The 111395-nt window shown below is 43.1% G+C and overlaps 1 protein-coding gene and 2 long non-coding RNA genes across 3 annotated transcripts; 2 read left to right on the top strand and 1 right to left on the bottom strand.

Moving 5' to 3' along the window:
* The first annotated feature begins 24148 nt into the window (after positions 1-24148).
* LOC111264479 (protein sax-3) lies at positions 24149-105137 on the top strand. The gene is made up of 13 exons (XM_022840423.2): positions 24149-24842; positions 76711-76846; positions 77189-77337; positions 78909-79039; positions 82423-82585; positions 96238-96537; positions 96657-97160; positions 97626-97718; positions 100158-100874; positions 101103-101580; positions 101718-101858; positions 102237-102621; positions 102736-105137. The coding sequence occupies exons 1-13, from the start codon at positions 24710-24712 to the stop codon at positions 103285-103287; spliced, it is 3882 nt and encodes a 1293-aa protein (XP_022696158.1). The 5' UTR covers positions 24149-24709; the 3' UTR covers positions 103288-105137.
* On the bottom strand, positions 34747-41657 carry LOC111264480 (uncharacterized). Its single transcript, XR_015312706.1, has 3 exons — positions 39724-41657; positions 36118-36268; positions 34747-35742 (listed from the first exon to the last, which is right to left on the bottom strand). It is a non-coding gene; the product is annotated as an uncharacterized LOC111264480 (long non-coding RNA).
* On the top strand, positions 46257-48895 carry LOC147752945 (uncharacterized). Its single transcript, XR_015312705.1, has 2 exons — positions 46257-47084; positions 47767-48895. It is a non-coding gene; the product is annotated as an uncharacterized LOC147752945 (long non-coding RNA).
* Positions 105138-111395: the final 6258 nt, after the last annotated feature.

The raw sequence follows: 111395 nt of genomic DNA, 5'->3' as shown, positions 1-111395 counted from the left end.
GCCCTTATTATATATATATATATATATAATATATATATATATATAATAAGGGCGAGCAACAGCGGTTCCTCAATGGCGCAATTAATCTGACCAAGTTTCGAATGACATCGTCTATGACATCATGTTCGAGGTGAAGCCGTTCTCAAGCTCAAGCTGTAGGGTATGAGCGAAAATCCAGCTCTGCATAGCGTAGTCTTATCGAGCACACATATAAATACATAAAGTACATAACGTCTGTTCGGCGATTAAAGCTGTGATAAAAAATGCAAACAAAATTCATGTTGAAGGGCAAAAACTAAATGGCAGAATTATCAGATTTCAGATAATTTCCTACGAAATTATAGTGGCATATATCTATTATGCTCCAATTACTGGTTCTCATCGAACGCGAGCGGTCACCTTTATCGCTGACACGTCGTCAAGAGGGGGGTTGACTTCATATACAGAAGTTAGTATATATGTGTACACATATGTAAATGCCAATATTTCAGAAAGGGGCGCACATAGGTCAGTTTACGTCACTAACTACATCGATACTGGTGTTGGTAATTTTCAAAAATGAATAGAGAAACATGCCATTTTAAAATTCTGAATTTACGCACGTTTCCCCTCCACTTTGAATTGCCTCTTCTATAGAAGCGTAAAAGTAACAGGAGACTCCCAGCGTATCTAGAAACGAACGTTCAGGATTTTCAGTGGCAGAGATGCACCAAGGGTTTCAGACAGCCCCGAGTCGCCAGCTTCAGTTCCCTACTTCTCCACTACGTACGAACCACAACGATGGGACTAACGCTTTCTTCCAAAGCTCTCTAGCAAAGTCCCCTACGAGAACAACGTAGTATTGATGCTCGAGCGAGCGAAGGAAGAAAAAGATAAAGTATTTGCCTACGCGGGCGTAGAGTATTCAGGACTATACTATGGTTGTAGAAAATCACTGCGAACGTCGGTGCGGTTACTGCTTTTGCCTCTACTGGCTTCAAGAAAAACGAGCCTACATCTCCGAAGATTTATAAAGACACGGTTAGACGAATAAGGGATCTGTTTAGAAAATGAGGAACGCTCACACCTCAACGCCAGCCCGAGTAGTGACTGGGGATGTTGAAGAGAATGTTTGCACGGCGAAGTCTTAAGGCTTCTGCCTAAAATAGACAACCCCTGCGAAAAGGCCAACCGATTTTGAGGGGAAAAGGGACAGAGTTTGACGAGTTGTATTGTCAGCGCCCGCACAGCTGCGCGTTAGCCCGCATCCAGTAAGGCCACATTCGCTAATTCCTAAGATCGGCGTAGGAAAGCACACTCTCATTCTAGTGCGTTTGTGAAGTACCGCGGCAATCGGAGTGAAGTTTTTTTATGTCAATCTGAACATGTCCTAGTATCTGATGAAGAAGTTAGGTGAAGCACTGTGACGCAGCTCACCGCCATGCAGACTGAGAACACGTTTACACACCAAAATTGTGAAAGGGGGATAGTGAACGTCTTACGAGCGTAGGATTTCAAGGCTTGGCGGCAGTGTTGTTGTTGTCGTCGTTACTATCTTTGGTCGTTTTCAGGCCATAAATCAGCACCCGTATACCTTAACAGCCGAATATGCAAAGTGAATACTACGGTATGAGCGACAGCCATTAGCAAAACCGTTTGACATCGACCTTTTTGACGGTGCTGTCAAGTGACCTTTTCGGCTAGGCCATTCGAAGTGTTTGACGCTAGTCCTCTTCTAAAGTTTTGTTTCTGTAGCTGACTTATGTACTTCAGATTTTGAGCATTTGCACGCTGAGAAATCGCTCACGGGCGCTTGGGTCGCTGCGAATCCGAATAAATAATTTATAAATAGCTCACAAAAAAAGAACGGTTCTATATGTACATAGTTTTAATTCTATTTCGACCCATTTCAAAACTTCAACTTCACTCAAATACTTGAGCTGCAATGACCCACACTACGTATGAGACTAGATGTAGGAATAGTTGTGGACAACTTAGTACTCGAGGTAACTAAAGAACCTTTGAAATTGACGCTTATTTTCTCCCTAAGTGGGGGATTAAGAGCAAGCATTGTTGAGACGAATTTGAAATCAGGCATCGAACAGACGTGCTCACTTTCTTGTACTGGCCAACATCTCTGGATAGTACTGCCGTCACTTTTTCAGCGTGTACAAAACATTCATTTGACACATGGTGGCTTACAGAGGTCTGCAATGTTCATACGTGACGCAACTCCCAACCGTATAAAGACAGCGCGCCGGTCCATAACACAGTCTGTCTCTAATCAGTCAGCCTTATTGAATCAATATCTACCAACACGGTTAGGGCGTAACGGAACTGAAGAGGTGAAAGATGCTAGCCTGGTAACTATACGTATTTCGCTAGCATAGACAAATACGCAAACATAAATAATATTTGATCATTGTTAAAGTGCTCCTTTACTAATACAGTTATCGTTCTAGAACCGAACAATACCGAATAAATAATATATTAGATAAGTAAATGCTGGCTAAAAAAAAAGTTATATTCAAATAACGACCGACTGTGCTGATCGATCGAGGCCATTGTTCACGCATTGACACATACGAAATCACTGTACATACGAGGTAAGTTCATCGTACTTCTCAAGATGCTCATAATTATCAAGTTAAGAAATAATGACCTTATCTAATACTTGACAGGCTTGTTAGAGCGGAACACCAACTGCAGGTTAACCCGATTCCACTCCAAGTGGACGAAATCATCGAGGTAACAAGTGAGCATCGCGACCAACGTCAAAACGACACAGGTTTCATCCATCACGCTTTTTTCGTCAGTCTTTTCTACTTCCCACGCCAGGTTATGCAATCTGTCGCATGAAATAAAGTTTTTCTCGCTTCCTTAAACTCTTAGATGTAGTTTTTTTCTCTTCTAGCAGGGAATATTTAATGCTTCGATCGACTCTGTTTAACAGTCTGACTGCATTTGGTTCGTACAAAAAAGAGAAATCTGCCAAAAATTGCTGTTTCTGCTGACATTTCTGCCGATCGTTAGTGAGTGATGAGACCTGTCGGCTGATCAGCAGTAAAAAAATCCGTCACATCTGTTTATAGCTGTGAGCATGGGGTTCTATTGTCAACTGATCACAGGATCAAAATGGCTGAAGTATCGCATACAACAGAGCGGAACATCTCGGTTTTGTATAACGTTTACTAAGTAAAAAGATTCTCAAAAATTATTTATTTATGGCGCAAGCTAAATTGCGGATTGCATTAGTTCACAATTTGAGCAGCAGAGTTATATAGAATTCTGAGAACATTACCAGAGTTATTCCCGCCCTAGAGTGCGAGTTCAGATTTTCAACTATAGCCTAGACGCGATAAAGTAGGAAACGCAGTTTTGGCGCATTTTACGGGTCTATACTCGAAAAAAAAAACACTGGAGTTTTGAAATGATCAGCCTTTGAGCCACTGAAATGCGGACCTTCCAATTACCGTCTCAAAAGGCTCATACGGTGCCACTGTTTTCTGGTATTATCAGTTCTAATGAACAAACACTCATATGTGTTACATAAAGCAAAAGCAACAGTTTTGGTGACAATAAACAACAGTACTCATCTGGCATCATCAAATGATAAAGGTAGCCCTGTTCTGATATGATTTTTAAGATTCTTGACATATAAACAAACAAGCCTTCAATTAGAGTCTTATAAAAAAGATATTCGAACTCGACGATAAACCTTTAAGTGAACTACTTGTTAAAAACGTGACAGCAAACTTGCGTCATTTCCCGGCTTCCCGCAGGGCACACCGATACACACCTACGCATTCATGTGAAGCCTGCGGCCCACACTGTTATAAATGAGGAGGCTGTTCGACAAATGTGATCTTCTTATTTAGATCACTTTACGCTTTGCATCGTAAGGACAAGCACAGAATATAAAAACGACGCTAGGATCATCAATATCGAAATCATCCACAACAAATTTACCTGGCATTCTACGTAACGTAATGTTTAGCTATTGGTGTTGATCAGACGCCGAACACACACACACACACACACACACGCGTACACTTTGACGTCCGACGTCGAACTCGCCATACGCTGTCGCACAACAAAACCACATAACGTAGTTAATGTTTTATGGAAAAGTATAAAGAAGACAGGTTTTGTTGTAGGCAGGCAGCCAGACAAACTCAATACACTAACCGTAAAATACTGGCAGCCGCAACAGTGACGACAACGGCAACAAAAGCCACCAGCAGTGGAAGAAGATGTGTTGTAACAGAGACGTATGTACGGCCCAGTAACGTAGTGTAGACAACTAGGAGAAGAAAGGAAAGAAGTATTTCTCAATTGATTTCGGTTGCCATAAGCTCATCTTTGTTTTTATCCTGTGTCCTCATCTCATGTGGGCACCGACTCACATCGCTGTGGGCTCGCATGGGACCCTGACCACGTTACAGCGCGAGAAAATTTTGCAGACGCTCGTAGTTTATTGCTTTTCATTGTGATTTATGGCGGTTTAACAGTGTTCCTCCGGCCGACAACCATTCGTGACTAGCTTTCTAAGCAGTCTACATCTGCACGTGGAAAGTACAGACGATTCAGTAAGCGTAAGTATGAAATTGTTCGGTGAATATTCCCAGATGTACGTTGCAATGTCAGCGACGATAGATCGGCGTGTGAGGTTACGTATGGCATGAGGTAATCACATCATGGCGTACAAAATCTTGCCGTCGAGACCGAATAGAAATGGACATTTACTCCTCACGATGACGGCGAACGCCAAACAGATGGGTGCTTTCGAGTCAAGTTTAGTCAATTAGGCATCTATAAAGAACAATCTAGTTAGTAACTTCTTATGGAAACTAGTTAACTATGAATGTAATTTATATGGCGTTACCAATATTTTTCTGTTCACGATTTGCCATGGTTATAATCGTTATTTAGCTAAATCTAAACGTTTACGAACAAACCAAATATAGACGTCAAAATCGCAGCGTAACCTTCCGACATTGCGGGTGAGAATATAAGCTCTCGGCTGAAACTCATGATTTAGAGAGTACGATTTATCCAGTTACAACAGCTATGTCGATTTATTCTCTGAAAAAAGGTTTACATTAGCCAGCATTTTTAAGCAAGAAACGGGTAGAACTATCTTCTCCAGAGGCTATTCCTTAGAGGACCGCACAGCCACGAAGTACTGGTTAGCTTATCTAACAATAAAATCTTAGAAACTCTGTTCATGGACAAAAAAAGCGTTAGGCGCATGTCCAACTATTGCCAATTATCTAGCTGGCCAAACGGACCACATCAACAATCGATCGTCCTTTTCAATGCCTGGAATCCTCAAATACGGTCTCCTACCGTTGTATTCAAACGCGTACCGGAAAATAGGGCTATTGATAGTTTTCGGTGTTCTTGATATTGCACAACTAACTTTCGAGAAGCACGCTTGCAAGTAAAGACTTTTCGTTAGAGAGAAAGAGAAGCCCCAGGCAGAGGGCAGCTGTAACAGCAACATTCAACACTCAAATCCGTTAGGCGGATCAAAAGTAAAACGTAAGCCACCCATCTTCGTTCGCTTACGTAATGTGGTCTCTGAAGGGTGATTAGTTCGGCCAACGTGTCCGCTAACGCTACCACAGACCCTCATCAATTTCCTACTTTTCCTCTTGCCCTTGCTTCTGGATTAGGCGTTTCAGTAGAGCTGTAACTATTCCTATAGCCGCCGCTGCCTCTATATGGTACTCTTGTAGGGTGCATTGTTTCAACCAACTCTCTCATGGCTCCTCTCATTTCGTTGGTGGCGTCATGGATGCTCTTGGGGTTCGACCAGCGAAGGGTATGTTCTTTCGATGCTCGAAGCCTTTTCCATTACCAGAGGATGCGTGTCGGTCAATAGTATAACAGCTCGAGCCAATTTGGCATGGATAAGTCACCCTGGGTTATTTGGATGAACGGGGAAGTGTGGTAAGAAGACGAAGAGTCGAGTTTGTACGTTCCAAGGAAAGCAAACGTGGTGAAGATTCAAAGCCAAACAGTTGATCTCATAGGATTCATAGAATAATGGGGTAGTAAGAGAAGTCTATATAGAGCCATTTGGGTCCGCTAAAAGACCGTGCTGTTTGGTGATAATCATATAGCTTCGTATTTGCTATTTACTATTCAGGAAATGCTCTAATGAGTGGGATTGTTGTTTAGTTCACGCGATAATGTTTTTCAGTCCGTTCTTAACTTATTGATACTTAACTTATACTTAGTTGTGCAACGCGTCTCGCCTTGGCTTTCGTAATTTTTGCGTTCACAACTTGTGGTGTCGATACGTTCGGTTGGTTCACGGGTCAAACCATCCATAATGCATAGGAGTCAAAAGTTTGCGAACGAAGAGAAACTTAATTCTAATGCTATATATTGAAGGTTAGCTAACATATCTTTCCGTGTACTTTGAAAAATCCGAATTCCCTATAGTAAAAACCCCGCAAGCGTGTAGGCATATGTTGCGTGACCTCAAAGAAAAATGTAGATGCTGAACCCTAGAAGAATAAAATAAGCTCAGCCTAATGACAACTGCTATTTTAAATTAGTATTTTAAATCAATAAAACATTTGCAAACAAGCAAAAACTACAAGACGCGCTTTTCCTAAAAAAATTCATATGACTACTATAGGCTACATTACTGTTTCATTAACTATGTATTATTTTGTATAGGAATACTACAGTAAAATCGTTGTTGACACTCTGCGTTCGTTGTTCCTGTGAAGAGCAAATATAACAAAAAGCACTTCCCCGTTATATACTTTTAACATTTTTATATTAAAATGACACTATATTCCCCCTATCGATATATTTGTGTTAGTTTTATTGTGTATTATTTCAACAATAATAACTGTCTTTAAATAATCTACTTTGGGTAGGTAGGTTTTTGGTGATAACGCGTTGGCCCACTAAAAGACACATAAGGTGAATTAGGTTCAAAACAGCCATAGACGCGCCTTGTTTTGTGTCATTTTTTCAGGTAAGGCTCTAGGGTACACTTTTGCCATACATACCTAAAATCTTCTTTGCACAATAGTTTCCAGTTTTAAGCAAAAATTCTCAATCAGCACAAGTGTTTCCTTATCCTTTGCAATCCGGCCTGAGGACAGCTTAGGCAGGCCGGTGGAAGCAAGTGCTAATTCAGCGAATCTTGCCGCCCCACAATGTCCATACGTTTATGGCCTAAGTCCTTATGGTAAAAAGGGTAGCCACTGTCATCACGTCGTTCGTTGTTCTTCTCCTTATTTGCTTTTGCACGTATTCAATGTAGGCCCTGCATAATCTTTACGGCAGCTGCTGGTATCATCCACTGGACAGCGTAAGTTACCTATATACCGTGTGCCAAATTACATTTTCATCATTTCTGTCCGAACCGTGTTGCATTATAAGCCATCAGTAGAATACTTGAACAATTTGTAAAACTGAGAGAATGAGAACGCTAATATATGAATTATTTTTAAGACAAAACGACTTGGTCCGATCTGCTGATAGGTGCAAGACTTGCGTAGAACAATGCTTTGTTTATCTTTGCTTAATTATTCGCTTAGGTACACGTTGTGGTCTAGGTTCGAAACCGCGGACAGACACGGCTTAATTTCGTGCTGGGAGTTGGCCTTCGACAGATAGCCTAACGCGGTACCGAATGTAAAACCCGAAATAGAGAGGCTCTATCAGAAAACAAACTCGGGTCTACAAACGACGAGACTGCAGGAACAAAAACAAGACTGGAAGTAGAACTAATTTTTATTCTATACCACTTTTTACCTTTGAATACAAATCCTTCACATATATAGGGGGTACCTAATTTTTTTTTATATATAGAAGCCTCTATAGAAGTAAATATACAAAATCTTGTATTCCACTTTAGGTACTTATGGGCATGTATATGTAAACGAAACTCTCATTCCTGCCAAGCATCATTAAAAACAAAGCTATAATTTTTTTCATATCCATATATTTAGTAATAGAAACAATACGAATCATTATTTGCCTTCTCAGTTTAAAAAAGCACGCCAACAAGTTTTGCTTAGCTTATATGCTGAGGATCCACGCTTTTTTCCAGCCAAATATAGATTTTTTTTGGCTTACCAAGCGTGTATAAAATCTTGTCTTTAAATACAATACTTTAGCAAATAATAAATTTCGCAAGCTATCTAAATTTGGAATATTTCATTTCTGACACCGGTATTCCTTGTATTTGCTCCTTTAAGGGTCTGGAGGTAAAACGAAGCACCGCTCTTTGCGAAAGCAGCTATTTTCCGCCGCTCAACATTGCTACGCTGACCGGTACGACCCTGTTTTCGCTATGGGCGTGTATGTGCACACATATCTAGCGAGCTTCACTCAGTTGATCTGTTGCCGAATTGTTAGTAGACGATGCTCTTTTGGCGTGACGTTGCGAATCGCACCCTATACTTCATTGCCTTCTTCGTTTGCCACCGGTTCTACATATGTAAACAGGATCAACTGAGGTTGATTTTGGCTAGTAAGCTGAGTTCCTCAAGGAAAGCTTTCGACCGAAAGCCACGCTTGCGTCGCGGGAAAGCAAGTTCAATTTTCGTTTGTTCAGTGCACCTAACGAGCTTCATCCAGTAAACTAGTTCGAACAGCATCTTCCAATCATGTTTTCTCGCTTATGGACACCATTGACCCAAGTATGCCGCGCAATGATTGTTAAAATCTAGCAACAATATAGTGTAATTGACACGTAGTCGACTCCCCACAAAATATTTTCCTAACCAAGCTTACCAAATCAGCCATTCCTGGCTTCGGCGATGCTGCTTCGCTAGCGCGTTCATCAGTGCCCTTTTTATCTATATATTCTACCTTAAAGCCATTGCAAAAGTTCCATATTATGCATAGCAACCGCGTGGATAAGAGACGTGCCGCATTACGCACGCGGGAGTTTGCTCCCCTAGCGTGGTTCGCTGATCCGAGAAATTTCCGCCTCCGAGCATTCGACAGCAGAAAAGATCGTAATCTGAGCGGTGTGTATTGGCTAGTCGATCGTACACATAGCATGACGCCTCTACGTCTCCGACAGCGACTGATACATTTGCGCAGTTATTGCCAGGGAGCTGAATATGCGTCAGCGAGGGCTGAGGCCTCGAAGATGAGATTCAATGCCAAAAACACAACGATTTTTATATGAGAGAAGAAATTTTCCACAGGTGTTGCTGCTTCGGTGCGATAGGCAAAGGAAAACTATTGATACAGCAAATACTAATTGCGTACGGAAATTTTGTTTGCTTAGTGTTGCAAAAGACGTGCAGTATGTCTTGGGGTTCAAGTGGCGTCGAACTATGTATGAGCTAGCTAACACAGTGAGTACAAGAATAGGAAGATAACTGCAATCATACAAATTTCGTCCGCGAATATCATCATCCAGCATGGACCAAGAACGCAGATTTGCGCAGATCAACCCTCTCTAGACGTCATGGTTGGACGGCACGACGGCCTGTCTGGTTATATTGCATGCACAAAACAGCCGTATGTGGCTTGACCTAGGTTGCCGTATGCATAATGTCAGATTGGCGATAGCAGGTGTTCAAATGGCCGGGAAGGATTATTACCCTTAACAAGGGGCAAACAAAGACAATTCGCCTAAATCAATACCCCTGCGTCGAGTGGTCTGCGTTCAGAAATTGGCGAGGTCTTCCCCGTCAAGTTTGCTTGAGCCGATGGGGTTGCTATGCTTTTAGAATAAGGCTCTGAGTAAAGCATTCGTTCAGGCTTTGTTTAACCTGATGGAAATATTTTGCATATGAGTATCCTGCGAAGAGCGTCATATTCTGTTGAAAGGTCTGTATAGAGCAGGTGCCTAGAAGGTATATAGGCTTAGCATCCGATAGACACATGTTTTCGGGTTACCGCTATACTATTTATTCAAAATGTCAATTGAAAAATGCCCATATGGGTAATTCGATAACCACGATATGGAAGCTCATTAGATTTCATTGAATTTATGTAAATATTTGTTGTCAGATAGTTTCTTTTTTTTTTTTTATCAAAGAAACAAAGTACATGTTTCTGATTCGTTGAATAACATTAAAAACTGTTTAGTTTTTACCAAAAAATTGCGATTTTTAAGTAATCTACACGCGCATTTCATCCTTCGACAACAATATTTAGCCAAGTACTATTTATTGACTACACAAGCCAACGTTGTGTCTTTCGTTATCAGTCATTGTTTTGCCTCTAGCAGAGAACTGCTTTGTCGCTCGGCACATCCGCCTTAAAAAATAAAATCGCCTTCATTGTCCCGGAAGCCCGTATTACACAGCCCAGGGCACTCTAAGAATGCCTGCCAAGTCCAGCTCGTGATGAGCATTTGTCACGGTGACGATTTAAGTTGTATAAGTGCTAATGTACCTTCAGTACTACGAAGTAAATCCTTTTAGCAGTTCCGCAGCCAAACGAACGGTGCTTTCGTCTCTTGATCATAATCACTTCTTCTTGCTAACTCTCGACTTCGTAGCCCCTAAGCGCCCAATACAGCACGCGACGTATGGCCGGATGCTTACGAGACGCGGGGATGCATCTCGGCTAGATCCGTATCCGCCGTAAACTACGTGCGACGCACGAGATCCTAGATGTTGTCACACTAACAACAGCCACAATGATAATAACGACAGCGGCAAAAACCGCGCAATGCTTCGTTGAGCCTGATGGTCTATGCCCCCAAATTAACTCTACGTGACGCTGGGTAACCGTGATGGTAGTGACAGCAGTATGTTTCGGCTTCCTCGTTTCTAGAGAAGAGGGCAACATGATAGGCGCTAACATACCTAGTCATTAACCAGACTACGCACACCTTTCATAGGAGTAGCGATTACTTGCAACGCAATCACGCGATTTGTATATAATAATATGGAGAATGGTGTCCGACTAAATATGAAGAGCCACCTATATTGTTATGTCGCTCAACTATTGTTAAACATAATGAAACCTTACTCTTTTGGCTCGCACTAATTTAAGCTAAGTCCATACGTGTGTTTTCGAGTTAAAAACGAAAACATTTTTCGTTTGTGATTTTTTCCAAAATTAACAATTTTTCAGGAAAAAAAGATGCGGCATGTCCGTTTGCATCGTTGAATATAGGCTAGCGTTGCAAATCTTTCTCTGCATCTTTCTTATTTGGTAACTGGTGTTTAATGATTATACACTCTAGTCACTAGCTCTAGCCAACTCACAAATTCACACATGGTTTTGCATAGCTTCACGTTCGTTTTCTGTGATGTGAAGAAGGGTAGCCATGTCTTTTATCTACTTGTTTGTGATCAATTTTGCTTATACAGGGTCACTCTATATAGCTACAAACAGTTGCCTATAGCAACTCTTCTAGTTTCACAGGAGTAAGTTCCATTGAGTGATTAACAGCTCTTCAAAGCTTTGATTTTCATTCATTATAGAATAAACCTTCATTTTTTATTTCACGTTTTGTCACAAAAGAAGATTTTGAGTGCCCTTCGACAAGGCATGAAATACTCTATGTAATATATGGCTGGGTCTGTCGTCGAGAAGGTAAGATCTGATAAAACGTCGTCGAGCGCTTGGTAGGCCCATTGGAACAGCAGGTACAAATTGTACGTTCATCCGGCCACAATTTGAGAGACCCACGGTGGTCTTTAACTGCGTTGCGATTTTTCGATTATAGAATCTACTAAGGGTACGTTGTTCAAATAAGTTAGTTTCTCTTTTCTGCTGTTCAGTGGAAATTGAGCTAAAACCACAGATGACTGACTTCTCTTTTGGCCTGCAGCAACTCTTTCTTTTACATTATCGAACTTCTTTTGTAGTTCACGTCGTAACAATATTGCGCGCATATCGCTTCGAACGATTGGCCTTCGTCGTGCGCGTTTTTTTTTTTTGATCAATCGTTTGTAAGAAGAAAAATAAATCCACCGATTTGGCCAACATTAAGCTTTAAGGCGCTCACATTTATAGCACCGCGACCGGGACAGCTGGCGCGTTCTTCACTAACTGTCATAAGCTTACAGGGCTCGCCCATAAAATGTGCAGATCATTAAAGTTAGCACAAGTGATGTCCGCTCCTTTTTCACGACCTCACAAATTTTCGTTTATGATCGGTTAATAACAAGTCGACCCTCATCGCAGTCCAGCTCTATGGGGCGAATAGAGAGCTGGACGATAGGTCGGAAACATGGAAGACAAACGATCACTCGACGAATATTAGTAGGGCACTGCAAAGCATGGAGCATATCAGGGTGATGGCCTGATGGGACGCCAGACTAAATGTATAAGTACATGGAGGTTTTGTGATCGGCAAAAGGAATTTTATTCTCGCGACATTTTGACAACGTTGAAGATGACAGCGGTATCTTAACTTGGTAGAAGGAGGTCTCAAGAGAATACATCTTGTGGTACAAGAAAAATTCTTAAGACAGTAACCCCACTTATAAGTTCTTTTATAATATAGTAAACGAATACTTAGTCACTGGTTCTACTTGGATATCGTACATGCAAGAACGACTTGACATGCTTTTGGATGTATCTAATTATCAGTGTTAATATATTTACCACGAAATATAAATCTTTAAGTATCCTGTGAGTACTCTCCTAACATATTGCACAGCACTATAATTCTGCACTTCAATTATTATTCTATTAGAAGTAAAAGTTCACAATAAACATATTTCCGTTTCAATGATACTGATCAGCAACTAAAAGACTACTAAGTTACAGGAAGCATGAGATTCGGTCTGTAAAGGAGGGTTTTTCTGTTAGGTTACACGCTGTTGCCTGGCCAGTATTCTACTCGAGTACAAGCCGTTACATTTCCAAAAGCTGTTACCGAGCCCCATGCTCTAGTGAATTTATTCTATGGCGTACATAAGAGAAAAGCTGTGATAATCGTTCGTACTCTCGACAACAGATGTTTCGCTGAATCTGCCAGCCCGACTGCCCCACGTCACTGACAAAGAGTTTCCCCGGGTCGCTCGCTCCTATAGGGCCTGCCCTTTCCGGTCTCGTCGGCGTACTTCGCACCTTTTTAGCTGCCCACCGACGAATGATTCGACAGGGGTCTTTCTTTAGACGTCGTCGTTGCACGCGGATGACACAAACAGTGTGTTCATTATGAAAATACTCTCAAAAATCGTACTTCTTTAATATTTAGAAACGTTTATTAAACCTTATTTTTTCAGGTACGGTAACAAAACGCAAAATCAGTTATTCTTGAACGAACACGTTCAAAAGGTATGACGTCATAAGCGACCTTTGATTAACCGTTTGTTTTCTATTAATCTCTGAGTAACTAAGTGAGCTGGCATAAAAAACAGTAGACAAGATCTTGGCCCCCGTGCGCACATCAAGCAACCGTTTTATAGAAGAAACTAAACTATTAGAAGGCAAAACAAAGTAATTCGTAACGGAAGCAGCTACTTTTATTAGTCGTGTTGACATCGTGCTGAAAAGCTACTATAGCAGCATGCGTTATCATAGCTCCACGTTTCTGTAAAATTCCTAGCGCCGTAAGGCTTATTCAACCACATCTTTTATTATCAGAACTGATAACCACGAGCTATCGCGCTTGCTCATCAGCCAAACCTGACCGACGTCTGATCGTGCCGCTAATTAAGCTGGAGGGGCTTTGGCCTGCGAAAGCCGATGCATAGGTGGCAGCGTTATGCACGCATCGAGTCAAGTAGATGACACCTGCGTGCAGAACCAACTTATCTTTCTTAATTTCTCATAGTCAACATAGTTACAAAGGACTGAGTTGTAAGCGGCTTCCGCAATGGGCCTCTCCCTACTTCCTCACGCAGACTCTACCAGCAAAGAAACAACTGGCCGAGGAGAATTTGTTTGGCGCGCTAAATGGAAAGCGAAATATATGGAAAAATGAGGAAAAAGCGATTTGTTATATCTGCCCTGAATCATACATAGCCAACTGCTTTATATGGGGAAACTCTCCGGTAATATTAATGCTACTAATGCGTAGATTATTAGTGATTGTGAGTGTGATCCGAGTGGAACGAAAGCAATGAAAATGTCTCATCAAACCTGCGATTATGGGCGTAAACTTCAATATTACTGAACGTTAGTTAATCGGTCATGAGTATGAGAAGTTCCTACGGGCTCGCGCACTTACTGATTTAGGTGTGCATGCAGGTAAAATATGAACAATGATATAGATGGACGTTTCATTAAACGTCACTGATTGAACAAGCCGGAACCTCCGATGTTCCCTATAGAGAGGTAAGCAAGCTGGCTTCAAGTTATACGTACACAAAGCAACTTGACAAAACTGTGCCAGCGACATGGCCATAAACAGCTAGCTTATCATAGTATTAGGGTGATTTCGGATTTTACGCCATTATAGAAAAATTGTTCTCAGAACCAAAATTTATGTTAGCCTTGCTGATAAGGCCATCTCGGATACCAAATGTTGTTTTTTTAGCCTAACTTTTTGGCCGAACGATTTCGTTGTTGGCGAAAAAGCATTATCCTATTTTCCTTTCTATTTTGAATAATTCAGTCGATTAGTCAGGTGAACACCACAGCACCGGTGCACTCGTCGCGAATCACTTTATCTACTCAATCGACAAAGCGTGTCTCTCTATTCGTCCTGAAAAAGACGTCCTATGTCGATGGAAATCATTTCATTCGCTTACCATTTAGCGTAACATTTTTCATTTGGCTTTTTTTTTGATACGGCAAAAGCAGACTGGTAGTACGATACACGAACTTGAAGTTAGAGGTTATTTTTGCTTGTCGCGATACAATTACAGGCTTGGACTTTACGTATTACCTAAAAGATCCTGACGCGTGTGTGCGCGCCTCGGGGGTGCCTCGTTAAACTCCAGCTGCTTAGAAGTTGCTCACAAAATTAACATGGTTTTTAAGTACAGTGATTGATATGTAGAAAACTTAAAAGGGCCAGTAGCATGTTGGAGTCACACGATATCGAATTCTTTTTCTACGGAGATAGCGTATCCGTTGGGATTCAAACGGACGACAGGTGTGTGAGCTGAACAAAAAAAGCATTATTCATTTTTATCATTTTTGCACTGAATTTAATTATTTTTACCATTATCATTAGAATCGACATAAACATAATAATGATCAATGCTGTCACTAGCATTAATATTCGTTGCCGAGGACATCTGTCTGAAACCCAGCGACTGGGTCGAAGCATGATCGGATGTAACCTTTTCGGCCTCAGCAGAATGTGCTTACGCAAGGGTGTGCTACTATGTGTACTGAGTCGGACGTCTCTGTTTGTATTTCAGTGCGTGAAAGAAATAAAAAAAAAAAAACATTAACCACCGGGTAATTCGCTACGATCATAACATAAAATATAGATCTGCTTGTGAATACTGGCGGTGACCGTCAACAATCGTATGTCGCCACCTAACGGATTTCTAAAACATGGACGAGCAGTGTAAGATCAATTGTTTGGAGGTCAGTGGTCAAAGAGTGGTCTACCATATCTTCTGTAGACATTAACGTTCATACAGATAGATATATCTTTTGAGACCGTGAGTGTCGCAGCTGACGTAGGTCTTCATTCAAATAAAACTTGTAACGTTATGTTCTTATAACGCAGATTGATAATAATAATAACTGTTCGAATAAATACAAATCCTTGGGATATATGGAATTTCTACATAAAATATATATAAACCACTAAACCTTAATGAAGTCGTTATCCACGTAATATTGAAGTTGTGAAGCTGTGGCTTGGTCTTATAGCTTTATTAGTCTATTTTTTTTTTTTTTATTATTGAGCAAAGTACTTGTCACGCAGAGATGAAGCGTTATACGAGAAATTAGAAGCCGGGATCAGCGTGAGAGAGCGGTCTGTCGCTGTTCACATTGTGCTATAATTGTATATCTCTCTCTCTCTCTCTCTCTCTCTCTGTATCGATATATAATTTCGAAAAATATTGTCATTACATTTGTGCGTGTCGGTCATTACCACCTCAGCCAGTATTGGCAGCTGTATTTAATGCAGTCAATTTTTGTGTAGGGTCACAAAACAAGCAGTACTAGCCGCTGTGATTAATTTAAATTACTGTCAACTGAAAATATTTAGACGTTTAAATAGAACCCGGAGCTCGATTTATTCGGGGAACGCTCCTATCTTCCTCTTATCTATGAGCCTACATACAGCCAATAACATTGCACCAATTACGACACTGGATTACCATAAACAAGCTTGGTAAATTATTATTTACGATCAGTGATTAGGACCATTGATTTTACACTGGAGAACGCTAATCGTTATCGATACCTAGAAATAGGACCCAATGGACAGTACAAACATATGATCAAAATGCATAGTATCGTCCGTACATGATGTCTAGGTAACAAAAAGAGCCAGCCACGCTATGTCGTTTTCCAATTCCCGCTAGTTTCGTAATTGACTGAAAAGCTGGCACTTCAACGACATGCGGCAGTGCATTATGAGTCGAGTGGTCCGCAGCGTTTGGATGAGTGGCTATTGAAACGAGGGCTAAATGATACCTCGCCTTCTGAGATCTCAAGCATCGCGGAACGGTCAAAGTCGAGCCGGGTGCCAGCGGGTAGCCAACAGGTGGTACTCGCAGATGTAGATCTTGTCCCGATCGTTTGTCGTTGATAGAAGTCTCAGTAAATCGACTTTGAGATCTGAGCCTCTTCAGAGACTGCTTTTGACGACACAGAGAATCTAATTTACGACGCTAACCAAGTTGCGTTTGAATAACGATCCTTGTCGAGATTTCATATAATCAACCATTGCTGGATCAACGGACCAGAAGAGCGGACGTTTTATCGGTAACATATTATTAAACGCCATGTCCCGCCTAACCAAGCTAGAAAAAAGCATAACACATTTGTTCTTTCCTGTTCTTATAGCCAAATAGAGGACTTAGATCGTTTAACTTATTAACGTGTTATTAATTTTCATTGCTCGTGTGTACTAAAATTGCCTTATATGACATGGCTAAATGGCGTACGTTGAACAGTAGACCTAAACGAGCCATATCCTCCCATATTCTTGCTGCCATAAATCCAGGAAGCAGATTTTCTTGTATAGATCTGAGAAAATCATTTGTTTCAGTTGTGAGCATGGCAGTTGGCTCCGTAAAATCTGAACCCTTCCAGCCCGGTGATAGAAAAATATTTCATCGCACCTTTAACTACCTATCATTTTTATATTTGGAACCCATTTTATATCTAAATCGTTTGGCTGGCTCTAAGTTATTTTTGTTATCGTCGGCTACATACACAGCAGGACACGTACAAATTAACTTCAGCCAAGGTAACAATGTGTAACTATTCAATTCAAATACAGATCATATGTAATTAAGCATTAGAAACGAGACTGAAAATGTTTTCACTTATAATCGTTACAACTAAGATCATTCTAAGAACTTTTTAAATTTTTCACATCGACAAGTCACAAAAATGTTATGGCTTTCATTTAAGCACTACCTAAACACAATTACAAACGCTGCTGTTCATGATACAGTGTGTGAATCATGGAAAAGTTCAGACATGTGTGGAACGTACCTCTTGGCTCAAGTACACGATATTTGGCAAATTTAAACACATTTAAAGTTTATGTTCTAGCCGAAGCAAACAAGATTTATACAATAGCAATTGTACAAAAAGTTGTGACGCTGCCATCGTTTCAGCTGCGAGCACGACTTCTCCATCCTCGCAATAGATCAAACTACATTATGAACGAAGGACGCCATGAACTCGTTTATTATTATAAAGCCTTCAAATCCTTGCGGGGGGAGGGGGGCGGGGTAAATTATTGATGAGCAAAGGTACAAATCAGTTGAATGAATTTTCCTGTGAAGAGCTTCGGACATCCCGCGTATTACAAGTTCTGCACCTCAATACGAGTTGATACGACTTCAAAATAGTATATTACTTGATCTTGCGGTGAAGTAGTTAGATTTCTGGGATAGTTTTCAACATACAATACATGCGCTGCGAGGACCTCGGGAATATCTACTCTTCTAAACGCAAGATATCTATTTTATTCTACGGCAGGGTGTGGTAGTAGACGAATCACGACGCAGACCGTATAGAAGCATTGTGTAATTTTAGAAATTTCCATTTTTTGTCCTTTGTGTTCTGCGCGGGCAGTATGATCTTAGACCAACGAGTGGACATATATGGCCGGCAATCTTTGTCATGCTCCTTTAAGATGATCGTTTGTCAGTCAAGTCAATGCGTTAATAATAGGGTGTATGATGAAGGTATTTTTCCCCTAGACGCTTCAACTGAGTACTCTGTTTATAGAATAACGCACTAAATTACGGATGCGACATGTCAGAATAGTTCTTAGCGGCGATGTACTAAATAGGTTTCTGCCTTTTCGTTTTTTGCAATAAAACCTTCCTCATACGTTTCACTCTAGGGACCAGTTATCACCCACGTCAAGGGTATGCATATATAATATACTTCCCTAACAACGTCGTAATAACAATGTCGACTGACCGAATATTCGCTAGTGAGACTTCCCACAATGAGCGGGATTATTCACGTCCCTATTCCAATTTTTTTTCTTCTAAAAGCATTTATTTCGCAACGTTGATCTAAACCCAAGTTGCCGCACAACGATGATTCATAAGCATCCGCACGCGCATACAAGCCCTGCTGTGACAATGAGTTAGGAAAAACAGGTCATCGAATTCTCCTTGCGCCTTTCCAATCAGTACTGTGACGGGTGTTATAGCCGTACCATGGCAAAGACACAAAGAGGACTAATGTGGACAAAGAACCTCCCTAGCTTTCGAGCATTCTGTAACAGCAGCAATGCTGCTGTCTTTGCCCGCGACACCAGTCATCATGGTCAAGGCCCCTTGTTCACCTTCAGACTCACCATGATCGTTTGACCAAGGCAATTTGCTTGCTCCTACCCCAAATACTTCACAGCGGGTGTCTTGTAACTCTGAAGGACCTCTACATCTTAAAGACTGTCCACTTAGTCAGATCGTATAAAGTCATTTCGTATTCGTTGTGCCGCTGTCGACACGAGCCGCGATCTCTCGTACTGCCTACTCTATAGGAGAAGGTAGACCCTTCCATTTATCACCCATGAAACCACCCTTCTCACATCGTTCAATCGTCTTTCCAGCTTCTACCGGTACAATGCTTCATGATAAGTTGAGGAGTCACCGTTACACGGAACTGCCGCTCGTTTCGTCTATCTGTGGCGCGTTCCTCTCGATGAAAATATCCCCGGGAAATCTCGTCATTAGAGAGCGCCAACATGATGTTCAATTGGATTGATGTTGTAGTTTGTATGACTAAATAGGAGTGCACTGTGGTCCAGTTTCGCCATATACAAATAACTAAATTGGCCAGATCCAAGAATACAAGTTGGGGTCTGGCCTGACCGGTCTCAGGGAATTTCTTTTCGTTGCACCGGCTTTGATTTATACAGGCCCAGGAGTTGACGTAGTGGAGAAGAATGGCGGCTGATTGCCTGGGAATTGAACGAATTCGATATGAAGTGGTAAGTTGACAACGGTGGATTCCTGATGCGTGACCACAGAGTCACACTGGGAAAGAAACAGAATAGATGTAGTATAACATACAACATAGACAGAGTAGCTGGCGGTGTCTGGAGTAAATAGATGATAAAGTAGTACAGCTGATTTGTGTATAGCGAAAGTAAAGCAGTTCTCGCTGCCATCTTCCGCCAAAAACACAATCAAGTATAGTTACATGCAAATGCAGTATCCGTTTTTCTCTAAGTAACAAGAAATCGATGAAACATATGGCGACTATATGAGTCAATTTGGCAATCCAAAGAACCCGTTTGAGCATCGGCAAAAACATTCTACGCAACGTAACGTCCATGTTATTATTCGTTGGGCCGCTGGCCGTTTACTAATTAAGCCGACGGGTTAGCCTATGAAGACCACAGTATGCAACCTGGTAACTTTGAAAAGTATATTGCAAATGTCGCTAGAGTTAAATTAAATCTGCTCGACTAGTAGCTAATGAGATTTATTTCCATCTGGACTTTGATCCACTTTCATCTGGAACGCTCACAGAATAAGCGAGAGGACGTTCACAATTCATCGTGTACTTAGTGGCCATGCTCTGAATTGTTCGCAACATTTTGCCTGCCACTGGTCCACATAGAAGAAGTCCAGAATTCACAGCCAGTCCCCTACCATCATCCCAAAAGCTGTGCGTACCGAAATAACACCGCGACCCATGCCATTTCCGGTGGCACAGCGCAACAATGAAGCCATCATTGAAACTGCTACCTCACTAAATGATGACTATCCGGCGCATAATCAGCCCCTCAATAGCGTAAGTCGAGGTTTATTTTTAGACTTACGTGCTTGCTTACAAAGATATGCAATCATTTTATATACTTGTCGTTATTGAAAGGTTCAACATAAGGAATTAAACTGTTAGTTTAATCAGGTATAACCTTATACTACTATACATGATTATTTAATTGTTACTAGGTGTGAAAACAGCATAGGAAATTCTATCAAATAGATTCTGCGCGTCCATTATCCTTAGCGGCATTATATTAAGATTTCCTCATTCAAGGGAACTCATAGTTGCAGTTTGTTAAGCGTTAGATAATCCTTAGACGACAATAAGTTACGGTCGAAATCGTTGACCTGAATACGCTGAAGAGTCTTTTTTTTACACTTTCAGAAACGCTACGGCGGTGCGCTGTACGATATTTGGGTCCCTTTTGAAGCTTCAAGTGTCAAACCTATACATTTATTTGGCTAGACGCCAAGGCCCCGTTGTTAATAGTATCGACACAGAAAGCTGAGCAAGCTGTTTTTGCGCTATCGCTCAGGAGGCAGACGTGCCCGGCTAGCGGTTCTTCCATCGAGGTTAAAATCCCCAAGCAATTAACCCCAACCCTGGCAATGGTAACAACAAACTTAGATTTCTTAGGCATTTGAAGCATCCCCTTGGGCTAGGGCTTAAAGCTGCATCCCAGACTACGGCCACAAACTCTAACTATGCCTAAATAGAAAACCTACACAAGGCGACGCGAAGATGATAAGGAATCTTTCGTTGCCTGAATTCGCATTAACAGCCCTGAGAGCAGAAAAAAACACGCATGTGCAAAATGCGCGTGTTAATCAGTTGAATGATAGAATGTTGTTTTCAAAAATATCTTTAATAGTCTCTCAATAGATCACTGACTTACAAACCATATGTAATCCAGTCGACTGACCTTCTAGTCCCCAACCCGATAATCCAACATATATGCATGTCAATTCATACTCCGATCAGATCAGGAAGTGCAAAAAGTGGAAAACAGAACATGCAACTGGTGAGCTCCTCGAGCTCAAAGCAGAGGTCGTGCGATCGATACAACTCATACTTACCTATCGTATCATATAAGAATACTCTATTATTCCAGGTCACTAGCCTAAATCCACATCCAATATTGTCACAGGGCAAGTATTCGCCGCCCTGAGACAAGGAACATTGCCGCTGCGGTGTAAGATTCGAGGGCTTTTTCTATACAATCGTAAAATATATACGGTGAGGTATTGGATAGAGATCAACAGCAAGAAGCTGCCTAAACGGAGAGACAATCGAATTCCGTTTGTATATGTTTGTCTGATGGGGCATTGGAGGTTTTATCAGTCATTCAGCCGAACGGTAAGAAAAGTAACAGCAGATGTACATTCGTATCAAATTGTATAGAACCTTATTTTGGTACCACGTTGCGACGAAACCTATCCGATTAGCAAGTGCGTTGCTAGTTTTTCCTTACTAGTTTACCTTCAGCTCATCGACCTAGCCTATAGTTCAGTTTATTCGGAACTACGGAGCATTGGCGATCTCAATGTAACTACTACGTTGGTTCCTTTTTAATGCAGCATTTAGTACGGCGCTGTAGTCCTTCAGCCGACTGGTAATACCCGCCATTATCATAATGAGTTTCCTTTCGGCGAGTAGCAGCGACTCGATGCACCATTATATACGTTTCGTCCACTGATCATTCAAGGTTGCATGAAGGTCCCCTCCAGGGTAGGGCGGCTGGCGAACTAGTACCGGCTGCCTGATTGAAAAATCAATAACATTGCAATACCTTATCGCTCGTCGAGGGGTGACATGTATTGGAGAAACGCTCCCAGGCTTTCGTTATCTTGCCGCTAGCGCCGCAGAACAGACATCTTCCATAAGAAATACGCTCAGAAAATGGCGTTTTATTAATGATGCGATCGTTTTAGCCATCCACCTAATTGAGCAGCCATCGGAGAGGTATCCCGTTATCAGAGGACGTGCGAAGATGTACATTTCGATTATGTAACAACGCATGCTTCCGAGAGAGAACGAAAGTTCTAAAAATAAATATTATATCCTGGAAGTATCTACGCAGTTTATTCGGCTAAGTATATAATCGCACGTGCGCATGTATGATGCCTCAATGACGATCAAGCGAAATTTGCGGTCTCAGGTAAGCTCCTGTTACTGGCCACTTTCAATCTGGGTCTCGTTCTCTTTTAAGCAAACGCTAACCAGAGCTAAAAGTAAAGTGCGGATCAAAATTTGATCGAAATTAGGAGGGTAAAGCGATCATCATTAAAATAGGAAAATTAGAATGACATCCACTGATATTAGATAATAATCGGAATATGAAGCCCGATTTAATTCATTTGTACTTTTGCAAAGTGATGTTTGTTATCCATCAACGATACAATTGTTGCCGTTTTATTATCAAGTTATATATAAATAAATTTTTTTTTTAAATTTAATCACTATTTTACTGATACTGCGTTGCTTCGTAACGTATAACTGAAATATTCGCGTCCAATGATCTCTGTAAACGTACCGTGGGCACTTTGAAGTTGACAGAACTTACTTATACCTCGAAGTGATACGTATATGATATTCCTAGCCCATTAAGGTGTTCATATATATCTATGTATACGAGGCTAAATTGTCGTAATTTAAGTCAATTTTCAATAGATTTTCTAAGAAATCTAGTCTCGAGCTCGGCAGGCACTGCCGAAAAGCGTTCCAATTCCTTCCTAGCGAATTTTCTGATCATTCTTAGGGGCGTGCTACGATTTATGTGCACTTCACTGCTTTGATACCAATAGCGACAGTCGCAGCGAGTCCCAACCGGATTACCGCGAAGTAAAAGCATCACACAAGAGTTCCGTTCGGCGACTTCATCGAATTTTTAAATTTGAATTAACTACGAAATGGTATGACGGTATAACGGAAACGCCCCCTTTTACGAGTAAGCACTGTGCGTTATGCAGGCTACTTCATACCTACGCACCGACACATCGATGCGTGCTATTTAATCTATCCGTTTCATGGATGAGTAAGTCTTCCTTTGAGCAAAGTTTAATATAGCGACCAGAAGTGTGATCCCCCAATTGAATTATGACAAAACTTCCACTGAGTTTTCCTGTTGTCACGCCAGTTAGGCTGACAAATTAGGGCACATATAGGCCAATCATTGCAAAACGTATTATACGTATATTCATTGCGAGATAAAGTAGTACTAGTCGCTTGAGGCTGTTGCATTTTAATTACCGAAAAAATTTACCCAATTGAAGTATGTCGTTGTGAATCGAAGTGTTGACGTATATGCGGGTGGATCGATGTTATCGTTCAGTAAAACCCAGGTTATTTTTAAAAATTATGTCGCTTTCATAACAGAGCCCGCAGGCTTTCGAATACGGCCATGGTACAATAGCCGCTGAAATAATGCCCTAAGCATACGACCACAAGGAACTGTGTGGTCCGAAATGTGGAACCGAATGGTCATGCTATAATAGGAACTGGTGAACGTCAGCGGGCCCTTATCCAGCTCCAGTGCAACAGCTTTCCCTATATTTCCTCTGCCTGACTCTTGCCAGAGAACTGCCTTTTTAAAGGTGCTCCTTTTTTTTGCAGTAGGCTTCGCAACATTTATCTGCACATTAAATATACGATATATCTAGAATAGTTGCCGTACATCGATGTGACAACCATAACGCAGGCTCTCCACATTGCTCACACATGCTAGCAGGCTGAACTTGACGGCTGCTCGGTGACCCTCTCCCTGTTTCGTCCTCTCCGATGCGGAGAGGCACTCGACAGCGCGCAAACTACTAGTGGCCGAGCGGCTTGGGCCGATGAGCTCCTCCGGTCAGACCGGCTTTGTCCGTACCCCATGATCGTGTGGGGTCTGTTACGCCTGTCGTGAAATATTGACTCGCATGTGCTCGATGCTCCACTGCCCAACACGATCTGATTCGGACGATCGATGACAAAATCGTCTACCATATATATATACACATATTGGGAGACAATTAAAGGGGAAAGGCCGTGCGTTCTCGTGTGTCTGTGACGTCAGCTAATAAAATTTATTGTATAATTATATTTTGCCGCGAAAGCTTACTGTCGAAACGTCACTCTAAATCGCTTATTGCTACAGGATTAAGTGCGTTTGTATTTATATGGAAAAGGAGGACTGCGTCGCTTGCTAAGATCATTGCCTATTTAGAAGCAGTCCGATATCGTTTGTGTCATTATTTTCTGTTTTTGTGTGCGTGTTTACGTGTTCTATTGTGATTGGTGATTGAAGAAGCGGTGGTGTGGATACTTTGAGATCGGTTTCGTGTAACTGCTTGTGCCGATTGGATAACTCTAGTCGTAGTAGTTAGTTTTGTAGCGGCAAGCACAGACAGTAGCTAGTCGCCTACCGTCAGGAGAAGTTCCTGCTTAACATGTGTGTGTGATCATGCTGCGTCAAAGCACTGCCAATCTGACGACAACGGCGTCAACGTTGCTGTTGGTCGGTATCCTATCGGTTCTCATGATTGCCCCGAGCGCTTTCTTTCACTCCAATGGTGTCGACGCCGCTAGTATCAAAGGTAAGTAAATCAAACCGTATTTGCGTGACAATCACAGCGCGTCCGCTATTTTTCTACCTTATTCTCATCCAGCTGGACTCGTTGGTCACGTATCTGTCACCACTAGCGTTAACAGCATTATCGGTTTCACTATTATGGCAGTCGTAAAACAGGGAGCGATAATACGAACATATGATGAGAATGATGATAACTCATTTTCGTCTATCAATGAATCACTTTGGTCGAGAGTCCGATGCCTAACTGCGGCTCAGATCATGAAAAATATCTGCCTCTACTTTACAGTGGTATACTATCTTATCTACCTTGTTTTTTTCCACAACAAGCACTATTTGCTCATTTTTGAAAACAGCACAATTTCATTATAGCTGCTCGATTCTTCTGAAGTTAGCGGGAACTCGACATTGGCCGGACCATCATCAACGTGACGTCTAATAAGGAAAGTTATCTATTCAGCCTATTAGCAGCAATTATAACGGCTATCTTTTGCTTGTTATCATTGTAAACATTGCCTGTTTGTTTACTACATCTCGCTGCTTTTTGAGTAATGCTTTAGGCGAGAACACATATCTAATAGCGATCTTTAATTGCCGGTTTCGTATTGTGAATAGCACAAATTGCAAAGTTTACCGCTGCATTAGCAACGCCATCATCGACGACGACAGGACCAGCCGCAGGCCTAGCACCTTTCATCATTTCGCAGGCTGCATTATCCGACGTCGAAAATGACGACGAAGTGATCGTTCTCATTTTTGCTCGGTCTCTACTTGTCGCCCATCGTCATCGTTATCGTTGTCATCAGCCATTCGATCTTCAGTGTCGTACTGTACGTGTATCATTGACATTAATATATATCGAGTACTTTTTGCTTTATTTTTTCTCCATTCCGCGACAAAATGGTTCTTGTTGCTCCTTGACGCAGCGTTTTTCCGCCCTTCCTATCGCCCATCGGCAGATCGATAGTTCGGAATCTCTCTCATCTCTTACAGTTCAACGCAGCTCGCGTCTTTGTATCATACGCTGGTTTATGGTATATGAGTGTGTGCGAGTTAGTCAATACGAGCGGCACTGCTCGCGAAAACAACGAAGTGATGGCCGAACTTTTATTGCTGCTGTCAAAGTGACGACCGCCATCACCGGCGTACATTTATGTCGGGATATGGCGATGCTTCAGGGCTGGAGCAGCGAAGCAACGGCCGGCCGTGCGGCCGTGCGGCCGTGCGGCGGTCTAGAAAAAGCAGATGCACGAACGAAGAAAATCGAAGGAACTTTTGAACACTGGCCATTGGAGACGCTTCCCATTTTTGTCGATGTTCGTATGCGTATTGGAATAAAGGCAGCACGTGATTCGATCAAATTCATCACAACGGCTTGAAACAGTAGAAGAACAACTCGGATATAACGTTACTGGCTTTATGCTATCGAACCACCGTCGTCTTAATAATGCCGGGGCTGGCGTTGTAGCTTCTTGTTTTGTTACTCGATGCTTAGCGATCTATAGAAACAACACAGACCCGAAGTCGACAAGACGCAAAAGACACTCATGAGTATCGATGAACAAAGGCGGTCCGTTGCTGTTCGTTCAGACAGTAAAAGATCGTAAAAGTTGCAATTATCGCATCTGTTACATCAAGCCTGATCAGTTCGTTAGAATCTGTCGACCTATGCGCTATGTAACAATGGTACTAGACGCATTGTCGAAGACATAGGAAAAGAAAAACCAACGAGACGTGAAGGGGCATTTGAGGTCTAAAAGGGCGAGCAGCTAGGCTGAAATCGTTGGCCAGAGGAAATAATTACACACACACAAAAAATCATTAGATGCCAAATTTTCTTTATAAGAGACCAGATAGCAATAGTCGAAAGATGAAGGCCAATGTTGTCAAATACACCTCGTTCAGAAGGTACTTAAGTACGAAGGTCATCTTGGAACTACACAGGTTTTTACGCATCTTAGCTACTCCCCGTATCTCAATTGCTATTTTTTCTGCTATTTACCATCGTTACTGCACTAGCTGTAAGACCAAAACGACTTAAACATTCGGTCGGGTAAGTCTTATTCCTAGCTCACACTTAGGTTACAACAAGCAACTGAGTTGAAATATGTATTGTACAAAGGTTTCGCTCTTCAAAGCGTTAAACAATACATCATTACTTAGGTTCAAATTTTGGCTTGTTTGCCTGTGGATTTTCTGCTAAAATAGCCGCCAGTAATTTGAATACTCGCATTTCATGTTTATCATTTATGGCGAGCCATGCTAGAAAAGAGGCAACTGGCTGATTACAGACGAGGCTCCTTGAACCGGGAAGGAGATGTCCATCTTAGCGAGCCCTCTGTCGCATCGTCTTTGAAGCGTCGTTGCCAGCACCATGTCAGAATCTCCCTGTCGTTTTTGTTGTTTCTCCTAGCGGATGGGTTCCCTGTGGCCAATTCCTGATTGTAATGAAATTATCCTCTTCGTTTGCCTTCGTGCTGCTTTTGACAGATAGGCCTATCTGTGTGTGTTCCTAGCTTTCTCTATAGTTCTGCCACGTCTTACTTAGTCAAGGTCTACCTTCGCAATAGCTTAGGTTTCCCTGCTTTGGGCATACTATCCTAATCATACGCTTCTTCCTAAATTCCCCACAACCGCCCAACCCCTGTGAGCCGAAGCGCAACAACAGAAGCAGCAAGTTTACCCTAGAGCATCCTATGGCGGCTTAGCGTGTAGGCCTACCCGCAACGGTCGTACCCGTCGTCCTGTGCGCCCTAGCGGTGATGCCTTTCTTTCTTGTTGTCTATGTTTACTGGTGCTACCTAGAGGAGCGGCACGGACAGGCAATTTGCAGGAGGAGTGAGCTGGACCAACGGCATGCCTTTCCTGAGGTAACGGCCTACTCTGCAGCCGTTTGTTGCTTCCGGACCGGGCCTGCCCGTTGTTCGATTTGTGACTCTACTATTGTGTTACTGTTAGCGTGGGTGAATGCGTACGTGGCTGACTGACTAGACCGTTGCCGCTTGTGTTTGCCTGGGGCGACAGAGGGGATCTCGGACTGGTCCTAACTGGGCTGAGCGGATAGGGCGTCGTTATGGAGCATCACAAATGTACAACGCTACTCGGTGCTTGGTGCTGCTACTAGTACCTGCCGGGGCCGGGCCGATATCCGTTCGCACTAGAAAACTGGCCCCAGTAGAGAAACAGAGGAGAGAAAGAGGGAGCGAGAAGATCTGTTAAACATGGCTAGCGTTTGGGAATGAGTTAGAATTTCAGGCTATTAAAACTGACACTGTGACAGAAGTGTACAACGGACGTTCGTGTCCTTCCTTGACGGTGTAAAATGAAATATATATGTCGGCAAAGATCTTGGTACATGGCGTTCTTCAGAAGATTACCAAACTAAAGAATCTAGTTAATCGCACATAACTGTGAAAATCTCCTACAATGTACTGATTGAATTTTGTCAATCTAAGACACGTAAGCTTCTTGATCCAATCGATCAACACATACACCTCGGTCAAAATGATCACCCAAGTTTGTTACTAACCTGCTTGAGCCTTGAAACTTCAAGTACTGCTAACAGAGTAGGCTATCAGCTGCCAATGCTGATAGAATTTAGTCACCGCAGAACAACTATTACGTGTTGACGTCGTCCAGTTTGCTCGTAGGCTGCGAGCGTGCTACAAGGCCTTTTTTAAAGAGCCGGTTAGACGGGAACTTAGGCGTCAATAAAGAATCGGAAGTATAACCATGGTTTGATCCGTAAAAAGATTATCTAAATTTGATTTAAATCTTACCACAACATTAAGGAGCTTTATATACGTTATTTATTCACATTTGTGTTAAAATTAATACAGGAAAATCACGTTAATGTTAAAAAAACGAAAGGGAGCTTTGAGCAAACAGCTTACCTTTGAAGTTTAAAAAAATTCACTTATCTTCTATTGTCAGTTGCCCGTTAATTATCAATACGGCAGTTTTGTCTGAATGTGTATCTAACGCTTGCTCTGGCTTCTTTATTACATACAACTGTACAGCACAACCAATGAAATAAAGTCATTAATAAAGGTGTCAGGTGATACGACACGTATGGTCATTGTAGGCAAGCAAATTTCAGGTACACACCTGCCTGCGTAAAAGGCACCAATTCACTAGCGATAGTAAACAAAAGGACTAGTAAAAACCCCGCATTAAGTAAGTTCCAAAACATAAGGCCGTGCCATAAAGCTACCACTGAAGAATGAGCACTAGCGGAATCGTTTGATCTTTAACTTACATAAATTTAAAAAAATAAGACAAACCTTTAAAAAAGAATACGTTTCGAAGAAGGTGCCGAAAATATAACAATCTGACGCATCGTTATCGCATTTCGTAAACAAGCACACGTGTCCACCCGGTGTTTTTAATTATTTGCGCAAAAGATGATGATAGGCGATTGAAGGACGGGTTAAGTGGACGGAGCTGAAATATCGTTTTTCTTTTCTATTTCACTGACTGTGGAGGTAAGAAACAAAAACACGATGCATCTTACGTGTTCGTATACTTTTCCCCCTTTCAATAAACGCCATTTCCCGTAACGCTCTTTGTTGCATTCCGGTGTATCACTGTTTTCGTTTCTGCCGCTATATATAAACTATATATCTTCCAGATAGATATGCAAATATCGTAAAGATTATTGGGATCATTTTTATATTATAAATTTACCATTGATATACTCGTTATACGTGCTTGCACATATACTCATATCTGGGTGCATGCGATACGAGCCATGAAGGGTCGTGCATCCATGGCGTCAGCACGATCAAGACATTATCCAATAGATAATTTATGTCCGTTTCGTGAACCTGTAGCTGACTTGACATGTTGCCTTCGTCGTTTTGAGAAGCCATAAGTACAGCTGTTCATGGAGCAGGCGTACGCTAATCGAGACGCGAGAGCCGACGCTCGCAGTGTCCCTGCTCGCTAGAGCGATCTGATCGTCGATTATGACGAGAATGAGACATCGAAACGATGGTTGCATTTTCCATTGATTCGCGCAAAGGGCCGAAGGCGGAAAAGTGACACAACTTTTGTTCTGCCGACTGATATATCTGCCAGCAAATTTTGTAGCCTACGACCTTAAATCACGAAAGGACTAAGGCACAAAAACCGATTAAATGTTTGATATTTTGTCCAGCTTGCCGGCAATAGCCTCATATATCATGGCATATGAAGCGAGTACGTCCTTAACTGGGTGTTAGTGAATGAACATTTGCATATGGTTGTATTTTGCTCGCCATAGCATCCCACGCCGCTCACTCAATTGATATAGCGTACATAATTATGCATTCCAGAACAAACAAAAGAAATGAAAAATACTGCGTGCCATCTTTCTTAGTTGTTCTATTTAAATGCGTCTTGCAGTGCCTCGTACGATCCATGAAAATCAACGATTTCGATTTAAGTCCACATTAGAGCTGGCCTCTTTCTTTGTGTTTTCTGCTTTAGAGTAACGATAATAATAGTAACAATAATACAGCTTGGAAAATTAAACGGGTCATTAAATTGAAAGAGGCGGGCACGGAGTAATCGTAGCAGGACCAACCTACTCCAAAGAAGAGGCCATGAGCGCTAATTTTAGCAGACTCGCACATTCTGCCGAAACCATCACGAAACGAAAGGTGGATAGACTGAATCAGTCCTTTTTGCCCCCGCCGCTGGCCTAGTCTTTGCTTTCGCTCTTCCTCTCTCTCTTTCTTGCCCCAACGAGATAGATTGTCCTGCTTACATAGCCGTGGCAAATTGGCCTTCGTAGGTGCGACTCCAAAAGGCAGAAGGTTGCTGGAGGAACTAACTGCTCAGTGCCTGCACCTTGCGCTGCCTTAAAATGACCCTTATTTCTTTATCTCCTTCTGCGAAGACCGCCGTCGACTATAAAGGCGACAACAGCGACAAGGAGTGAAGAGTGAAACAAGACCAAACGACAAAGAAGCCAGCTACTCAACCAGCTGAGACGATACGGGGCTCGAGACAAGAAACTATACTTGCCACATTCGATCAGCCTGTGTTAACGTGTGCTACAGCAGCTGTATGGAACCGTTATTGCTGATGCCTGCAAGACTTTCCCGGCTAGAGACGATTTCCTTTGATATAATGGGGTATCCAGTCCTTCCTTATTCGCTCGCTCTCTACCGTAAGTAAACGAAGGAACGACCTAAAATGACAGTGCGGTTAAGGTGAGAGTGGGCACTGGTAACAGGACGAGCGTAACGCGTAACGAGTGCAGCTGTGAATAAAAATGAGCCTACTTCGTTGGCCATCATCCTCCGTAAGAGGTGCCATAGTGGTGTTCATTATGAGAGATTACGACGAAGAAGGGACTGAATTGGAACGAACGGATGAAATGTAGAGGCATGGCTCAACGATTTGGGTTAAGAGTTGACCCACAATTTGGGCTACCAGCCTTTTTCCATTTTTAGCTTTGGTTTTGTAAAGAGAGTAGCAGTGAAAAGCTCAGTCCGTTTGGCGGCAGATTGGGAGACGATGATTAATGGGTCAATCTGCTGAATGTTATAAACAGTTGTAATGCTAAGAATTTTAGTTTGTAACGGTCGCGAATTGCGTCCATAATTAGCGAACGGACGCTTATTCAGTCCTGTTTGTTTGATGTCGAATGTTTCATGGAACAGATCCGCCAACTGCTCCCTTCTAATCACTCTCTATAAATGGATGTAATGGCTAAAATAGCATATATAAGCTCATATACAATATTAGTCAGGGTGCTCCTCGATTTCTCATGGTCGACTACCAGCCGTTGTTGTTGTTGTTGTTTTTTGATAATTGGAGAGTTCAAAAACCTCCGGGCTTCAATGGAAAAGTTCACACAAGACATTTACATGATCTTATTATTAACAATTGTTGTTCTTGTGTCTGTGTGTGTGATAGCTAAAGTCGGTCTCTTTTGTACTGTAACTCGCGCACTAACATGACGATAAAGGGCTAGTGGGTTCGATCGAGAGTTCGCATCGACTGGAAGCACTGCTTTATGATTACAACCACGGAGGGTGATAACGATTACAACAATAATAGCAGCAACAACAACAACAACAACAAAAAAACGAAGAAGAGACGACAATTCATTCTTGTTAAGGCGGACGTTACGATACTTACTGCTGCTGTTGTTGTGGTCGTCATCGTCGTTTATCAGCCAACTTGGTTCTATTTGCGACGACAAACTTTAGCTAGTGAATGGGTAACTAGCTGATTGTGTTGATATTCCTTCGTGTCGATGTTGTTAGTCGAGACATAATGCCTGATAAAACCAATCCAGTGACCGTCATCGTTGAGTCGCCGATATAAGCTATAACCAACGCGATTGTCGGCGTTTGCTACTCGGCGTGCAAGTATAAACAGACATACATACATATATGCACGTATATCCGCTGAGTCGAAGCCGTCAGGAGTCACTCAACGATGAAAAGCATCATCATTTGACTGTTTGTCATTATCGGTCTGATTATATAGAGCGATGCAACCGCTAGCCATTCGAGTTTATTCATTGGCAGTCGTGTGCGGCTCGATATAAACGCCAGAATAACAACATGTATTGACAATGAAAAAGCACGCTAGGGCAAGGGAACGATCATAATAAAAAGAAGAGTAACTACGTGTTTAAGTGACGAAACAGATGACGACAGAAAGAAACACTCAGATCCGATCTAGGGTTACTAGAACTCTACGTCGCTCTGTTTACTCATCAAAATAGAATGAATAGGCCTAAAGTTGATTTTTGGTAAACAGGTAGAACTTTCTTAGTGCCTCGGTATCTTTCACTTGGGTGACTGAACGCAGATGTGCATTGTTATTATTTTTTTTTTTCTCCTTATTATGATTAGCATTGTCTGTTATAAAGTCTTCGAAGCCGCGGGAAATTTTTAACTACAGGCGACGATAAACAACGACGATGACACAGTATCAGCACAAAAGCCAATGCTTCATTGTTTTCGCTGTAGGCCAGCTGATTCGGGATCCAATGTCTCTTGAGGATCATTCAGAAAAGCAGATGATGACTGTAGATGCCGAAGGCCGAACGGAGTAAATAATACCTATGGCCGTATGTGGGCTCCGTAAATTTTTGTGTGCATTCGTCTGTATCAATATATGCATATATATATGTGTATGTGTGTGTGAGTGTGTGTGTGTGTGTGTGTGTGTGTATGTGTGTGTGTGTGTGTGTGTGTGTGTGTGTGTGTGTATGTGTGTGTGGGTGTAGCGTGTAATAAAGATTAACTGCGACGAAGAGAAGGTTTTCGGGACATCCGTCTATCTGCTGATCTGCGATGTATGTTCGCGTGCATGTATATGACCGTTCAACCTAGATGTGTGCTCTTTTCGCAACCCCCGCTGCAGCTGCTCCGGCAGCTAAGATCAGGGGTGGCGGCTACCGCTACTACTGCTGCTGTTGTCACCCGTATATTGGCACACAGCCTTGTAGCCTAAGGTAGAAAGCCCGTCGGATCAAAGAGGTCGAACGGACCGATGCAGAACTGATTCGATAGGGGGCTGCTGCTGCTGCAGGCGGATTCTGGGGCAGCTTGTGCCAGTCCTCATGTTGCCGCTGTTACTGCTACTGCTTCTGATCCTAAATAAACATGGCACATACGGTGGACACCTACGGAAGTATTTGCTCTGCGGCGGCACTCCCTCCTGCATCACATCATGCTTCTGCGCGCGGAACTATTGCCGCTTCGAGCAGGGTCACATCAAAGCTAGCAGCACCAGTCGCTGGCTACTTACTACTCCGCCTGGTTTCACCGCGCCCAGCAGAATACTCGCGTAAGCGAAAAGCCAGTGACAATCAGCAGGAGGTGCATGCGACTGAGCCCGTGAGTAACAAACTCTCTGTAGGCAGGCCAATAGAAACAGAAGCGGGGGTAATAGGCCGAAGAGGACAGGTAACGCCAGCCAATGTTTATCATGACGTCCAGCTGGAAGTCTGGTGGCTTTTCCTGCCAAAAGAGAAAGAGCAAGAGTATGGGCATCAGCAATAAAAGAAGAAGCCATGTCGCGTACTGCTTAACCACACGCATCGGATCCGATGGCGGTCGCATGGTATGCATCTATAGCTTGGGTCGTCTTGACGCTTTAGAGGTTAGTCAGGCAGTGGTGACATCTATTTGCGTAGAATGTATTAGAACAGAATGACTTCGCAATGTTCCATTGCTCGTGCGACGAGTATGATAGGAGATTTGCTGGCAGATTATCTATGCCGAGACTTTTGGCTAAAGCTGTCGGTGGTCAGATCAGAGTTAGCCAGTCGTCACGAACAGATACTGGTCACAAGAGCATGCGTGATAGAGCACGGACGAGAAATGATCGGAAAGGCTGGGCAGAGAAGTCCAGACGACACTTGGGAGTGCCTACGCCCCCGAATGACGATTCCAGCCCAGATGAACTAGTTAGAATTGTCCGAAAACCTCGCTAGGGAGACAACATAACTGGTCCCTTCAAAGCGTATGCGTTCTATATCCTGGAAAGTAACTTATGTCACGCAAGTTGGGACCCTACCAGTCGTACTGTTAACACTACCAATAAGAGACGTAAGGAGGCGCCAACGAAAAAGCCCATCAAGTTGCCTTCTATTTCCGGCTCAGAATACTTAAAACACTATTGTTTATTGCTGCGAGCGAGATTACGTGTTTGTCGTATGTGTGCACTTCTCTTTGTCTGAATAACGAGAGAAACAATCTATGAAAACATGTTATCTCTAATTTTTTAAGACATTTTTAGTATATACATGTATAGTATATGAAAGCGACCTGCAATTACCAGTGTCATTGTCGCTATATTTGTGTTTGTTTTTGAACTTTGACGGGAGGCTTTTCGTATGTTCAGCTTAGAAGTACAGATTACATGTCAGTCGGTTCGCGGCAAAAAACAAAAACACACGATAATAAAGAGCACGTCGTCTTTTAATGATATGATGATCTTCAAAGTCCGAATAGCGTTGCTTGTTCTAGCCTACTATTGTCCTGTTACTGTCTGATACTTTCTTCCGAAAGATAAAGTTGTGGATGGTTTTAGTGAAACGGATAAAGTGATGGACATCACGTACTCCATGGCTATAAATAAATGATAATATATTATCATGTACATTTATAAATAATCCTATAGACAGCTATTAAGTGGTTTGTTCATGTTTATAGCGAATTCTAGCGTTATGGGCTGCGAATTTTGTGGCTGGCAGACCCGAGGAATTTTGAGGCCCGAATCTTCTCTACTTTTCTTTCGTCCAGACGCCTGCATTCGTTCCCTTCGATTGAAGCCGTGTTGACAACTCAGCGACATCAAGCAGCAGCGATAACAACAGACATGTTCTTCAAAGGCAGATGCGTTTCCTTTGGTCGTATTTTTTCATATACGAATGTAACTTACAAGTGCAGATACTTCGGGCTTTCGCCTTGGATGGCCAAGGCGCACCAGTCTAGTACCAGCATCGACGCGAAGCCCAGCTACCGGTTGATGCCAGCCTACACGATGGGCAGCACCACAAAGCACTCACAACAACACCATCCTTATCAACCGATGTGAAAAGACAACTTCAGCACCGAAAATTGCCTTTTTCTCTAAAAATGATTGCCACCACGAACGTTTACGCTTCGTCGTTACAGTTGCATGTATTGAACCGTGTCGATTCGTATCCCTTTGCCACCATAAGGTAAACAGAAAATTTGGTTCGATTGGGCCTAGTTCGATTCGCGTACACCCGTTGTCGACAATGGCCATCACTGCGCCAGTCCTTGGCCACTGCGCCAATCCTCGGCTCAGTTGTACTGACCATCTACGTTTTCCAAAGGCCAACGTTTCCAACGCCAAGAAATGGCAGATGTATGCACGAACATTACATGGTCTAGGGTTGTTGCTTCTTCGGTGGACCAAGGGACACTCTGTCGATGAACATTAATATTAATATATGCCTACTAGGGACAAATATAAAGCAGCGGCGTTCGACTCTACTATACTCTGGATCAATGGGGCACTATATATACAATGTTTAGAAAGAAATAACTGTATTGCAAATATGTGCAGTAATGGTACAGCACCGCATAACGTCACATGGTAACTTATATACTATCACATCTTGGTCAGGTACCCATAGCCTTAACCAAATCCATTGTCATACGTATGAACTGATGGAAACCATATACCGTGAAGCGTGGAATTACATGCCGTCTCTTTCTGTCTGGTCTTTTGCAGGCTTCATTAGTCACAGCTCAAAGTCAAAAAATATATATTTATAAAAGTCAAAAATCAATCTTTACCGTCTTTCTTTTCCGTGTGATCCAGCACGCCAAGTAACCAGAACTGATGGAAAAATTGAATCTGCCTTTCGTCCTCGATAAATGAGGATTTTCCGCCAAGATAGCATACGTATCTGTTCCGCGGTGAATGGTGTGGAACCGTGACATGTTCCTGGAATAAAGTCGTGATTTAAGTGTCTTAAACTGCTTCCTTCAGAGGTGATTCGCTAGAAAGATCCCGATGCTAGCATTATTTCGAGTAAGGCTATGCCGAGCGCAAAGGAAGTCTTGAGCGCGTACGTATTCCCGCACGCGCAGACATTGTTCGCCACACCTTGTTCAAGATGTCGTTTGCAAAAGCTCAGCCCTTTGAAACCATGATCGTATCTAAGTACTAGAAGCTATTCACGTATACGCATATTAGAAGTAGCAAGGCGGTCTTCATAGCTGAACTTCATGACCTCGTCTCGTCCATGTTGATTAACCGCTTCACCTTATTTTTGTATCATGACAATTTGGCGAGAGCTGGCTGGATGTTAAACCGGGTCCCTTCAAAAATGACAAATTCGTCGGCCTAAGGTCACGTTTTAGCTTATCCTGCCTGATTTTGAACGTAGGCGGAAGGCCTTTCGCGTAGCAGAAGGCCTAAATGATTACTTTGTACAACGCCAGTTAATTTTCCGTTCCGGCTGAATCGTTCCGTCATCTATGCTCACAGAGTTTTCCTGTGAAGTCGCCCTGATTGAGTGTTGCATATCCTGCTTAAAATCCACGAACACAGCAAAAAGCGTCTGTTTATGGTCATCGGCAGAAATGGCGTACCTCCTTGAGCTGTACGTCAGGTTGGAACGTCCTGCAAAGGGTAAAACTTTTTTCAACTAAACACATTGATTTTTAAATTAAAAATATTCAGGTTCATACGTTACTTTTCTCAACATGAACAATCGACTATGCATATGTTTGTTCATTCAAAAAATTAGAGAGATTTAGAGTAAATTGGCCACCCTAATGAAATTGCCAACACTTGTCACCTTTCTAGGACACAGTCAAACCATCCTTTCATATTTGTTTTTGTCTGGTCGCTCGCATCGTCCGCTTGTCCCGAGCAGGCGCCTGAGTGAGAAAACTTGTTTGGCTATTGTTCGGTTTAAAACTGCATTTGTCTCCTCTCTCTTTCTACACCATTGCCTCTAATTCTGTCTATTTACTACTTTCTACTGTCGTAAATAGGTTAATCTGGCTATAATTACCTGTCAGTTAGTCGACCTTATTTATTCCTTGTAGGTGTACAGACTAGTGAGTCTGAGGCACATCTTTTTGAGGAGTCTTTCGTTGTGTGTATTCGCCCAGAGCGATAACGTTAGCTGAACGTTGCAACTAGCTAGTTTCCATTGATTGTGTCTGGTTCAAAGAAGACCAAAAAGCACACCGACGCCATCGACGAGCGTAATAGTCACTGGTGATGCTGCGGTAGAATAGACTGCGCGTCACAAAGAAGAAGTAACATTATTTTGTCACGAAGCGACCTGACCTATTTGGTCAGTCGTTTGTCTGGCGACCAGTTGACGCGGTGCGTACGATATATGTAAATATATCGAGACCTTGCGTGTGAGAAGCCAACGTCCTCGACAGAGATGGCACTTATTCAGTCATTGCTAACAGGTGGCAGTGTTCAGAAGAACGCAGTCCGCGAGTGTGTCTTCCGTGAGATATTGCTAATTGTCTTACGCCAGGTTTACGTCGTTGACGCGAGACAGAGACGCTTACACATAGATGTACAATCAGACTGCATATATATATATATATTGTACGTCTAGCCTATATCTTCGGTTTTCATACGCTACATTCATATCATCTTCGATGTGAAAATTGGATATGTACACAGACATAAAGTTCTGCTTAGATAGCTATTTTATTCTAGTACAGATTGTCCTTGTGCACAGCATTATTTTGTAGCCGTATACCTAGATAGAGGTTATTATTCAGGGACTTACAGTTGTTCTACACAACTGCAAAACTTAGTAATAGAAAAACTTACTAGCCAATTAATGGTACACTGTCAAACGGTTGGCCAAGGGGACAGTTCGCGTCCGTCGTGAATGCGCTCGTATTTATGTCTATATCTTATCTATCCGCGTGTCGCTTGATCTATTTCGATCGTCATTACATATCAGCGGTGGCGGTAACGACGACGCCGAGAAACATCTGCCACGTCTGCGTACCTATCCTTGTAATTGGCTAGCGCAGGTTATATGGTATCTTGTAGAGCTTATCTCCTTGGCTGCAATATCTCGTAATAATACTGTCACATTTCACCTAAATTTAGGCAGAAATCTTTAGTTTCCTCTTCGGAGTGAGCTTCAGATCGCGCGCAACTGAAGACTCAACCCCGGTCATGCTTGTCGTCCAGTAAAAGAAGATACGTTGGAGGTTTTCGTTTCGTGGGATCTGAACGTGTATAGGCGTTCGTGAATAAACGAAATAGGGCCATAGAGTTTTGCTAAACATATAGAGTTGGGCATTGGATGCATCTGGGCGGCATGATGATCAATGCGCATAGTGATATTATTCGTCAACTAATACCGTGCTTGGTTACTGATTTTTTTCGGTCCCGCCCAGTTGCCAGCGGAGGCTACCGGCGATCTGCTGTGGAAACACTTTTCCTCTTCCTCGCTATAGCGGTTTCTCATCGTTCTTCGACCACTTACCGACCACTTCTCCTCCATATTTTTAGAAGGAGAAACAAATAAGTAAGCAAAGATATGGCAGGTCGTCTCTTGCTTGTTAGGTATCGGCCTTATTTACGATGCGGAGATGTAGCTGCCATTCTCTTAGCCACTATCAGACCTAACTTGGCCCCAAGAGCGATGCCTAGAGGGAAGCTGCGCTCGAAATCGAGTGTATTGTCAGTAGCAAATGGCTTGGGGCGTCTTAGCTAGTAATAATGTCTACAGTAGTTACCTATTTCGGACAAATATAGATGAATGGCCTCTATATAACGTGTTCATTAAGCAGTGGTCGCTTTCGCAAGCCAGCGTTTCTGCTAGGGATAGTATTATACATCGAAGTTGGTTGAATAATGTTATGGAAGTTAACGGCGCTGAGTGATAAACATTCTATGTAAAATAGGCCCTTAAGGACCGGGGAACTCCTAATGGTTTGAACTCCGATGGAGTTTATGTTAATATTGTTGTTGCCAGTGGTAGAATCTGAACTTTGATAACATTTTGTTTAGAAAAAAAATAGCTCTATTAGACCAATAGTTACATATCTACAGAGAGCAAAATAGGCAAAGTAAACGTGCGGGTGTTTGGTGCAAATCGTTAATGAACGAGGAAAACCGATAGTATATAAGTGGCAATAATGGTGATGATGATACAAACCAGGACGAATGGGTGCCTTAACCCCGTCTATGAAGTTCCTGCTGGTGCTTGAAAAACCAGGGTCCCTATATTAAGTGTCTTAGCACAGTATTCAAATGGCGAAGAGGAAACCTGTCAATAATGCTGATTTTGATATAATAATAATTTATAAGGCCTAATTTCTCAGGTAGCTGAAACACATTATATATGAAAGAGCTTAGTTATTATATTCGTGTTTACAATGATTTTCATAGCGTCTATTCACCTCTGGTGCCTGATGCCCAGCAGTTAATAAGTTTGTAGAAGAAAAACACACCTCCAAAATAGAAAGTTCTCGACGTTTATATGGTCCTGCGTTTCGCACAATTCACTTTGCTACACTACAGTTCCAGACAGGATAGCCTTTCCGACGATCCAATATTAAAAGATCATAAAAAAAATTTCATCATTTATTGTACGTCCAATTTTAGTCCTTTGCATTACATCTGCGCCCGTATGCCAAACAGATTTCCGTACTTCAGGTGTTGATGGCTAGGGGACATTTTGAATCTTATCCATTTCGATTGTGACTGTTTAACTACAGCCAGAACCTTTCTCGTGGTCAAGTCATCCCCTGTAGAATCGACTTGCTGGCGCCGTCTGCCCATGATTATTAGGTTTTCTCATTTATCTTCTCGTTACACGCTCTTTTTGTACTTAGCTATAATAATATCCAAGATGGGCAAGGGGGTATGGTCCTCACCTACGCGTGCGTGCCTCCATATTTTTTGCGTGTCTGTTTCTTTTTTACTTTACTCGTTCCTTGAATTTATTGGTAAACTAGCTCAAGCTCTAGGTAAGCTCAGTTGACGGCATTGCTTTCCACACTCTCCGGCGGCCGTATGAACTCTTGGCCCGTGTACGTATCTTAAATGAGATATTAGAAAAAGAATGGCTTTAAACATGAGTTTCTACACCCACCATGTAAATACTCAAGTGTCGCAGTATCTTAACCGCAGAGCAGTAAGTGAGGCGACTGGCCTATTCTAGAGCCAGTGAGCGAACTGCCGCTCGATAGTGGAGGTGTTGATTCTATCGCTGCTGCTATGGATAGTGCTTCAATCCATTCAATAGAAAAACAGCATCCTGCAGACGCGTCAGTGCAAGGAGTAGGTAACCACTTAAGTGACTGTTGCCACGTATGATGATGATGATGATGATGATGATGATGGTGAGGCCGATATCACCCAATCCGATCAGGCTGAGCTAGCCATCAACTTGTATGATAACGACTGAGCTACAAGTAGTAGACTTCTCAAGATGCCGCTGCCGTCACTAATCCTCGTACCGACTCATCCACCTAATGCTGCTTTAATGGCAGTCTAGTGCTTCCTATTGATTGTTATGTCTACTTCGACCCGCATAGAGACCACTGAGTGGCGTTGAACAGATTACGCGCGAAACCAATAGCGTTATCGAGGACCGTTTATGTTATTCACCTACACTCCGTGCACATATTCCGCTAAAATCGAAGACGTTTTTTATGTTCGACTTGGCTGAGTTGAGGCCGACTGTTCTGTGGTGGTGACTGTAGAAAGGAGGCTGAAACATCGTAGAATTACATGGTCGATCGGAAGCGATAAACCTCGGACACGCTTAGTTCTTCTACTATCTCTGCAGCTAGAACTGTTATACGGAAATATCTCAAGCTACATATGGTACAGCATTAGAAATCTTACGAGCACCAATCGGTATCTACTAGTGAAGACCTTTTAGTTCGTCGAACCTCTCCCTGAAACTGTGTTTTTTTTAACGTCCTGCCGTTGTTGCTGGCATACATCGCCATGCATCCTTTCACCTCAGTGCGCTATCTGGGTCTGTTACACCCACCCATCCATCCATCCATCCACTTCTGCAAGGGCCTTTTGACTGTTTCAGTTCTAGCGCGTTGAATGCACAGATCGCTTGCATCGTTTCGGCAAAGAGTAAAACTGTTGTTATTGCTTCTGTTCTACTGTCCTGTGTTCTTTTCCTACTTTTACTACGACGGCCATTACTGCAGTGCGGTGAGCGGTAGTCTTGAGGATAATACGTACGGCCAAATGTTGAATTGTAACGGCGGTCAAAGAATATATTGTGGCTACGCAGCGCTACCTGCCTTCTCTGTCTACGAGGTCACTTCGTTCGGATTCGAAGCTTTTTGTCTGTCGTCAAGCATCAATTGTTAGTTGTTCTTAGCTGTCTCTTACTGTCTCCTGCCTATCTTTTCGTTCAATCTCTGACAATACGCTCCGCTTGCTTCTTTTTATGAATGCAGGCCGCTACACTCGCTACCCACATTACCTCTCTCTATATGCGCGTAAATGTGTGTCCGCCAGCACTCGAACGATTTAATACAGAGCTTAGGTTAGAGTTAGTAGTTGGCGGTCATGAATTGTGATGTGCAGAACACAGCGGCGTCATGCAGCCGAACCATCCTCACCGTCATTGTGACTCATATTCTCTTCCCGCATCGCGCTTCAAGCGACGCATAAACCAATGTCTACGGTCGAAAACGGCTAGCAGAAGCTTGTTGCTCTACCGAGACTGTTACCGAAGCTCCTGCCACGTCTACCCCCTACGGAGAGTTGTGACTGACGACCGTCTGGTGTTGGTGAGCTACTACAGCTAGAGGTTTTCAGGAGCTGTAATGCGATGAATTCCCCCTACCCCTCCCCCTTCCCTTACTGGAGATCGAATAGGAGTTTTCATAGGTATGTCTTTCATTCTCCCTCTGTAGAGAACGCGCTGGTGGCGTAGCCGTCAAGCGTGATCGCTATTGCATCGTGAGGTACCATCTGGTACAGGTTAGGTACACGTTAGGAGATCTCTCATCTCGTCCGTTCTCGCCTTGCTGAACTAGGCCATTTACCCGCGCTAACTGAATGAGTGAAAAAAAAGGGACAGAGCCGTGGACGAAGTATAACTAAGACTGCCAGCGAAACAGCGCTCAGAAGAAGAAAATCTGTCTGTCTTTTCAACCATCTACTAAGGATACGAGACAGCCCAAAGGTACAGGCTATGAGGAAGGCCGGAAGACTGGATCCGGCGCTCGATACGTCGCGCAGATCTGTAGATAGATCTAAGATTTCGAAACAGGCATGGTGGACGAGGATGCCGAATAATCGTTTCTCGCTTCGCCTGTGACTGTTCTCCGTTTGACTACGCAGCGATAGCTAGCTGCACGAAGTTGCAGCGTGAGAATCATGGACATTGTATATCGCAAGATGAAGACGAGAGAATGAAGCGGTCACGTTCGTATGGGTGGGAAGTGTAAGAAACTTCCGGGGAGGTCCTGCAACCGTATCATTTATGGGACTTCAGAAAAGCGCTGAGATGTCAAGCCAGACTTTTTCTATACAGTCACCTTTGCTCCCTTTTAGAGTAGGTGAGACCGTCCAGCTGGATGCTCACCTAACGTTTGGTCACTGTTGTTAGAAGTGAATAGAAATGAAACCCATTTTCGATTTTCGTATCGGTGATGGCACCGAACGAACAACACGTTAAGGATACGGTCGTTACTTTTAAATTGTTCTGAGTATCCAATCGTGCGTTGCGCCACTAATACTCTCGGTACGTTTTTATCAAGCTTCAGGGACTACCAATTAGAAGAAGAGTCATAAGCCTACCGAACGAGAAAAATTCCGTTTAAGCCTTTTTGACAGTGTGGTTCTCGCCGTCAACATAGTTGACATTCGAGCTAGGAATGTTTGAATATTATTGCGAAGTTAATTAGCTAACGTGCAAGACAGCACTGAAGTTACTTTGAACGTTACCGTTACATTCGTCAAAATGGTCCGGAGCGCATAACTTGCGTTGAACACAGCTTTAAAGTAGTCTATAAGTCGGAACAATGAACCAACTGCCCAGTTCTTCTAAGAGGGTGCAAGAGGGCGGCGGAACACATTTGTGGGTTCAGGTGCACTCATTGTGCTTACCCCATTGGGGGCCTGTGATAGGTCTTAGAATGCTTTTTCCTGCATCGCCCATTCTTCGTATGGTTCTCTACCGTGCTTTTGATGGTCTCACAATGAGATTCCTACCTGAGCCTCGCCCTCGTGCCCGATTCCTGCATGCATGCCTCGCATGGTTACATCGCAGACTCGAACGACGGGCATCGTGAGGCAGATGACTGTCTCACTGGCTGGCGGGTGGCTGAGCTATTGCTTACCTATGAAGAGAAAAATCATCGCTGTATAGGCCTGGCGGACGGATAAGAACTAGGCAGTAGCGCTGCTGCTGGCGATCGCGACGACTGCGGCAGCGGTGGTCCACAAACGTGTTCGAAGCGAACTTAGTGCACTCGTGGTATAGTAGTAACAATAAAAGGCACAGCGCCCTCTCTACTTCTGCTGCGTCCGTCGGTGCTTTCACTATTGATTCTGTTGTTGATACTATCGCTGCTTTTCGAGCAACAGTCGATGCTGTTGCTAGTTGTTCCCAGTCGTTGCTTTGTCGGTGACAGCTGGCGGCAGGCGATGGTAGTTTGCCTATGATAGCCTCGGACTCCGTCAGTATGGGTGATCAAGCCATGAAGTCACAGATGGACATAACCGGAGAGCAAGCGGAGGGAGCGGAGACTCTATTCGCTGGGCTGGGTTTGGCGCTCGTCGTAAAATCACCATCATTGTTAGGACTATCGTTATTGGAGTGGATAGACGGGAGCTGAGGGTCGAGAGCTGGGAACACTAACGACGGTTGGCGCTTGGTAATTCAGCAACAGAGATAACTTACGAAATTACCACATACAGAAAGAAACCGTACATAGAGCTGTCGTGTGCGTGTATACTTAATACGCCATAAGAATTTCCCTGGCGAAGAGATTATGCCTGATAAATTCGTGTGCATATGTCATCTATTGGTGATGTTCGTACAAGTGTGTTGCAGCTCTTCGAAACATTTTAAAGATTCGTTTAGATATAAACTCGATGCGTCATTTCAATTAACAGAATAATATTGCTACAAAATGTACTAGGCCGGTTTGTGCCTCTTATTCAATCCATAAACGGGGAACTAGTTGGGGGAGAAGCTTCTCTAAAGGTAATAAGTAGCCACCAGCCTTTAAAATATCCAATACCTTCAGCCTGAACGAAACTTCCAATGGCTTATAATGTATAATAGTCTTATATAAAATAGTCTGACACGATACATTGTGTGTTCATCCGACAAACCTGATTGTTGCCACGCGCGAAGGCCAAGGCTATTCGAAGTAAGATAGCCAACGGGTGGCGTCATTTGACAGAAGAATGGCCCTGAGGCCTGGCGACTTTATCACCAGCCATGTCAAATGTGACTTTAGTCAGTTTCCGGTGTCTCACCATTGATAATAATGGGGCAATCGTAGCTTTCCTTAGCAGTGGACAAACGCAACCAAACCGATGAAAAGGCTTGACAAAGCAGACTCGAACGTCGTTCCACTTTGTAACCGGTATTTGTTGCGCGTGCCTTCAAAATATCGAACGACCAGAGTTTAGTTGAACGTCCATTTTCTACTCTCGCTTCTTTGATCGGTCGGGTTTAGCAAGATGGATGCTTGCAACGAACGCTTTGCTCGACGGCGGCAATGTGTCTAAAATGATGCCTTGTACCCGAAAGATGAGACCACCAAAAGCGACTGCATCATTTCCCTTTTAGATGACGATGTTTAGGATGATGATAATAAAAAAGAAATAGTAGTGACATTTTAGCTATTGTCTGGTGATGTCAACGAGTTTTCGCCTATTTTGTCTTCTACGTCGCTTTACGACCATGTGGTTTTAGTCAGTCGCTCGATAAATTACAATAAAAAGTCAGACATTTCTCTAAACGTATTTCTATCTGTCTGCTCATAATAGAGGCTTTGAGCAAAGCTTTTCTCACTGTGATTTCTTTACCTCAACGTTGGTTTCGTTTGATGTCATGTCATTGACTTAGTAACGAAGCAGGATATGCTTTGTTTCCTACAAAATGACTAGTCCTAAGACGCCGATCTCTGATTCCCTCGTCTGGCTTCTTCGTAGACCATGTTATACTGTGATACTACACAAATATAACCCTGTGTATAACAATGCACACAATGAACCTTTTCTAGCTATTTGTCAATATGCCATTTTTTGATCATTCACCTGTTACGCCACCTTACGGTAGCCTTGCCGTTGGAAACCGACAAATGATAATATCCTGTTTGCTTCGTTCTGCACATGGACGCACACATGCAGAGGCTCTTACCTAATGGCGAATTTCCCTATAGACAGGATACATTGGTCAGCAACAATGCGTGTACGCTAATTCCGCTAAGTACGTTGCCGTTATTATTATTATGACGTCTTACTTTCGCGATCATGCAGTGCTGTTGTCATTGGGCTATCATGTTGACGGGAAGTCTAAAGCAGAAGAAGTCGACTCACCCTGATATTTGGCCGCTGCCGTATAGTAGCGCATGTGTCCACTCTCTTTTGGCCAGCGTACTGGCGTTTTACCTACGCACAAGCAGATGGTCACGGTTGCTATGAGCTAAGCAAGAAAACAAAACAAGCAATTTACGGACAGAGTAAGCCAGGTGTTAATGCAGCTGGCGGATATAGCCGATGCTGCATCTTCTGCAGCTGGCCTTACAGTTGTTTCCTCTATTGTGTCCCTGCCACATCTCCCGCCGTCCGCCCGTCCATTACGGTTAGTGTCTTATAAGACGCGGAACAGTAGCTCGGAGCTCTGTTGGCTTTCTTGCTGCAATGGGTTTTGCTCGTTCTGTTGTTCGCTGTTCTTGGGTGTCATCGTCTGCCAAAAGCATTTAGCCCACAAAAGTTCGAGGGAGCAGGTGGGCGGGGGGTCACGAGAAATAGGCCATCTAAAGCGAAACAAGCAGATTAGTTAGCTAACTACTACTGCTATTCCTGCTGTAGAAGCTGAGTAATGGGGTGGCGGAAAATAGAGGCCATTTGCAGGTCACGCAACGGATTATATTTACATGAAGCAAGGCGTCGTAAGGAACTAGGACTCCCTGGCCGGCATTGTTCGACGGGAGACGAGGGGCCAGGGTATGGAACAGTTGGGGATGCCATATTTTAGGCGGAAGCCCCTTTTTACGTTCACGGCACGCTACGACGGCTTTGTTGTTGGAGCCGCACTGCCATGAAGGCAAAAAAGGAGTGAAGGCGAAACCGGTTGAGTTCGAATGCAATGCGCAACTGTGTTGAGCAAAGTTGCTTTTCGAGATAGGAAGAGGCCTGTGATATAGGTAAAGCTGTAGTAGGTCCAAGACCCCTTGAACTGGCGAGGGGCACGCGCGGGGAGCGCAAGTCATAACCGTACGTCAGAGATAGCGATCGACTCCGCCATTGGGATTGCTCTGTGGACAGCAACGTTTCACTTAGGACTTTAGGGTTCAACGCTCGATAAAACTGCGTTTCAGCGATGGTGCACGCAGATCCGCACGTGCTACCGTACGTACGTAACGTCTAGGTTGAATGTCCTGAAGAGATCAAGGTCGAATACAATAGACGGAATGCGAGACAGACCAAACATGAGTGTGGCAAAAACGGGTTTATATAGGCAAATACTGTCAAATGGAACAAAGAACAATGGCTGAAGTGAAGTTTCTGGAATGGATTGTCGCATCGAGAAGAGCAGGTAAAATGAAAAATAGTCCCACGTCGTATAACTAGGGATTTTTATAACCGAATAGCATGGCACCCTTTTGTTATTAGCCTTTATCTGAGAGAGAAACATTATTGCCTTCTTGATTTTCGTGGTGCACTCTCGATAGATAAACAAAAGAGATACAACACTATGTCTAAATCCTTCCCCAGGTATTTTTTTAAGGTCAATTTGAATAGAATTTCAACTGCGAAAAAAAAAAAAGTCCGCGGTGGACTGACTACACGTCCTTCTTTTTATTATTATTTTCATTATAATGATTATAAATAAAGTACAGTAAATACAATACAGGTTCATTCGTACAAATTACGGATTATTTTAAGGAACACTCTCAAATTTCAATTTGAGCTGCTTGGACATGGCATTGATATCCCTAGTGGCTGGTATTATAGCGGCCAAAATTACAAGCAAATGCTTCTGTTAAGGTGCGTAGGGCACAACATGACAATTGTCATAGATATGTAACGATTAGTCACCATTGTTTAGGCTGACCCAGGGTTTGCCAGTATGTTAAAGCTGTAGTTCTCGACTATAAATATGTAGGGGCCTCTACATGATGCGTATCCGTCTAACAAATCCTGCATGTGTGTATCAGTTTTATTATCCAGGGGTGACGTATTAAAAATCTGTCTTCTCGCAAATCCCTATTTTTCAGTCCATGAAAATAAGTCCTCGCCTGATGATGCATCAACCGATGCAGATTCGTCCGACGCGCCCAAACCCGAACGTGAAGGTGAGAGGGCAAATGCGATGACAGAGAAACGGTACGCCTCCGACTAGAGGGTGCGCTCGACTTGTCTTTAGCTGTTACTTGGTGCCAAAAATAAAGCGAACAGAAAAGCGCCAGCGGACTGAAACGAAGGCGATCGTGTCGTGTGTTCGATACGTTCAAGTGATTCTAAGAATCACTTGAATAACTTCGGTCCTGAGCTCGTCCTTTTTTTGCCGATATCGGCATGAAGGCCTAATTACACTATGAACTTCATAGATCTGTAGGCGTACAATTCTCCAGTCTGGAATAGCCGTTGCTAGCAGGACTATTTGCGCATCAAACGTACTTCTTCCTATCTGCGATAAGTTTAAAATGGGGACGGTGCGCATACCTTTGAATGCAAACGCTATTCACCGTACAACCAACTAATGCGGCAATCAATTGACCATGATCATGTCTCGTAAGGGCATCGACAAAATGTGGTGCTAAATTTAGAAAAAAATATCTAGAACACAGGTTGGATACGCAATTTTATTTCAGACTGAGCGATGTGCGATATGGATAGACCAACAACAAGCAGTGCTTTTAGCAACAACAACAATAGCAGCAACAGCAGACAGACAGAAAATAATGAAGGAAACGACAAAAAATTATGTTCGGCATACGATTATCTCGGATGATCTGTGATGCAACCATCAAATGGAACGATATACGGCACTCCGAGTATGCTGCATGGACAAAAAGCGGCACAATGTAGTTAAAGTGCTAGTATAGCACTCTAACGGTTAAAGGCCAGCGGTTTAATTAAGACGTGATGTATTGATGCTGGAAATTAAAGAAGAAGAGGTGATGATTACAGCAGATTGCACGATAATGTACGTTACTGGTAGTGTTCTTGAAGAAAGTGAGCCTCGTCCAAAGTGTTTAAATGGAATTACGGTGCACCATACTCTTTACGGAAAACACTGGAGGCAACAGACTGAGAGAGAAAAGGTACTACCTAGGTAGCAAGATGAGCATGCTAGCCCTTTGCTGGCCTCCGGCCGTCTTTCCTAAGAGTTACGAGCAGCTAGTAAGGCGTCTCAGCTTTCTCCTTAAGACGTTCTAGCGACGAGGACGTATTGTTCTAAGCGAGGCAAGCTATCGACAACGAGTAAGTAGGAGTAAACACATCAGCGACAAGAGCCTATAGAAACACAGCTGAGAAGGCAACAAATTACCAGAGCGGGAATAGCTCGGCAGAGCGGGAATAGCTCGGCAGAGCGGGATCGCGGCTTAGTCGGCGTGTGTGTGTGTCCACGTGTTTAGATGGGGATAGTATGCCTTTAAGTAAAGTGTCACACTAGATTGCGTACTTATGAGTGTCAAATGATCTTCGTGCGTAGCGGATTCGTTGACGTGAATCTGCTATATTTCGAGCTTGGTGACAGGCAAAAGCCGACGAAAAAGAGTTGATATGCTCAGTCGGAGCTGATCAGGGCAGGTCTCGTCGACTCTAAACGAACACGTAGCGTACTGGACCGGGGTTGTACGGGTTTGTCACAGATGCCATTGTCGACACTCGCCTCATTCCATACTGCTGCCCTAACCGCTGTTAGTTTTCGTCGGTGTTACGATGTGAACGCAGGCGATCTCATCGAGGCGGGGTCCACGGCAGTTTAGGGGCTTCGTGGTAAACTGCCGTCAGGAAATGTAACGTCATGAAGGGGCAGCCAGGAGCGGGCACCGACGCAGTCCAATAATAAATGAGGTTAATTTGCTAAATGTTACACCGGAGCCAGTTTATACTCTTACACCGGATAGGAAATGATTCCTGTCGTTACTGACGTTGTTGCCCCTCCTCGTACAGCTGCCTGCCAAGGCATCAGATTCGTGTCGCTTACTATCAATGGCTTCACTGTTATCTGATTTCTCGAGCAGTTAAAGCAGTGATAATGGTACTAGCAAACGGTCACAGCTGTCGCTGGCTAACCTGCAACATTATTTTCGGGCAATAAAGAAAACCATAAGAGGTTTGTTGCATCCCTTCATATATCTAGAAAAGGTCAGGACGGCAATGGTCTTTCATGTATGTAGCAAAATGTCAGAACGATGTATATATAAAAGCACAGTAAATGAATTTGTTGAATTACTTTCAAAGTTGAAAGTAATTCAACAAATTCATTTTTATACTTCCTGAAAAACTTCTTGAAAAGTTACGAAGCACCACTTCAATCGTTTACCCGGTATTATCAAGTACTCTTATTCATAACGTCAAGTAATTAACTACATTTGTTTCGAACATCCGTGCTATGTTGTGAGTGTGTATGTCTGTGTATACAACACTTTCAGATTACTCAGAGCAAACCACTGAAGTCAGTACAAGTTATTAACTCAACAAGCATAGTCGTCTCGGTTTCTTTGCACGTTTGGCCCCTGTCAACAAAAGCTTCGTTAGTTCAGATTGGTAGTGCAGCTTTTCCTAATTATTTATCGGTAATTCTATTTTTTAGCGTTTGCTTTTCGTTCCACTTTTATCGGTTCTAGTAGCAGTAACTCCAAATATCCACAATCATTTAAATGGTATTAATCGCGCGAGGCTGAAGTTCGCTACTTCCCGTTTCTTCTTTTTAAATAAAATATCTCCAACAGGAACCTTGTTTTTGCTGCCAGTGGCGGCTGTGCTGCCGCTATCGACGCTGTATCTGGCGCCTTGACTCTCAATCTGTGTATGCCTCGTTTTATCTTGCGGGGGAATCAAACGGGGCCACATTCAAGCAAGCGGGCATAGAGGATCATCAATCCGAGGCAAGGGCTAGCTTGCCCCTTCGAGAATAAAGAGCGTGAAGTATATCAGTTCTCATTCTGCTTAACACGAAAGGAAACTGTCTTCGCGTTCAGCTGTCGAAATCGTTAGTTTGTGCTTTTCTCTCCCCATCGCCTCCTCTTTTCTGACTTCTTGTTATGTTTCTCTTTTTTGTGATAAGAAGGCGAAATAGAATCCGTTCAAAACGACCTACAGCAAAAGGACTAGTGATAGACGACAAATACAACGGCCCTGTTTTTTATGCCTTCGTCCTATTTCTGTGTTTCTGCCTATCGGCATCTGCTTGCGCTATACTTACCCTTGTCCTGTCGACTCAGTCCAACGTCAACAAGCTCGTACTTTTTCAATCATCAAAAAATTTACCTTGTGACGAACCGTTCAGATGTCGTGGATTTGGGAAAAATATATCCATTACGTTTCTAGGTTAAATTTGTTCATTGCAGATAAGTTGCTGCATTGTGTGATACCTCTGATATGAAATATGGTTACTGTGTAATCGACAAGGGTTTAAGCAGTAGGAAAATTGGGCAACCCTCGGAGTTTACTGTTCAGTATCTGAAAGAAAGTACGTGTAGGCTATTGAAGAGTTTATTGTAAATTTAAATGAAACATAGTGCCGATATTTCTGATTTAATCTAGCGTTATACGCTTTTCATTTATATTTGAAATCTAGAATTTCACCAGAGGACCATTCAGCAATCTTCGACATATTATGTATCAAACATATAGTATAAAATTACTGTGAAATAAGAGTGTGATGCTAGGTTGATTGTAGCATGTATTGTTCTAGATATATCTGCCTCGGAAATTGTTCAGGCCTCGATTACTCCCTGATCATATGGACTATGTATGCATTCGGTGCCCATTGTGTTTCGAAGCCTTCTACTTCTCATGACAACATTGATCGCCAAAAAGCGATCCGAGCGATTTTTGGCACTACAGTGGCCTGCCCCGATTCGACTTATTGATGAAGGTCGTGATGCTATTGTAACGTACGAACTGTTGTAGTATTAGACAGCACCTTATTTGTTGATAGCTGCAAGCCATTACTTCTGGTTCCGACAGCTAGCGACGGAGTATTTCCTCTTCGTAGGAGGTGTCTTAATATGATTACGACCACTGAAATAGTATGAATCATAGTAACAGTCAAAGTACCATAGTCTCGATTCTTATTTTATTAAAAAAAAAAATACTTTATACCGCCCGCTGACTGGCGCAGATTCTTCTTCCGCTCTGTTGTTCTGGGTCTTTCACCTAACTGTGGACTACCGCCTGACTATTTGGAATAGAGTAACTGGTCTACAAACAGCTTGGTCTGCTATACCGTACCCTGGCTTCAGTAATGGGTCGAATTGAACCTATCTAGTTTTCGGCTACATGCCTTCACACCCAGAGTTGGGTAGGTTGTCAAGACTCCCTGTCATCCGTCTATAGACCCCGGATTGCCCATCCGGCGGTTGTCTTAGATTCTACTTGATTGTAGTGGGCGGAAGAAAGGTGGACGCGGTGCATCTCCGTTTTCCCTCTAACATGTTAACAACCTGAACCGGAGTTGACCTAAACTAGCTGCCCATCACGGTCCTGTCTGCCAGCGTCTGGCATCATTCAACAAAAGTCAACGTTGTTGCCGGTAACCGACGGGGACGTTAAAGCTGTCCAGGATTCGGGCTGTAAGGTGATCGTGCGTCGTCGGTGAGTCTACAGTCCACCAATTGCCGAGCACCAAGACATCATAGGTGTATATCAGAAAGTGTTTCGCAGTTGTAGATGACTAACTATCAGTCAACTGGTAATTGCCGCTTTCTCGCCTACAGCTTATTGCAGGTAAGGACGACCCACGAGGATAGGGGTGTAGCACAGAACAGAAAAGTAGGGGTTTCGTTTATGGACCCTCTTATATGTATTCATGTATATGTTTTTGGCTATGACGATCCTTCTAGAGCTGTTGCCGCCGACGTCGGCGCGAAATTAAGCTAACGATAGGAGGGGTTTGAAGTGAAACAGAAATTACATAGCTGAATTTTGTAACCTTGTGCCGGTTAGAAGCGGTGAATGTATGCGCAGCCCTTCGATGTGCTGCTTCTGCTGCTTTTTTTTTGACTTAAATGTCGATTAGGGTAGGTTGCTGCAAGACGTATGCAGCATAGCTGATACTGAAGCTGGCAGACACTTACTTGGCGATTTTTTTTTCTGTCGAAAGGTACGAACATGCAGAACGGAGGGCCTGAGTGCGATAGGGGTATTGGCAGGTGTCTACCCAGCTGCGTGCGCTTCCTCAAACTCAGTCATTAGCGGGACATCAAACCTTTCAGCCTGTCAAAGCCTAACTAGAACCGACTAACTATGTACTACAGCACCAGCACACTTGGGTGCTTTATTTGCTTCTAAGACTTTAACATAAGTAAACGTTTGATAGAGGCTGGTTAAAACAGGACGTATTGACTTATAAGTAAACAGAGTGTGGATGATGCAATTCGAAAGCACGATATATAGGACAGGGTCTATTATCATGCACAAAAGGGCTAGGCAACTTGTATCTTGACGGGCTCGTGAACTAATAGTCGGTGCAAGACACTGTAGAAGCTTCAGGCGACGCATATGTATAAAGTAAAGTATAATCGAGTGTTATATAAGGGTAACTAATTAGGAAGTCAGAAGGTTTGACTTATATGATATGAAAGATCGCATATGTATAAAGTAAAGTATAATCGAGTGTTATATAAGGGTAACTAATTAGGAAGTCAGAAGGTTTGACTTATATGATATGAAAGATCGCATCACGGCCAACTTCGCACAAAAAGAATCTATTAACAAGACGACATTATACCGAATTTCAAATCCAGTAAGTCCTTTAAGTATGTAGTTCAAGGCCCTTTGCTGTTTGTTATAAACGACTCGAATAGGGCCAGAGCAACTATTTTCCTCTTATGCACGCGTGTGTTCGCCGTTGAATGTAACGTTCATCCTCTGTTTTATTCTGTCGGTTCGTCCCGCTTGGATTATGACGACGTCTGTACCACACGACGCCTTACTTGATTCCTGTCAAGCGCTTTATTGTCGGCGGTGCAGTCGCCTTCCGCTCTTTGAGGCGGGTCTACGTTTTCATCTCACTGAATTGAATTACGGAGTATTATTATATCGTATGCATGGAACCCTGGTATGGTCTGCCGCCTTTGCGAACGCTGCTACTGCTAGCGCAGGTACAAACACGAAACCGACCGTAAGGACAAAGTGATTACGGAAATACCTTGGCCGCCTGCTCTTCGGCCGTCTTTGAAGGCACCTGCACACTGTAGTCTTGCCATACAATGAAACAGATATGAGGTGTACATGCAATGGCGCCTCTTAATTTGTTTCCCAGCAGCAACACCTGAACGCTTTGTACAGTTACGATCGAGCCACAAATCGTTGCTACATAGCCAGTGTATACAGCACAGCTGCCATTATACTATGTCAATCCAGCTCCGGACGTAAATAATTGAAGAAATGTGCTTGGCTCTAACCGTACAAGGTTATCAGAGAGAGCAAAAATCAGAGACAGACGACAAAACGTTTCATGTGTGATCCCCGAAAGGAAGCCGACGCAATTACATACTATGCAATTGAGGGTCCACTCAGGCAAAATGAACTGCCTAAACATAACAGTTGTTACCACCGCTGTCGTTGCTGGTCCTACTATCGATGACTAAATATTATAATGAAATGATGCTATGCTATCAGCGTCGCTAGCACCTTATTTCAGTAACTATGTCACCGTTTAGATAGGTAACTAAGCTGTTGATTTCAACACATTACTTTAACACGAAGTACACAAGTTATAATAATGATTCTGCGTAGTGCTAATTATATTCATGCTTGTTTCAGTGGTATTTATTTGGATATAAAGAACGGTAGTGTTTGGACCATCGACAGATTTTCTGTCTTTTAAACAGCAAATACCTTTCCTTAAGCACTCTAATTCATACCGGCGTATTTGATTGAGCTTCCGTTGTCATCGGTTCAATTAGAGATCAGTTCTAGAAATCAGTCGACATCATCAATAAGCATAGCTAATGAAGAATATAAGAATGAAGAAGCTCTTGCTGCTGCTTTTCCACTTTCTGGGTTTTTCGGGGGCTGTTTTCTTATCCCGACCTTTCTTTAACTTTTCTTTTTTCTTCCGCTCGTTCCCCAACAGCTGTTCGCTTGTTCCGTTACAATTAATTTGCCACATTAAATAGCGCACACAGAAATGGCCGTAAGGTCCCCATGCGTAAGACGCCAAATAATGTCGGCGCGGACGTTCGATCCCTATGGATGCACAGCATCATGACATCTTCTCTAGCCAGGAGTGGCAAGAACAGCAGTAGCGGGGTCAATAGAGATTACACCGGTATTTCGACCTTACGCAGGTGAAGTAGATCAACCGTGCGCTCTTCGGCGACGAAGGATCTTCGCGGTCAGTATATACGCATGTGGTTATCTGGAGAAAATTACCGTGGACGTATTCCTATTATGCGCGTATTATTGTTTTGGCTGTGCATAACGTCAAACAACAAGAAGATCATGGCCGGTCCCTGGCATTGTTGCTTAAACGATGTTTCATTATTTGAACAACGAACCAATTCAAACAGCGGTTAAAGCACTGCTCATGAAGAATAACCGGAGGATGACCTGAAAGAGACTACTTCACTGCTGCATTACTACTACTACTACCACCCCTGTTGTGGCGGATTTTAGCTGGACGAACGGCGACGACAACGACAACGACTTGATGTAGGGCTAACGAGAAAGAAAATAAAAACGCGAATAAACGTTGTTAAACGGGTTGAAGTAACAACGACTGTTGTTCGTACCGTCTTCTACACTTCTGGTGAAGGCAGAGGACATCGGAGAGGAGGCGGGATCAGGGAAAGGATAAAGAAAATGTAACGTGAAAAGTCAACATAATAAAATAGAGCAGGAGAAAGACGGAAGATGGCATTAGGAGGAGTGAGCAACGAAAATCTGCAACAGAAAAATGGACAGAAATACTACTGAAAGCACACAAGAATTAGAGAGTCTACTGAATCTACTGTCATTCACCGCCTAGGGCACAGAATTCAAGCAACGAGATTCGAACTCAAGATTACTAACTTCGCAGCCGATAACTAAGCTATGCGAACCATAGGCGAAAAATCACAGAAATAAAAAAAACGCTTTAAAAAAATTAACTAATCCAGTGAACTGCGCATGTCTTTAGGGAAATTTGATGCTAAATTTTCATCTAGTTTTTTGATCGAAATTCGTCTTTATAGAATGCGACGAGGCTACAAGAAAGCTTCTCGTTACTACGAAGCACATCATAAATAAATGAAGGGTATACGTTTTCCATAGGTCAGAATTCAAGATAGAAGATCATCGCGTAGCAGCTTTAGCGCGCAGAAGGACTTGAGTTTATCTTATGCGCTTACAGCGTTGCGTACACGGTACCAATTTAAGGAAGGCATGGTCTCGCATGAATCTAGTCAAACATGAACTGCTTATTGGAGAGAAGCGTCAAGAGCGATAATAAACCGAAGCGAAAAAAAAAAAACACATCATGGATAGAAGAGTTGATGACAGCCTCGAGCAGAGGAGGGCAAAAAGAAACTAGCAATGACCGGCTAGTTAAAGCATTTGAAAAGAACCAGCCCACAATTGATACATATATGGTACGATTTGTGCATAGGGGGAACACTTCGTTTACGGAGACCGAAACAGACAACGCGTGTTAGCGAAAGGGGGTGCTAAAATCTGATATTGTTGAGGCGACATAGACAAAGAAGATATCCGTTCGACATTTATATGATCCTTCGAAAGGTGTTGTAAAGCGGATGACTACCACAAGTGCACAAAACGACACATGGCATCACAGAAGTTTACTTCTTCCACAAAAAGAGAGTTTTTGATAGTGAATGAATAGGCGACTCGATACTGAAGACGCGCAAAAAAAAAAGCTACATATTGTCCTGTTGAAAAAAGGAAATAGAAACAAGGAGTTCAAAGTGTTCTGATCTGCTGCTTATGATTGAGTTATTGACTAACAAAGGATAACACAATATAGCTACGAAATTACCTGATAGGGTTTAATGTAACCAAACACTGGTCCTATTATATTATGTATGAAATATAATAGACAACTCAAACAAATATATATAGAAAGAGAGAGAGAGAGAAGCTTTAAGGTTGCGCAAATACAGTGAACGCGTTTTTATGACAATCCTTTTCGCTTTTTGCTCGTAGTTCACTCCTTTGTAGCCGAGATATTCAGATGCGATGAGATTAGTCCGTGCGCCGTTCCTAGCCCTAAACTCGAATCCACGTAGAGGCAGATGGACTGCCAATGGTCCCAAATAGTCGGCTTATGATATTGTTTAAGAATCTATAGCTGAACGTATTTTATTCAACAGCCGAACAGAGTTCCTTAGAGAAGCTAAAAACCTCGTTTGTGCGATGATATTTTATTCCGACGTGAAATATGTAGTTGATAGTAAACTACGATTGTAGAGGCTGGAGTGACTGCTAACAGCACTTCTGAGTCTCGTTTGCGAGAAGATGAAGCCGTTGGATTTTGGGCATTACATCGAAGACCTAACAATCAGTTCTATTTGATGCATATCTACCTAGGTAGATTCAAACATTCTTTGCATGTAAGAAGTTGTGGATGCCGATAATACTGGACCCGAAAACAGCCATTTCGAAACACTTTTTCGTGAAACAAGCTTCGAGACTGAGTCTTCGAATAGAACCCATATTCAGACAGACGCTAAATACGAGCGCAGGCGCTACATGCTCTTAGCCCGTTTGTGCGAGTACTTGTACACGCACTATATAGAAATACTTCAACGACTATTGCGTTAGCCCAGTTACGCGTGAAGACACTTTGTCTGCGCCGGCGCAGTCAAGAAACACTTGACTTGAAGTGGCAGACTGCACGAAAATGCGCAATGTTATGCTCGAGATTCTAAAAATCTATGTATGCAGAAAGAAGCGACGAAGGATCAGCGCGGCAAGAGGACTGACCTTAGGAGAACGTTTCGACGGATAAGGGTTAGCCATTTCATTACAACCGATCGAATCTCGCGTACTCATCCTCGCGTTTGGGATTCCGTTTGAGGTGTAGCCGAAGTGTCTACCTGTCAGAAAGGTCACGGTGTTGTTTGCTCGTTTTGCCTACTGACCCAGCTCTTCAAGTGAAGAACGAAGCCATAGATGTGAGATGTAAGGACTAGAATGCTAAGTGGCCTATGCTTTTTCAACAACACAGAGTAAATGGCGCACCATAGGTGTTGGCTGATATATGAGGAACGAAATTGGCCTATGCCGATCGCCTGCATGCGGTTCCCGCTCTATGACTATTTTTTCATAAGGCAGCAACATTTCAACACACTCTGACATTCTTACTCTAGTCTGTGCATACGCTCGTCCATTCGCGTTGATTTACCTTTTCAGATACGATATGTGAATGTGAGGCGCTCTCTAACGGCGTTAGGCGCGACGGTCATGTGGATCATCCTTAGGGGGATTCTGATGTCCTTTGATGTCGGGATGCACAAAAAGCAGACTTGAATATTGCTATATGGCGCTTGATAAGTGCGCATCTACTGTCACTTGTTCGGCACATAGACAATGCGCTTTTTGCAGAATCTAGTCAAAAATTCATCGTAATCTCTAGGCATTCGACTCATATATTGATAATGTCACATGTCAGATAACTAAGAATTTTATAGGTATCTATATTACGTTGTATAGCGCTACATTTCGGAGGCTTAACAAATGGTCTCCGTGTAGCCAGATTTTTTTATAGTATAGACACCCAGAATTCATGTTTTCATAGGATTTAGGCAGATATTCTGGTGAGAACAACATGCAAACCGTGCTCGACATTTACTCAGCCCCAACTGGTAGCCAGTGCAGATAAGCAAAGAAGCGGCTGTTTGAGGGGTGGGGAAAAGGCCCTTAAAAATCGGGGTGCCTCTTTCACCATTTCTTCCGTTCTGGCCAAAAATGTTTAGTGAACTTTTCCCGCTTCTTCGCGGGCACGTCTAAACTTACAAAACATTCAATATAACGAGTTCGATAGAAATACGCACACAGATACGGCGATCGCTGCAGCTAATCCAAGAAGGACTTTGTTGTGTATGTGCGTTGGCCTTTCTTTCTTATCTTCTGCCTCGGTCCCAAGAGTATGGCTGTGGTTAGCGGATCTGACGTGCTTGGATGCACAGAGAAACTTTCTTAGTGCACAGCATGGCTATACAGTTACCCGCCGGCTTTTTTTTTCAGGACAAAGATGTTACTGTTGTTGTTATTGCTGCTTTTGTTGTTGTTGTTGCTGTTATGAAAAGTCTTAACCGGCCATTAAAGATGAATGAAAGGTCTTGCTGCCAAATGTAGGCACAGCGGTTCATGAATATGTATCGAATCCAATGCACAAATGGACACATACTCATACGTAGAAGGAGGAACAGATTTTGGTGAAGCACTGGTAAAAAAACTAATTGACAGAGTCGAGCTCATAGTCATTTTGAGCGTGGGCTTCGCCGGCCGTCGTCCAAAGGCGGCGTTACCTCCTTTGCTATTGCGTTTATGCTGTAGTCACTATTCCCACTATTATTTGTGTTTCAAGTTATTTAGTGCAGATTTCAGTTCTACCTCTGAGTTTATCTTGGCCGTCCTTTCGTGCGCGGCCCGTAGTGGTCGCATCGGTCGCGAGTAGACACCGATACTTAGCGCTGCATGCGATCATGTCATGCACCAGCATAACGTACTACCTGTGTCCTGTACGCGATGTTTGCATCTTTGCGCAAACTGTGAACTTGATACAGCGTGAAGTAGAAGGAGACATGAAGAGAGAGAAGAAGAAAAAAAATGGACAACAATAGCAGGATAGATCGAATGATAAGACAACACATATTAGCAATACCCACGAGAACAGAGAGGAACGATAAACAATGCGAGATTTTGAGGGGAGGCAATGGTGGAGGATAAAGGAGGTTGCCGTAAGAAGAAATAGCCAAATTAACAGGGACGTCAGAGGAATAGAAAAGAGTCAAAAGGAGTATAAAACTAGTTATGAAAAGTTGATGCACCCCTATTGCTGCTGCTTATCATTGCAAAACTCAAAATTTCAACGGGACCTTCTGGTGCTTGTGTGTGTCTGCGTGGATCGTACCCCTGTATTCTTTGGACCTCGCTTTCGTGGTACTCTAGCCTTGTCTACCTGCGTTGTATATCTGGACGTCATTATCATTAAAAACGCCTTCCCCGTAACTTCTTACGCTCCGAAGTTGTTATTGTACAAGGGGTCGTGACTAATAGGGGGTGCGCTAGTCAACGTTGAAGTCTAAAAAGTATGGAATAGAGATGTGAAACTTTCGTTTGTTCTAATATAAGGAGGCGTGTAACGTCAAGATCATCTGTATAATTATGTGCAAAGCTCTTCGAAAAGAAATTTTAAAGTTTAATAAGACATAGTGATATTGATAGTGGGTTTGAAGAAAAAGCGATTTCTTGCGAGCAGCCTTCAAGAGCGCGTGTTCCAGTCTCGTTTGCTTTGGTGAACCTTCGCAGTGCGGGTCACATGAGCAGGCCGATCGTCCGTGCCTGCTTCGCCAAGCTGAAATTAGTTTCGTGTTGCCTTACCATCAGTGTTGGCGGCAAGCTTATACAATATGTTATGCTGGATACGCGTTGCTGATATGTGCTTTTGGCAGAACGGTCGCATCCAGCAAATTACAGATAACAACTCTGGCTGACAGCTGACTTCTATGACAGCAGCGGTGGTCTGTTATTCAAATATTCAAAGCTTTTGGTTTTTCAGACTTCGTGCGCTCTATAATACAGGAAGAACTTTTCTAATTGCATTATCCTTCTATTTTTGTGCTGGCCCTACTATAGAGGAATAATATGAGTACATTAAACAATAGAAATTAAATATTTGAAAGTGTTGTGGTGCGTAATCTGCTGGTTTTTCTCCCGCAATGTGCAATACCCTTCCAATATAGCGTCTTCAAGAACATGATGTTTCGTAGCATGAAACCCTGAAGAAAACCTTTATTATCATAAGCTGAACGGACCAATTCCACTGGGAGCCTATGCTCAGGGCGTTGAACCGGTAATATATACTAGTTACGAAGCTTCCTTATGTAATTTATTAAAAATAAAGCGCAAAGATAACTCTAGGAATTGGTGATATTCATGACGGCTTACATCTAAAAACTAAATAGTACAATGCGCCATAGTTATTGGTTTTTTAAATAGAACGCCTTTTAATTTGATAAAACCTTGAACAAATTCTGTAACAATGCTAAGCCATAAACGAGAATGCTGAAATAGCGATTGGAACATGTACGCAACTTGCTTCAAAGCAGACGTCAATCCGAAGGTCCTTCTCTACTCCTATCCTGCTCGAAGTTCTTCAATAGTGTCTCTTAGCATTTGAAGTGTTATGTGTTACATTTCTTGAATTCCTCTTAAGTGATGTAAAAGCCTCTTTGTCAAGCAGTGATAGACATACATACATACATACATACATACATACGAGCGGGATCGGGACAGCGTGCCTACGCTACATGCAGCGGGTAGTGACCGTACGGCCCTGTTCCCTGTCACGACCGAAATAATAAAGGCGGCGGTGGTAGCATCGAAGACAGAAAAACTGCCAAAAACGAATAGAAGTCGCCAAATCCCGCTTTTGCCGCAATCTACTTCCAGTCGTGCCGAGTTTTTAAGAGCCGTCAGCGTAGCATGAGCAGCAGATGAAACAGTACCGTTCGATACGTCACCTTTCGATTAGGGTCTTTGACAATAGCCTTTATAGTCGGCTGTTTTGAAGAAAGCGGCAGAAAGATCCCTTCTCATCAGATGACTGTCAGCTGACATCTACGTGTTCTGTTGCCGTGGCGACCGTCCTAGCCATACTGCCTTTGAGGTTCCCATTCAACTGATGATTTAGTGGCAGCAATCCGATATAAGTCACCACTCGCTCCGGTAACGACGAGGCTTAATATAGTCAATCTGTCTTATTTTCAAGTACTTAAAGCAGCATATGTGTAATAGCATGGCCTAGCAAAAGTTTGAGGATGCGAACCAGCCAACTTTTATTAGTGAACAGGAACTAGAAAAATCGATTCGATGGATGCAGGTTGGCGATCGTCTGACCCAAATAAGCAACGATTGTTCCGTTTATGTCGATATACGTCATTTGGCTTATCGTTTGTCCATATCCACCGGTCCTATTTGATGTAGGCTCGTCCTTAGGTCCGAGCACTACTAACAATTCTTTAAGGGTGACCTGAACAAAGTAGCACACTCTAAATCGCCAACTTACACTTACGCTGCGGGCATATGCATTACGTAGCGTGTTTCGGGCATTTGTGGTTAGACTGTGCTATAAAGGAACAGAGAAATTGGAAATACGAAATGCGTTACCTCTATTCATGGGAATATGCCATGCCGGTATATCTCGGCAGTTGGTGCTGCTCGCAAAGTGTTTCATGCACTAATAGCAATGGCCGACGTCATTTTTATTTTATCTTTATCTGTCCTTTGCTTAATTCAAATTAGACGGGTTTTCGACGAAACTCTTGGTGGCTAGTCACGCCATAATTACAGCGTTACAGCCTAAACCACTTAAATACGCGACCAGTCATTCAACGGCACATAGATCATGTTATGAGACTGAGGCTCTACGCCTGGTCAGCGACTAACAAATCGAGAAGTTTGCCGTGATCGCGGCTGCAAGTGGTTCTAATGCTTTCTCGAGCGTCGCTAGACGACAAGTTAATCACTCCTCGGATCAATCAGAAACGTATTCGTATCGTCCGTTATGCTAATCTGCCGGTAGCAGATTGAGGCGGTATGACGGGAAGAGCCAAAGTTAGAGAAAATCATAGAGAAAAAAACAGATCGAACGAAGAGAGGATGAGAGTTGCTCGTCAGACAATCGAAGGACGTCGTCCAGTTGCTTTCCTTTATTCATCATCGCTTGGTTAAAGTCAGACAACTTCTTCGTAGCTCATTTGGTTAAATGCCTTCTTCTTTAAGCTAATTGTACCAGCATGTGAGTGCTCGTATTATATATGACTCATGCTTCTATCCTGCAAACTCGCTATGATAGCGTAAAAAATTCATCAATCCGCTAAAATGAGCGGCCAGTAAAAAGCAAATCCAACAATTTTTAACCCTCGTTTTTATTGAAAAGAATCATAATCATAAACAGTTGTGTTTCGGGACAGCATTAACATTCGAGCTTTAGTTGCTACTCAGACGATAACTAATAACCTTTACTTCCCTATCGGCATCAGAAGTTATCCACTGTTCGTCTATCGGGCCGTTCGTTTCTGCCGATGTCCCGGCACTGTCGTCATTGATGTCGTATCGGTCCCCTTTATCACATACGTATTTTTCCCTTTTGCCTATTCGGCCTATGCTAATGCTGCGCCCGTAAATAGACAATTACACAATTTTTCGGTCTGTTCCGCCCTTTGAATGTTTGCCGAGCTCTCTTTTGCGAGCTTTCCGCATGACTTTTCAGATGCTTTTTTGCGTTCTCTATCATTCTTCATGGACAAACCAGGAAGATAAGCGACTCTTTTCGCGCGGTGTGGATGACACGGTGATGTGTCGACGCCCGTACTTATACTATATGACACACTATACGTAGGCGTACGTCTGTGTGTCTGGCTGTCCAGCAGAGTTGTTCCCTTTTCTTTTTACCTGCCGCTGCTCAATTGTTTGTCGCTGTCGTTAGCCTCCCCCTAAGCGCGTCGTTTTATGCATTCTGTAGTTTGTCGTCCCGGCGGTGCTCGTTCTCCTCGTAACTCGTTCGCGTTCGCCTTGTTTTTCATGTGTCGCCGCTCTTTGCTTGTTCGGTAGTCGCCTCCATCGGGATGAACTCGCAAACTAAATACGGATGGCTCAGCCTTTGAGCTCTTCACAGTTGCTCACGTAGCCATAGCTGCGGCTTCTGCTGTCCTTCTGGTACCGGCCATCACCGCAACTACAGCGACATTATGTGGCTCGGTAGTAGCAGCTGACTGCGATTTCTGGTAATGCGGCCGCCTGCAGTTGACGCTTCCAAGATCCGAGAGTTATGATAGAATTAAGTCGGTTTCGATGTGTATTCGCATGAGCCTCGAGTCGTACGCCGATGTCTGTTCACAGCGCAGAAGTAACGCGGCCGTTGGTGTACTACCTTGTCGCTACGGGCTAGGCGGCCAGAGCCGACATGGAAGCAAACAGACAGGCCGAACTGACAGAACAGAAATCGTGGCCGCACGTCGGACAAGAGACACAAACACGCTCTTAGTTCAGTGACAGCAGACGACAAGCAAGCTACACATGCGCCAGCGTCGGCAACAAATACAATAATAACAACAGACAGAAAAGACAAAAGAAGCTCACAGAGTAGATACTAGCCGCAACATGCTTTGCTTCATTGTCCAGAAGCCAAAGTTTCCTAATCGATAAAGGCTTCAGGGACGAATCCCAGGCCGGCTGAGTGAGCGCTGGTGAGCGCACTCGTGGACGATATCCGTTGTTCGCTACCGCCAACTTTTATATCTTGAAAAGACAGACCATGCGCAGAATCTTTTCTATACTGGCGGAACGAAGTTCCCTTCATTATAAGTTCTAGACCCCTTTTGTCCTTCTCCTGTTTGGGCATTGCTCCGTAGCGATGGTCACAGGCATATAAGTAAGTCGTGTCTCAATCTGGCAGCGGACGGACCTACACCTAGGTTTAAATTCAATCGATCTAAGCGGTTCGTCGGTAGGCCGCACGGGCTATGGGTTTGAATTCTCCGGGTGGCGATTGTAGTCGAAGGAGACAATGACAATAGTAGTAATGGTGTTCGTGGTGATCATCAAATATGCAGCTAGCGAAAAGCTAAGCGTCAACGACAAGCGAAATACAGCAAGGAGCGAGGTTGTCGAAGCGTGGAGCGATGCCAGGCGTTTGCGTGTGTCATCAGGACCAGCCCAAGCGAATACACGTTCACCGCAACCGCATAGTCCTCGGCTTCAATGCGCAGATAATGCGGGCTGGGTCACAGTGGTACTACTAACTAAAACGTCAAAAGGAGGCAAATTCGCATGGTACTATTTCTACTGCAAATGCTACTGGTGCTCTAAATAAAGGTTGCTATTAGTGCGAAAGGTAGCGGAGGTTGCTGCAGCGGCTGTTCGTACGTAGACCAAACGGTTGAATGGTTAGACATGGCGTCTCGTCGACTGGTATTCTAACTGCTAGACATGCGGCAGAGGTCGCTTGGCGACTGACTTACACATACGGACATTGAGAGACACGCAGGTTCGATGCTGATAATGTTTGGTCATTCTCTATTAGATGAAAGCGGTCTTACCGCCCATGCGGGCGCTACATACGCGTTCCATGCGCAGGAACAAAGAGGGTTTGAGTTTACTCTATATACGTATGTATTATACTACTGCAGGACTAAGTGACACTCGACTGGTTTCGTCCTGGAACACCCAACAGGAGATTCGGGTACAGCGGACAGTGCCTGTGAATTGGCGAAGGCAGAACAGAGGGAAGGTGAAACGGGGGATGTCGGCATCAAGATAATGACTTTATGACGAGTTCATGATCTGTCAGTTTTACACATGGTTTCAAGACAGACTATATCAGAACCGGTCATGATAGATATAAACGATTACTGGTGGTCAGGCGTGCTGCTTCTACTGTTATATTTCGAGACTATAACCAAACGTAGTGTCAGAATAGGCAATTTTCTCCGAATAAAGAGGCATAAAAGTAGGTATGATAAGTGCGCGTACATTGTTATAATAGTCGTTTTGTACATATTCAACAATGCGTCTGGACTATTTCATGTACATTTCATCTACGTCTCATTGACGCGACACGCTTTGAAGGGTTGTTACCTCTTACAAAATGTCATCGCATAGAACGTCGCTGTGGGGCCGAACTGAGCATTGGCACTTCATGAAAACCAAATTTAGTTCTCTTCATTCGTCGCGAGTAGTCGCGGTTTTTTTTATCTGTCTTTTTTGTGGTCTTCTCGATTTAGTCTACCATTGGGTCCACTCACGTATCCACGATTATCATTGCTCGTACTTTTTACCGAAGAACCCTTTCGCATACTGCCACACATTACTATCAGTAATGAAGTGCGCTCTGCAGTTTTGTCATAAACCAGTGAACTGCGTTAGAAGCGCGATGTAGCCATTTTGAACGACAGCAAACGCGGCGTCAGCTTCTATTATTCAACATATATATACATATATGTATGTACGTTCACGAGAAGGCACGTGCTGTACTCACTCGTTGTCGGCCGCTTTTTAGCGATATCGCGTTATTGCTGTCGTCATAACGATGGCAACACGAAAACAAATCACAGCTATGGAACGATGAGAAGACGGCGTTAGCGCGACGAAGCTACAGTCCTATGCGCGTGTAAGCCAGTACGTGCTGAAGCCCCAAAGATTCATCAATTTTGCAGCCGCGTCCGTCGCAATTTTTTAACGCGCGAAAAATTTCTTAGTTTCTGTGCTCATTTAAGCTGTTTTTCTTTACTTGTTTAGGCGGTGAAGACATTGCTGACGTTGTCGCTGACGGCAGCGCCGCAGAAGATTACGATGCTGGCCATGTTGACGACGGGTTTAAGTAGCTGTTAATTCGTTCGCGTTGGTGCCCCGTGCCCAGGTTGGAGCGGTCCATCACAGAGACAGTCAGCGGCAGCGAGGCATTTGCGCATCATGAAACCAAATGAGAGGGCCGCTCAGAAGCGAAGCCCAGTTAAAGGCAGAAACAAACTACCTACCGCCACTAGAACGTGAGCCTGCGACCAGACGATATATGCATAGAAGTTAAAGACGGCGAAGGCGAGGGAGCGGAGCGGTTTATTGCAGACCAGGCAACGTCTTAAGCAGAGAGATAGCCGGGGGGCTTTACCTATTCATCTACTGCAGTCAGTACGATAGAAAAAAGGACGTGTGATACGATAAAGGCGGAGAATGGGGCGACCTCAGTTATGGGCGACTCTATGCGTCGTACAGATGGTGGCTTAGTAGGCTTCTGAGGTCGTTTCAACTCGATGCCATGCAACTGAATTTTTTTAACGTTGCCGCTGGAGCATGGACCTTCGTCTAGCACATGTCCTGCGTACGTCTTTGAAGTAGAATGTAAATAATTAGAAAGAAAGATAACGACGGCAGCGAATGTAGGACAAGTTACCTATGTTGTTAAAAGTTTGAATTTTGATTCGAACGGGCGTACCGACTCCGTGGCGAAATCAATTTACGACGAAGGATAGCGAGCATATGGATTACACTGAAAAGGAGATAGTGACGAGTCGTCCCTTAAAAACAAAGAATTATACATCCGTTGACTGACTGTGTCCTTGGAAAAACATATGGTTTTTTTTTTTAAAACAAAATGATTTGTTCATCTGGTGTCGGTACCCAAATCACAGCTAGAGCTGTTCTTGTTCGAATGCCCGATTTGTTAAGGAGCGACTTAGCTTCCGTTTTTGTTTATTATCTCTCTACTGTGCCATATGCATAATCCGCAGCAAACAATGTTTTGATGTCGAAGAAGTTTTTGCCCCAAATCACACTCTTAGTGCATAGGCACGAACGAAGATGGAGACATCTGTCAGCCAACGACAGAAAAAAAGTGCACATCAGAACATTTTTCACCACCTTTTCTGTGCTCTCAGTTGGAATAGTTTCTGTGGACTAGTATGTTCATACCGCGATAGACGACCGCCGGATATTTTTATAGTGGACTACGAATCAACAAAAAGTTTCTTATGATGCTTCTTTCGAAGCGTGGGCCTCTACCCCTATTTCATGAGGTTCCCTGAACTACTCTTTCCTACATTCGGGAGGACAACGTGTCTATTGCAAGATAACACAGAAGAGCTCTGAAAATTTACCACCGACAGTCACTGTCCATTTTATAGAATGTTTGTGAAGACATGGCGGTCCAGTTACGGGTGGCAGCAGAACCGGCTAAAGCAATCCGAGCAGCTGCACTACTCAATATTTGTAGTAGCAGCAGCAATGGGAAGTCATTGGGCCTGCGTTGATTCCTTCTCTCTGTCCGGCTTCTGGTGATGCTGAACAAACCAGTTTTTATCGCTGGTCCTGCGTCAATGTGACTATTTTCGTTGCAGGTAGGAGTCGTTGGGCTGGACCCAGTTATGTTCTCAGCGGTCACTTTTCGCCCCATCCGTCTGCTGGATTCATGCGTCTGAGTCTGTGTAATGTTGGCTTGTTCTAGTTGTAGTAGTAGTGATGGTGATTGTGGTAACGTTAGTTCACAATGTGCGCGAACAGGGAACAGGCCAATGCCACACCATTGCTTTTTCTGTGACGTTCTTGGTTGTGCCTGCTGCTGCTGCTGCTGCTGCTACTCTTGTGTGGTCTTTTGTTGCTTTGCGAATGGATGAGCGTTGATGGTTATGGTGACGATGGCCGGCTGAAGCAAAGGAACGAGCCCGCTTCTTTGGTCACCGGCGTTTTTTGTTATCTTCTATATAACGAAAAACTACACGATAACACGAAGAACTTTTGATCGACCCACGAGTCAATATTGATGGATTCATTTAATTTATTAGACATAATGTGGATTTGTTCGCAGAATTGTTCGCTGATCAGATGAAATCGGAGCGAAATAATTCTCCTATTTCGGTTTGCTGATTATCTAATGATAATAAATATCGTTATTGGCTTCATGCGTGAGGTGCAGCGATAATGCAGTAACAACACAAATTCAAAAACAGCCTCAGAATCTGCATGATCGCGTATGTCCTACTATCCAACCAAGTGTCAAATGTAGCGTTCGATGGACCGATGGAAAAATATAGTTCTTACTTTTCTAGCAGCGGATAGAACGTCCACTACGAAGAAATGATATCTACTGGCCAAGGCACCGCTTGTCGTCTCTCCTTTTTTCTCTTGAAGTTCCGATCGGAACTTTAAGAGAACTACTATGCATTGTTTAATAAGTAACTGAAATTATATTATGGGTATGGACTGTGTAGTCGGACATTACTGATGTCGTCGCAGCTGTCGAAGTTACCCATCTAGCCGTGAATCGTGTGGCTGTTGGTGCTCTATCGTCAGTAAGCCCGTCCCCTTGCCGTATTCATAGAACCACAGCTACAGCGCACCATCGCCGCCACTAGGGCCAACAGCGAGGTTGTTCACAGTCGGAACTGTTAATGGAGGGGAACGGGGAGGGGGTCGCCGTCATAGGGATGACCATTGTGAAGAAAAATGAATCTATTTTGCTTCATAACACACCACAGACACAAAAGCCCCCTATATGTATAACACATGACAGCGCCATCACGGGACGTCAATGCATGAGCGCATGCACAGTGAAGTGGATCGACGGCCAGTCACTCAATGCGTACATCTCTTCTCAAGCCGGCGCGCGTCCAACCAACGCTGATTATTTGTCGCAAACGACGCAAAACTACTACTATACGATTATATATCTACTAGTTGTATGGCTACCGCTATCCGGTTATCTCTAGCAGTTTTTCTACTACAGTTACTGTTACTGCTGCGTTTCACGATGATGGCACGTTGCTACATTTGTTGTTTGCTGCTCTACCCCCCAAAGCCTACGGATTGAACGAATGCTCCCTTACCATCAAGCTATGGTGGGACGAGAATCCGCTCTTCCTATTGCACCGAGAGCTGTCATCGTCATTAGCCTACCATCGCCGACGCCGCTGCCTGATGCCTATAGCACTTACATCCGTCTATCTTTCTGTTTGCCCTCCCCTCTCGCCCCCTGTTATCCGTCTATCTGTCATTGTTTTTTATGAACCAGTTCGTCAAACGCAGTTTCTGTGCCCTGGTCAAGCCATCGTCTCTGTCTTGTCTGTCATTATTATGTTCCGTTGTGGCGCTGTGCACCGAACGCCGTTAACTATACTAATGCCAGTGACTGACGCCGATGGCAGAGCTGGGTGGCGGCGATGACACGTCGCTGATGAGGGAGGTATTGTTGTTAGTGCATAAAGCGAAGGCAGAGAGAAACAGCTATAGCTGCTGCTTCAGCTGTGACAGTTTTTGTTATTATCTTTACCAAAGAAACAGTAAAAACAGCACCAATGCCCAGAGTGCCAGTAGTAATGACTGTGGTATGGCCCATCTGCTTTATCCTGTTCGGACTACTGAACTAAATGCGAATGGAAAGGCCGCTTGTGTCATAACTGACGCGGGTTTACGGTGAAACCAAAAACTGGCCAGTACTACTTAGGATTATAGCGAGTACTTTCATGCTGTTTTCGATTCCTAGGACAACCAGAGTAACGAAAAAGGCGAGCGTGAGGCAGGATGTGTAGAAAATCATATTGGATCCTCGGAGTTCAGATTCTTTTTCCTCTTGCATTTACAGAACGCTTTTTCTCGCTTGCCTGTATGGCTACGGCCTTAGCAGTGTAGGGTTAATTTAGTTTCTTCGGTGCCGTCAAGCAGATTTTAGATGTAATTAAAATAACAGTAATTTATTGTATGGCATTATGATCTGGAAACGACTAGGGCTTATACAAGGATATATACTTATACTTATTACTTATACTAGCTTGTACCATTTTTCATTATGTCCATTATTGGTAAAAATCAGCGTGCTACTATGTTTTGCATACGCTAGATGCACGCATCTATCAGTCGTCCTGAGTAAGGACCTTTTGCCCCCCATTCATAGCATATTGTTCCACTGCTTACAGACTCAATGGTGATATCGACAAATGGGGCAAAGCGGAAGAATCACCTAGCGAGCAGTCATGCGCGCCAATAAGGCTTCCGTTACTTTGCCTAGAATTTTTCAGTGGCAATGACTAATGTCCCTTGTTAGCAGTTATTCAACGATTCACATAAACTTTTTGCAACTTCAGTATTCCTCTGACCATCAGAGAGTAATGGGTATTTGGTGACTTCACAGTAACGTTAACGTTATTACGTTATTGCACGTATGATCTATGTATGTGCGGATCGTGCAATAGCAACAGGAAAGGTACGGCGTCGTTGCCAGACTGCCAACGAAGCGGAAAAGGCCTAACGTGTTATTGTTACCGTTCTTGTCAGCTTTCACTGCTGCTCGATGCCTCATTATGGCCATTCGAAACAATCTTATCAGAATCAAGATCGTTGAAATCGTCAGGCCATTCCGACAGTTCTAGAAGGCTCGTATTTGTCAAGGTGGAACCGGGCGACGTGCGTTGGCTACAGCATAGGCGATGACAGATACGTAAACCAAGATTATGGTGATGTTTACTTCGGCCGGTGTAGGCTCCATTAGTGTTAATGTTGCTGCTGCTGCTGCTGCTGCTGGCTGACTTCAAAGGTAACTTGAAATCGAGCATTGGCTTTTGGCGATAGCAAACACGTATTGCTCTATAGAACTGGCAGGCTCACAACCTTTTTTACGACTTTTTGTACATACAGAAGTGTCTTCATCCAAGTCCAACTACCCATTGCCCGAGTGAACGCAATGGCGTGCAATGGATAGGTACACAGTCATACATACGTGCATTAGACCTAATATACGGTACATATGCAGATACAAGTACTTTATTTGTGTGCGTGCATAGCCGTGTATACGTAGTTCTATAGGTACATGTGCATGCATACCCTGCCAACAGTTCAAACCAAGGCGTATGTTAATATGGCGTCTTCGATGCTGGTCGACTTTGTTCTGCTGAGCCAGTCAGGGGTCCAATTCTGTTATTTCGCGTACTTTCAATTTTCAACTCATTTTCATAAGAACTCGTTCGTTTTTCCTGAACCTAAACTGTAGCATAGTTGGAGATACGATTTCATTCTAATAATCAACAGTCTGTATTGTGATTGTTACTAGTAAGCCGGCTGTATATCGTTTGAGGCACAACGTTAGCTATCCCAGTACGAAAATGAGATTTTCTATCAGCAGCAGCAGCAACAGCAGATCTGTCGTGTGCCACAACCGTCGTTGCCTATGGCTACTTGCTAGTCAGTCTAGCTGAGCACCCTTTGATGGTCGCCATTTTACTATGTCGGTATACTGTCCTGCCGTGTGCGATGGGAAAATCGTCCTGTGTGGATCTAGTGGCTAATGAATGAAGCTCGGTGAGCTCTCTTGCGGAACCTCTGTATCCGCTTGACGCATAGGGTTCCAGGACGGACTCGCTATGCCCAATGGCTCGTACACACCCGAACCGTTTGCGGGATACTGCTATCCTCATTGTAGCAAGCTCAGTGCTAGAACTTCTACCGATACCCCCCCATTGACTGACACGGCTGATCGATATGTAGCAGTTCGAGCGACAGGGGGGCGACGGCACACTTAAACGACACAGAAACGAAGTAGAGCTCGTTGCGTGAACAACGCATTCTCTACTATTTCTGTCCCAAAACGAATGTAGCGTCGGTGTTTCACTTACACATTTTGACTCTAAATAGTTTCTGTCACTATTGAAATAAAGATTCATTACGGTCGTTGTGCTCTGGGCTTGTGCGAACGATAGCGATGCCGGGAATATTCTTCGACATATCAGGACGTGGGCAGAGTCTTGTTTCTACAGCATTTTGATTGCAGCTAGCCGTCCGTATTGTATGGCAAATTAAGCACCGTCCGTCAAGGTACGAAAAGCAACGGGGTTATCGCTGCGACTTTTCTCATCTCGAACGAGCTGGAAGAATGAGCGAATCCCGTTCAGCGGCCGTTCATATTAGCATACCTGTCGCAATCGTTAGCATAATGTACAGCTTTTGTCGTTGTCATTATTTTCATCTCTAGCACGAGCAGAGCCTTGAACGTGTACAGCCTGAATACGAGTCAGATTTGAACTAATCCGCCTAGCACGAAACGGAACACCAGCTGACGTCTTGGGTCTCCCCATAGTTCTTTGCTATTGGCTAATTCAAGGATCGCATCGTAGACTGTGCTTCATTCAGCAGGGGTCCGCTTCGCGTAAACCGTTCGGCCACTAGCTGGTACGGCCGCGAAACTCGATTGTCGATAGTGAATGGAACAGATAACGTCATCTAAACCGCAGCGTGACTGCTATCAACCAGTACACGGAACCATTGTACTCTAGACAGAAAGGCGAAAAGAAGGTAGTACGACGGAGCGCTGAAGGAGACCAGATATCGATGAACATTCGAATTGGTCAGGTTGACGCGGTCTGGCCGAATAGGCAGCCCCGTCTAACGGGCTACTTTGAATTTTGAAATGATTTAGCCATCTGTATTGAAATACTACTAGTATGTGGAACGGCTTCTTTCGGATCTGTTGCAGTGAGCACCGGCAGCCGCGTCAATGCTGCCCAAAAATGACAACTAGACTTCAATATGCCCTTCGAACAGGATTTCCGTAAAGATTCTAATAGTAATAACAGTTTGGTAACGATAGAGCATCTACATGTTAAGACGGCTTGCTATTATGTCGAATATTCAGAGATAGGTGGCATAACGTAACAAAAAAAAACTGTTCAGACGGATGTCGCTACCTGAAAGCCTACCACAGCTTGTTCCTATCGCCGATTTTAGGTAGCGAGCTGCGTACTTTATTCACGTCGTTCCGCTTTACGCTAATCGAATATTCACACGGGTAGTTGACGTGTATTTTTTCTGTTATTGTTGCTATCGTCGCCGAACAATTACGGCTTAAGCGCAAGGAAAAAACAACATACACGACCAATTGGTTCGAGGCTTCTCTGGCAAAAAAGGTAAGACAGCGCCCTTTCCTATAGCGGGCTTTAAAGGACAGGAATAATGTGTACCTGTCTGTTCTGTTTGTTTTCGACTTTGTCGTTGTAATTTCACAGGCCTCAATGAAGCGGACCAAGCAGTACGGAACTGGTCGTTTCGCAAGCCGTGTCCCACTGTGATTTTGGGCTTCGGATAACCGCTGCTGCGGTTTTTTTTGCTACTATCGTGCAGGACGTCCCCTTTTTTGTTGCCATGAAGCGGCGAATGAATGATGAAAATATTGTTCCAAGGCTCGAAATTACTGTAGTACTTCCTCTTAGCCATAAACTAATGCGCAACGTTCCCGGATACTATTTTAAATCGTAAAAACCCGCGCGTGGCACGTTGCAATACTGAAAGTCATCAAGATTCCTTGTTCTCGGTTTGATAGCATGGTAAGTTGCTAGACCTTCGATGCTGGTTGCAATGGACGAAAAAAGTGTCCCTAAAGGCAATCTTCACCTAGCAGCTAAATGCCTGGAAAGTTACGCGGCCAAGCTTTACCGTGGGGTGGGCGCAGGCCAAACGGTGGACGAATAATTGAACATGGTAAAATGCATAATCGAGGCATGGGTATTGCACGCATCGCAGAACGTCACACGGTCACAGTTATTATTGTTTATAGTTCCTCGTGAACGTCGTCAGTTTTCTGATCCTCAACGGAGCGCACACTTTATACGTGCCCACTCGCAAGCGGTCATCATTAATTCTCTCACTAGTTAGGTAGACATTTCAGGTAATCTATGCATGTTTACTGTACTATCACGTATTCGAGAAGTCGACGTAGTTCAATATGATTACTAAATATATTACTTTTCATATACTGTTTCATCATTCAAAACGAAAGAAACGGAGAGGAACTAATGCTAACTGACTTTAACAACAGAGAACGAGCTTTCGTAACGAAACCACGAGGTCCTGGTAAAGTCATGTCGCCGCCAGGGCTTCTCAATTAATCCTGTGATGGTGATAACAGTAATAATAAAAGAACAGGTATGACTAAATGAAGAAATTCTTATTATTATAAACTAGCTGTTTTCGACCCATGATAATTTCGGTTGCTAACCTTGCACCATTTAGTTCTCGTTACGTCACGGTGTCGTTCTTGGTCCACTGTTATTTATTTAGAGGTTGCAAAAGTGATCCTAAGACTAGGTTGCATTGTCTGCTGAAAATCAACAGGAACATAAAGCTCATCATGACGTCCTTTCCTGGATCAGTCTGGATTGCGAATCGGCGACACTGGACATCTAGCACGCGCACTACTCTTTTCCCATTTACGCTCATTTCGGGCCGCTGCTGTTATCAGCGTCACAGGATACACTGAGAAGCCCTGGCGGCGACATGACTCTACCAGGAACTCGTGATTTTGTTACAAAAGCTCGTTCTCTGTTGTTAGAGTCAGTTAGCATTAGTCCCTCTCCATTTCTTTCGTTTTGGATGATGAAATACAGGACGAGCAGACGATGCGTCGGTACCAGCAATAACAACAGCAGGACAGCAAGTAAGCAATCAACCGTCTAGGGAGATCATCCAACGAAAATGGAAGAACTCCCAGCAAAAATGGGGCCCTGTATTTGGTTGGGTCGACAATCGGTGACTGGCGATCAGCCGAACGTAACCGACCTGATGGCCAAGACCGAAGCAGATAGAAATACAATAATATGGCGAACAAAATTCTTGTAATAGCGCGTCGCAGTGACGCCTGTGCCACAGTTAAGTCTGCTACTTATTCCGCTAGCGGGAAAATCGTAGCTCCGAGCAATCGCCTACGTCTTGCCTACACAACGTGCAATCGGTGTTATCACAGTGTAACATGTTTACTTTCAGACATCAGGTCGTGCCGTGATTCGCGCATCACAGCAGATACTGCACTAGAGCCTTCTCCTTCCCTGGCAGGCTTAAAACAAAGTATAACGGAAAGAGCGAACTTTTTAGCCGGGGTAACTAAAGCTGTAGGGGTTTATGTAAGACGGGGAGGCGCGGGCGGGAAGGATGGGGGGTTAAAACCGAAAAATCTTTTGTTCATGTTCACGTGGCCCCGATTGTCAAAGCATAGTGGCGTTGCGTGTCATGTTTTAAACTCAACCCGTCAACCGTCATCTGTCCGGCAAGAGTGGTCGGTTAAGGCGAGACAGGCCCGAAGTACTTTTAGGTCTTCTCTCGATTATTCGGTTGGGTTAAAGTGTTGTTTCTCTTCCCATAGGCGTCTCTACAGCTGGCACCCCGCTTGTATGTCCTAGAGTGTGTGTTCGCGCTGCTGGCGCCGGAATGGTTCCGCCTTAATGTGCGTTACCGACGGTGACGAAGTTACTGCTGGCCTGCGTTTACTGCTGTTATTTCGTTGTCGTCTTGTCGGTTTTCTATTACTCTTTCTAGGGGTCTCGCTGTCTGCGTATGTATGTCCATTATATTCTTTCTCAAACGTTCAGTCTTCCATCTTTCCTTCACTGCTTAGAGCGCTTAGCGTAAGCAGCCGGTACAGCTAATTCGCCTGGAAGAACACATTGATTTCTCTTCCAGAAAATCTTCAGGTTCTATTACCCCTGGCGGTGGCCAGCCAGCCAGCCAGCCTGCCTAGGTGTCTGTATGCTAGATGATACAGTTAGCGGTAGCATTCTGACACGAGGCGTTATGCGGACATTTGAAAAAAATAGGAAACAACACTTTTTCTTTTGCTTCATGCTACTTGGTGCGGTGGGGCGTGTTGCGGAAGATGGTGTAAATAGATGTGATAGAACCTGAACTATTATTATGGTTTGTCTAATAGTGAGAATAATGCAAAGTAAAGGTAACTGCTGTATATAAACAATAAAACGTCGTATGAAGGTAGAAAATGTGTTACGTTCTTCGATTTAGGTTCTCAAGCTCATCTAAAAAATCGATCAAGTCATCTTCAAGAGAGTGAATGAAGTGTGTAGTGAATGATATTATTTAAAAAAAAGTATCGGAAATAGATAGGCCACGCTAGATGTCTGAATGGAAGTTTTCTTCACAAGCGAATATATACCAAGTGGTTGTGGTTAAGTTAAACTTTTTTGATATCGATTTCGAAGCTGGACGATGTCAGATAGAAATTCAATATTGAGTCCATATATTTGGCGTCTATTTACTTAATCACTATTATTTGTAGGAAGGTGAGCAATTTAACTAAGTGTCGCGTATATAGATACCGTAAGTAAGTGTTTGTTGTTAATGTTTCGGTGAAAAACGGCCCTCTTGTGAACTTGATAGACCTATATAAATTGTGTATATCGACTACGAATTTAAAAAACTAAAAGGGATTTATTAATATCTAGAATTATCAAGTTGAAAGGAATGTATTTAGATTGTTTTTTTTATGTTTGTAGATGACCGGCCAAAGATTACGCGGCAGCCACAAGATATCGTTGTATTGAGAGATGATCCGGCCCAAATGACCTGCGGAACGGAAGGCGCTAAAAAAGTTCAATGGTTCCACAAAGGCCGACCCATTAAAGGAGACAGGTACGATGACGCTTCACCAGATAATCACATACAAAAATATTTATTAATTATTTCTTCTTTTTACCAATTATTTCAATTTTGTTTAAATTGATAGTGTACCGCTACTATTACAGTCATTTACCATAAATTCTATGATAATTAAATTGCTCGCTAGTACAATTTTTAGGAAACAGCACTTTGTGGGATCCGATAGGGGCTTTTGATAAAATCCATTTTTCTTTCCAAATAACCGAAACCCTTAAAAATTCACTATGATTATTACATTTTTTATTGTGATGAACCATTTTTTCGCTGGCAAGATCGTTTTATTTGTTATCGATTTTTGTGCGATCTTTGTTACAGAGCAACGACATCATTTTCCGGATCTTCTCAAAGCGGAGTCCTTTTTTTCTTATCAGTGGCTACGCAAGACACGGGCGTCTACTGGTGTGAAGCTGTCAGCAAAACAGGCCAAACTACGAGAAGTCAAAATGTCACCCTCAGCATAGCATGTGGGTACACGTGGCGCAGTTGAAATTACAAGCAGAAAGCCAGTCTTTTTGCTAATTAAATTATACGTGAATTATCTGCGGAAATTGTGGAGAGTCCCATTGAATTATTGCACTATTTCCAATTCTTTTCAATAGCAAAAGATCGCGTTATTCTCACATGATTCTAGTCACGCTGTAGACAATATCTGTCATAAACTCTTTTCTACATATTCATACAAATCGAATTCTATCTATGATATATTAACAGGGTTAGCAAATGATTCAACTAGTCTATGCCAGTCCGGCCATTTTTCAATATAATTTTTACTTTTTGCTAAATGCAGCTCAAACAAGGTTGTTCGTATGCTCGTCGGTGTCTCTTGCCAATTTTTTTTCGCTTAAATATACGGGGACAGCCGGCACCAACTTGCGCTTTTCTCATCTCGTTCTATTACTCTGGGTGGTTCTTAGTTACACACTAGCGGTAACGGCGACCCCAGTGATCTTCGTCCAGATCTTGTCGCGTCTTTTCTATGGATTCGCTTACTGCCTTCAAACCATAGAGTGATATAGTTCATCTGTTGTTGTTCCTTTAACAAAAAAAAAAAAAAAATAGTCGTTTTTCGGTGCATTATACCGTGCTCAACATTATCCGTCTGTTATGTTAAGCTGCGCCGTTCTTTGGATTTAGTCCTTTTCGATTTTCTTTAGTAGAAGCGTGTAGCGTTTCTTTTCTCGTTAGGTTTTTCATGGTGTCAGTGACGCTAGTGGAATCGAACAACAGTTGGGACGGCTCGATACGCGTAATTACGGGCACGTCCGTGTCCAATTAAGTTGATTGACTTTGTAACACACATATATATATATATGCTCATAGATGGGCCGTTTCGTTTCGGCGAAGCATACGAATTTCGTTTAGGATCGCCAAGAACAATCGTTGAAACGCTACCATTTTAATGTTTTCCACATTTTTTTACTCACATGAACCTCATCATCTAAGATAATAATTACAAAATCATAGAAGTAAGCTGGCTGGCTTGTTTACCTTCCTTGCGCGGAAAGCGCCGACGTTACTTCCAAAGTAACCGCCTCGCGTATCAAATGTTAATTGCATTTGTTAAATTACGTTTTCCTAAGTAATTTTTATGATTACTTTTTTTTTTTACTAGAATAGTTCACGAAAGAGCACCGCGTATATTTCTAATAACTGACTATAACTAGTTAGAAAATGTTGTATACTGATTATATGCAGCTATAAAAAGTAATACCATTTATGCCTGTTAGCACTGGAACGTTACGTAATCGATAATAAAATTTCTTTAATTGCTCCTGCTCATCGCTCTCGAGAAACTTACTCTAATACATCTAACACTACATTTACTACAGAAGAAACAAAAAAAAAAAAAGTAAGATCGATAAACTTTTTTTTAACACTCGCTGTTTTACGAATTTGTCAATCTGAGGTAACTTGTTTGGCTTTGCTTCGAACCTGAATACGGTCGATTGCGAACTTAACTACAATAACTAGAGCATGCTTATATATGTTTACACATAGCATTAAAATTATTAAGGAAAATTTTTATTTGTTACAGATCTGCGCGAAGAGTTTCTAGCGGCTCCCTCTGATATCGAAGTAGCCTTGGGAGAGACTGCCGTGTTGCAGTGCGAGCCTCCAGAGGGCGTACCAACGCCTACCGTTGCGTGGTTCAAAGAAGGCCAACCGGTAAGAGATGCACAACGTATTGCAAAGAGTCCACATCACCAACATCGATATCCTTCGTAGACTCTATTAGAGTCTGCCACAGCAACAACGTTCCCCTTGCGTTCGTTGAGGACAGTCTGTGAAAGTGCTTCGCGGCTTTTATCTTCTGCTTCTTGACAAATCTACTCCAATTGCCATGGCCACTGTCTGAGTTCTTTAGCTCACGTTCAGTTTTAAGGGGAGGGAACCTTGCCAGGAATCTCACCGACAAGCAACGCCCAGTAGTTTAGACGCTGTTTATTCACAACATCGCTATGCACGTTTAGTTGGATTCTGACAAAGACAAAGGTTGCCCCTACCTCGAGGATACTTACGCCTATTGTAGTCACTGCTATTTTTGCAGTGGCATTATTACGCGGTCGAGGTGTGCTGGCACGCGGAGCAAAATAAGGGCCGCTCCGATTTAAAGGATTCAATATTATGGAAAACTAACAGTGTTTTAGGGCCATACTGTCGTTTCGCGTGCAACTACTGGTACCTGTTGGTACTGCCGCGTTCTTAAATGCATCTGCTGCGACCACTGCTCCCTTTGGAACCCAGCTTTGTTTGCCAGGTGACTCGTACCGTCCTCATCAGAATGACATCATCTGCGAAAATATCTTCATATTCGTTTAGAGGAACTCGTCTACTAAAATCGCCTGGCCAAGCAAACGCGTTTCGACAATGCCGACGGCCATTTTATTTGGGTTATTGCCCACAAACAGCTGTTCCTTCCAAAAGGCCCTCGTCTTTGAAGCGGCCAGCAGTAGCGGTTAAACGACCGCGGCTGTCGTCCGGCACAAGGACGAACCAGCAGCTTAGGGTGGCGCTTGGTAAGCACCTGCTCAGCCTCTGTCTGGCCTTCGTTGAGCTGTCCGTTTATTGTAGGAACGCAGTAGCGTCGAACCGAAATCGAGGTTACCGCATCTGGAAGGAATGTAATAGGAGATAAGGCGAAATATGCTCTTTCATGCATAGGACCGTTCGCGTCTGTGTGAACGGACTCTCAAATAAATCTTGATCTTTTAGAGGAAGAGTATGACTGCATAAAAGGAAACATGGAGAAGACGGCATAGTAGCAGAAGTTTTAAAATTAATCATGATACATGTTTCACGGCCACTGTTACTGTGATCGAAATGTCAATGCACCTAGGGGGATTATCCTTGCTCGACTCTGTACGCCGCCACTATTTAAACATTTAATGACATAAAACAGTCGCAGTGCGTACCGTCGTTTTCTAAAAGTATGTTTAACATACGCTTCCGCAACTCGGATAATTCAGCTTCTGGCGATAACTTCATTGTCATATGAACTATGCATTGCGGTTATAGCATAGCTATCAGCCCGTGTGGAACTAATCGGAATCGACGCAGAGCTGTGAACTTTTCAACCGAGAATGACAAAAACGGAATCCTATGTGGCAGAAGAATCCGCCGATGAAATACTGCGCGGAGAAGGTCGGTAGATGGTGTCCCACAGGGATCTACGTGTCACCACTTCCCGCTGAGCTTATTGCGCTGCGACTGGATCACAGTGTACGTAGCATAGAGGAATTGGGGGTAGATAGGGACACACTGAGAAGGATGGAAATAGTCGAGTAGTTTTTTCTTTATGACTATATGGGATGTTTCCTTATAATTTAAACGTCATAGTTGATATCGTTCGTTTGCTTTCATGCTGAACATTTCTACTCCAGCATTTCTCATCAAAGAATGGTTATACAACCCCTTTTAGAGGAAAGTGGGCTAAGTATAACTCCAGAGCCATACAGCCCCGTATAGAAATTTGACTGTTGCTTATACTATATGTATATTGTTTATCAGAGCACCGACATAGTATTAAAGATAATCGTCGTGAACACAAATAGGCTGCGAATGCACAGAGAGAGAGAGAGAGAGAGAGTCAAATAGATTAAATATCGCAATTATTTATACAATCTTCGATACTAGCCGCTGCTAGGCAAACGAGACAAAGCCGGCAATGAGACCGGGTAGCCACAGATTCCATATCGATCAAGTTTTAATAGGGAAATAGTCACTTACCGTTGAATCTATATTAATCTATTACAGCATAGCATGGTGAGAACTTTGTCCTTTTGTTTGAGTTTGCTGACGGAGATGCGGCCTCCTGCTGTGAAGATAGTACGTTTCGGGCACCGCAGCGGCCGCCACTTTGACTGTCGTTACCAAAAGTGGAAGCATCGTGATCAGGTTGATATTTATGCCTGTCACTTTCGACCGTTACCGCTGCTGTGGTCGATGCCGTTATTTGGATTAGTGTGCATAGTCATTCGTGTGAATCGTACGTAGCCTAATGGTTTACAATGGCTCGATCAAGACTGTAGTTATGATATTGAAATGAACGTGATCGGCGGTGGGGCTGGTATGAGTGCGGAAATCACAGAATCTATCAAAATGGAACGGTCCATGCGTACGCAATAGGATGTCTGGCTAAAGTAGTGGCGACACAGGAGGGTTGACGAATCGAAAAGATGGGAATCGCGTGTACAGAGTGAATATCTCAGCGTCTATAGCAGTTTGCGTATACGATATTATAGTCGATGTTTCTTGATGGGAGATAATTTTGTGTTATTACAGCACGGACAGGGTGTCTGCAAGTGATTTATTAGAAGGGATAAAAACAAACAAATAATATATTACACATATTCGTTAACGACGCTATGGAGATAAGATAATTCAATTTAATTCATTTGATACCGCTCGCCTTATTCCTAACTGAAATATGATCGAACGTACAGACATTAGATGGTGATCATGATGGTACCGCGTACTTATTTTTACTTGTACTTGCGATGATTTCAACATATCCGAATTAGCATATCATCGCGAAGTCAGTGAAGAGCAACGCGCCTTGGTTGACCTTTGCACGAATACAGGTACTTCTAGCTCTGAATGGATAACTCTAATTTTTTATATCGCCGAACGTTGTTATTCCATCTGGCGGAAAACTGGTTTGCAGCGAACGTGTGTTGGCTTCCCGTTGTAGCGGTTGTGTCAAAATAGGTTCACAAAGCTCCAAGTCAACTGGTTTTCCCTCTGTGCTAGCGACACACAACTCTTGATGGTCGATGTGACGTTCATCAAATGCAAAAGGTAACTGAGGTGGATGACTACGTAGCCGTTGCGAAATTTGCCGATTTCGGCTGTCCAATTCATCACGAATAGTTTTGGACGCGGGCATTCAGCATGAAGTGACATTTTCCAGTACCCGCAAAGGCGAAAAAGCGGCCCTTGTTTAAATTTGTAAACAATATCCCTTGCACCTTGCCAAGGACTTGATGCGTCGACTGAAATTGAGATGCACTTTTAACTCTAACTTTTACCGATTCACTTTGTCCTTCCAGGTAAATGTTGGTTCAAAGGTGAATCGTCTCAGGCTACAAGAAGGTTCTAGCAGCAATTTAGTTATTCAAGATGTCCGATCTACAGACCAAGGAAATTATATCTGCAAGGCTGATAATATGGTCGGCAGCAGGGAGACACCTGCTGCTAAGCTTATCGTTAAAAGTAAGTGTCATCTGTGGCTTGATATTCATATTCTTAGTTGAATTTTTCCAACTAAGGGTTTCGCCGATCATGAACAGAGCAGAGCAGATGTCTAAAGTCTAGTCTGTGACATATATTATACTAAGATCTTCTTTTGTCATAATTAATTCAATGATTCTTATAAGGTTGGACGATGATTTCATACTGTTCTCTAGCCCAGAAGTTCTGCCATGTGCCCGATATCGAATTAGCTCACCACATTATAATTAACCCCAGAAGAAACTGCTGCGCCACCTTGACAAACAAGGTGCACAGTAAACCTCCGGGACGATCCTTCTCGGGATAGTTGAAAATCAAATGGTCTTCATCCTTTGAACAGGATCATAAAAAGTGACCGCCATTTGACTGGGCATATATATATGACATGCATCCCATAGACCCTTGGATATCCCGGAATATCATCAATATTCTCAAACTCGACATACTTAACATGCAGACATCGGCCGAAAGCCGCTCTAACGGCCCTCAAGTACATGGATCAGTGGATTTTTCTCACTATGCGCGGTAATCATGTTCTATCGAAACGAGTAAAACAAATGGATGCATTCGACAGGCGCTTCTAGCAAAAGAAGCTTCTGGAGTTCTATACCCGAAACAAGCATTGCGCAGACCAGCAACCCGTTTGATGGCAGTACTGGTATTAAGCTTCTATAATACCACAAGAACAACACTTTGCTGCAAGGATGGCGGCGGTGGCGGCTCCATTCGTTTCATCCGGATTGAAAATACGCTATAATCTGACGCTGACGACGATTTAGCGGCAGAACGCTGGCATCAGCCCTGGTACGGGTTCTGCATAGAGTAGATGATGGCTATTTCGTGTTTGTATGTGTTTGTAATACAGTCGTAACACGACCAAAATGGAAAAATAGAGAAAACGAGTGGGAGAAGGGCCTTAAACAGTGTCTTATATGTCCGCTTAGAGCCTGGGATCTGTCCGGATTTTCGGTGTTGCTTGTTTAATTTCATCGTGTCGTCGTATTCCTCCAGCCATATTGGGCTCCCGGACGCCGCCTAAGGTGTTGCTGTTTTTAGCTGTATTCTGGCTGTGTTCTGTGTTTATATGAAAACGCGCCTCCTGCCTTTATCCTCTGAGGGTCTACTTAGTGGAAGGAGCATGTTGAAACATTTATTGGCTGTCGGACGCTGGCTTAGGCCGACTCGCTGGGGTCGTGATACTAGTCGATAGCTTGACATAGTAATCGACATACACACAGCTAAAGCAAAGTATCTTAGTGAAAGACAGAACGAACTTCTCATAGGTATAACGTCCATACGACTGCTGAATCCAAAAAGCGTCTCGATTTCGACAACATGTACTCGCTACCTTGATAAACTCAACAATGCGCATCCTACATCACATTATTAGTGCAACATTACGTCATGCCGTACGTTGAAATTGGATAATTTGTACATATAATATATAGTAATTCCACAGTACCGATGAGGTGCTCGGAACAATTATATAATATTTATTAGTAAGACATATCGGTAGCCTTGTATTCTTTCTGTAAGTGAGAAAAACGCTAAAACTTGCCTCTCGTTGATGAATTTTTAAGCTTAAATGTACCTGTTGTCAAATGCACCAGTATACATTATGTAATAACGCCTACATAATTAAATCATTACAATAAGACATCCTGTGCGCTCGTTTCTGTTTAGCGTCCTCGAAAATTTAATCGCGATTACCTGAAAGCTGGAAAGAAGACGTCTTCGTTCCGTTCTCTTTCGATATTACGTGCTTTATCTTCTTTCTCAAACGATGTTAGAATGACATTTACCTGTTAGCGTCGCCGTACAACCCATGCAGTACGTTAGAGTTGGGTTTTGCGGACTTTATCTCGACCTGACGCCCTCTGTCATATCCGCCCGTTGCGCTCCGGCCAGTCACTGCCTACGTATGTAGGACGAGAGAATCTGACGCTTTAAACTCGACAGCAGCGGCAGCAACAGTGGCTGTTTGACGATAGTTTCTCTGAAGTCCAATAAGCGGCCGTCAGGTGTCGAAGTGAAACGGGATATCAGAAGCAGTCGTTCGGATGAGTCGAAATCCGGCAATCGTTTCTGTGAAACACCCTTGCTTATTGCCGTACCAGCTACCACGGCAAAAGCACTGGAAACAAAAGTAATAACAGCAACTACAGAGTCGCAGGAAATGCGTTAATACATCAGCCATCGTCAAACTTTAGACACCGCCAATTGCAAGAGAGATTTGGTTTTTGAGACTTTACCTCTGTAATAATACTGCTTCCGGTCCTTCGACTATTGTTATCTTATGCAAGCAATGGTGAAACAATGAATAGCTGGCGTCGTTCACAGGCGTCCTTTTTTCGTTCCACTAAAGCATAAAAAGGAAAACATTGCCGGTCGAAAGAAGAGACAGGCGGCGGCGGCGGCGGCGGCGACGGCCCACTTCGTGTACAAGTACCAGCTAAATTCAAACTTCCCAGCCTCGCGTTGAAGACTCACAGCTTTGGTTGAAGTAGAAATACCGGCCAGGTAACCCGTCTTCTCGACGAAAAAACTGCGCACTGTCTTTGTAATGATATCCGAAGTTAGCGTCGGGCGGAATCGTGAACAAATGAACTCGTACTGTTCCGCTTTCGAAAAGCAAACGAAGGTAGGAAATGGCTTAACTTGTGCGCGCTGTATCCGATTCGTTCTCTTCCGGTGATGCCAGTGAGGATGATCTGTACTTTTGGTCTTTTAGCTGACATTGTATAGTCATGTATGAATACTCAATCGCAGGCAGTGCGCTTCTGAGTAACGACAGTCATACGCTGTAGTGGAGACGATCGTCGTTTGTCAGTCGACATAAGAAAATTGTTTAACACCTAGTTGGATGACGGCTTTATTGATGCCGTACGATACGAATAATCGTCCAGGGATCAAACGACGTCTCAGTTCGGACCTACCACAAATAGAACGATCATAGGGCAAATGAAGGGAACTAGGTGAGCTTTGTTCGAGGCTGGATTGCTTAACTAGGAGGATATACTAGTAGATGTATCGTTGGTAAATATAGCATATTTACTTTAGTATTCTGTGGTAACTGCTGTGTGGAGTGTGGGGTAGGAGTGACTAATGTCTTTTATGTCGATAGGTTTCGAGCTAGATTCAGTGCCCTGAATCGTTCGATCTGCCAATGAATTCGTACATTGATGAACCTCACTAGTAAGCCAGTAATAGGAGTTCGCGCGCACCCCACGGCGAAAAAGATTTGGAGTTTTCAGCTTAACAAATTGCTCGAAACTTAATAGATTGGTTTCCTCAGCACGAATCAAGAACTCTAGCATCGCTCGGACACGTTCTAGTAGAGTAACACGAATAGGATATATCTCTGTACAGTTGGTACAATAGAAGAGCCATAAAAAGCAGTTGTTAGGGTTGTTGTATTATTGTTCCTATCTGCGCGCTTTGTATGTATATTGACTACAAGAACTAGACTGGAACACCGAAAAGAGGATCAAGCAGCGAATTCAAATGGAAGAAAGCTTCCGTCGAGATCGCTCTTTGATTTTGCTATAGAAAATTAACGGCAGAAATGGCAAATTTCGTCACGGAGCTGAGAAGAATTGCTTCTGTGTGCGTCCATGTCAATTTTGCGTTATTTTCCGCAGCGAAGATTTAGCGTATCGAATAAGCATGACCTCGAGTTGTCGATAATTACATCTCTTCTATAAAGATACGGCCCGTTCCACGTTAGCGGTCTCTAATGCTAGAAATTCTTGTTGAGTCCTTAGTACGTATTTCACAGAAGTTATTATAGGAATCGTAGGATTTTAGCTAGCATATAGCGATTGGCTTGCACCTGTCTCATCCCAGTCTTTGGTGGGATTCGCTTGAGGGTTCAGCGCTCGACCTCTTGCTAAGTTACTAGACACCAACTATCAGCCCCTTGAGATGAATGAACAAGATTTTCAATGAAAGTTCTGTAACAATTTTCGCACCATACGGACGCGGCATTACTGGTCATTGCTTCGATTTAATTGATTATAGTCGCTGTTTTACGGCTCTAACGTACACTAACATTCGATTAAGTCTCTAATTCTTGTTAGAGGTTTATATTAGATTTTATGTAACTATTACAAGACACGCTAACACACCTCAATGAGCGTTTGTGGACAGTTACCGTCGTTGTTGTGTAACTCGGTGCAAGAAATCGGCCATCACGAGATTAGTACAAATTATTGTCTAAATATCGCACAAAATCGTCTATGAAGAAGCTGCGGCACCTGTCCGTGTTGGCATGACTTGAAGTTAAGTTGAAATCGTTCATTGACTACTAAATTTTTTGTACCCGCTGCTGCGTGATTTGTTCCGACAGCACATACAAAGAGAGAATGTTCTGTCTATTTCTACCCTTCTCCATGCCTATTGTTCCCTCACCGAATCGATACGATAGGAAACAGCGGATGCCCATAGAGAAAACGGTAGCTTTTAAGTCGATTGAGTCTTGTTAGAGCCAGCCTTTTTTTAGATTACCGATCTTGTGCCTGCTAGATTCAGTGAAGTATAGGAGACACAGTGGTTGTCATGGCTAGATACTGTATTCCCCGGTTTCGTCTGCGGTTGATCTCCTTTGCTGTTGTTAGAACTTTCTTTATTGGAAACACTTCTTTCTGGCCGAGTCACCGAATGCCAGGGTGTTATATATTTTTGCTTCTATTTTAGTGCTGTTCCTTTATTCGTCGTTTCATCTTTTTCTTTTGCAAATACGATCTCACGCAGACGGATTTTTCACTTCATTCGCGTCCATGCTTCCAAACCCATCCCTGAAATGTCCAACATCGATAAGCGTTGGCAGGAGCAGCGCCACGTTCTAGTGTCGCTTTGTTGACCATTGCCGCGGCAAGAGGCACCCCTGCGGGGTTTCCCAGTGAGAGACCGAGGCCTGCCTCTACCGACAGAAGGCTCAGGCCATCGAGTTTTGGTTGCATCGAAACCGCCAAACAGCGTTGAACGCTCTATGTCTGCCACCGGTCTCGTGAACCAGAAGCAAAATAGTATCAAGAGGACAAGCCAAGATTTAATATGGATGGAGGAGCTTGTTCTGAAAAAAAGTAGACGAATTAGCTTCGTTTAAAATTGCTTGCTTTCGCCTGATCTGAAGTCTGTTCAGATACAGCGACAGCGACAACAACGGATAGAAACCTTTAAGTTCTGCGCGCACCCATTTGACGCAGAATTTAGCAACCAGCAGCCATATATATACGTAAGCATATGAATCGATACTTGTACAGATATAGAGAGGCCAAACAGAAGAAGACGCACAAAGACAGTGGACGGCAGGACGACGTCAGTAGCGCAGAATACCATCTGGCTTACGTATGCTATCGTTGACGACACAGACAATAAGAACGGGCACTGTGGGTCATTCGTTTTTTCTATTGAACGAAGTGTAGATCTTATTTTGCAAATGACAAAAAGTCAGGAGATTGAAGTCTATTATGGGGATGCCAATATCCTTATGATTATGTTTATAAACATTACTTAAGAACTATAATGCTATTGCTGATTTTTTATTACCGACAGAGTAAAACGAGTAAGAAAAAAAGCAATGACATTTCTTATTGAAAACGAGAGAAGAGAACTCGTTCGGAAGACTAATCCTTTGTCCAACCGATAACTTAAAAAAGTTGAAAAACGCAGCTAAATTCTAAAGGATTTAATACGACTCTAACGAAAATATAGACTTGTATAAACCCCTATATGAATATGAAGCTGAAACGTTGGAAAGCAATGTGAAGGTAAATATTGGCAAAAGGAACTTTCGCTCTGAAATTGTCACCGTTATCAGGCACAGTTCGACGTGCCAGATCCCTTTAAAATACGACAACATCAGCCTTTATTGAGTTGCTCTGACGACACAGTCTACTCATAGGGGTCAGCTGCGTGTTGATCCGCTAACCCATTAAAGCGCTGATTCTGCCGACACACGGTACGAATGTTAACCCAGACAAAGAAACGCTAAAATCATATTCACTGCTGGCGAGTCAGGGCATCTAATACCATATTGTACCATATACGGTAGCGCATTACAGAAAACCTATGATAGCTAGCCCTCTTAAACTATTCGCTGTTGTGCGAGGGTGTGGTTTCGCCCTTCGAGCCCAAAAATAATGGAATACAATGGGCCCGATATGAAAAGTTGGATGACTTGCGTTTAAATAGATCGCCGGTTAGTACCAAGAGCTGATCACCGAGTTAGCTTGATAATTCGTTGTTTGGTCGATCAGTGGGGACGACGTCACACGAACCGACATGTCAGATCAGAGATCGTAATATCGTGCTGACTCATTATGACTGAACAATGTTAGCGCGTGCCTGGCTGACTGTTGGCGGCATTTGCTGCTTCTGTCGAGAACCTATTAAATCAGTAAAAGGTCAGCTGTACGATAGCCATTTACTGGTAGCACAGTAACAAGTATCGAGAAGATCGTCTTCGGTGCACGTCAATCGATTGCTTGTTGCCCGCCGTCTTCTCGTCAGGATACGCCACGATGCATCTTTCAAATGTAACATCGGATTGGTATTGCCATTCCGTCAAACGCAGAAGCTCAATCAATCTCAGCTAGCTCCCTGCGTCCTCTCTGTCGATGCATGAAGCCATCTCTCCAGCTGTAGCTTGTTGTAGCATCTAGGAACGGTTCAACAGAGCAGCGTTCTCTTTACGCCATTGAGTGTACAGCACATGTGGGTAACAGGCTGCACGGCTCGAACCGGTTTATATTACGGAAGTTTGATTGCTGGCTATACAATATGAGCATGAGGAGAACTTCAGAGTTTGGTTGATCTGTTCCGCTGCTTCCGCTGGGCGCAAAAGATAGAAGCAAGCAGAAGGTTGACATTGTGACCTGTTTATCAGATCAGCGTATATACACGTTCGGTATATTGTAGAATGTAGAGTGATCGTAATCTGGAAATGGCACCCGAGTCAGGCAGAGGTAATCGTCGTTGGAGCACTACCTTTTCGTTCACCGTTAATTCTACTATAATCTGAGTGTTTTATTGGTTACGTAAATAAAGTGCGTAAAATTATGGTGAGAGTTTAAAACAAAAGCAAGCTCAGAGTAAATATTCAACAGAAAATTACAGTTTTAACAATTGCAGTATAACGAAACGAATAACTTCGACGTTGGAGGAAGTTTCTCCCGCTTTTTGTTTTGTTCGTTCCCTAGCCTGTCGGGTGGACCTTGTAGGGGCTAGTTCAGTTAGCGAAGAGTCGACGAAATCTCGCACCGTCCATCTTCAATTTCCTCAGTTTCATCTTCAGTGTTTTCGTTACTTAAGGTAGCTATGACTTCGCACATAAGCATGTGACGTTTTATTGCCGAGGCGTTCTACTGAGGTGCACTAGTAGAAGGCTCAACAAAATCAAAACGCACTGTGAAACGTCTAGCGCGTAGGTAGACGCCATACGTATATGCGTAATCCCCTTTGGTAAGCTGAAGTCAATCTCAAGTCACTGAAGTCAGGAAGTCTTGGGGTTAGATCACGATTTAAGGCCGTTTCAATTTACACATTTGCCACCAGGGGCTGGCCCCCTGCGTTTGCCAGCATGTGAATGTCCGTTCTCCTTTGAGTATACGTCTGCGCGAGGTGCTGTAAAATGGAGATAAGATCACGGCGAGATCATTTCTAAAGACAGCTGATCCTAATCACCTCTATACATACGAAGTAAGGCGATCTCGGGTACGTATCAGCAGCGGTTACATTGAGATATGACGCAGAGACGACGATCTTTTGGCTGTTGGTCTACTTATTTTGGTGATTTTATGAGTAGGCATAACACCTCGCATCTTGCTTGGGTCACTAGGCTCATTCCATTTTGCTTGCTTCGCGTGTGTTCTTCACAATCAAATTACAAACAAATAGTATATAGACACTAAATAAAATCGTTCATACGTGCGCCTGGCAAATAGCTGCTCTGTTAGAGGCTCGAACACATGCACTTAAGGGATCTTAGTTCTATACAGATTTTAACTAGATGCCCAGATAAATTCCGACCGGGTAAACTGAATAATTAGCAAACCTTCGATACCGTCAAAGCAAGCTCTTTAGAAAATCCCAATTCAGATATCAAGGTTGTGAGGCGGCAATGAGGAGGATAGCGTAACCAAATTGTTTGAAAAAACGACATTTCGCTTTGTCGTTCATTGAAAGATCCGCTCTTCGAACATGGAGGCGTTCAATGCCTGAGCAATATATTTCACGTGCGAGCATTGCAGAAGAAAGCTGAGCGTATAGAAACACCGTATATATTTACACTGGTAGAACGGATACACTTAACTTAGCAGAAGTTGACGACTACCACCACTTTCGAATGAGTTTTTTATCGATCTGTTTGCACCCGATTCATAACGGCGGCAGTCGCACGAACAGAGAGCGCCTGCGAACCTCCGTAACAACCGGTGACTTCACTGCTATAATTTGTGCTTTTCGAACTCAATCAAGAGTATTTGCTGCTGCTGTTACTACAGCTGCTGCTGATGGCGACGATAACGACCACGACAACGATGATGTTTAAAGGCGCGCTCTCTCGTTCTCGATGATTCTTTCTTCACTCGCACAGATAGTGAGTAGGTTACCATCTCCATCCTAAAATCGTAAATGCCACGTCTCATCAAATCGAGCTATCGGCGGCAGAAGTATCATCATGCGATCTAGTAAAAGGGTCCCGCTCGGCAAACAATGCGTCCTGACATATTGCTTAGCAAAAAGGCTGCTTCCCTGCCCTATTGTTCGTGTATCCCTTGGTTAATATAGACTGGAGAGGGCCCCTTAACTTGATGTATGAGGCTGCTGATGCATCGATCCGGTGCGTACGAGTTACTTAGAAGCAAAGCATTAGCACTAGCCATCACCACCATCGCAGGCGAAAAAAGTAACCACACCGACGAAAAACCAATTTCAAATAACAAGCATTTACCCTGCACCGACTTCAGTCTATGCCGGTGTGCCCGCGCTACTTTCGCAAGGCCTATGCTACTGCTTTTGTTTAGCACTTCGAAGTAGTAGGACTCACTACACTGAATAAGGCCGGTTGCTTTCTCTGACCTTAATATGCTCTTTTGGCACTAATACGTGGCCATGTTTCACCTAACACTTCAGACAGCTTGATCCGATGGTGGAAGAACCGCTAGCGTTCTTTAACGATACACACGTTATAGATTAATTTCTCTATTTATCTCCCGGTCTTTGTTTGGTCTTCGATCTCATCACTTCTGCCTGTCTGTCTGCTCTTTCTTTGACGTTTTCGGACGCTTCGTCCGTCGCTCCGCCCCATTCTTGAGACTTGATTTAAGACAGTACGACTTAGACTCATGGGCGTCAATCTGATGGGTTTGCTATAATTCTCTGCATGTAGGAGTCTCTGCGATGTTCCACGCCACTGCTGAATACGGCCAGTTGACAGAAACTGACTCGGATGAAGATAACTCTATACTGGCATGGTGTATAGCCATATTAAAAAGCAACAACGCAGATGCTGTTGCTGAGAGGATCTGCCAATGTTTCGCATGTTCCGGTCGCGATGATAATCATTTGACGTGCTTGAGACATCGTTTAGAAACAATACTGGGATCTTTGTACAGCACGTAGCGAGCACGCATCACGAAGCAGCGTTAAAAGGACTGCGCCGACCTACAGACAGGCGCTGCTCTTTATTGCTCCGTCGATGATAGCAAACCTGTGAGCTCTTCAGGACGCCATCAATCGTAGTCATCTTCGAAGGGGACTAAGTTGAACTATTCAGTAAGCACTCGAAATGAAGGGCTGTGGAATCACGCCACCTTTGTAAGTTTCGATAGATAGCACTCATTTGAGTTAGAAAGCCCAGCAGCGGAAAACGCGGCGTTGAACGTTGAGCAATTGACGGATGATTGTATCGTATTTGTCGGTGCAACGTCACATGTTTTTCCAACAGCGATACGCACACGGGCAGACGGAGTGATGAATCGATCAAAGAAATCGATGCGATTGGCAAACCTAAAGGGCTTTTAGGCATGTTCATATATATATATATATATATACATGTATATATCTATATACACGCTCGAAATCATGAACGCGTGGTTAGTGATTAGTGCTGTTGCTAAGCCACGCACAACTTGACAAATAAGAGTATTTGTCAATTACTGTACATGTATTTGCCCATGTCGCCCCCCTTGGTTAATTCGGCTTCCTGGTGATCGCCTTCTTTATTCGATGTTTGCCAGCATTGAATTACTCAACTTGTTTTTTCATATTGAACACTTGAAATAGTTACATATCTTGGGTGACACATTTCCCTCTAGCAGTTTCGATTGCCGTTCACAATATAAACTGTTAGACGAAGTTCTGAAACGAGATCACGTTATGTTCCTACTTGTAACTTTGAAGTTTGTCACAAACTGGTTTTCACATTGAAATTTGCTAAGACACTGTTGATTGTGTTTGTTATATGCAATTAAGGAAAGCAAAACTCGTATGAGCTCATTTATTCCTACTCCCGAACATATCGATATGCGTCCTCCGGCGTTCTCTGACAAACATATAGAGAAACGATTTCTGCCAAGGGCATTGACATAACGTAGTTCATCGATGTTTTTGGTATAGCTATGTTATTTTTGTTATTAATCTAGTCATCGTCACGTTCATAAACGCTGCTATCTCGTTATGGGCGACTCTCGCCTCCTAATAAATATATGGGCCCAAAGAGACGAGAAGCTACGTAGAAGCGCCCGCCTGACGCTCGTTCCTTGACACTATTTCTTACCTTCTATTCTGGCTAAGTCGATGCTGCAGTGCTCGACAGAGCCATCAGTGCGTACGGGCCCGATCTGTCAAGATGGAGCCGCTTCTTGTGCAATAACCACCATTCGCCTGAGCATTGACAAGGGGGTCCTCTGTTCGGTTGAGTAGGCCGTGCATCCTTCCGCTCTTAAACTCCTTCAGACTGACATTCTCCTTCTTTCTCAAATCGAAGGGAGTTGACAGCCAGTTAAAGACAGTCCTTATTTTTCTGCTGCCATTCGAATCCGGATTTTGGGTCGGTCGGTCGGTCGGTCGGTGTAGAAGTCGATGTAACGCTGTTTGCCACTCCTTTCAGCAGGATAATACAGTCCTCTACAGATAGAAATGTCAAAGTAAACTCAGATTACCTGGCGACACGCGATATCGGCAATATGTGCAGTTATTTATAATATAAGGCTGCTCAGAGATGCCATAAGGTAAACGTGGAAACAGGATCTAAGCTGTAGGGGAGCCAGAGTGGTGTTTTACACGAGCAGTGTCGTAAATTATACTCCGTCGATATTTAACAGTTGCATCTGTCGCCGTTAAGTACATATTAGGTAATTTATTTAGACCCAATCTCATTTCAACTTTGTTGGCTTGCGTATCCGATTATACTATGCTGTCTATGAAGGAAATTCTTCACCAATCTTCTATTGAACCGATATCACGCTTAGCTAACGTGTTCATCCATTTTCATGCTATTCAACTAACAAAGACGACTGCTGTAGTTCTCGTATTGTGGCTGAAACCTGAAATTCGCCTTAGCTGATATAGAACTATAGCGTTAACAAAAACCTGGTCTTTTGAACGCATATCACCTATTATTACGGTTTCTATGAAAGTCGAAAGCAGACTACAGGATCCATACTGCATTTGATTATACACTGGAGTCAAATTTGTTTTTTTTCTAATACTTTTATCAAAGACAAATTAACGCGCTGTACAAATAGAACTAAAAAATTTTCATTAGAAATTGTTACCTTTTAAATGTCAATTGCGTGCTATAAACTATAAAATGTTAATTATACACATTAATAATAGATTTGATAAACACAATATCTATGTATGGTCCATGAATGTTTTATCTGTGATGATAATTGGGCAGTGGTCTCATTCACCGACCCAAATCACGCCGATGAGTAGCCTGCAGCTACCAGCAGTCTGACGAGGACAAGACAATAACAGCAGTCCTGAGAAGCTGCCACGGTTTTCTCTGCCTTTCACACCGACCACCACGTTATCCTGTTTCATTTCCCAACCTCCTAACCAGTGCCGAAACAAGCCGTCTAAAGACTGAGCCTCTTTCTGGGTGAACGAGCTTTTGTCTCTTCATTCGTTGCATCCAACCGAAAATATTGGGGATTTCAGCCGGTCTACAGGCAAAAACCAGGACCGGCCTGAGGCACCAAGGTGAAAAGAATGAGCCACCGACGATCAACTGTTGGCGGTGATCAAAACACAGTTGATCAGAGGGAGCTGCATGTTCTACTATGCGCCCTAGTGACGGCCGACGAATCAAAGGCGGCCAGATCCGAGCAATTGGTCATCCGCATCGTTAATAGCAGCTGAGCCCGTCCGGCAAAAAATGTAAAAGTACATTTTGCAGGCATTGACAGACCGACCAAATGGGAATGCAGCCGACTCGATATCGACGTAGGCACTGTTATGCGGCCGTGGCGAGACCTTCCGCCTGTAGTTCACCATCGTTTTGCTTAACCACAGCTATATAGCCAAGTCCAAACCGCACTAGATTAACCAACGAAATGCTATCGGTTAGTCAGATCATTTGTTGTTGTTGTGAACTAAGCTGACGCTCATACATCCTACCTTACAGCCTGCGCCAGCAGCTTTACCTTGTAAAGCTGCTGGCGCAGCACTCGTCTACTGGCTGCCTACATACCTACCTACACTAGCTCTCATTTAGGCGGCATGCAAAATTCTTGGGTATACGTGCGTGCTTCTCTATGTGGCTCTAGAAAGATGAAGGGATTCTCTCGATTTCGCACTTTGGGAGAGAAGGCTTGCCATGTGCGAAAACAAGAGTTTTCGACCTAAGTCATACTTACGCTTTGCTTAGCTAGACCTATCTTTGAGCGTAACCCATAAATAGTGTTGGATATACGCAGACTGCATCTCGTTCCTTTGTTCGCAGGAAATGTCCTACCGGCTAGCGATAGTAAACCGGAGACGGTCGCTAAGCGATCTCTTTCTGCTTTGCTGTTTGTCGCTGCGGACAAGGACAAGGACAATGAAAGGCTTGTTGTCCCCTTCCTTACACTCACGTGTTGCCTCTACTGAGCACTGCTTTTCTTTCGGTCCGAATCTTATTCTAACTCAGTTTCGGTGCAGTCCCTGTGCAGCTGTATAGTCAAGAGTGAATAGCTCTGTCTAGTTCGATTAGACTTCCGAGACTCAATTGCGGGCCACCTTATTCAAATATAACTCCTGGACGACGATATGACAGTCACAGCGGTTCAGGTACCTGATGCTATGGTTAATGACGATTATTTTGAAAACAGTCAGGTTGCCTTAGCCTGAGGGCAAACGAGGTAGAGGGCATTTCCTTTGTCTTGCTATAGCTGTCTGGACCCTTTAAGGCAGAGACTTACACGCCCAGATACTGACTCAAAAATGAAACTTATGAAACGAATCTCGTTTGCTGAAAATAAATTCCAAATTTGATAGAGGCACATTGTTTCTAACCTATGACAAAACTAAGTGCTGTTACTTCATCTAGCTTTTGGCATCATCTTCTTCGCATAAGTTTAGATGTAGTAATTTCATCGCATGTCTGCCTGTCGTTGTTTTCTGTTCCAAACGATATCTTTCTTTAGGTAAACCAGTAATCGTACAGCGACCAGAGGACACAACCGTATCTGACGGCAACGTTGTGCGTCTTGAGTGTTCTGCAACCGGAGACCCCCAACCTACGATTCGATGGACCCACAATGATAAGGACGTGAAAGAGTTAGCTTCCACATTCTCATCGAGTACAAAGGTCCTGAGTAACAGATCAGGCGTCTCATCAACACTCGAAGTTATAAACCTTCGTCCCGATGATCAGGGGGAGTATTTGTGCGAAGTTTCAAATAACGTCGGAACTGTCAAAGCATCCGCTCGAGTCAGCATTCAATGTAAGAACTGTAGCTAACTCGTCACTTGGACACGAAAATACTCATCTTTAAACTAAGATTCATACGCACGTTATTATAATGAGCTGTTTTTAGTAGTAAGGTTTTTTTCTATTTTTTAGCACGCCCACTTTTCCGTCAGCGCCCACTGGACCAGCGGGTGGCATTGCATTCGACGGCAGTTTTGCACTGTGTAGCCTTTGGTAGTCCCTCACCCAGCATATTCTGGAGCCGCGAAGATTCCAGCGAGCAGGAAAGGCTAATGTTTCCAAATAATACATACGGAAGGATCACTGTTGATATTGAAGGCACTTTAACGGTGACAGATGTCACAAAAGAAGATGAGGGATTTTATGTGTGCTCGGCGCTTTCAGCGTTGGGTTCGATAACGGCCAGGGCCCACCTGGAAATCTCCACTCTAGGGGACACTCCTCCACCATTGATCTCAGTTTTACCTGTTAACCAAACAGTGCCCGAAGGTGAATCTGTAACGGTGCACTGCAAGGCTGAGCCAGCATCAGCAGGCTCTAGTGCGCCCAATATTCGATGGCTCTTCAATGAGAAGGAAATCGATGAAGAAGACGACGATCGAATCACCGTCGAAGACACCTCGCTTACAATTCAAGGTATGCTGAAGAGGACCCGGGTGAGAGATTCTCAATATATCTTGTGCAGCTGACACTTGATGGAGGGTTTCGACTTAACTTGTTCAATTTGACGCTTGCTAGACGTTTTTGGTCTTTAAGGAAATCTGTTTTTTTTTTTTTATTTGCTTAGAGTGTATGTTCGCTATTTGTTAAAGCTAAATTTAGAGGCTAATGATCATCTCTTTAACGAAAAATCTTAGAACTTGTTTTGAGGAGAGAAATAGGTGCTTCACCTACCCTTCGATTGGGCGCCACATAGCACCTAAGAAGCATTTAGCTGTTATCCATAGCATAATAGCTCCATAGAATTAAGATCGATCTCGATTGCTTGTTGACTAATGATTACATTGTGGTTATTCGCGTGCTTTTTTGACCTTCGTATCGCGGGTCATCGCCGCTGGTTATTTCCGTCAATTATGTTCTCGTGTACTGATCGTATGACAGATCCGGTATCCGATGATAGTGGACTTTACACTTGCATTGCGTGGGGTGACGGCCGTGAGACGAGACGGAGCGCTTCACTCAAGGTTCTTCAAGGTGAGTCGCTTCGATATTTTTTTGCCAGCCGTCAACTAACTCATCCAATCCGTCCGATTCAGGACGGGACTAAACTACGGCGTACTATTTGAAATGTTTATGTTAGCATCGATTTTTATTGTTAACCTTAAATTCGGTAAGCTATTTTTGTTTTATGCTATTGTTACGGCCTATCTGATGTCGAGAAAGGCGGATATTCCGTTCCAGTCAAGTGTATTTCTAAATAGAACAAGGACAAGCTGTGAACAGAGAACCGCGCAGAAGAAACACAATCGCAGACAATGAGCGGGAGGACGAAATTAAACACACATAGTTCTCGTCGTCAACGTTAGCTTTCCGTTTGATAATGTAGCAGCGAAAACAGTCTCAGGCCTGTATCGGCGAGTCCGATTCGATGCTGATCAATCTACAGTTCCTCAGCCGCGATAAATTTCGTTGAATATATATATATATATATATGTATCCCTGCAGAGTACGCAGGTAGATCGGCCACGCCAGCACCTCCGGCAAAAGAACACGACGAAAAAATTTTACGTAATTTCATGCTTAATCAGGCCTGAAAATTCCTTCACTGTAGAAACAGCAATTCTGAGCAGAGATGGCCAGCGACTCCAATAGTGGACATAGCGCTCGGAACCGTGATGGCGATTGATGACCGGAGAAGGTTAGGGAAGGGTACCCAAAATATGGGGAACTGTCGTCGTCATGCACAGATTCCTGCGTACATGGGTCATCGTGCGGTCGAGTATCGCTGTGTAAATTACCTCAGTGAGCGTCAATGCTAATCAGTATCAAGTCGAGCAGCTTGGGTGAGACGAACGCCGCGTCGACGATCATGATGGTATGATGAAGATGGCAATAACACTGGTAGGAGCGTAGCAGGAATAGCATTGATACGGTCGTATTGTTAACATCGCTTCAGGGACCTGCGGGTAATTGTCTCGAATTATCTTGAACTCGCGTAGTCGCCCAACGCATTGCCCCAGCATCGACATTCGAATTAAAATATTATATGTAGGAACATCGCTCGGCACGTGAGGCGTCGTTCAAGCTGATAGATTAGAAACGGCAGAATTCGGTGACACGGCGTGGTTCAATAATTGTTCAAAACAACGTTAGACGTTGAACCAACAATGTAGTTATTACTAAGGCCGCTTGTACTGCCGTCGGCTCGTGAAAAGTAGAAGATCTGCTGGGCTGTCTTCCGATTCTGAGAAGAACGAACACCGATAGCGCTTTGCAGTAATAATAGTAGATATAATAATCGCCGCAATCTTGTGCCCTTTATTTTCGGTTCTTTTAAACTACGTAGTTGTGACGGACAACTGGAATTCCAATGCGATGATTGGAGGAGCAGGTATCCGATCAGAGAAAGGTGGCTCAGAACAGATACATGTGTTTCAGGAGTATCATACCAGCAAGGCTAAACGTGATGTAATAAACATTATCGGCTACTGACAAATTGTATGCGCATATTGCATATAAGATATGTAGATATGTGTCCAGGGTCTGCATTGATAGAGATTAATTGACGAGGGAAACGCGATTACCTACATAAATACTTGACACAACTTTTTCAGTTAACGTACATTCATCGGTCAAGTCTGTCTAACAGTACTTCAAGTTAACACGAACGGATGACGCGTTACTCTCAGAATTTGGAAACTTATAGGGATAGATGAAAGAAAGCTCTGGCCGATTAGGCGTTCATTTTTGTTGTTCTGTTGGATAAATATCCCGTATGTTCGCCATTGATTTTCCTGCTGACCATAGCGTTTTTCGAGTCATGCATAATCAACGGTCAGATCTCTGATCAAATTGTAATGTTCCTGTCGGACGGCTTTATGGGCTCCTATGTCCAAGAGTCCCTAACGAACTGTTGGACGTAGATAGGAACGCGTAGCTGTCCTACAAAAGGAAATTAGCCAAGTAGGCTACATGAGACATGATTGGAACGAAGGCTTTTAATTTAAACAACAAATAATTCTCCACTGCGATGTGTTCTTCTCACAGGAACTCTGCTGAGTAGAGCATCATAGGGTCAGGGTAATGTTGCTGCGACTGCGGTTATTAAGTTAAATATCGCGATACGTGAGCGCACGAAAGCTGTGTATTTCATATGCGACCAGGCGAGAAACATGGTCAGAAACGTTCATTCGCCACCTATCGGAGTGGAGGAAAATGACGGTGAAATTGATGAGATAACAAAAGCGGGAACTTTGTTGATCTGGGATGGTTGTTGAATTACGTGCACAGCAAACAGTGTCATATAAAATAAAGTAGCTACATCGTGTTTTCAGTTACCCGCGTCAGTGGTTAAGGCGTGGTTGTTGGGGGCGGCTTGATGGCTAAAAAAAAAATGTCTCTTAAAGGTGAGAACGATTAATTATTAACGTCACATGATCTGGTGCTAAACATTGTGTTTTGCCTCTGTTTCAGTGGGTCAAAGCAGGACGGCCTTTGCTCGCGCTCCGATGCCGAGTCGGTTGCCGTCTGCCCCTACTAAACCAACCATATCGGCCATAGACGACACCTCGGTGAGCCTCGCTTGGGAGGACTCAGAAGAAGCAAGCTCAGATGATGATGATGATGATGATGAAGATAGCGTCGAAGAATACTCCATCGAATGGTTTAGCCCTGACCTTCAAAGTGGGTGGGTTATTGCGGCCGATAGAATACACGAAAGGAAATACACTGTCACCGGACTCCGACCCGAGACTCGGTATGTGTTCACGGTTAGAGCGAGGAACAACTATGGACTTGGTAGGACTTCGCCGATATCCAAACTGGTGACAACTGGTGGGGGCACAATTTCATATACGGAATCAGGACAGCCGCTGAGCAAGTCGCACGCAGAACTCAATAGCATCGAGGTAAAAATTAGAAGTGCCAAGGCAATTAACTCCACAGCCGTTAACCTCGACTGGGCAATCATTGGGGACCGAGAGTACATTGAGGGGTACTACATCTGGTTCAGAGATATATCTGCCGCCGAAGACAAGTACAGCATGGTTACCATCTGGGGAGGCAAGAGAAATCGATTTACTCTGAAGGATCTCAATAAGTTTACTCGCTACGATATCTTTCTCGTTCCGTTTCTAAAAACGCTAAAGGGCCCGCCAAGCAACATTAAAACCGTAACAACTTCTGAAGATGGTACGTACTGCGCTTTTTAACCTACATCCTATTTCAGAAGCAAAAAAAAGTTGCAAACCAATTTTTGGTTGATTCGTTAGTATTTGTATAAAAATAAAACGCTCGGCTCTGATTGTTCACGTTAACAGTCTGACCTGTCAAACAAAGACGTGTTGCCGGAATTAGCAATTTTTTAAGGTGTAGAAATGCATGCTACACGCTACTAAATATAATGCATCAATATTTCAGCGCCGTCCGGTTCCGTGCGCGACATATCGGTCAATGTCGCTAACTCGACCAGTGTGTGGGTTCAGTGGAAAGCACCTTTAACCCATCAGCAGAACGGAGTGCTGCAAGGATACAAGCTGATATTGCTCGGTGAAGTGGAGACGGCCAATCGTAATGTGCTCACAAATCAGACTCACTTTGTCTTCATCAACCTGATCGACAAGATGCGGTATAGGCTGCAAATACTTGCCTTTACTTCGGTTGGCGATGGACCTCCGAGTCACTTTGTCGAGCTATCGACGGATGAGAACTACTTGAAGCATCTTGCAGCCGACGCCAAAGATAAGGAACCGTGGCTAGTATTGTTGCTCTCGGCGGTACTATGCTTTATTCTGATCACGATCAGTTTGGGCATTTTATTCTTTTTATGTAAACGCCAACGAGATCTCAAGGCGGTCACTGTCTCATCTGTACCCGTCTCCAAAGGCGGTGACGCCAAGTAAGTAATTATTGCGGCGCTTTCGACGAACTAACTGTTTTTTCGTAACTAGACTTGAAAAGCTGAAAAATATAGGATAGGATCTAAGAAATATGGACACAAGCTAATCGAGCCTTCCGTTGTGTGTGGTGTTGCAGTCATCTCTTTGCCTCGCTTAACAACCCAGTCGGGGCTCAAAATTGGAGTCAGGTATATAGCTGCGTAGATGCTACGAAAGAGAAAGAGGTGTTATACGAAAATAAAGTTATGAACATCCTCGATGGCGTTAAATATTGCACGTGAGTGTTCTACTTTGTAACCAACGTCTGTACAGTATCAACAATGCAGCTTTCTAGCCCGTACCCCCATAGAACGTTGTCTTATTCTGAGTTATAGTTAGTTATTTCATAATAACAAGCAATTTATTACTTACTTGTTTATTTGCACAAGAAATACATCGTTGTCGTAGGACTAATTACTTTTATCGAGAGTCAGAGTTGTTTGAAGATGTTGTGTATTATCTTTCCAGGTTATAATCCTGCGAAGTATTTTTCTCATATGTTCATTTAATGTTTTCCGTTATTCAGCCTAATGTAGACCCTTCTAGCTTGACAATTATTTGTAATATCTATGTAGGGTATAAGTATAATTTATTAATATTACTCGCTATATTGCAGTGAGTATACCCCTTTAAATCTCCAACGAGAGGAAGGCGAATATGCCGAAGTGGGCGGACAGCAGAAGCTAAACACATTCGCTGGGGCTTTCGCTGGCTTCCCGCATGGACATGCTCCGACCTTTCCCGAACCGTACGCATCCACCACCATTCTTGCTAATCTACCGGTCAATCCCGGCCACCAGCGCCTGCCGGAGTCCCTTCTCCATGGAAAGTCCCAGCCAGGTAGACAGTCGGTTAGGTCGATACGATCGAATTGCGGCGGAAGTAATGGTCTCGTGCATCCTCCGTCTCCCCACGAGCTTGAGGGACTTCTACAGGCGCGAAAGTCTTTTAGCGATGCGAGCAACAACGGAGACTCTTCCAGTTTCAGCACAAGAAGCGGAGTAAGTTTTAACTATAGAACTAGTTTACGGTCAACAGTCAGTGGTTCTTTTAGTTATGTTAGGTAACTTAAGCACTCTAACAACTAACAGAAAACGCCCTCTATCTTATTTCAGAGGTCAAGTCGTAGCAGTGGCCGTGCACGAGTCTCTGGAAGATCGAGAGCCCATCATCAACAACAGCAGCATGGGGTCAGTCATCAGATTGGTACCAGTGGACCGAAGGCTATGGCGATGCGGAATCTAGACTCGGTCGGATTCAGTGCGGGCGGTGGGGGTCATTCAGATAGTACCTCAGTCTCTGAGGATGACTCAACGGGAGTTCACTCGTGGAGTCGCACGAGTACCGGGGGCCGTCGTAGGGACGAGGAGCCAATCTACAATTGTGTACCCGAAGAACAACAGACTACTAGTGATAGCCTTTTTCGCGGTGGCGGATCAGACGGTTCAGAGCATAACAACAGTATTGTCGGCAGTGTGGACACTGGCGTTGTTCTGTCCTCGGGTCAGGGAACGGCGAGCAACAGCTCTAGAGACGATGATATAATGGTCCCTAAATATAGTCGATCACTCTGTACGCCACTTAGCAAAAAAAAGGTCCTTGACCTCGTCCCTGAGGCGTCTCTCGGCTTAAATGACAGCTGTAGCACAACTAGTGGTATTAGGTAAATGAAGAAAGGGAAATTATGCAAATCTGCGGGTTAAATGTAGTAAACAAGAAATTATGTGAGAAAAACCAATAGCCAGATAGTAGGAGGAGACTACTAATTCAACTCGCTATCTATATCGAGAGAAACACAATGCCATCAATAGGCGCAGCTGGCATTGCAGAACTCTCGACGCTATGATGAATTTATCATACCGAACGAAGCAATTGCGGTACGCATACAAAAACATTAGAATGATCAAGAAATGACGCAAACGCAGTGCACGGTCGTGGACGACGTTTGTAAATGATTGTAGGGTAACAATCGGCTAGTGTTTAAGACGGAGGTGAAACGTATGGGCGATTGGTAAGTCAAGATAAGCCATCGGGAGAAAGGCAAGTTTTGCTAAGAATCTTTTTCTCTATTACGTTGACGCGGTGCTTTGGACGGCCAAGTCTACGACTAAGGGTCGCTACCTCGGGTCCCGCCAACGGCATATACTACACAACCTGTGTGAATAAATAAACTTATTTTTCTCTATTACTAGGCCTCATGCAGCACGAAAGTTGGTAAAATAAGGCCGATTTTGTTGTGTTTTTCGGGCCAGCTCCATTCTCTCAGCGTCCTGCTGTCAGGGCCCTTTCTCTCTGAATGTACATATTCTAGAAATGGATGATTGAAATATTTACGGATCTCCAGACTTGTAAATATACATACTGTATAGAAAATTGGTCGTGCGTGAACGATGCCTGTTACTCGACAGCCTCAACCATAGGTAGACATGCGGCATGTTGACAACCGCTCATAGATTTCTGTATAGCACGTTATTTATTATGTTGGCTTACTCGCAGGTAAAGTTAATAATACCACTAATTATAATGTATATTAAGAAGTTAGCGAGAGGCAATAAAAGCCTTTAAGATAGAAATGACAGTAGTGAGTGACAGAATATTATAGATAGCTCATCGTCCCTATCGGATATTAGAACTATACACGTACCACATTTGTGGGGATAAGAAACGGCAGCAAGCTCCGCTAAAGCTGTGGACAATCTTCGCTAGAAAATTGTCCCAATGCCCTTCAGTCAGAGATTCAAGCCTGTTATCTTAGTAAAGCGTTTTTTATTTAGAAAGCGATCGGTTTGCGACGAACTCCGTGGAATGTTAGCGCTATGATTTTACTGAACGCTGACATAATCACCCAGATAATGACTTTTTATTCAATGTTTTCTTTTCAAGGAGAGGGAGATGACCTTAAAAGAGTCCCGGTGATAGCTGCCAGTATAAAAAAAACGTACTTGAACTATGATAATAACTGAACAAAAACAATTCCCAACTCAAATCGTGTGTCTATCACGAGTGTTTCTGATGAATATTTTTCGGTCGTTACGGGCATACGTGTTCTGTACGTGGCCATTGACTTTCGTTTTCTTTCAACACGTTAGCGTCCAGTTAAATGCGGATGCCTTTCTAAGAAACGCTGGTAACAAACAGGAAACTGCCACACCGACATATCGGCCATTGCTAACGAACAACTCGAGTGCCATTAAACACAAATTGCATAGTATGTATATATATATAGATGTATGTAAGCAAGGTCGCTTGACAGCCCTAAAGAAATCCAAAAGCCGCTTCATGCCAAGATCATACCATGATTGCAGTTAGCCATGTTATTTGCCTATACAGACCGTGCTAATGGAGGTGGATGGAAATGGAAAATCGTTCATTGATAGGTTTAAATAAAACAAACTACCTGGTTGGAGAGAACGCTGAATGGATGAATCAGTAAAGGAGTAGCTAACATCAAGGTAATGATAGTCTTATACATAATTCAACACTGTCAATGTAAATAAACTATTTGATAATAAATGAAGACTTTTGCTCTCATTTATCGAGAACGTAATTCCATGTATATATTATTATGCTGCTGGCCTGCTTTATATTACGTAAATCACAATAGCACTATTTATGTAGTCTCTATTTTAATTGTCTAGTTACTCGTCTGCACCCGACCGGGTATAGGGAACGTCTGAGAAAAAATGAGCGTTACAAGATTGGAGAACAGACCGTTCTCAAAGTTACTCTGAGTTACTGAATTTTATAGTAGGTAGTATCCCACATACTTAATTCGATATAATTCGCCTTTTTAAATATGAACTTAATCATAGCAGCTCAAATTTTCTAAGGCTAAGGACCAGTGGATGTCAATCCTATTTGCCCTCATCAAGAACGCAGGCCCGATTAGAATAATAATCGAAAAGTATAGGTATATATTTTACTAAGTACAGATTGAGATGGCGGAACAGTGTAAAACAGCAAGGTACAAAAGTAAGCTCCTTGTCTCAAACGTGCTCTCTCTCTCTCAAACACTCTGTGTATTCCTGTAGCAAGTCGCTGATTATATATCATATAGAGACAATATAGCATTATATCAGCTACGAACTTCTGCTACTTATAGGTTGATTTAGATACCTTCCTAATTTCTAGCGGATCTCTTAGCAACCCACTCATGGCGTGATTGTTTTATACCCTTGGTGATATCTTTGAGAAAGCTAACCGAAGGAATTATGGAATGCGTATAGCCTTACGCTTTTCTACATGTGTGCTTCTTGTGCTTTGATCACTAGTGGTTCACTGTTAGAACAAGCAAATAGTTCGCTTGCTGGATTTTTTTGACGGCTCTATCAAGTGCCGGACGGCGCTATTTACTTGCTTTAGAGTCATCGACGCGGCGCCCCTGTCGCCGCTCAGAACGGCGGGCGCCCTAGAAAATGCATCGCATCTAGGGACACGGTACGCGGAATAGATGGTCCAATTGTATCGTAGCCACCATAACGATATGGGGAAGCTCATAGTGGGCGCCTGAGCTGATTTGCCACCTACGTCCAATGATGCACTCGTATGTTACCTAACACTACTAACGAACCGCTGGTATCGCTATGGAAGGACTTAACGTACTGATTAGCGGAATTTATTTGTGCCGTCATACGGATTTTTTTAGTGTAAGGCTTAGTTTTTAGTTTAGAATTAAATAAATAGCGAAGAAATTTTATACATTTTAGTTTACATCCTGATGCATAATAGGCCGTATATTGGGCATTGTTGAGAAGAATATACAGACAGCCAATAGACGCTTGACGATTTTGGTCGTTTCGCTGATTCTATCACACAAATTATCACTGTAGTCTCGGTAAGGGACCAGTCCTCGAAGAATCTGGACCACAGCAAGAACAATAACATCGAATTTCTAATCAATCACTTGGATGAAGGATTACCATATTGGTCATAGTGACTCAGTCTGGCGATCATTTAGCGGCCACCGTTGCCAGTCAGTGAGCATCTTGTTTCATCTTCACTTGCGAGTTCTACCGCGTTTCAACGGCCATCACGAACGACGTCCAGGACTAGCTAGACTCAAGTAGGACCTCGAGGGAGTGCTTTAATCGGTCATATGTTAGTTTTCAATAGGGTAAACTACGACAAAAACGCGGCGAACTCAATCCACCGCTGCGTAGATGGCTAGTTAGCGATAAGGACCAATGGGCGCGATTCGTGCGGAGACACACGGGTCTCAACCTAAACCTTGACCTCTGCCAGCTACAACGAGTGATTAGTCGTCGTCGTTTAATTTCCTTCGGGAACGGCAAATCTATTGTCGATGTAGCTGGTAACATCGGGTCACACTATCAATGCTGTTATCGTTCGATAGGCTTCGGTGCCGGACGGCGCAATGGAAGCGCGCGAAGCAGTCATGAGTAGTGAAAGTAACCGTTTTGATGGTGAGAGCGCCTAGATAACTCTTGCTTACTACCTGTATAACTATAAAGACGGCATTTCATTATCACTTAGATACTTCTAAATATAAAAAGTTCTGAAACGGTTTGATAGCTATTAATTATACACATTTTTTTGCGTTCGCGAATGAGCGAAGCTTCCAATGATCGACTTGTGTGACAGTATCTACGAAAGAAATGGTTATCTATCAGCTATATGGTTTACCTGTTGGCAGATTTTATATGGTGATTATAGAAAATGGACCAATCGGCACCGTTATGTCACCGACGGCCAAATGTATGCACGAGCGCATTGTAGCTCTACGGCTACTGAATACCTGAGAGATGTAAAAAAATTATCAGTGCTATATCCAATTCATCCTTCTCTTCGTGCTGTGTACCTGTTCGATGATATTGAGCTCACGCTTTTGTGAAAAGCTAGCCAACAGTAGTTTAAGCAATGCTCATTGCTCGTAATTAATCCTCGATTATAATAGAGGATTTGTGTGTATAATTTGTATGATGTGATAATTATCAAAATAAACAAACAAGTATTGCTCTTTAACAAGCTTCAGCTTTTCAAAAAAGAGACGGTGAGATATACCGACTATGTAGATTACCACGAAGTTCTATAGCTTGAAAGCTTATGTAAATTTACAGGATACTCTTCATCAGAATCTACTATCAGGATCATCCACTATATTATATTATATAAATGTCAAGTCCGTAAAGTGGCAATGTCTGCATAATTTGATCCTATATAACTTATCTCTCTCTAAAGATCCTGCAAGAAAATGGCCTGCGACGTTGAATTGCATGAGCAGGACGGCCATCGTAAAGATGCCCTGCAAAAAATGTGTGTTCACTGCTAAACTTCCCTTTTAGCAAGGTCAACGTTTCAAATACACAGAAGCGTAGGAAACTATGTTTAGGAACCATATTTTATCATCAGCTTTTATTAACCCTGTTTGTCTATAGGAATAAGATACACTGTAATGGTATAAAGATACATATTATCCAAGTTAAACTTGTTTAATACATTTTCACATGCTTCGGTTAAGTACAAACAAGGCCTGAGCTCCACAGTATATACCGTAAATACCTTCATTTTTTTCAATCCGTTTAGTCATCGTATAATTTGTAGACTTCACCTGCTAAGCTAACTGATTCTTAGTAGACATTACGTTTTGTACAAGTTAAACGAGTGCGATCAGTGGAAAAACTTAGATATTCGGATGTGACAACTTACCCCGTCGGGATTCTCCTTAGGTAACCGCCTAAGTGTACGGGTAAAATTAAATAAAAGGCATAAAAAGCTTTTGGAAGATGCGGCATGCCTATTACTTAGTGTGTGAGACCGTCATAAACATCGAGCCCATCCTAGAACAGTCGTTTCTTTTTATAAAAGTGCGATGAATTGAATATCCAACTTGGTTCCATAATAAGGCCGGAGCGGAGCGTCTTCTGCGGTCAACTATGTCTGGTCTGAGTCTACAATTCAGTTGTGGCGCAAAAATTTAAACAAGGTTGATGCATCGATAATGAATAGGCCTATTTATGTTTTAGGTGTTATATCTGCACTGTTCAAGCAAATTATGTTTTTACAATGAAGTGGAAAAGCGTTCCGTTGTTGACGCGAATAGAACTTAAATGAGGTCCTTACATCCGCTTGTAAAGTTCTATGAAAGACACCGGTCCTTATAGCTTTGTAGCTTTGCCAGGTTTTCGAGCTCGCAGGTCAAAAAGCTATTTTTTGTCATCTATCTCTGCACTTGTGAACATACAAGAGCCACCAACAGCCTACTCTGACATCATCCAGTGTGATGTAAACGTAAAATTATGGTGCATTACTTGAAGATTTCATAAATAACCACGTTTCTATGATACGGTACTGCGTTTTACGCTCAGGGTGATAGATATTACCATCATTGTGCTGGAGTAATCATACGATATCAAATCTAACATCGTATTAAAGCGTCAATGTAATTAAGAAAAACAGTTACTCAGCGTGTTCACTAGAGCCTCGCCAGTGGGCCGGCGATGTCTGTTCAAGCTGTACTAAGAGGATAATTAGTTACTACGATCGAAATTTCTATATAATTAAGTTAGATGAATATTCGACGGATGCAACAAACATAGCCACATATACCCATGTAAATATAATACCCATAACACAATCTGTAGTGGGTGAATCTATAGTAAATTCACCGTTCAAGGTCCGGTCTGCCGCCGCCAAACAGAAACTAGCTAAAACGTTCTGTACTTAATATGTATTGTCGCTTGGCTAGGATAAAATATCTGTCTTTTCTTGGTTAATTCAAGGTTTCCACGCCTCTTAAAATCAAAGACCGATGTTCAACACGATGTCTGATAGGCTCTATACATCGCTTCCGTCACTTTCATGCACAACATCATTTCTGGCACGCTGAGTTGTGGCACATCGATGCACTCGGTGACGAAGACAAAGAAACATGGAAGCCACCTTTAATGTAGTCAGTAGAAAACCCGTACAGAACCACCCAAAAACTTCATCGTATTTAAATATATAGTGCGTGTATATATAGATTCTGATGCGTAGGGCTGAGGCGAGCGAAACTTTCCGATAACTAAAATAGAAATTGAAAGTTAAACTGCAACAGTTATAATTAACTGCTTATCGTCGTTAAAAGAGACCTTAGGATGGGGTAGAGACAGTGTGAAAAAAAAAAAAACGCTTTCATTGCCAGTAAAACTGAGGAGAATGAAGAGTATTCCAAGTATCACACATCTAAAGAAATTGCGGTGCCATGCGGCCCATATACGGAGCTAGGAAATAAAATCAGACCACGCATAGAATATCTGAGCTTAAGGCATGCGTACACGTAGAATACCTTTATATCATAGATGCTGTGCTTTCGGCACAAATGATCAAACTGGAAATATCATCCAAAACAGCGAAGATGAAACGAATCATAAAAACAACAAATGCAATAGCGGAATAATGAACGGATGGGTAATTACTTTATCGCTTCCAGGACTAACAAGAGTTTTGTCCTATTTATAAAAAAAAAAAAGCATATTTTGCTTAGGACTTCTTCTTAGCAAAATAAAAGGACAAAAGTTGAAACGACGAAGGACCGCTCATCCGATGGATATTCTACTGCGCTGCATTCATCCGGGCACAAAACAGAGCTGGCTGTATAAATGAACAAAGTAACGCGCATGTTGCCAGACGTTACCAGCTTGAGTCCGTTCGATCGTCTATATCATCATGACGATTTAGCTCAAAACGAAGATTTAATTTTGTGGTACATACAAATAGGCTAATTTTCCAATCGCCCAAATTTGTCTGTCTTGAACCTACTAGCAATTTTTTACATATGAAATGCTCCTGTTATTCATTTGGCAGTTTATTCAGTACGGTAAAAACACTTCTCCCTAATTTTCTTGCAAAACACGAAAGTGGAGATAACGATACGGATTGAAATTGTCTAAACTAAAGTTAGATTAGAAAAAAAAAAAGCATGGAATTGATTACGTTGGTGCTACGAAGCGGATCCATGCGATAATTCGTATTGTGATTGCGTATCATTCATTGGTTGTTTATGGGATTAGGCAGATTGTTTGTACGTATTATATTTAAAGCTATCTCTATATAGGAATCAATTCTTGCTTCATTAAAGCTATATTTAATGGAAAAAAACAACATCATATTCACATGTGTTTTTTAAGGGTATCTGTTATGGCGTCAATTTTGCTGTTCTTGCAGAAGGCGGAACGTTTAACAATCTGTGCCGACAAGCTCACGTTTAACTTTTAGGAGATATGGGGCCTCCTGTGTTTAATGACATATTATGGTAAGATGGCATGTTCGTATAAACCATTTTTACCCTGATCTGTGTCGAATTCCGTCCTTGTCTCAATGTATGGGGACAAAAGCAGAACAGCAAATCCCTTAGGACTAGATGCCGCGAGTTTAATTAACCTAAACGGCTTACCAACTCCTGTAATGCTCGTTACCGGGTGCCGTTGACGTTTAGGCTGAGGTAACTAGAGATAACAGGTAATCTGTTAGTCTCGCATCCTGACAAAGATTCCCGCTCTATCAAGCGCAAACTGTATGTAATAATTCCATCTAGATGGCCCGATGGAGGATACGCGTGTTTCTTGGGGAACTCTTTATTGCATGACGGGAAACGCTAAACGTTATTCTAATGTTCGCACACCAAGCGCGATCTGTTCCATCTATCCAATTGCAAGCATTTTAGTAAATTAAGCTAGCAAAATAACTGATTTATTAAAAACTTAGTTCAGGTTAAATTAAAGATTTGTGTAAAAGTAATATTTTCTAGTACTAACTAATTATATATATATATATG

Source organism: Varroa jacobsoni, unplaced genomic scaffold (assembly GCF_002532875.2).
Source record: "Varroa jacobsoni isolate VJ856 unplaced genomic scaffold, vjacob_1.0 scaffold_863, whole genome shotgun sequence".
In the NCBI taxonomy this organism is placed as follows: Eukaryota; Metazoa; Arthropoda; class Arachnida; order Mesostigmata; family Varroidae; genus Varroa; species Varroa jacobsoni.
Note: the sequence above shows the minus strand (reverse complement) of the source record. Positions and strands in the feature narration are given on the sequence as shown.

Coding starts and splice junctions, on each gene's coding strand:
- LOC111264479 (XM_022840423.2), top strand. CDS start 24,710: ATGCTGCGTCAAAGCACTGCCAATCTGACGACAACGGCGTCAACGTTG. Junction 96,538..96,656: donor CGCTCGAGTCAGCATTCAAT/GTAAGAACTGTA, acceptor TCTATTTTTTAG/CACGCCCACTTTTCCGTCAG. Junction 97,719..100,157: donor TTCACTCAAGGTTCTTCAAG/GTGAGTCGCTTC, acceptor CCTCTGTTTCAG/TGGGTCAAAGCAGGACGGCC.